Source organism: Carettochelys insculpta, chromosome 7 (assembly GCF_033958435.1).
Source record: "Carettochelys insculpta isolate YL-2023 chromosome 7, ASM3395843v1, whole genome shotgun sequence".
In the NCBI taxonomy this organism is placed as follows: domain Eukaryota; kingdom Metazoa; phylum Chordata; order Testudines; family Carettochelyidae; genus Carettochelys; species Carettochelys insculpta.
The window spans coordinates 40,051,270-40,195,448 of NC_134143.1; the positions used below are offsets into that span (position 1 = coordinate 40,051,270).

Consider the following 144,179-nt stretch of genomic DNA (forward strand, 5'->3'; position numbering starts at 1 on the left):
AGTTATAAATCACTCACTGATTTGAACTAGAGAAAATGGTGAATTCTCTGTAAGGTGAAGCCTTTAAATCAAGATCTGAAAACTTCAGTAACTCAGTAAGATGTTATGGGCCTATTGCAAGAGGGTTTGAGTGATATTCTGTGACCTTGCGATGTGCAGTAGATCAGACTAAATGATCATGATGTCCCTTCTGGCCTTAAAGTCTTCCATGTGGTAAACAGACTAGTGAGTCACAGGCTTTGTCTACACTTGATGGAGGATCCGTGCTGTGGAGAGTGCTCTCCTGGAGGTTCAATTTAGCAGGTCGAGTAAAGGCATGCTAAACTGAATGCTGATTGTGTTCTTGTCTCTGGTATTCTACTGGAAGAGGAAGCACCTCCTGTCGTTCCCCCGCATAGTGGAGATGACACGGTAACTTGATCTAAGGAATCTTGGTTCCAGCTATACTATTTGCGGAGCTGGAGTTGCATATCTTGTTCTGACATTGCTTCCTAGCTTAGACCTGGCCTTCAGTCTGTGTCAATGCTAGGTACGCAGCAGTTATAGCCCTGTGTCTATGCTATTGTACTGCCATAATATCAATGCATCTTACATTGATGGAAGGGCGTTTTCCTTTCATTGTATCTAACCCACTTCTCTGAAGTCACACCTACACAGTATTGTACAAAGATTATTATAGAATATGCTGTATGAGGTATTTAAAAACTAACCCATTGAGCATTAATATTTTGTGTGGTTTATGTACACCATGAGTATTAAAAATTATAAATATGCTAGAAATATGACCTGAAGTGTATGTAAACTGAGGAAGCTTTAGGTCAGAGGAAGTTGCTAATCAGGTCTATCCCCAATAAAGTGTGCATTTACCTAAATTTACATATAAGCTCTAAACAGGGTCATTGAGACAGCAGGGAGAGGTGATAACAAGAAATAGAACAATTTGCATTTCAGCAAACCTCAGCTGGGAGATAAAAGTGCACACGGAGTCTGGGGATGAAAGAAGCGCCATGCTGCCTTTTTCTCCAGTTCAGTAAATTTTACTTTGAGAGAGAACCTTCAGAAGAAGCCATTTTAAAGATTTACTGGTCTACCAAGACGGGCCTGAACTTGAAATGATTGGATCATTATGCAGTATTGTTGTATTATGAAAGCTCTTACAGTGAGGCCTTTTCTGAAAGGTAATGACATGCTTGTGTTTAATATTATTGTTAAGTGTATGTGTTAAAACAACCTGAGGAGAAGTAGATATTTACTGATATTTTAAGTTTACTGTCCTAGCATCTGTATTACTAGTTCTACGATGAATCTTAATTCCAGTTTATGTGCAAGCTTACGGGTTTTGGTGTCTTAGAGGAACAAACTATTTGTTTTGTTTGTTTGTTTGTTTGTTTTTAAATATTTGAGAGAGCTGGACATTTTGGGGAAAAGTCAGAACTTGGCATGTGTTGGGGGTAACCCCGCAGGCAGTAATCAAGGCAGGTGGAAATCAGTGTGGGACTGTAGACGACATGCTCCTGGGGTCACAGCTGCTGAACCAAGGCTGTATAGCACAGGCTCTTCAGTGTGTGACCTGCATGTTTAAAGGCTGGTCTTGAGCATCCCAGGTTCAGAGCTAAAGCAGCAAAGCATTTTCAGGCACCCAGGGTGGCAGGGCATGCAGTCTGACCCTTCCTAGGTTTGGACTGCACCATGAAGATCATCACAAAGGGTTTTTTTTCTGGTGTGTAAGTAATCCCCCACAGTGAGTATCGGAAGCTAGGGATATTAAAGTGCAGCCAGGTAACTGGTACAGGCTGAGCAGCCCACTGTGGGCAGAGAGTTGCTCCAGGTCTGCCATGGGTAGGGATGATGTGGCTGGGCTAGGCTAACCCTGTCTGTGGTAGCCCCAGGGGTTGGAGTGGCTGCTCCAGCTCTTGCATCCCCCCTGCTGCAGACCAGGATTGCTCCAGCCCGGGGCTGCGACAGACAGGGGTTGCTCTGGCTGGGCTGGAGCACCCCTGCCTGTGGTGCTCTTGGACCAGGCCCCTGCAGATGAGGCTGCTGTGGCTGTGCTGGAGCAGCTGCCACCCCCCAGTGGCACTGCTGTCAGGGACACTCTAGATGGGCCAGAGCAGCCCATGTCCCTAGTGTTCATGAGTGGGGATGCTTCAGCCTGGATGAAGCAACCTCTGTTCATGGTAGGGGCGAGGGCATTGCAGCGTGTCTAGGCTGGAGTGGCCTCCCCAGCCACCTCCTCCACACCTGTTTTAACCTAGCATTTAACTGGTTAACCAATTAAATGGGATTTAACATCCCTGTTGGTAGCTAAGACAGTGGAAAAATTCTTATGGCAATCTAACTGCTGGTGTAAACATAGGTAAATTGACAGGGCTATGACATCATAGGCTCATAGAATACTAGGACTGGAAGGAACCTCAAGAGGCCATCGAGTCCAGCCCACCGCCCTCATGGCAGGACCAAGTACTGTCTAAACCATCCCTGATAGACATCTATCTAACCTATTCTTAAATATCTCCAGCAATGGAGATTCCACAGCCTCCCTTGACAATTTATTCCACTGTTTGACCACCCTGACAGTTAGGACCTTTTTCCTAATGTCCAACCTAAACCTCCCTTGCTGCAGTTTAAGTCCATTGCCCCTTGTTCTGTCCTCAGAGGCCAAAAGAACGAGTTTTCTCCCTCTTCCTTATGACACCCAGAGGTGTAAATTTGGCATGTCTCTCAGTGATACAGCTAGGTTGATAGAATTCCATGTGTCATCCAGCTGGAAGATTTTTCCATTTGATTCCACAATTGCCAGTGAAATTTAATGTACGCCAAGAGTTCTCAAACTTCATTGCACTTTGACCAACTTCTGACAACAAAAATTACTACGTTACTCCAGAAAGTGGGATGAAGCGTGAGCCTGCCCAAGTCTCCTCTGCCCTGGTGAGGGGCCAAACATGAGCCCCACCACCTAGTGCTGAAACCCTTGGCCTTGGTTTTGCCCACAGGCAGTAGGGATCGAAAGCTGGCCCCAGGCTTCAGCAACTATAAGCCAGCCCATTACCCCCTATTAAAAGGGGGTCACAGCCCACTCTGGGGACCCAACTCAGTCCGAGAACCACTGGTGTACACCATAGTTAAAGTGCTCTGATATTGTACTTAGTGGTTGACTACTAAAGAGGCGGGAACACCTCAAAGGGACACTTGCCTTAGTTTTGGGCAGTGTTATTTTGAGATTCTGGCAGTGTTAAAGGGTATATGTAGAAACTGCTAATGCTTCCATAATATTAGAACAGCTAAGCTTTGTCAGAACAATGGCCCATCTAGTCCATTATCCTATCTTCTGCGAGTGGTCAATATGAGACTTAGCAAAGGGAATGAAAAGAACAGGGGAATTCGTCCATTCTCAGCTTCTGGGAATTTGAGGCTTAGGACACCCAGAGCATGGGTTTGTATCTCTGTTCTTTGTGACTAGTGCAGTGGTTCCCAAACTTTTCAGTAACATGGCACACTTCAGTGGCTCAGTTCCATAGCACGCCCACTTTTTTCAGCTGTATCAATTGTTCGTAAAGGGTATATTTACTTGCGTTTACTATGGTGACAGTCTTACTAGAGAGGTTTGCAACACAACAGTGCACACAAGCTAAAAGAGGATCAAATGTGTTAATGTTTCCAATCTACAGAATACACTGTCTTAGACAGCAAGCATAGATGCATTTTCAAAATCCTACTCAATGCCATGCTAGGGATGTTGAGTAGATGAGTAATCACTGACGGCAGGCTCCCCTCCCCACCAGCCCATTGGAGCCAGGATGCAGCATTTAAACTGCATCCCAACTCCATCAAGTTCCCTCCCCTTTGCCATAGCAAGAAGTGGAGGCAGGCTTCCTACCAATTTGTTCAGGCTGGGAAGCAGCATTTCAGCTGTCTCCCAGCATGAACAGGATCCTTCAGGGTCAGCACTTCCCTTCACGATGGCTCTGCAAAGAACCACCACAGGGGTACGGTGGGGAAATTGACAAACCCTGCACCATCTGGGACTCAAGGCAGCCTTGCTGCTTGAACCACAGCTGTCGTGTAGTTGTCAATTTCCCCTCTGCCCTGGCTCTGCAAAGAGCCACAGTGAGGGGAAACTGATGACATTTCATGGCACGCTAAGACAGTTCTTATAGCACTCCAGTGTGCTGTGGCATATTGGTTGAACCACTGCCATATTTAGTAGTTCTTCAATTTCAGATTTGAATCCTTCTGAACACTTGGGTGAGTAGCATTTAGTCTTGGTCTTTTATTACTTTATCATTTATCAGTTGGTTTCTGAACCACCCTTATTGACGCCTCAGTCTGGGACAATTCCTTAGATTTGTCTCCTAAAAGTGTGTCTTAGGGTATGTCTACACCACCAAGTTTTGTTCACAAAACTTACGTTGACACCCAAAAGTCAACAAAATAAAAATTGTCAGAGGGTGTTCATGCTTGCTGTACATCAACACATCCTGTTCACATTGTGGGCACCACCATCAAAAGATCAGGGAAATGAGGGGAACCTGCTCACCATTAGAAGGCATGCAGCAGACACTGATGGACCCACCAGAGGACTGCCTTGCCCCACACACTGCAGCTTTGTATGACCATCAGTTTTGCATGTCCATCCCCATCATCAGCTGCTGGATCCCCAACACTCACCACTGGCAGATGGGTGGGTGTAGAGCAAAGATCCAGCGTGCAACAGGGCCCACCAATGGGAGTTTACTGTCCCCAGTGGGAGGGGAGAAACAGAAAATGTGGGACAATTGACAATTATTAAGGACTAGTAGGGACACCTGCAGGAGGATTTAAATACTGGACTGCCCCTTTAAAAACGGGACATTTGGTCACTGGAGCTAATACTTGATAGTTTGTGTACTTCTTGGGATGTTTTTTTTTCCTTTTGCCCCATCTTGTTGATGGAAACCATATGTGTAAGGCTGAAAATAAATATATATGAAAATATGAACTTGTGCTATGTTGCTTTTTCATGTCTTCAAGCTAGTTTGCTTTATTTTTGCAGAATGGAGCCAGTTTTGGATAAAGCAACAATTATAAGACCGTCCTACATTGCTAGTGTTGAGCTACCTCCGAGAAGTGGGCCAATAAATGTTGAGGACCTTAAAGTAGACCTCTCAGATGAATTTTCCCTGGTTTCTTCAAACTTGGATGTAAGCCAGGTGAGAATATTGAATAGTCTATTTAATTAATTTTAAAAATTAAATTACTTAAATTGTAAAGCATCTGTGTGTCCTGTTGCTTTTAAGAATATGGCAATGAGGATATCCATAGCTCCATATCAGTAAGGAGGAGACATTTTAATTAGATGCTTTAGAAATGAATTCCTCTATTTAAGCCTGGTTAGTGCTATTGTTGTATAATCTGTGTTTGGTGTCCATCAGAAAAAATACTTGGATTAAAAGACGCTAACTTCTCTCACTAGAGGAAGGGAGATTCAGAGACATTATCTGTATGTGTCTAGTGACTGTGGTCTGTTTGTTTTCAGTTTATTATGGTTCTATTTTGTCACACTGTGTAGGTGGTGACTTCTTTTTGCTGCATACTTTTGATGCCAACACAAAAAGTGATAATTATAAACAATAACTTTTCATCAAATTTTGACAAAATCTACTGTTACCTCCTGCCTTGCCCTAGTAAAGCAGAAATCAATTCCCAGAGGCACAATGTTATTTGTATAATAGTGACTTTTATTTTCAGTTACAACTTGGCCTAAACTGAAAAGCATATCTTTGTATTCCATAAGAAGTTGTCCTAATTGTCTTATAAGGTTAAGATGATTTCCACCTCCCCCCACTCACTTTCCATAGTCCCTTTTAAAACAACTGAAGGTCATAAACTGCTTCTTGCTAATGCATAGGTATTTGGACCTGAAACAACTCAGGAAGAGTTCTTTGATGGTACTGTGAAACAACCAGACAGGCCAAAGCACTTGCGGCAATGCATGAATTATGGTGTGTGTATGGGCAACCTGAAATAATTAGTATTTAATTTTTTACTTTGCTAATTGTCAAACTAAGAATATGAGCAATGCTATTAATTGAAGGTAATTTTTTTTTTAAGAGGAACAGCTTGGATTCCAAGGAACATATACAAGTTTGCCTTCGTATCAGACCTTTTACAGCGTCTGAAAAAGAAAATGAATCACAGGTGTGTCTTTTTGTGCATAACACTTAAATGTTTTCTTTATAAAACTTGTTGAGCTAAGATACAGATGTACACTTTTTCTGCAGCTTAAAAATCTAACTTTTTTCCTTTACAGGATTGCGTTTCTATTCAAGACTCAGCTAGCGTTATATTGAAAGGCCCTAAGAATTCCATGAGCTGTCGGTTGAGTGAAAAAAATGTAGGACAGATGGTGCAGAAATTCACTTTTTCACGAGTAAGCAGATGATTCTTGGGACAAAATTTCATTTTTGCAATGTGGAAATGTGCTGAATCTTACCATAACTAAGTTTTTTTTTTTTTTTTTTTTTTAAATTTCTTTTAAAATTGGGAACATGTCATACATTTAACTAATGAAAAGTTCCTAAATGTAAACTTCTGCCCACTCCACCTCCCCCAACTCAGTTTCCATAGTCCCTTTTAAAACAACTGAAGGTCATAAAGTGCTTCTTGCTATGCATAGGTATTTGGACCTGAAACAACTCAGGAAGAATTCTTTGATGGTACTGTGAAACAGCCAGTACAGGACTTCTTGGAGGGCCACAATCGTCTTATTTTCACTTATGGTGTGACAAATGCTGGAAAAACCTACACGTTTCAAGGTAATGTTAATATTTTTTTGGAACCATTTAATTACAAAATCTGTGTGTGAGGGCCAAATATTATTCAAGTGTTTTTAGTTTTTGGCCTGTATATATAAGATTACTTCCCTTTATATATTTATTTGGACTTTGCAACTCTTCTTGAATAAGGCAATAAAAAATTGTCTCTTTGTAGTAGAGAAGCACATGTACATTTAGTTCAAAATTAGAGATTATGCACAGGTTAAATGGTTAAAAAAATAGCAACTAGAATTCAAAATGCTTACCAGCTATCTGTTAATAAACTTGGAATATTACGGATGTGTTAGAAATTAATGTCAGCTATAAATAAATAATTGTCCATAATGGGGAGAAAACAGCCCTGTTCTGAAACTTGTATACAAAACTGCTTTGGATGTGCATAGCATTCAAATTTTCACAAGCTGCTAAAGTTATGTGACCGTTATGTGGCAGTAACATTCTCCAACACAGAATGAATAAAAATAGATTAAAAAAATTAAATTGGATTTTTTTATTTTTTTTAGTTAAAGGACAAACTTTTTCTTTCTAAAAAGAAACCTACTTAAACATCTGAATTCAATACAAAATATGCAAAGGCATAAATTTGCTATAATCTCTTAATAAATTTAAATAAAAATTGTCTCATGGATTCAGCATATTGCAAAGTTTTGAATTAAAGGCTGCTTTTTTATACAGATTCTCCCCTCTCACAGCTTTGCTTCAAACACTCGAGGGGAAGTTTCATAAATCTAGCACAACAGGTCGTAGGCATTGGAAGTATTGTTGGCGCTGCTGCCTGAAGTGTGTTCCATCACATACCCAGTTTAGAGGTTTTGATTCAATGGCTTTTAGCATCACCACTGTACAGATTGTTTCAGTGCCCCTGCAACATGCACTATATTAAGGGCTTTATCCTGTGGGGTTCCAGATGTTACTGGGTGCAAGAGACTGTCAAAGTTATCACAAGCATTGGGGACCTGGCCTCTGACTCCAAGATGTACCATCATGTATCTCGTAAGGATCGTCCACTGAACTTACCTCTTATGTTATAGTATCACCCTACTTCAGCTCTGATTGGCTCATTTGATAAGAGTGTGTGATTCTGATCCACCATGGAAACTTGCTCTCCAGCTCATGGAAAAGCATCAATCTACCAGTTGCTACCAGCCCTTGCTTCTGTATGCTTCTGGAGACTTGGTGTTATGTCCTTGCCTGTCTCTTTGCATGTGCACACAGACAGATAAAAACACTAATTTATCAAATACCTGTCTCTTTTTCTAAAGGCAAAAACAAAACAAACCTATAGGGCAAAAGTGGGTTGCAACAGCTGAACTCATGGATTATTTTTGTTTTGTTTTCTGAGAGTGGTGCGGGGAATTATATAACAAGGGAGAATGAAAGACGCAAAACTGGTGTCAAAGCAGTGTATTTTAGTAAGAAGGGACAAGATTCTTCAGAGTGCAGTCTGTAGTGTTTGAATTCAGCACCCATGGACTGAAGGTGTTAAAACTGCTATGGCTGCAGTTCATAAAAGACCATTTGGTGATTAGTTTCAAGAAATTCCTGTACTGCTGGGTAGAAAAGAAACGTGCAAAATGCAGTGCAGTAAAGAGCCTGCTTATCAAAATGAAATAACAGTTTGAAAATGCTCTCAGAAGGTAATGATTTTCTACAGATACATCTCCATTGTCATTTTCAATCTGGATCAATTTGTTAGTAAACTAACTTACTTTTCAACCATTCTTATTAACTGTTTTACAATGTCTTACTGTGCTAGTAAATGGAAAACACAAGTTTATGATAATGTAAGTTAAGGTGCATTACTTAGGAATTTCAAAATGTTTCTGTCCAACACAGAATGGATGTGTTTTATCAACTACATTTGTAACTGTTATTGGACTTCTGAAATGAGTTTTTTATTGCTCAATATAATCAAACACCCTATCTGAAGACTTCCTGTTTTTAAAAGTGAAACTTTTATTAGTCATTTAGGAATTTTACCATTTAAAATAATTTGTCAAGAACTTAGCTGTGTGTCTAGAGATGAGGGTTTAAATAGATTTAGATAATCCGTGTGCATTATTAATTTTGCTATACATATTGGTTTAAAATAAATTTTGATTCAGACAGCTTATAGGAAGAATCTTAACCTTAATAAATCAATAAAATTATGAAGTGAGTAGCACTGAGGGAGTGAGTGAGTTTTTTTTTTTTTTTTATCACTTTATTTTCAGGGTCCAATTTGGACATAAAGGGTTATGAACATTAATCAATGTGTGGATTATACGTGAATCAACATCCAGGGAATGGATCACTTGATTACCTGTTCTATTCATTCCTTCTGGGACATCTGGCAATGGTTACTATTGCAAGTTAGATGGACCTTTGGTCTAACCAATGTGGGCAATCTCATGTTCATTGTCTGAAATTATTATATTTTAAGAGCCATCTACTGGTACTACCAGCAGAGATGTAACTAAAAATACATGAGAAAATAACTACCTATATTTATTTTTCTGTTGTTTTTTGTTTTTTAAAAGCCTTCTGTCATCCAATATAACTATAAACGAGTTCATAATCTGAACCAGCAAATTCCAACAAGACGCCATAGATAAAAAGCTTGCTTAGTTCACATATGCAACAAATTCTTCATTTCATCTTGTGTAGGACAAATTTTTCATCCGTATTGTTCAATCCTTACAAAAAGACTACTTTCAGCCCAGAAGAGCAGACGTTTTTGAAAGGTTGCTGGACACCCTGTATGAGAAGGAAATCAGAACTGTATGCAGAAAACATTAAGGGAAATTTAGTTAATCTGAGTCTTGATGAGTATAGCAATGCACACAATGAGCCAGTAATATGTGATTTGTGTGACAACAATGTTGTGCATCTCACAGAAATGATTAATACTTCAGTAAATGCCCATACATCAGATATTAAAGAAAGTAGCAGTAAAAGCTATAATAAAAACACAAAATCACTGTGTGACTCGGTTGCAGATAATGCTGCAAACTTAGCAAGGATGAGGAAGGAACAATCCAGGAGAGAAATATAGTAAAAACAAAGAAGGGAACCTGAAATATATTGTGTGATTGCAGTGCTTGTGTGATGCTTTTTTTTGCCAAAGACATCATTACGACTCTGGAATAAAGGAAAATGTTGAAACAGCACAATGTTGCCCCCACTTTGCTGCATGTTCTCTGGCCTGAGAAGGAGGATCTAAACAATTTTCTTCCCAAGATGTATGATGTAATTCAGTGGATGACTGTTTTGATGTATGTATTAAAAACTGGCTTACTGTGAGTATAAGTTGCGAAGGAGAGCATGACTGAATAGGTGGAACTATCATAGCTAATGTAGTCAACATCAGACTAAAGAGAATTGTAGAAAATAGGTTTCAGTATGTGTCATTAGCTGTGGCAAACTGCAGAAAGACTACAGCTGTTGTGATGCTGTTGATATTTGGAAGGAGCTAAGGGAGACACCGAAGAAAGGAAATAGCAGGCAGTAAAGACGCAGATGTATCAAACACTTGCTCTATGTAATTTTCTTGCTAATACTCTCAACCCAAAATACTAGGGTAGAAACGGAACTGCTGAAGAAGATTCTGCTGCTCTGACATGAGTATCTAGTAATCACACATTGGTCACGCCAACCTTAACAAGTCTCTGTCTATCAGGGATGGTTTTGATAGTACTTGGTCCTGCTATTGGGGCAGGGGACTGGACTTGATGGCCTCTCGAGGTCCCTTCCAGTCCTAGAGTTCTATGATTCGTTCAAGCAGTGCCTACTGGCTAATCTTTTGAAGAAAGTCACTACACTGAATGAAAGAGAGTCACTAGCTCAACACCCGGAATCAAAGTTAATTGCTAATCTGACTTTGCCACAATTCCTTCTGCAGCCACAGAAAATATTTTCGTTATTTGGACCAGTTTATTCAAAGTTGAAATATTAATGGAGAATTGAAAAAGCAAGAAAACTTGTCTGAATGAATGAACACAAAGAGGGATGAAATGGGATGTGCTGGTTTGTAAAACTTGAAGATTAGCCTAAGTAACTTAGGCTGTGTCTACACTAGCCCCAAACTTCGAAATGGCCATTTCAAAGTTTACTAATGAAGCGCTGAAATACATATTCAGCGCCTCATTAGCATGCGGGCGGCCACGGCACTTCGAAATTGACGTGGCTCACTGCTCCGCGGCTCGTGCCGACGGGGCCCCTTTTCGAAAGAACCCCGCCTACTTCGAAGTCCCCTTATTGCCATCTGCTCATAGGAATAAGGGGACTTCAAAGTAGGCGGGGTCCTTTCGAAAAGGAGCCCCGTCGGGATGAGCCGCATGGCACCGAGCCACGTCAATTTCGAAGTGCCGTGGCCACCCGCTTGCTAATGAGGCGCTGAATATGTATTTCAGCGCTTCATTAGTAAACTTTGAAATGGCCATTTACATGGCCATTTCGAAGTTTGGGGCTAGTGTAGACACGGCCTTAGACTGTCAATTTCAAAAGACCTAGATGAATAAAGACTTTAGCTCAAGTCACTTTTACTTAGGCATAATTGAAAAATTTCCCAGGCTGAACTGATATTTAGTTTGAGTACAGTTAACCCCTCTAATGAGAAATCTTTGATTACATTATTTAGTCCATAAATCTAGCATCTGTATTGATAAGAAAAGTTTGTATTGAAAACACTTCTAGTTTAATTTAATACAAATTTTGTATTATTTTTGCTAATTTAAATTCCATATGCCATCCTACTGTGTTGTGAGTGAGAAGTTACTTATTCAGTAAATAAGCAACATATTGTTTAGTATTTTCTAGTATACTAAAATTCACAGTTAATAACAATCTGAAAATATTAAGCTATATAACTACTAATATGTATATAATTTATGGCCAAGATAGCAAAAGGTGTACATGTTCATGAAAGGACACAATTTATTTGTGAATCAACATTTTAATGGTTATAACAATCAATAAGAGTTCAACTTTCTTTAGAAAAGAGCTGAAGCACAAATGGAAAAGCTGACTGAAGCTGATTATTTAAATGAGGCTTGATTTAAATTTCCTTGATTTTTAAATCCATTTGTGCAGCTTCAATGATGCAGTGGCTTTCTGTTAAGTCATTATCACCGTAGACCAGCAGATGTCATTCTTCCTTCAGTTCCAGAAGTTTTCCTGTAAAAAGTTGGAAAATAAGATCTGTCTATTGTTGTATTAATTTAGTCAGAGGTTATAATTAACAAAACAACTGTGGCTGCCGTAATAGGTGTTAATGGATCCAAAAATATCAGGTAGAGGTGTCAGACTATTCTGATTGATCTTGTTCTATTTGGAATTTATTGTTATTGAAACAATTAATCAGTTGCTTTATTAGCTCTAATAAACTTTTTATGGGTAGTTTCCTGAAGAACTAGTGGTAGGTTATTATTAATGAGTACTGACAACTCATTCAGATGGTTGTTAATTTCAGGGATTTCGCTTGCTCAAATATGTAACAACTGATTCAGGAGTAGTGATCTGAACTAGATTAACTTTCTCCAACTTTCAGATAACCTTATGCGGTGCCTTTTTTGTGTACTTGCTGGTGTGTAGTACTGACACCTTGACAGCCCCATCCGTGGGACTGACTGGGAGCTGGAGGTGGGGAGTCATCTGAGTACCAGCTCCTCTTTTTTTTTTGTTTTTTTTCTTTTTTAAACTCATTGATCTTGTGTGTTTGTGGTGGCTCTGAAAAACTGAGAAATATAGTAAAGCTTTCTATCCAAAGCAATAAAGTTTATGGGACAGGCAGACGATGAAAAATACACCAAATTAAATAACTTTTTGAACTTTGTTTACTGGTATTACAAGTAACAGAAGAAGTGGAGAAAACCACTGTTTTGTCTGTACTTACCAGAAGACGGACACACTGGTGGTTATCTTCCAGGGTTTGATTCAGTGCCCCTAGTAGGGCCGTACTAAATTGAACTATCAGGATGCTGTCATCAATCCTGGTAGTCCGAGGGGTAAGGGAAGTTGACGGGAGAGTTTCTCCCATCGACCTCCCACTAGGGAAAACAGCCAAAATTGATTTAAGATATGCCAACTCCAGCTACACAATTTTTGTAGCTGGAGATGCATATCTCAGGTCAATTTATTTTCCCATACTGTAGACCTGGCCTTAGTGTACGTGTTACTGCTTTTTGTGTAGCCAGCTTAATAGTTTTCTCCTTGTAGTTAGCCAACTTCTGCTGGTGTTTTGTGAAGGCCTTTCCAATAGCAACAGGGGGACAGTTAGAGTTTAAAAAAAAAAAACAAAAAAAAACAACAAACCCTGTGAAAACACAGTGCTGGAGGTGGGGTGAAGAATGGGGATAGGTATGATTCTGAAATTTTTTTAAACTGCCTAGATTTCCAGTTGATCGCCCCAGAGGCAATCATTCCCTTACAAGGTCCTAATGAGAAGTAGCCCCAACATAGCCTCTTTGTATCACCATTACTTCTGATAGACAAACTAAATGTAAAGAACCAAAGATGCAGTTGCTAGGGTAATGCTGTACTTTATGCTTCTTAAGTGTATTTAAAATGGACCAATAGAAGAACTATAACACTACAGAATGCCTTTTAGTCACTGGTCATGAATCCAAAGTGCTTGTAGAAAAGAGGGCATGAGAAACCATAATGAAGGTAAGTGGAATAAAAGACCTTCCTGAGCAAAGACTTGCTGTTAGTCACATTGTGACACAGCATTACAGTTTTGAGTCTTAGGTAAATTGCCCCCAGAGACATAAATTAGTTCGCTTGTTTAAGTTCTGTGTTTTCCTGTTCAGAGGCAGCACACTACATGTAGTACTTAGCAAATGTAGTAGAGGATAAGTCTCCTTCCTTGGACAGGTAAGAAAGTAAAAGATGCTGTGACCTGAGCTGTCCTTCTGAGTTTGATAGTTAATGCTATAGACTTTTCTTCATTCAAATAATTGGATCACATGACCATCTTCTCTAGTCACTGAAAGGTCATGCCAAAGGGCGTATGTGGAGAACTAGAGAAATTGCTACATTGATGCATAATTTGGTGTGCCCGCTTGATTCTGTGTACGGCACAGCTGAATTAAAATGCATGGTTAGGAAGAGCGAGCAGGGAACAAAACAGTAGAAGGTCTCTCATGGAGAAGAACTTCAAAGGAGTAATAGGAGGGCAACCAAATGAGAAAAGCCTCTTTCTAGGCATCAGTGAAAAGATACACAGTTGTATGTATCATTGCCAGAGTCTTGCAATCAAAAGGGCCATAAACAGTTAATTTTCAAGCAGTTGGGTCGCCAGGAGGTATTGATGCATAGATGCTGCTAGTGAGAGACATGGGCAGAGAACGTAAGAGGGTAGTCTGTCTCTGCCCAGAGAAGAGGAATGGGATGGCGGGTAGGAAGGAGAGGATCGTGGTTAAGTGTAACCACTGTAAACATCTGAAGAGACTGAAAGGTGTAGGTAAGAGCAGATGTGTAAAATCTTTTGTTGTCTTAATCCTTTTCTCAGGCTGTTATTTATCTTAAATGGGTAAATGTATATTTTTATCTTGAAAACGCTGTATGAGTTGCTTTAGTCTGTTACCAGTTAGTCTACCAGACAGGAGTTTCTTGCAAGTGTCAAATGCTATTGGGCTGGTTGGCTTAATTTAATTGGAAACAAGAGGGTGTCAACCCAACCCAGATTGAACTGTGGGCTACTGTCCTTCAGAGAAGCAAAACCTGTCATCTAAGGGATGCACTCCAGGAAGTACAAACATATTTGTGGATTGCTTGTCCTGTAGCCATGATGGCATATGAGGGAAAATGACCCCCTACCTCCACTTTATATCTTGAATGGTAAGATGAGAATTCTAACTTAGTCTTGCTTTCCTAGAGTATACAGGGCCTTAATGTGGGTCTTGTATCTTGATTACAGGGACAGAAGATGATGTTGGTATTCTGCCAAGAACTATGAATATGTTGTTTAAAAACATTTATGGTAAACTGTATCCGGAAATGGATTTGAAACCCATTCGATGTAGAGATTATATAAGGCTGACTAAAGAACAAGTGAGAGAAGAAATTGCTGTTAAAAACTCGGTGCTTCGTCTAATGAAGGAGGTAGGGCAGAATTTTGTGTTTTGTACCTATGCTCTGTGTGTGTGTGTGCGTGCACGCACGCACACATGCATGCATGCATGCATGCATGCATGCACATACACACACATGGAGGTTGGGTGAAAAAATACTTCCCTTTGTTTTAAATTTACTGCCTATTAGTTTCATTTGGTGACTCCAGTTCTTGTGTTTGAGGTGTTAATAACATTACTTTACCCATACCACTCACAATTTTATAGACCTTTATTGTATCCCCCCTCTTCAAGTGTTTCTTTTGCAAGCTGAAAAGTTCCATTCGTATTAACCCCTCCTCATATGGCCATTCAATAGCCCTGATAATTTTTGTTGCCATTTCTGAACATTTTCCGGTTGTTTAAGGTGCGGCGGCCACATCTGCATGTATTACTCAAGTTGTGCATATACCATGGATTTCTATAAAGGCAATATGATATTTTCTGTTGTATTATCTATCCCTTTTCTTAATGATTCCCAACATTCTGATTGCTTTATTGGCTGCTGGTGCGTATTGAATGGATGTTTCCGCCACTAAGATTCTGGGTTGGTCAGTGTGTTTTCTGTCAATGGATAGCAAACAGCTTGTTTCTGGCAGTGGAGCTAATTTTTGAGGTTTAATTAAACTACTTTTTTGTACCTTGTGTATGATCATTGAGCGTTTGTGAAATGTGCAGCAATGTTTGATGGACTGTCAAGTTCTTGTGTAATAGCAAAGTCGGAGGGGATATAAAATTACATCTGTTGATAAAAAAAAAAAAAATGTTCTGAGGTGTAGCCATTACAATTAGGAGACAGCATTTAAGTGTAGATTTCTAATAAACTAAGAGGCAGCTTCTGCAGCGCACCATCTGCAGAACAAGTGAAAAAATCTACATAATTTAAATCATATCTACAGGTTATGAGCTGTTAATGAGATGACAGCATACTGTCAAGATACCAGTTAAGTTTATAATATATAGAATCCTGTAACTGAATTTTAAATAGATCAGGCGGACTGAAATATAGGCATCTAACAAATTGTAAAGACCAGAGAAGTATATCCTATGTTTTTGAATATCTGTGAGGGAGCAATTAATAGGGTAGAGAGGTGGGTGAAGGAGAGAAAGTTGAGCAGACTGGGGAGAGAGAGGTTGTAACTCGTGCTTAGTGGGTGCACCTTGGCCTACTGAAGTCAGTGGGAAAAACACCCATCTTATGTTAGGGATGTTAAACTGCTTAAATGATAGTAGTTAACCATTTTAAACCAAATCCCATTGCTGGCCTGGTGGTGACCGTGGGGTTCTGCTGCTTGTCCCGAAGGTGCCTGAGTTAACCAGCAAGGGCTGGCTAACTAGCAAACCTGTCAGCAAGTCTTATGCTTACTGGTTAACATCCCTAATGTATATCTGTGGGTCCAGGATTTTGCCCGGTGTGTGTATAAGGATAAACATCCTTTGAGGTTTCAATGATATATAACCACTTAGCTTTTGTGGATGAGCATGAATCAGCATATTGGATCTCATATAAAGATCCACACTTACAATCTATATTACTTACTTTTGAAGATATGTTGTTAGATGTGTTCATAGTCCGTGGTAGATGAATTCTGTTTCTGCTATTGGCAGGCCTGCTGTGTTGTTTTTGCAAAACTAGATATTGGACGTATACAAAAACTTAAAAATATTACCTGTAACAATTACTTTTCCTTTGATTTACAAGCATACGTTCAGAAAAAGTGGTACTCCATAGTCTTTGGAATCTTTTTTTTTCCCCCCTGCTTGAAGCAGACTTTTAACAGCACATATAGTGACACAACCACTTGACTAAGCTCTTTAAGTGAGCATTCTGTTTTTGTTGCTGTTCCAAGCTTGTAAGTTTGACGTGCAGCCCATTAGAAATTTGGCGATTGATACTCTGTAGTCTTAGGATATTAACAGCCATTTCATGTGGCCAATAAACTTATGTTCGTGTGCTGTTGGTACAATTGACTGGCTTTTTGTGGAGAGTAGCACTATATTACAAAACTGGTCTGTTTAAACATCTAGGCCATGTCTACACTAGCCCCAGACTTCGAAACATGGCCATTTCGAAGTTTACTAATACATATTCAGTGCTTCATTAGCATGCGGGTGGCTGCGGCACTTCGAAATTGACGCGCCTTGCCGCTGCGCGGCTCGTCCCGACGGGGCTCCTTTTCGAAAGGACCCCGCCTACTTCGAAGTCCCCTTATTCCCATGAGCAGATGGGAATAAGGGGACTTCGAAGTAGGCGGGGTCCTTTCGAAAAAGCGCGGCTCGTCCTGACGGGGCTCGGCGGCAAGGCGCGTCAATTTTGAAGTGCCGCGGCCGCCCGCATGCTAATGAAGCACTGAATATATATTTCAGCGCTTCATTAGTAAACTTTGAAATGGCCATTTGCATGGTCATTTTGAAGTTTGGGGCTAGTGTAGACACGGCCCTAGTTTTACTAATGGTTTACAGTCATGATGAAAGAGCATATCAAGTGGAATTCCATAGGTCTCAGTTTTGGGACTGGTTCTGTTCAATATCTTCATCAATAACTTTGATAATGGCACAGAGAGTATGCTTATAAAATTTGCAGATGACAGGAAAGCTGGGAGGGGTTGCAAATGCTTTGCAGAATAGGGTCATAATTCAAAATGACCTGGAAAAACCAGAGAAGTGGTCTGAAGTAAAAAAAAGCACTCCACTCATGGCGGAACAGTCAGTTTCATGGACACAGAAAATCGGAGGTGACTATCAAGGAAGCAGTACCGCAGAAAGGAATCTAGGGATCGTAGTGGACCACAAGCTAAATATGAATCAACAGTGTGACACTGTAGCAAAAAAAAAGCAGACGTTCATTCTGGGATGCATTAGCAGAAGTGTTTTAAGCAAAATGTGAGAAGTAATTCTTCTGCTCTACTCAGTGTTGATTAGGTGTCAATTGGAGTATTGTGTTCAGTTCTGGGCACCACACTTCAATAAATACATGGAGAAATTGGAGAAGGTTCAGAGAAGAGCAACAAAAATGATTAAAGATCTAGAAATCATGAGCTATGAGGAAAAATTGAAAGAATTGGATTCCTTTAGTTTGGAAAAGGGAAGACTGAGAGGGGACATAATAGCTTTCAAGTACCTAAAAAGGTGTTATGAAGGGCAGTGAGAAAAATTATTCTCCTTAACTTGTGATGATAGGACAAGAAGCAATGAGTTTAAATTGCAGCGAGGGACATTTAGGTTGGAAGTTTGGGAAAACTTCCTAACTGTCATGTAGGGTAAGCACTGGAATAAATTGTCTAGGGAGGTTCTGGATTTTCCATCATTGATGATAATTAAGAGCAGATTGGATAGCCATCTGTTGGGGATGAACTAGATAGTGCTTGGTTAGAGGTAGGCAATAATTTTTGATGTGGGGTCGGGCACACCAAGAATTTGGAAAATGGTCAAGGTCTGCATTGTTGCATAATATTAATGGGAGGATGTGCGGGGTCTGGGTTGGAAGCTGGGTACAGAAGGGAGCTTGAGGCAAGGGACTGTGGCTGCAGGAAGAGGTGTGGGGTTTGGATTACCTGCAGCAGGAGATTGGGGTGCTGGGTCTTGGTTCAGGAAGACAAGCAGAGGATTTGGGTTATGTGAGGTATGGGTGGAGGGAGGGGGCTACGATAGAGGCTGGGAGAGGGGGTATGGGTGGAGGAGGGGGCTAGGATATGGGCTGGGAAATGCGGGGGGGTGCCATAGACCGGCATGACTGGGAAATGTACCTAGGTGATTCCTGGCTAGGAGCCCAGCAGGTTTCTTAGGAAGGCTGTCTGCCTGCCTAGCTGTATGCTGCAAGTCTGAGGGCAGGAGAAGGGGTGCTTGAAACAGGTAGCTCCCATTGCCTCTCTCACTCTTCCTTCCACTCCCCCTCTCGCCCCCATGTGCATGCTGCTATTGGAGGGAAGAAAAGGGCCCTGCAGCCACTTTTCTGAGCAGTGTGGGAGAAAGGCTCTGTGCCTGCCCCAATCTGAGGCTCCCCACTGTGTCCCTGGGCCAGATCCAATGGTTTGCCAGACCAAATCTGGCCCACAGGCAGTATTTTGCCCAGCTTTGTTCTTGGTCTTACTGTGAGAACAGGACTGGATCTGATGTCCTTCTGAGGTTCCATCCAGTTCTAGTATTCTATGATTCTAATACTATGTTGACCGTGACAAAATAAAGTCAAAGTATTTTCAAATCTGCTTTCTTTTGCCTTCAATATAGGTAGACTCTCAAAACAGCATTAACAATCACAGCAAAACTTCAGAATCATCTGAAGGTATGTACTATATTAAAAGCACTTAGTACTCCATGCCCTCCCTTCTCTTTTAAAGGCCTAGGACAATTCTCCAGATCAGTGATTTGCTTTGAGCCCAGGTGCGTAGTAGTTGAACTTGTCTGTTGGTTGGTCTGTGTGAAACAAATTAATCTGAATACAATTTTTTGTAGATGGGTCTCATGATACAAATCACTACTGTTTGCAGACTTGGCAGAGAGGCCAAACATAAAAGTTGATATGAAGACTGCAGTACTTATCTAAGTCCAAATTAAGGCTGCAGAATAGGATGTAGCTGTGGCAAAAGGAACTTGCCCATCTGGTGGTAGTATCTAGTGCTATCAGCCCAACAATTTACATGAGTACTTAAACTTATCCAAAGTGGGTGAGACGGAGGATGATCATCCAAAATAGGCCTGACAAATATGTCAAATAATAGTCTCAAGCTTTTTAGTGTAAAATTGACAGGTGTGTTGTAATGATGTTTATTGTAGAAAGTTCAGCTATATAATAGCTACTTCTTTCAAACTTGTTTTTTAAAGCAATTATTACCGCTGAATTAGAGCAGGTGAGCTTCAGTTATTCTCATGATTACTGTAGGTAGGTAGGTATTCCCAGCTGAGCAGAAGATGTTAGGTGCTTATGATCACAAAAGTGTCTTGTTCTCATAAGGTAGTTTGACCTAAATCCAAGTTCACATGTTGTATCTTCTGCACTGATATGATTACAATTAACTGTTAACTAAAGTTACCCTGCTAAAACGAAGCCTTTAGAGTAATGTATTTGTGTAACTGAGTAAATGTTTTGGCAGACTTGGAAGAATTTTTAAAAGAACATGAACAACCGAACGTGAGCATGGCAAGATACATGAAATTTTCCATTTGGGTTTCCTTTTGTGAGATTTACAATGAGTGCATTTATGACTTATTGCTCCCAATATCAAATGACAAGAAAAGAAGGGTGCTGCGTCTAGCTCAAGACATCAAAGGCTGCTCTTATGTAAAAGGTAACTGAAATACTACTTCTCATAACCAGCAAAACTTGTTTGAATTGCAGGTGTATTCATCCTGTTGCCAGCATTGAAGAATGTGAACTAACTTTTTACAGAAACTCTTTCATATCTGGCAACCCTGGGACTGGGAGGTTGCCAGATGATCAAATATTCCTGTTAATAGAGAGCAGCTGGGGGGAGGCACAGGCATGGGTCAGTGGCCCCCTGATAAGAAAGTTCAACTCCTTGCCCCAGTGCCAGCTCCCGCTCAACCGCTGCTTGTTACCCTTTCAGTGTGGGGGCTGCTTGCGGGGATCTTCTTTGGCCATGTGTCATGAGGGGCTTGTGGGGCTCGCACATGGCCGCACTGCACAGGGAGCTGCTCTGGGTGGCTGACACTTGGCAGGACAGCAAAGGAGCTCACCAGCTGCACACATATGCAGCATGGAGGGGTTCAGGGCGGGCACTGAGCAGACCAGATCCCGAGGGGCAGGGTGCTGCTCCTGCACTTGGTTCTGCTCTGTGTCAGTGAGAAGGGGAAGACTTGTCATGGTTCAGTGTTTGCCAGAGTTATGCTGGTTATTTGAGTGTTCTGGGTGATCAAGTACTGGACAAACAAGCATTTACTGTAGCAGGCTAGGAAAGTCTTTACATTGTATAGTAAGCATGAGTAATCTGTTCCGAAAATGGCAATGTTTCCTAACTTTCTCACACTCAAATTTAAAGTGCTTGTGTATTTATTAGGAGGTTTTGCACAATGTTGCCCTGTTTACCAGCATGCTCACCTCATTCCCTAATTTTTCCTTTAGAAGACGTTTTTCCCCAAGTCCATGTTTTTTCCTAATACTGTGAATCTTGGAAACAAAACTGAAGAAAGCTGTTTGGTTTTACATAGTGACTTTTGTTTTCAACAAACCGATTCCAAGGACACTTCTGCTTTTTGATAAGCATAGGAAGAGTCTCTTGCTGTGTAGCATCTCTGTTTATCGGGTCAAAACTCAGCCTCACAACCACGATACTTCTTGTGGGACACAACTACGAACTTCTTGTGGAAGGCCTGTCTTCAACTCTCTCAGGCTAATAGTGAACAGAATTCCATCCTTGTTACAACTAGGCTGAATTATGAAAGGAAATTCTATGAGGGCTTGCTCTGACTTACCTGTTTCCACTCCAGCATAAGTTCTGAGACAGGCAACAGATGTAACTAGGTCTAGTTCAGAAGGCCCAATAAGGCTTTATTTATGATTGTTGGGCATGACGATCTTATGTACTTTTGTCATCCCCTTTGCAAGATATAGATTTAGCCCGTAGCAGTAGAGTAAACCCTTGATTTAACAGACCCTGGTATAACAGACTTAGGAAATAACGGACACTGTCTGCCAGCCCCTCCCTCCCCAATAAATGCTGGACACTCACCAGAGTCACTGCCACCAGTCTGGAGGAGGTGCTGGAGCGGGGGTGGGTGTGCTCTGGCAGGGCACAGGAGCTCTCCTCCCCCAGCCCTGTGTGCGTGGAGCATGTCCGTGCCCGGCTGTTGCTGCTTGCAATGGCGCTGAGCTGCAGCCATGGTGTCAGAGGCTGCTACCCCCTGGCAGGCTGGGAGTGGCTGTGCTCTACCTTTGCGCTGGTGGCTCAGAGCTGGGGGCTGGCGGAGCTGCTGTGCTGAGAGCTGCAGGAGGTGGAAGGAGCCAGAGTGGCATTCAGCTCCCCTCCTAGGAATTGGGGGAGGGAGATGGAGATGTGAGGAGAAGGGAAGCTGGGGAGGCAGAGGACAGGAGTGAGTGATGGGCTGGAAAGGTAAGTGCATCATCATACAGTATAACCGTTTGGCTATAATGGGCTTTCCGCATTAACGGACACCCCTTCCCCCCCACTAGTCCATTAAATGAAGGGTTTACTGTATGTCTGATGTACAATTAAAACCCCACAGTGTAGTCCATGTCAGCTGACTCAGGCTAAGGAGCTGTTCTAACTGCAGTTTAGATGGGCTCTAAGTCGCTGTCAGGTAGGAAGTACGTTGTAATTAAACAGCCCCTTTAACCCAAAACCCGTGAGCCCAAAGTGGCTGGCTTGTGCCAGCTGCAGGAGTTTAATTACAGCGTAGGCTTATCCTAGAAAGCCAATTTAACTGGTGTACACAACACAGAGATTTGACGCATGTATTTTATACAAGGTCAGAAGAAAGACATACTTAGACATGCCTGTAAATACCCTTACACTGAAGACTGACTACACTTTCTCAAGAATGCAAGGCTGCATAAAGTAAACAAAACAAAATTTGATCTAATCTTCAATTTTTCTCACAGTCCAGCATTACTTTGAGAGCTGGTGCTGGCTAATTTTGTTGGGTTTTTTCCGTGTTTTTAGTTAATAAAAATTACAGTCTTAATATTGCTGGAAAGTCCCTTGTGATGGTTTCAAGTACAAACACTATTTTGCTTATCAGTATGGGCTTCAGTATTTTGTTACTGATCAATGGCTTTTTTTTCAGGAAGATTGGTTCCGTTGATCACAAAAGCTGGGTGTACACTACTGAGTTCTATCGACAGAAGAGGCCTTCTTCGACAAAACTTGGGAGCATCTACACCAGAGATGCATTCTGTTGAGAATCTGTCGACAGACTGCAGCATTTTTCCCGCCAGAGTTCTGTCTTGACAGTAGGAGGCATAGCGCCTCGGTTGACACAGTCTGTTGACCACAAAAAAGTGTAGATGCTCTGGGGAGCCCTCTAGCAACCCAGAGGGCTTCTGGTTCACCAGGCTACCCTGTTTGCAGAGCTTCCAGTTCGTTGCTCTGTTGACAGAGGGCTGGACAGTCTGTCCGCTCTCTATCGACAGAGGATGTTGACACGGGGAGCCTGTTTCTATCAGGAAATATCTGTTGACGGTGACATCTGTTGACAGAACTCTGTAGTGTAGACACAGCTAAAGAGTTGTCAAGTGCAATCACCCTTTTCGCAAGAGGGCATATTAAAGCAGGAAAAAAACCCAGTCTAAATACAATTATTATGCTAGAGCTAATCAAGATGCATGTTTTAATCTATCGCCCATTAGAGATGACATTTAAAAGTAATATTGGTGTTTCTTAAGACCTGCAGTGGATTCAGATTTCTGATGCAAAAGAAGCTTTTAAACTTCTGAAGCTTGGGTTGAAGCATCAGAGCATTGCTTGCACAAAACTGAATACTTACTCCAGTAGAAGGTGAGTGAACTATTGTTGGTATGGTTTGATATAAGGCAGTAGAACACACAAGTACTGGCCAGTTTTTAAAATCTCTGTGACACTTGTGTTGATGGGAGAACCCAGACCTTTTAGTTTCTGGTTTGACTTACTTTAATGGTGAACAAACACTGCAATTTTTGCTCTAACATTGACCTACAAAAGAATTAAACACCTTTTGCTATAATGCCTTCCTTGAAGGTAAGGCACTTACCTGTTAATTTTGTTTGCCTTGTTTCCATTCTATACGGGGTTTCAAAAAATCCTAAGACTTCAGTGAAAAATACAAAGTTGGGTGTGGGAACTGTGTTTAGATCCTATGTATATATTTCCATAAGCATAGGGTGTTGAGTTAAGGTAGATTTTCATTTTGCAATATATCTTCAGTTGTGACATTCTCCTCACAGCTGGCATTATACAGATGAGAATATTTTGAATTTACATATTGAAATTAAACCAGTTTTTAAATATTTTTATCTGTCTTCTAGTCACAGCATATTCACTGTTAAAATGTTAAAGATTGAAGATTCTGAAACTCCTCAAGTAACACGAGTCAATGAGTAAGTGATGGTGTTCACTTCAAAGCAAATGCTAATTTTGCTGACTTCAAAACCTCCTGCAAACTATTCTTCTGTTTTTTTCAGATTGTCGCTCTGTGACCTTGCTGGCTCAGAAAGATGTACCAAGACTCACAATGAAGGTGATAGATTGAAAGAGAGTGGAAATATTAACACTTCCCTACTGATTTTAGGCAAATGCATCAATGCACTCAAGAACAGTCAACAGTCAAAGTAGGTGCTGTTATGACTTGAAATTTTTTTGGCTTTATAAGAGCATGTTACATTAACTATAATTATGGTAGAAAAAGCAGTTTAAATTTCTTGGACTCTTCACTCCCATGTGCAACATTTCTGCTAAGTCTGATAAACTCACTGCAGAGCAGTTTTTTTGAAAAATGCATCAGTTAATGTTCTTTTTGAGACATTTTGCTGTTCTTTCTGTTGATTCAAATTCCCACCTGTTTTGAAAATTTCCTAGTCCTCCACAACTACTGACAGACTTACTGGTAAACCAAGCTTTGTGGCAGGAAACCCTTACACTCTTCCCCAGCTGTGCGCTCTGTGAAGCACATGCATTCTGCTGGTGCTTGTGTATTTGATTTCAGGACCCGGTAATAAGGTACAGGCAAGGGTGGTGTAGCACAAGAGGTTCTGAGTGGAGAAGGTGGATTTGGGGAGGACTGCATCTAGCAGTAAGCCAAATTCCATGTATATAAAAAGGGCTTTGTCCTTACACCAGTGCATTCAACAGCTGCCCTTGGATAGATGTGGCTAAAATTAAAGGATATCTCTGAATACTGTACTACATCACAGCAGTTTTACTTTGCTTCCATTACCCTTTATTTAAAGGGCTAGCACAAAGCCCAAGTGCCTCATATGTCCTCAAACTAGGCGGTAAGATGTGTATAGACCTTATGCTTGCTCTGCACAAGGGTGACTTTTTCACCTCGGGAAATAAATGTTTTTATAATACATTAAACTATGAAAACACCATCAATTAGTAATCTAGCCAGTTTTTAAAGATGACAAAAAATCTAGCTTCAGTTAAACAACCTGCTCCTAAGCATCCTGTGTGTTTTGTGGTGAAACAGTTTCACCCTTCTTTTTCTGCATGTTCACCTCATTACTGTATAGGAGACCCACACAACCAAACAACACTGGCGAAACAGTGCAACTGGCTAAATATAAAGTGCTGTCAAGAGCATGCAGCAAACAACGTATCTTCTAATTTTACAATGTGAGGAACTAAAAATATCTGTGTGAAGTAGAATCTCTAGAAGTGTGATTAGAAATTTAAACATTTACAAGATTTATTAGAATGGTACTAAGCTAAGACCTAATGTGGGTATTCTATATGGTTAAAGAATATAGGAATTGCATATTGAATTGTTATTACTGAAGTTTTTTTCCTTACTAACTAGAATATATATAATTTTGGTACGTTTTTAGGTTGCAGCTACACATTCCATTTCGGGAAAGCAAATTAACTCACTTCCTTCAAGGCTTTTTCAGTGGCAAAGGGAAGGTACACATGATAGTAAACATTAGCCAGTGTGCTGCTTCATATGACGAAACACTCAATGTGCTGAAATTCTCAGCAATTGCTCAAAAAGTAAGTGCACTCTAATATTGTAGCTTCATTTTTAAAATCCTCTAAATTCTGTTATGGAGAACTTAGTAGTTCCACCTCTGTAAAATTTAGACTTGCACTTAAAGCAATTCTAAAATCCCACCTATGTCATACTTCAGTGATTCTTTTTTAATTTAGATTCTAAATTTTAATTTAATCATGAAGTGTGATTAAATGTTCTGTAATCTTTCCTTATTAAAATACTTAATAGTTTTGGTGAGGAAACATTAAAAAAATGAGTCTTCAGAAAAAGCTATTGTGATTATAATGCTCTGTTGGGCTCCACCAGGTAGTGAACCATTAAAAACTAGAAACTGACAACTTCACACACATGGATTGTCCTATATCTGATCTGCCACAAAATTTTTAAAATATATGAATGTTTTTAATGCAAACATCTCACCTTGTTCATCTATTGATTATAAGCTATTTGTTGTCAGCTAGCACGTTGTAGGAAGTACATATTTTCCACCTCCCTCTGAAATTCTTCCAGTCTCTGGGTGATTACTTATTCTCTCGCACTAAATGTAGTCTGAACTTGCAAAAGGGACAAGCTGCCTTTGGCTATCAAAGTAGTCTCTCCCTGTTCATACCAAAATAACACATCAGTTCTTCTGTGACAGATGAATGAGCAACTCATTCCTTTGGTGGCTTTAGTCCTCTAGCCAATCTCCTGTGCTTTGTTGCAGGAGAGCTGAGAGGTCTCAGAACAGTGCCGTTTCTGCATGATTCCCGCTCTTCTCCGCACTCTGAAAGTAATCCTGTTTTGCAGTGTGACAGAAAACAGGTGCCATAGCACCAATTGGGCATTGCCAACAAAATGTAGTACAGCCCACAGTTGCATGCTTAAGTGAGCGCCATAGCTGCAGGCTACCTCCATAAGTGCTTAGTATTCTCTAAACCAGTGTCTAACAAATAATTGACAATCTGTTTCCCTCAACAGGTTTGTGTTCTAGACACTTCTAATCCTCCCCAAGAGCAGAAGTCTGCAAGAGAAATGTCTCTTGTAATTAATGCTGACACTAAAATGCCAGTAGCAAGAAAAAGAGCCACAGTGCTTTGGGACAGGAGCCTAGAAGATGTGATAGAAGATGACGGTGATTTACCTATGGATAACAGTGACACAAATGAAGAACATGACAAGGCAAAAGAGATGCCAAATGAGGAAGAGCATGACAAGGCAGAAGAGATGCCAAATGAGGAAGAGCATGACAAGGCAGAAGAGATGCCAAATGAGGAGGAAGAGCATGACAAGGCAGAAGAGATGCCAAATGAGGAAGAAAATACAGTAACTATTGGAAAAGAAGAATATCTGGTATGTATCTGGAGTGTTTTCAGAGTCAACACTGAGGAGCAAATAAGCTGTGCCCCAAGTCCTAAATAAGGGTGGAGGTGAGAGGTGGGTGAAGTGTTGAACTGGGGAAAAGGGAGGGCTGCTTCTCAGTGATGGCCCACTCCACTGAGAGTGATTTGTGCTATTTATTACGAAACTGATGTAATTATAGCTGTGGCTTACACCACACTACTAACAGGAGGAATAGGATTACACCCAAAAGGAAAAGAAACACCCCTTGGGGTTTTTCTAACTCCCAGTAGTTCTCTAAAATAGCCCATGGGTTGGTGGAATTCATTGGCTGTTATCTATCCTGATTTCTAAGATGTGTTATCTATCCCCAAGAAGTGTGAGTTTTTTTGAGTTTCAGGGGATAGGACTTAAGGATTAATAGGAGAAAGTGACATACGGAGAACACGGAGGTTCAGTGGACCACGCTTCCCAGCTGAGGCAGCTTGCTTTCAGAACTTCCCGGTCATTGGGTCAAAGCCCTCTCGGGGGTCCTGGGGCATCTTTGCCTCAGCCTTACATGTGACCCTTACAGACTCATAAAACTAAAGACATACACACAACAATACACATAGCTATGGCAGCATATCAAAAGAAAAGTCAGAGATAAAATGCAACTGCTAACTTTTACTTACGTAGCTGAACAGGTACAGGAACAAACAATAAAACACTGCATCTGGCTATCTAAGCTATACTGTTACAAATTTCTTTGTGGTACCAATAGGTTTTCACACACTACTCTACTTAACTCGTGAGCAGGTGGGAGGAGTGGCGAAGGGTGATCACTCCTTGTTGCAGACAGCATCCAGTCTCTCCAGGATTCGGGAGTTCCTCCTCCTCCTTACTTTGTTGCCCCCTTTTATGATCTGCCATTTGCTGGCTCCTCCCGAGGCCTGACGCATCACATCCTGGTTGCTTCTGCTTCTCTTTGCCTGCAGCCCCTCTCAGCCCCCTCCCCTTTTTACACAACCATACATCCCATACTTCTTTTTCCCTTTTAAGGTATGCAGCTTGCGCCTCTGGGCTGCTAGGTCAGAGTCCATGGCTCTTTTCTGTATAGGGTTTTCCTGTTTGTCAATTTTAGACTAGGGGGGTGGCTGCAGACAGTGCAGTCTGCAAGCACTTCAGTAAATTCCATTGCTAACTGGGTTAGACTTCCCCAGTTCATTTGGTTCCTCAGTTCTTGGTCTGGAGTTTGTGGTTTAGCCTTTTGTGCAAAGGCACATTTCCCTATCACAATTTAAAAGGGTCTCTGGACCCTGCCTCCACCCCACGTACCTCACCGCGTTGTTCAAGTGCCCATGCAATTCGCCCTAACGTGCCCGAGTGTGGCCGTTCACTTAAGGGTCACCAGGTAATTTTGCACAAACACAACATAACTCTTGATAGATAGATGTCATCCTTCCGCTCAGGTATTTGAGGGGACTGAAGCATTCTGCCTGCTGTGGAAAATTGAGCACAAAATGGATTTTTTTTAAGGTTTGGATTTGGGCATGATTTAATTTTGTGCACCCATTTTTGAAGTCTATATATTTTGGCCTCTTCTCAATGTACTACATTTACAGTCCAGGCAACTGTGTACTTCAGTAATATAAACAAATCCTTTTATATGCCTATATTCTATGCATGCAAGATCTCTGGAAGCAAACATTGAGGTTGCTCATCCATTTAATATGTAGCCAAGGTGTCCAATATTGTGGTGAACGTGGGGTGAGTGGGCTGGTGTGGCAGCATGGCTGCACGGGGACTCGTGCAGCAGCTTCTTGGACTCCACGCAGTGGTGGTGGCTTGGGAGCTCAGGTACCACAGTGGCTGGCTCGGGAGCTGCACGGTGGCTCTTTGGATGCCAGGCAGCCCCGAGAGCTGCACGGTGCCTGAGCCAGCCACATGGTGTCTGAGCACTCAAGCCGTTGCATTGTGCCACCACACCAGCTGGTGAGTCACCAGGGGCAGAGAGCCTGGCTGCGGGGGGTAGGGCATGCGGCAGATGGATGTCTTCTTTTTAGACACCACTGATATGGAGCAATGCTAGATTGAAAACCACTGTTGCATTGGGTTGTATTCTGAGGCAATATATTTACCATCCAATGCATCTTGAGAAATGATGTCTCTTTTTAAAATATATTGTTTTTGAAAATTAAATTTTCACCTTGTTTTGACAAGGTGACAGATTCCATTCTTTCTTACAAAACTTTTCCTATGGGTTGATGTAGTTTACTATAATGTTCTTGGGTACAGTAAATCCCTGATTTAGTGGACCAATGGGATGAAGGGGTGTCTGTTTTAATGCCAAAAGTCCCTTATAGCCAATTGGTTATACTATATGATGATGCACTGACCTTCCCAGCCCATCACTCACTCCTGTCCTCCACCCCTTCTTCCTTCCCCCTCCTGCCCCATTCTCCCCCTCACACCTCCATCTTCCTCTCCCAATTACCAGGACAGCAGCTGAATGCCGGCCTGGCTCCTTCCACCTCCTGCAGCTCCTCCAGTCCCTGGCTTCAAGCCTCCCACATGAAGGTAGAACGTGGCCGCCCCCAGCCTGCCAGTGGTCAGCAGCCTCCAATACAATGGCTGCTGCTCAGCGCCATTGCAGGCAGTGGTGGCCGGGCACCAACACGCTCAACACACTTGGGGCTGTGGGAGGAGAACTCCTGTACCCCATTGCAGTTCCCCCTCTGGCCCCAGTGGCTCCTGCAGCCCTGGTGGCTCCAGCAGCTACTCCAACCCTAGCAGCAGCTCTGGTGAGTCTCTAGAAGTTATTTAGGTGGAGGCAGGGGGCTGGCAGTCAGTGTCCATTATTTCCAAAGTCCATTATATCAGAGTCTGTTCAATTGAGGGTTTACTGTACTTGTGTATACAGTGTTAATGGTTTGCACTGGTATAGCAGTTTAACATGTATAACATCTTAATATAACCTTCAGTTCTTCTGTTTTTCTGATAATGGTCGTAGATGTAGACACAATGACTGCCCTCATTTCAAAATGAAATATGAACCAATGTGCTCATCTTTATGAAGAAACTTTTATTTTGGAGCTGTGAACGCAAAATAATCTTTGAGAACATTCCTTTATAAAAGCATTAAAAGACTATTTGTGATCATTGCAGAGATTACTAAATATAGTAGAAGACTTGAAAAACAAGCTGATCAATGAGAGAAAAGATAAATTACTCTTGGAATTAAAAATTCGTGAAGAAGTCACACAAGAATTTACTCAGTATTTTACTCAACGGGAAACAGATTTCAGGTGAAGTTAACGTTCTGCTTAGATTTCTTTTGTAGTCTTCTAGTTGTACTTCAAATGGATGGATTTCTTCAAATAAAATTGAGCTGTCTTCCTCCCCACCTTGCCTCCCTTAGAAACTAATCTAAGATTCTTTGCGTATCTTTTTCCTTTTGCAACTTTTTTGATTGCTCTGGCCTTTTCCCCTAGCTTTCTTAATTTGAAGTCCTTTAACCTGTCAAAGCTAGTTCATATCCCTACCAAAGTTCTGATATTAATCACTTACTGTGAAAGCAACATGTATATAAACTATACATTAAACACACAAAAATAAAATATCCAGCATTCTGTAATGACTGATTTTAATCCACTAAAAGTTCAGAACACTTTTTTTTTTTTTAAAAAGAAAAAACATTTTAGTCCCAAGATCTTAAAGGCAAAAAACAAATTTCACCTCATTGGGAAGATGATGCATACGTTTTCAGTGGTATTAATTGTAAAGTTTTATAGCTCTAGCTTCCTGTTGCAATGTCTCCTAAAATTACAGGAAGAAAACCTGTTGCAAGCATATTCTAATTGATGGGCCAATATAAATGCTTTCCAGAACAATGTTTCAATTCTAGAAGTCCTGAACTTAAGCAATAAAACTTTGACCTTTTAAGACAGACTTTGGACATCTGTAAATTCCAATCCCTGTATCAACTGCAGGTATATTCCATGTAAATGGAGGATAAAGGGAATGCACTACTGTATTTGAGTAATTTTGGTGTATGAGGCTCGAAAAGTGCTTGAATGGGAATCCTGATGAACTACACATCAACTTAGTGTATAGTTTACATCTAGTAAGATGCACGTTTCAGAAAACCTTGTGAAATCCTTGATTCACATTTTTTTTTCATAACTTTTAGTTATCTAATTGTTTCTGAACACAAGGCTAATGCACTTGCGAAAGTTGTTAGAGCAGCTGTGACTTAAAATTAACACAGTTCACCAAACAAGAACCTGGGTTTTCTCCCATGCTCGCTAACGGTCAAAAGTTAGTGTGAGACATACACACGGATAATAGTTATTTTTTTACAAAAGCAATTTTCTAGCATTGGAACTTTTTCTTTTTTTAAATACAGGCAACACCTTTCTCATGAACGACAGTTGCTGGAAGAAACTTCTGAACGCCGCTTGCAAATCTACAAGGAGCTGGTAAATGAATGTACCAAAAACCTGGATGAAGAACGGGAGATTAAGGATTCGCATTGTAATGAAAGAGCTGGAATGCAGGTATTTGTCCCCCAGCCCCTGTGTGAATAGTTGAAGAATCTGGCTTTGTATTCTTAACTAACCTTCTGTTAAGGGATGAGCATTTTCCTGGCTAGGAGTTGATGTAAACTGACTCCAAAGACCAAGGAATTTGATGTGATGGTGACTTCAAGAATCCTTGTTCTAATTAGGGTAGACCTTATTTCTTATTAAACTGGATGTTGGTACCTTCTAGGTTGTCATTAAAGAGCTCAACAAGATCTATTTTGGGTTTTTTTTCAAGGGATGAACATTCAGATTTACATTTATGTGCACTATAAAATGAAAAGTAATTCAAGTTCTAAACTTTGAGCTTTGTATGCTAAAAAGATAGATGTGTTTATAGTGTCTAGTAAAATCTAGTATGAATTTAACTTCAGTGTTGTAACTATTCCAGGTGACTTTAGATTCCTCACATTGAATATGTTATAGGAGCCTAACGCATCTTTTCAAAAAGGTGTTGTGTGCACATCTCAAGCAGTGAGAGTTGTATATGCATCTGAGGCCATTGTTCTTGTTTTTGTCATGAGACTGGGTCCTGCAGCTTTTCATCCTATTATATTAACCTCTACTTTTCCATGTGTTTCATCTTCATTTAAAAAACCAAAACCCTGCATCTCAAAATAGAAAAGTTAATCTTTTACAAAAAAAATATGAGGATTTCCAGACAGTAGTTAATAACAATTGAGAAATTGAGAGGCTGTTCACACGATATGTTATACTCCACATTTTCCCAACTCAAGGTAAAGCATTTCATCATCATCAATAACGGTGGGCTCAGCGCCTGTTGCTGTCTGATGCCTCTCTCATTATTTCCTTCCATCTTTCCCTGTCCAGTGTGGAGTGGCTTAGTTTCTGTAGACTAGCTCCGCACCAATCTACATATCATTTATCCATTCTCTGTGGGGTCTGCCTCTCCTCTTTGAACCGTCCATTATGCCGAATACCAGGGTCTTGATTTTTTCATTTGTTGTTCAGTCTGCAAATATTCCCAAATAGTTGTAGCTTCTGTTTTATAGCCTTCTGCAGCAGATTCTTTCAGCTGTATCTTTCTATATAATTCCTCATTAGTGACCTTCTGCATCCATCTTAGTCTCAGAATCTTTCTATAACAACGCCTTTCAAATGCCAATATTCTTCTTTTCAAATCTTTCGTTATCACCCATGTCTCACATCCATACAACATGCTGCTGAATACACACACTTTCAAGACGCTCAGCTTCGTTCTTAAGCTAATTGCTTTGCTTTTCCAGATCTTATCCATCGCTCTTGCTTTCGCTATTCTGGTCACTATTTCCTTCTTACAGTCCAGATCATATGTTACGTTGCTCCCCAGATACGTGAACTTCTCTACATTTTCTAGTTCAATACCATTGACGCTGATCCTCCTTCCTATTTCATTAGCTCCAAATACCATTGTTTTTGTTTTATCTATGATCATAATCAGTTCATATTGCTTCCCTTCGTTTAACACCTGCGCCGTTTTTGCTAGCTTGTCCTCATCTTCCTCAATGATAACTATATCATCTGCGAACCTCAAGTTGCTAATTCTTTTCCTGAGCACAGATACCCCTTCTACCTCTTCCTTGATCTTGTCCATCACTCTCTCCAGATGTGCAATGAAGATAGTTGGCGATATTGGATCTCCTTGTCTTGAACCTCTAGTTGTTTTAAACCAACTTCCTAATTCCCTGCATGTTCTCATCGCTGCCTTTGCATTGTCACTGATATCCTTCAACAACCGTTATCAGTCTGCTATCCACTCCATGTGACCCCAACACGGCCCAAGTCACTTTCTGATCTATACTGTCGAATGCCTTTTGAAAATCGACGAAGCAAGTGTATACGTTCTTGTTCTTTCGTCGAGTTTTTTCCATTATCAGTCTTAGTGCCAATATCTACTGTATGGTACTTCTATCTTTTCTGAACCCCACTTGCTCGTCTGCTATATGTTCTTCTGTCTGCGATCTTAGTCTCTCAGTCAGTATCATCATCAGCACCTTGCCTAGATGACTTGTTAGGGCACTTGTTCTGTAGTTCTTGCACTCCAATGTACTTCCTTTCTTGGGTATTGTCACTAGCACAGATCTTGTCCATTCCTTAGGCATCTTCCCTTCTTTCCATGCTATATTACATAGTCGGTGTATTTCCTGAATCATGCTTTCTCCGCCGTATTTGATCATCTCTCCTGTGATCTTATCATTTCCAGGGCTCTTGTTGTTCCTCAGTCGTTTCACTGCTTTTGCTACTTCCTCCTTTGAAATATCAGTCTTGCTCTCGATATTCAGTGGAGATATCTCTTCAATCAGTCTCTCTGAGACATTTGGGTCCCACTGTGTTTTGTGTAGGTCGGTGTAATATCTCGTCCATCGCTGTACAATCTTCTCCCTGTTCATGAGCACTTCTTCATTCTCATCTTTGATCGCCATCTGTTTCAGTTGCCACTTCTTATTAATATTCCTATAGTCTTATACACCTCCCTGGTCTTACATTTGCCATAATACCTCTCTATATTTTCACATTGCTCCTCCAACCATTTTTCCATATCCTTTCTGGCTGCTTTCCTTACCTCCATTGCATTTCACCCTATATTGCTGTTCTTCCATCTCAGACGCATCTCTTCTGATCTTCAATGCGCTCTTTTCTTAAACCAACTTCAGTGTGTCCCAGGTAGTCCACTTCTTATTGATCTTTTCTTCTTCTGGAACAGTCTGCTCAATTGCCTCTTCTATAGCGATGGCTATCACTGCGACTGTCTTATCTAGGTCTTTCTCTGTGGTGATATTCTTAATCTTTTCTTTGAGCGATGCTCTGTAGGCATTCCCTGTTTTCTTCCTCACTTAGCCTCTCCACGTCTTGTCTTTTCTTAAACTCTGTCTTACATTTTCTTTTGAGTTTTATCTTGATGTTTGCAATCACTAGCCTGTGGCCTGAGCCTATATCTGCTCCTTGGAAAGTTCGGCACTACTGTACTGATGTTATTTATCTTCTTATCAAAATCATATCTGTCATGTTCTTGGACTTCCTGTCATTTAATCGCCATGTCCACTTCCTCCAGTCCTTTTGTTGGAATCTCGTGTTGCAGATCACCATCTCATGCTCTGTAGCAAACTCTAGTAGCTTCTCACCTCGTTCGTTTCTTTCTCCATATCCAAACCTTCCCATGACTCTTTCCCAACCTTCGTTATCTGTTCCAACCTTCTCATGCCAATCGTCTCCGATGATCAACACATCTTTCTTCAGTATCTCCTCTGCCGTCTTTGTCAGGTCTTTATAGAATAGCCCAATCTCTTCCTCCATACTGTCCAGGGTGGGTGCATACACCTGAATGACTGAGATGTTGAACGGTTTTGCTTCAAATCTCACTACCATCATTCTTGCACTCACCAGTTTGTATCCTAATAATGCTCTTCTAGCTGTTTTGCTGAGAAGGAATCCAGCTCCTGCTTCATGCTTGGTTTAGTTTCCTGATCAAATGACTTTGCAACCGCATATCTCTCCTGATCCCGTCCAATGCATCTCTGCCAGTCCAAGTATATTGCATTGGTATCTCTCCATCTCCTTCTGAAGCATCTCTAATTTTCCGGTTGCCCACAGTGTTCGGACATTCCATGTTCCAATGGATAGCATATGTGTTAGTTGTAATTTCCTTTTGGTAGCCAACTTATTGACCCAACCCCGATTGCTCAATTGGTATCGGGGACCTTGTTTATCCAGGCGACATCTGAGCCAGCATCTTTTATCATTTAGATGTCCTGGCATCAGATTTCATTCGTATTGTTGTTTGACAGTCAGTGCATCAACACACATCTGACCAACCCTCCATGGGACTGGCATGGAGCTCATAGAGGCTTCATAGCGGAATTTAAAGCATTTCTGTGTGGTTAATGGCAAAATTTTGCTGATACTTGGGCTTATACCAGTATAACAGAGAAGTTAACCCTTGGTTTTCAGCCTAATAGCAAAAAGAGAGGTAGATATTATCTTAATAGTCTATCTCCATGGCATCAGTCAGGATTAAAATCTGGGAATTTCTAGCTTTTATCCTTTTTCCTTTCATGGACAAATTCATGAAATTTAACTGTCCTTAGCAAGGACGGTTATGCTAAGATCTGTGCAGGAGAACTAGAGTTCTATTACAGATTACACAAGCTGATTTTAGAAATTTAAGCCATTGCTAAATAACCAGAAAGCATTTTTCATTTCCTTTTTAGGAAGGAGGAAATAATCGAGCTCCTGACAGCTGTGTTGATCTTGAGGGCATTATTACATCCATGCAAGATGATGTCACTGATATTAAGAAGCAAGTAGAAGCAGCACACCTGTACATTGTATCCCTAGAGGACCCACAGGAAGCTATAGCTTGGCTTGAACAAAAACTGGGAGAAGCTACTGTTGAGTTAACTAAAACCAAAGAAGAGCTGACACAGAGAACTAAAGGTCTGTGGGGTAAAGTAAGAGTGTTTCTGAACTAATCCAGATGTTGAAAATATATTGAAGTCTAATTAAGTTAATTGGATATCTTAATTTTTTTTATATTTACATTTGAACATATTTTGTTATTTTACATCTGCTCATTGTGATCTTTCTAGATGATCAAACTGGATGTTCTCTTTATTTTTATTACACTCTTTTAAGATCAACCAAGCCTCAAAATATTAAAATTTTAAGAAAGCCACCTTATTTTAAAATTGAAAATATACAGCCTTATGCAAGTTAGTTTTTCCTAACTTAAGGGTGAAATTTTTAACAATAATTTGCTATTGGTTTCACCTTTTTAAGAACATGCACAGCATACATTCTAGTAACCTGTAAAATACAGTAATTTGTGTTACCCCACAACATGGAATGATCTCACAAGAGAACTAGTGCCTTGCAATATGCAGGAAAACCTTTGTTATCCAGCATGTTGGGTGATAGAGGGTTCTGGTTAACAAATAATCTGGGCTGAGGCAGGAGTATAGGCTCTGAGATGGGGATATGGGCTCTCAGATGGGGCCAGAAATGAGGAAGAGTTCCGTGTGCAGCAAGGGAATCTGGATTTGGCCATTGGGTTGGTTGTGGGAAGGTGAAGGGTCTAGCTGTGGGTGTGGGCTCTGGGGTCAGGCTGGGGCTGGAGGGGTTTGAGATGTACAAGAGGGCTTCAAGCAAGGACTGAGGGGTTTAGAGTATAGGAGAAGTTCAGGGTTTGGGCTTAGGGACAGAGTTTGGGTGCAGGAGGGGGCTCAGGGCTGAGGAGTGAGGCATGGGAAAGGGTTTGGGGGAGCCAGATCTGGGCAGCACTCATCTTGGGGGGTTCCACAAAAGTGGTGACTAAGTCCCTGCTGCTCATTGGCAGAGACACAGCTAGACAGCTTTGCACACTACCCTGTCCTCAGGTGTAGCCCTCACAGCTTCCCTTGGCTACTTTTCTGGATCAATGGCATCTGTGAAACCAGTGCTTGGAATGGGATAGAGACAATACACCAAGCTCCCATGACTGTTCCTCCTGTGTGGCCCTAGGAGCAGCAGGAACATGTTGCCACTTTCAGGGAGCCACAGGGAACCTGCTGACCCCATACCAACCAGACTGGAAACCAGACTTTCAGTGAAGATCAATGCTGATTTTTATAGTGCTTTCCAATTTGGTGCAGGGACAGATAAGTGCTGTACCTCTGGGTGCTCCACTTAGGGTGGTTCCATGCACCTGTGCTCATATTGGGAGACTTTTGGCAGCATTGCCTAGTTGGGTCATACAAGTATGATCTCTGTCTTGTCCTATTCCAGACAGTTAGCTGGCGATGTGCAACCAGCACCCACTCAGTTCCTTCTCTGCCATCCTAGGATACAGTTCTGGGCAATCAACAGTGCCCCCCCTACTTAATAGTTTCACTTACTTACTTTGTTAGCAGATGTCCCTTTCCCTTCTCTGTTTAATCTCCCTCCCATCCCCCAAGCAGCTTCCATCCCCCTCTCTCCCCTCCACCCCAGCATGTCCTGTTTCCTGGGCTTTAAATGCCACCTCACTTACAAGCTTGCAGTGCCTGTCTCAGGTGACCACAATCAGTATGTTTGCTACCTAGGTGAAGCACACAATCCACAAAAGTGTCAGTGTTGCCTCAAACTCAGCCAGAACAAAATAGGCTAGAGATTTGCAACTCAAATTCCTCCCATATGTGTCTCAGACTTGTATCACAGCCTGAAACTCAGGACCACCTACCTCTATTCCCTCCCCATTCACTTCACTTATTATGGTTTCTGACAGGTGCCCTTCCTCTACTCCCACATCAGAACACTCTGCCAAACATCACTCAGTGTCACCTGAGTCCCCACCGCAGGAATCAGCGAAAGAGCTGTTCAGCAGACAGACATCCAGCATTGGCACTGACCTGAGTTGTGGATAATCTTGGCACTGCTTGACTCTGACAGAGCCAGCTGTGTCAGAGGCAGTGAGGGGAAAATCAAAACCCCGTGCCTCTGCACCCCCAATAAGGAAGCTGTGACCTGAAAATGGGTGCGGCTCTGATACAAATGGCCTGTTCTTCCAAAGCACACCTGCTAGTCAGAGGTGCAGCCTCATGCTCCACAGTCCGTGACACCAACAAGCACACAGCTACAGGGTCCAAACAAACCAGCAGTTCCCAGAGAGAAGCATCTGGTAGTGGGCTCCGCCCTGACTCCCCTATCTTACGTGCTGATGTTAACTTGGCATTGAGTCTCTTTGCTTCCCAATATCACCTGCTCCTTATTGGAGCAAGGAAGAACAAGGAGTTCTCTCGTCCATCGCCCCTGTCTACTAGAAACCATCCAACACAGGAGTCTCTCCTGGGGCGTATTACACAAACCCCAAGTACTTACTGTGGTATGAAAAACCATGGGAGCCCTCATGTCCCGCCTCCACCCCAGTTCACATACTCTGCACAACAGGGACCACATGCCACATCCAAACCCAGCACACAGCAGTTGCCGGCACTGTCTGTAGCAGCACCCTTGGCGGCCCTAGAGAAAGCAAGGAAGAAGAGAGAAACCCCTTGCTTCTGGAGGGGGCATCACTTGCTCAGTTAAGAGGGAAGCTATCTTTCTGGACATCTCCCTTGAGGAGATCTAAGCAACAACGTTAAGCTAGTGGTCGTTCTGCATATATCTACCTTGTTCAAAATTGCCCTTTTCCATGAGAGACGCACCGATGGACCCTGTGAAAATATTTGATGGTTTTGATTGAAATATATGCATTTATTTTTCCAAACTATTTAAACGTTTTATTATGAAATCAAATAGTTTAGACTGCCACATTAAAGTGGGAGAAATATGTCTGTGTTCCTCCAATATTGGCAAATGACTAAAACCTTATTGTAGAAAGACTTCCCAATAATTTGCAATCCAATTGGTGACATCCAGTTTCTCTGTTTGTTTACAGAGCTTGAAATTCAAGTGATTAAATTGCACGAATCTGCTCAAAAACTTCAAGAAGCTACTGAGGTAACTCTTTTTAAGAGAAGTGAATTCACCGAAACGAATGTCTGCCCTAATTATTCACACACAATCATAACAGTTTTTTAATGTCAGATCTTCATAGTATGCTTAACTGAACAGACCGAGTGCTATTACATTTGGGTTTTCATTGCAACCTTGAGAATAAAGGATTTGGAGTTACGTTACAATGTGTTCTGTTATGTAAAACCTAGTAAATATTTAACTTTTTTCTCTCTTCAAAGAAAATGACGACACAAAATAAACGAATTGAAGAGTTAATGTGCATTGTGGAGCAAAAAGATGATATTATAAGTAGACTACAAGACTTAATATCCCATTTAGAGACTACAGTAAAAGACTACGTAAGTTTTTGGATCTTCGTTTCCTAAAAAGTACAAAACTTCATCTGATTTTCCAGTGTTTGTTATAACTGGTTAAAATATGAAAAACAAAGTAGGAAAGAGTGATCAGCTCTTGGAATGGAGAGAGAGAAATGGCAATGTCTCCCAAGGATATATAGTAAGATCATTAGTGTTCAACATATTCATAAAGGGTCTGGAGAAAAGATGCACAAAATGAGCTGGCAACATTTTCAGAATTTTTTTGTTTTGTTTAATTAATCAAGGTTGTTGACTCTTTTACCACTGTGCTTTGGACTTATAAAGAGATCTCCCAGAATTGGATGATTGGCCAAGAGAATGACACATGAAATTCAGTGTTGATAAATGCAAAGTAATGCACACCGGAAAATGTAATCCTAACAAAACATGAAAATGAAGGGCATCTGAGTGAGTTCTTACCACTCAGGAAAAAGTTCTTGCAGTCCTGACCTGATATTTTCAAAGAACTACCCACAATGGGCAGCAGCCATCAAAAAACTGACGGTGTTAGGAACCATTAGAAAAGAGAGAGATAAGACAGTAAGTATAATGCCACTATCTAAATCCATAATATTCCCACATCTTGAATACTGAGTGCAGTTCTGGTTGCACCATCCCAAAAAAAAAAGATAGTAGAAGTGGAAAATGTATAATGATGATGGCAGTCACTCGTTGCCAATTATGATCATCTTCCATGGGAGTTGTGGATACTCAGGTGGCTGGTAAGGCCTGTCCTTGAACTACAAATTCTATTACAGTGATGACAGATGTTTCCAGGTATGGCAGGAGGTTGTTGATCATGACTGAAAACCAGTCGCTCCCTCCTCTTGCGCCTCTTTTCCTCCTCAGCTTGTTGGCGGACCATTTCAAAATGCAGTGGACTGTCATGTAGGACTTCTCTCTCTTGAATAGTCGTGGCCAATTGTTGCCCAAGTGTCAATGTCAATATTACACTTCTTTAAGTTACCCTTCAGCAAGTCCTTCTAGTGCTTCTCTTAGCCCCCAACCTTATGGAACCCTTCTTTCAGGTGAGAGAATAAGACCTGTTTTGAAAGGCGATGGTCTGGCATCTGGACAAAGTGACCCGTCTGGCAGAGTTTCTGGTGTATGATCATTGCCTTGATACTGGTAGTCTTTGCTTCTTTCAGAACACTAATGTTGATACCTTTGTCTTCCCATTTGATCTTCAAGATCTTGCGGAGGCAGCATTTGTGATGCCTCTTAAAGATTTCCAAGTCATCTCTGTCGGTTGGTTGTCCAGGTTTCAGACCCATACAACAAAGTTGGGAGAATAATGGTTTGATAAACAAGGAGGTTGGTGTCTATTCAGATGTCATGATCTTCAGAAACCCCTTTGCAGTAAACAAGCAAAGGCTGAACTGGCACAGCTCAGACAGTGTTGGATTTCTGCATCAAGATTTGACTTTGAGAGTGACTTCCAAGGTAGAGGAAATGGTCAACATTCTCCTGTATTTTCCAGTGATTTTAATAAAAGGAGCATGTGATACCTCATTTGGAGAGTGTTGACAGAGCACTTTTGTCATCTTGTGCTTGAGACCAAAATGCGTGTAAGCATCGGCGAACACATTCAGGATAGTCCTGAAGATCTTTCTCAGAGTGGGCAAAAACTGCATTGTCATCAGCATACTGAAGTTCCACAAAAGATATAGTTGAAATCTTACTCTTAGCTTTCAACCTGCTGAGACTTAACAGCTTCCATCCATTCCATAAATGATTTCAATGACGGCTGTGAGCTTCCCAGCAATTAGGTAAAGGATAACCTCAATAAAAACAGTAAACGTGGTTGGGGTGATGACAATGTATGGAGAATGGAAATAAAAATGATTGGACTGTAAGAGTTGAGAGTAAAAAGACTGGGACTGTTCAGTTTAGGATGAAAAAAAGGTGATATGATATAGGTCTGTAAAATCACTAAAGGTGTGGAGAGGTCAATAGCAAAGTTATTCACCCATTCAGATAACACAAACCAGGCATCACCCAATGAAAGTAACACAGCAAATCTAAACCAAAAGGAAGTACTTCTTAGCACAACCTACAGTCGATACATGGGACTTGTTGTCGGAGGTCTTATGAAGGTCTAAAGTATAACTGGGTCTAAAAAATAATTATATCATTCATGGAGGATAGGTACATCCATGACTTTCAATCAGGTGGTCATGGGATAGGTCTTATTTGGCAGATGAATCTACACTTGAAGATTGAAAGAAATGGTGAGCAGGAGTCTAGAGTTAAAACATCATGGAAGCCCAAATAAATGGGAGAATGAAGTGAAGAAGAAATAAAGCCTTGGAAGGAGGAGGAGGAACAGATTAATTAAAGGAGTCTTTGAGCAATTCAGAAGAGAAAGCATGTATCAGTAAATGAGGATTTGGAGATGGAGGAAAAGCAGCGGCCCCCAATGCCATTAGCATGGTTCATTTTGATTGTTGTGTTGGGGAGTAGGAGTAATAATGGAGAGAGTGTTGCACAGAGAGACAAGTTTCAGTGGTGGCAGGAAGCAGGGTAAGAGTTATTTGAAATGGCTGACTTTATGCAGAATATTTTTATGTGCACCAAAGTATGTGTGAATGTGGGCCACCAAAACAAACAAAAACTAGTCATGGGTGCTCTTCTAATCATGTGGGAAGCATCTGAATCTGCTCTGGGCAGAGGCACAAACACACAGCTTAAAGGGAACATAGGCTGCTACTATGGTTGTAACCGATGGGATGGGCCTATAAGCACTTGCAGTGGTATTGACTTACTATGTGTATCAAAGTCAAGTAACTATTCCAGTCTAGTTGACAGTCTTCTAGAGAGAGAGCTCAATTGCAGGTAAAAATAATCTTATGTTTGCAACTGTATTATCGATATTCATCCATTTTTCTTTTCTGCAAGCTCCGCGCTGATTTATTCCTTACAGTACATTAGGCAGTGCAAGTTAACATTGATTCATCTTATTCCTCCCTTCAGTTTTTCAGTAGTATGAACTACACTCATAGTTGAGTAATAACTACACTCTCAAATTTTTTATGATTTGCACAAGATACGGCTATTCTAATCGTTTTCCAAAGCAAACTGTCCATACAGTGTTTCTGCACCTGTAGAGTGGTCAGGTGTGAAGCTACAAAACAACAACAACAAACGTTTAACTGTGTGTCCACCAGTATTTCTTAATAAAAACTTGATAGTGTAAAAGTGAAGTTCTATAAACACATGGCATTTTTAGTAGAAATGTCCTGTCTTTATCTGTCTGGCAAGTATGGGCTTGTTCATGCAAATACCTTTAATCTTAATAGTTAGTCAGATTTGTAGTTCATAGCTTAATACTTTATGATGGGTACTCCTATCCTATTTAGAAAGTACATCAAGTAGTATTGGTTCGAGGGAGGAAGGGTTAAGGCTGTTACCACAATTTCCACTTTTGAGAAGATGACGAAGTGTAAAGAACTTGTAAAAGTAATCCAGATAGCTTCTGTATATTTCTTTGGAAAGAGTTACTTTTGAAACATATTACTGTTTTATTGATGGAATACGTATTCCCTCTGGCTCCATGCAAACCATCTCTGTTGGTGCTTTTTCTTCCCTTTTGCATTGTGTTCTGTAATCCAGGGCATTACAGACCTCTTTATGGCCCACAGAAGAGGCAATCAATAGCTGACTTTCTCCCCCCACCAACAAAAATCTTCATAGGAGCACTATATGCCTGTTTTAATTTATTGTTTTCATATTAAATTGAAATTATTTTCTTGCTTGTAACATGTTTGCTGGTCATTTTTCATAATGGCAGGTAGTAACTAATTTTATTTAAACACAGGACAATACTGTAACTACTATTAGAAGACAAATGGCAAAGGAGAACAGCCATGGGACAACAGAAGGCACTCAGTCTAGTGATAACGCAAAGAGTATATTGGATGTTGGAAGAAAGCGCTGCTTTGAAAGTAAGCCTACCCAAGAGGAAGAGCCACCTACAAAGAAAGGTATCATTTCTACCACAACCAAACAGGGAGTCTTCCGAAAAAATTTGATTCCAATGCCAGAACAAAAACTTGCAACTCGTAAACTTTATCGTCTGAGAAGAAAGCAACGTTAAGTGCTAAATGGAAGTAACTATTTTCATCGTCTTGTGTCTAAGTAAAATGTCTCAACTGTTTGTGAATACTTAAAATAAAAGCTGCTTTTAGATGTCATGCTTCCCCTTTGCTATATCTGCTAATACATTTTTGCAAATTCTGATGTAGTCAAGGTGTTTGTTAGATTGGACTTTGACTACAACTGGCATGTTTAACTGCTGTTTTTTTGCCAAGCTTGCTGTAACTTTCTTAAGCCTTAGTATTTTCCTGCCTAAGCTCTTTTTTAAAACTCTGAAGCATTGATGTGCGTCATATAGTATGTATGTGCTGTATGTGTTTCTATGCACGTTATTTCATTAGGTCAGCCTATAAAAACGTACAAATGTTGAATGCTAAAATCTATATATAATATGCAAAACTGATGATAAAAACTCAAATTCATTTTGGGATCTAGTGTTACTCATTACATGGTGGAAACTACATTAAGTAGGCATTTCAGTCATGTATGGCAAGAATCTACTTAAGCAGTTTAATGTCTGCAGTGCTGAGATCTCTCTGTGCTTGAACTGTGAGCCTGCTTTGCTTCTGACAATCAAGGATCTTGTAGCTGCTCCTCCACAAGTGAAAGTGTCTTAAATAACAGGTGTAATATTTACACAAATTGAATGGGAATTACTGATGGGAATTTGTTGACCCAAGCAAGAATAAAAGAGAGGCGATAATGGGGCAGTCTAGAGTCTTTTCCTCCCTCCTCAAGTGAGGAGCTAGAAATTTCCTGAGGTAACAAGTAGAGACGGGATCAGAAAAGCCATTTGGGCATAAAATGAGGAGCAAAACATGGAGTTACAGGTAACTCAATCCCTTCCGTAGAATTGAGCAGTAACAGCTGTTAAAGGCTCTCCTTTCTGGACCATGTTAAATAAAGGGGGGGTGGTACAGGAAGTTCCTTAGGTCTAGGGCATATCGGGCATGCAAACTGCCGATGCTGCTTTCTCTGCCAAGAGAAGGACCCGGAGTGCTCAGGAACACCTTCACAGGCTGGGTAGGGCCAATCATGGGTCTTTGTACAACCACCTTGTGGAGCAACTCATGTGACTGTCAACAAGGAAGAAGGTGATGACAAAATAGAGCAGACATTAAACACTTTGTTATAACAGACCACATGTGGTGCCTACTGTAATCTTGGTACTCATACCTGATGGCAGTTTTTAAACACTATATTTTTAGTATTGAACAGGAAAGCAGATATAATGGTACCACATTACAGTCTTCTGCTCTTACATTTGCACAGTCAGGAAAAGCAAACTTTTCAAAATGTAAAACTTAAGTCTTTGGTAGTCTCTTTAAAGAGCACTCAGTCAAACCTCTAAAAGTCAGTTGATTTTCTGGAAAGTGGAGAATTTTTGCTGCCCCTTAAATACATAACTCAAAAATGGCTAAATGTATCTTCTTCAAACTTCGCTAAAAAGTCAACTTCTCACAGAAAGAGATTTTAAATATTAGTAACAAACACAGGGTGAAAAACAAATTTTAGTTTTAACAATCCTGCAACTTTTGAGAGAGAGAAATTCTTGAGGATTTTTCTTCACACAGGTGGGATTTCCAAGTTGGAAGTTGCACAGAATGTTACAGCATTACAACGTTCCCCAAATTATCTTAGCTTTCAATTATAAAGCACTAAAAATATTTGGAGTTGATTCTAGGGCTTTCTTGGTAGCATACAAAACTGTCTCGGTAATAGTATGGGGTTTCAGAATAGGCTTTTATTCCTTCTGTTTGCAACATAAATTAGATACGCTGTCGTATACTTTCTCTGTGTCAGCAGCATAATTTTATTATATAACTTAATATCGAGAATACATGATGGGTTTTATAGTTAAGTCTGTTTTCAGGGCTCAGTCAAGGAAAGAGCTCTGGGTCTTAAGAGGAAACCTGCCATTTTCCTTTTCGGTGTTTCTAATGCTTGTCTCTAACCACTGCTGGCTTGAGGTGTGACTCTCTAAAACCATGACATTAACGTTAGTAAAGCTTTTGCTTGTTTATCCACTCTCTCATGCTTGAGTACGTTCATGGAGGAAAGGAAGAAATAGTTCCTGGAAGCTGCTTTTTATTTTAAAGGTGTCTGACTGATTCTTTTTATTACAGAGGCCTTAATGAAATTAAAGGTTCCCTCTAATTATTCCCATGCACTTGTGAAAGGAATTCTGTTGTGTGCACCACCAACATGGAGATGATGTGTGATGCATCACCTCTTTATTGATGTGCACAAAAAATTTGTGTGGTGGCAGTGGGCCTGAGCGTGGGAGAGGGGATCAGGGATGGGGTTGAAAGTTCTGGTGAAGTGAGGGTGAGTGTGCCAGCTATCAGCTCTATGCTGGAGGCAGGGTGTTCAGGATGCGGGCTGCAGTGGGGAGAGAGGGACTGACTCCCTGCAGCAGCACCTGGACTGTGGCCAGAGGAGAGGAGCCTTTCCCTGTTGTGGCCTAGGATGCTGCATTGGCTCTGGATGGCCTGCTGTGCAGCTACAAGGGAACTTAGGTCTTTGTGAATTTTTGTATACCAATAAATGACTTAGTCATTGTTTTGTCAATACTACTTCAGCTTACCCCATGGAAGTTACTGCCACATGTGTCTCCTCACAGTAACGCTAGGTCAAAAGTATCTCCTCAAGGTTTACTCCTTTAAATTTACAAAGTACTCTAGTTGTAGTTGTGCATCTACCTCCAATTTACTGTGTTTTCAGACTGAACCATTACTATAAAAACTGTGTAGAAATTTTCCCTGCCAGTTTCTGACAATAACCATACATTTTCAATAAGCATGTGTAGTCCGTGGGGACTCTTCCCTTACACTTCATTCTGTATTGTTGCACTGGAAAATTCTTTCTAGATTTTTGAGAAATGATTCCATCTTATGTCAACGGGAGGTCCGCTTGCTCGTTAGTTAATCAGCTTTAGTATAATAATAACACTTGCAAGGTGGAGGTCAGACTGCATGTTTGTTTTGAAAGCTGCATGTGCCCTTGAAGTTTTTAAAGTCCCAAAACTCTCAATGTTTTGTCTTCAAGAGGATTTTTTCCCACATGCACGAGGAAGGCAATGCAGAAATGTTTACTTTTTTTTTTCTCTTCCTTTCTCTAATTCCATCTGCACACAAATTTTGACTTTTCAACATACCTTCTGTACTTACCCTTAAGTTGGCATTGTGCCAAATCGGAAATGAATTTGGAAAGGTGCCACTTGCTTGTTTAAAGATTTAGCAGACAGCTGTTGGTTGTGTCAGAGCTGTGGACCATTTACACAATTCAGCAAACTTAATTCCTCTCTGCCTCTGGCAGACAGGCATGTCTATGGGATATCAGCTTGTTGAACCAGCTGAAGTAGAAAAGGGAGGTTAGTTGAATGTCATGTAGTTATGCGCTAGATGTTGCAGTTTTTTTTACCATACTGCAGCATATTACAAATCAGGGTCAAGCCATTCATATTTATGGCTCGTTAAAAGTCTAGAGAATAAGTACCATGTCTGTAAGTCTACGGCAAATAGTATCTATAGTACTACTCAAACATGTAGCTTCCAGGTTTTCAGATCACTTTTAAAGGCCAGACTTCCAAGTATTGCAAAATATGAGGATTTAAGTTTTATTAACTCAGCCAAAATCTCTCACAAAGTTTTGAAAATTAGCTCTTGCTATGTATAATGGTTGATTAATAATTTTGCTTCTAAGAATAATGCTGTGATATTTATTTTTCTTTTTATAGGGCCCATTAGAAATGGGTGTAAAGGTGATGCAATAGACCAAAAGAAAATTGAAGAAATGCAGCAAAACATTTTAGAAAAAGAGGCAGAAATACTAGCATTACAGGAAAGAAGTGAATCCCTAGATTGTCAATTAGCTATACTTAAAGCAGAACTTGAAAATGAAAAAAGGGAAAAAGAAGGGTTCAGTAAACAGGTAGCAAACTTGTGTCTGGAGCTGTGTTCTTCCAAAGAAATGACTTGTGGTTTGAGTGAGGAGCTCCAGCAGTGTCAGGCTAGTTATGAAAAAATGGCTTCGGAATTAGACACACAAAAAGCCATAAATATAGAACAGGAGGAGAAGATTAAACAACTGACTAAAGAGGTAGAAGCCTCTAGTCAAAATATCCTAGTCAAAGTGTCACAAATAAAAGCAGTGCAGACAAAAATAGGTGAGTTACATAAACTTGATTTGGACTCTTGTACTGTAGATGTTGATCTAACAGATTTTTTGGAAGATTCTCAAAAAGATAAACCTGGGCAAATTCTACTTCATTCCTTAAACACACAGTGCCAAGCATCTGATATTGCCGATCTCAGACGAGAGAGCTCTTTCCATTGCAGTATAGAAGGCATTTGGAAAGAATGCAAGCAAATTATTAAGGCCTTTTCACAAAAAAGTAAACAGATCCTAGAACTCCTTCAACAGGTTGAAAATTTACAAGAGAGAGTCAGTGAGGCTGAGAGTAAGAACAGTCAACTAAAACTACAATTGGATGACATTACAAATCAAAGTAATTTGTCCATAAAGGAGAAGGAAAACCTTGTTAAGCAGTTACAAGAACAATTACAGGAAAAAATCTGTGATTCTGAAAAATGTGTGGCTAATGATAAAAGAGTAATATGTCAGCTTGAGAAACAAAGTGCCAGCCACAAGGAGAAAATAAAAGAACTTGAATGCCTCTTGGAGGCTTATAGGGCAAAAGATGACAATACAACCAGGTTAGAACAAATAATTAAAGAAAAAGAATCTATCATTTTAAATATGGAAAGGGATATAAAAGACCTGGAAAAGAAATATATGAATTCAGTAGTAAAAACCCAAGAATTAAATGATCAGGAGACAAAACTGAAGGAGGAAGTCGTACAGTTGAAGAATAACTTGACAATTATTGAGCATTCACTTCAGGAAAAGGAGAAAGAGGAAGAAGAATCAAAAAAAGTTGCAGAACAGTAAGTACAGCAGTTAATGAAATGAAGTACAACATTGACATTGAGATGAAATCTAAAATGGGACTAATTTGAATGTGCACCACATCTCTTCCAAATAACACTCATGTACTTAACCCAGATTAAATTGCTAGTAAGTGGTTTGGATACTAAAATTTCTCTTTTGAAAGTCATTGAATACAGTACTGTCTATTTCTTCATGTGTTTTAATAGTATATCTTAGTAATATATAAAACCCAATAAGTAAATTCCATCAGAACATGGAAGGGAACATGAGTACAAACATAGACATTGCAGTTAAAATTGTAATTAGCGGTAAAAGCAATTCATTTGGTAAAGTAATACTTCTGCCAGGTGAGCTAACTTGTTTGCTATTGGGAATGATTTCTACCTTCTCCAAGTTGTCTATAATGTATCTACCCTGTGTAGTATATTAGTTTTGGTGGCTTTGGGGTGGTGGTGGGGTTAGTTGTTTTTCCCCTCTAAAAGTCACAGTGGACTGTCTGATCAGGTATTTTGAACTTTATGGTAATGCATCTATTTGCTATAATTATCACAGTTCTTTCTACTTATGAATTTTTTCTGCTAATGAAATGGACAGAGCCTGAAGAAAAATTAATGCTGCATCTACACTAGCAAGATCTTCTGGAAGAGCCAGGGCTCTTCTGAAAGATCCTGCAGAGCCTTTACACAACAATGCATTCTTTTCAAAATAAATCTCCACTCTTCTTTCAGAGGCGCTCTTCCAGTCAGGAAGAGTGCCATCTTCTGGAAGACTTTTTTTGAAAAAGCGTGGAGACACTCTGTGGGCCCTTCTTTAGAAAGCGGGGTCCTCCGTGGCTCTGGCCAGCTGCCACAGGGAGACACCCTGGCTAGTGCCAGTGGAGCTCTATCCTCCCTGTGTCCGACTGCGTTTAAAGATGTAGGGACCCAGAAACCCCATGGCAGGAAGCTGAGAGCGTGCTGGCAGCCGAGGCACAGGCCTCCTGCTGCATGCTCTCACAGCCACCTCCTGCTGCCATGAGGAGAGCCATGGCCACAGAGCCCTCGGAGGGGTCACAGGAGCCCACCCAGTCCACATAAAAAATGGGCCAGAGGCTGGAGCTTCAGAACCTCTTTGACCTGGGGCAGGACGAAGAGTTCACTGGGACATGGCTAGGAAGTGCTGAAACGTGGCCACCTTCATCCATCTTGGCCACCTGGGGACAGCCTGCACAAGTGCGCTTCAAAGTTAAGGAGCTCAGGCAGGGGTACATCCAGGACCATGATTCAAAATCTACAGTTTGCCTCAGTTTTTAGTGAATATAATGAGTAGCTTATGGGTAGTAGCAGAAAAAGGCGATGTGGAAATCCAAACTCAAACAACTTACTGGGCCCAAATTGGGGTCCCTGAATAATCTTCATTCAAGATAATTAAATAAACTAATACATGAAATTGCAAACCCAATAGCGAGGATTTTTAACAAATCCATAAATTTGGGGGTCTTACCCTCTGATGAGAGAATTGATTATAAAATACCTATTTTTAAGAAAGGGAAGAAAAATAATCCAGAAAACTACAAGCCCGTTAATTTGACCTCAGTTGTACTCAAGGTCTGGAAACAAATTTTGAAAGAGAAAATAGATAATGGTATAGAGGTAAATAGTAACTAGGATGAAATGTAACGTGATTTTACAAAAGGTAAGTACGATAGCAAACTTTTTTGTTTTTAAAGACCAAAAAAAAAAAAAAGCATTAGATCTAATCTATCTGGATATCATGAAGGCATTTGATAGAATTACTCAGAGGAAATTATTAGCCATATTTGAAAAGACAGGGTGAATATGAGAATTGCAAGCTAGACAAGAGACTGGTAAAGGGGATAGTACAATGGGTCATAGTGAAAGATAAACTGTTACCCTGGAGGGAGCTTACTAGTGGAGGTCCTGGGGTCAGTCTTAGAAACAGTCTTATTTAACAGTTTCATTAACGATTTTGGCACAAAAGTGAGTGTGCTAGTAGAATTTGCAGATGACACAAAATTGGGAGGTCTTGCCAATATGGAGGAGGACCAGAATCTCATACAAGAAAGTCTCAATAACTTTGAAAATTGGAGTAAGAGAAATGGAAATAACTTATTAGTTCAAAATGTGGGACTTACATTTAGGGACTGACTAACAAAAAAAATTTGCAATAAGTCTGGGACCAACACTTTGGAAGCTTCAGAGGAGGGGAGAGACCTTGAAGTATTGGTCGCTCACAGAATAACTATGAGCTGTCATAGTGATGCAGCTGTGGAAAAGGGTAATGCATACTAGGATGCATTGGGGAGATATAACCAATGGAACTGGGGAAGTGTTAGTACCACTGTGCAAAGCACTGAGGCCTCCCCTGCATTGGTGTGTGCAGTTCTGATCTCCTATGTTTAAGAAGTATGGCTGCGCACTGGAACAGATGGAGAGAGAGACTAGTTGGGTGATCCTGAGGAATAGAAAACTGAACTTTTTAAGAGAGGAAACTCAAACTAGCTGGCTAGTTTAGCCTCACCAAAAGAGGGCTCAGGAGAGTTATGACAGCTCTCTCTAATTATATCAGAGGGATAATTCCAAGTAGGGAGAGAAGTTATTTTCATTGAAGGTGCCCATGTTGATACAAGAACACATGGATATAAATTGTCTACCAACAAGTTTAGGCTTGAAATTAGCCAAGTTTCTAACAATCAGATGATTGACTTTCTGGGACAGCCTTCCAGGCAGAGCACGGTGGGAGGGTGGAACCTAACTCTCTGCAGGACACGAACTTAGTAAATGTATGGAAGGGATGATATGATGAGACTGCCTATAGTGTCATGTAGCTGATCTGTAACACCTGGTTGCAAAAATCCCCAATGGCCAGTGATGAGATACTGGATGGGGAGGGCTCTGAGTTCCTTCAGAGAATTCTGTCCCAGGCATTTGGCTGTTTGGTTCTTGTCAAAATGCTCATGGTCCAACTGACTGCCATAGTTGGGGTCCAGGAAGAATTTCCTTTTCATCAGATTGGCAGAGATCTGAGCGGGGAAAGGAGGGGGGCAGGTTCACCACCTTATGCACATCTAGCACTGGTCACTTGCAAATTTAAAGTAGAGTAATGGTGGATTCTTTGTAACCTGAAGTCTTCAAATCGTTATGTAAAGACTACTTCAGTAACGCAGAGATTAGGCGTCTCTTAAAACAGAGGATGTGTGAGGTTCTGTGGCCTGCAATGTGCTGAAAGTCAGGCTATCTGATCGTGATGGTCCTATCTAGCTTCGAGGTCTTAGGTCTTGTCTATATTTAACAGAAGATCAACGCGCTGCGGTTAATCTTCCAGAGTGATTTTATGCACCTGGTATAGACGCGGCAAAATGGACCTCTCTTAGCTCGGCCGTTGACCCCTGTACTCCATGCTGTTGTGCGGAGTAAGGGATGTCGAGGTGAGACTCAAGAGACTCAACTACACTAGGGATGTAAGTCTATTCTGATACGTTGATTCCAGCTACATAAAAAACAAAGTAAAAAACTTCATAGAAATGTGTTCTTTAAAATAACAAAAACACACTGAAGGTTTTCAGTTGAACAGTACTTTGCAATTTACAACTCCTTCATCTGTAATATTTGCTTTTTAATTTGCTTAATGATATTTAATCCTTCCTCCTGTTTCTCACTACCCCCAGGTTAAAGAGAGAACTCTCTGAGAGCTCTGCCCTCATACAGCATCTAAAAATGGATCTTCAGAGGAAAGATGAGGAGTATGCAGACCTGAAAGAAAAGCTAGCTGATGCCAAGAAACAAATTCAGCAAGTACAGAGAGAGGTCTGTAACCATAAGAGGAAACATAAGTTCCTGTAGTCCTCTCAGTTGCTTATAGGTTTTTGTATGAATATTTTTCAGGCTAACTTTTACTCTAGAGGGTAAAAGATATTAATATTTTTGATATAAAATGCTTTAAAGTTCGTGTAACCAAGATATTTGAGAGCAGATTAACAGAGCCCTGCATTTTAATCTGCAAAAAAAATTTTCACGTGTAGACGTTGAAAAGAAAAAAGCAATGTTGCTAGTAGCATGTTAGCAATGAGTTCAAGATGACTTGAAAATAATGGCCAGTCAGGTCACTGAGAAGAACTTTAGTGACTGATCTAATCATTTATTACTAGGAAATATGTTGTCTTACAGGACTATCTTAGTGAGTTTCCATGATGGAGGCTCTCTCCCTAAAGATAAGCCATTGATTGGCTTTTTGGTGGGGAGGCAAAAACTTTTATCAGAAAGAGAGCTAATTTAGTTTCTCTTGCTGGTTAAAAGTGAAGGTGACAAATTCTTTTGATGTATGAAAGGAAATGTGGCAGAATATCTTCTGATTGCATAGGGGGCTAATATGTAATTACCAAACAGTAGCAACAATTAAAACGGCATGCTTACTCATGCAGTAGCCATTTTGCATTTTAAATAGTGTGGAGTCTTGTGTTTAGTGGTTGATTGCATGTATTGGTGTATGCCCGGGATGTAGACAAAACAAAACAGAAGTCATAAAGCACTTGAAAGACTAGCATAATGATTTATTAGGTGATGAGCTTTCGTGGGACAGACCCACTTCAGACAAAAGCTCATCACCTAATCATTTTGTTAGTCTTTAAAGTGCTACATGATGGCTGTTTTGTTTTGTTAGAATACAGACTAACATGGCTACCTCTCTGTTACTATTCAGGATATAGAGAGGTTTCTTTTCCTGTACGAAACTAGCATCCTAAATAGTTAGTCCTGAACTGTTTGTGAAGGTCAGGAAAGGACGCAGATCAAATGTCAACCAAAACCTCTATTAAAAACTCATCCACTGAAAATTAAAAAATGAGCTTCTTAGTTTTATATAATCCTTCCATTCAGTGATCAGGCCTTTTTAATTAAGACATTATGTTACTGAACCTGCACTTTTTCAGACTAATACAAAATTGCCATGCTCAATACTATTAGTAAATACAATGCATTATCGATTTAGATGTCATAAATGGAATTAAAAAAAAAAAGGACAATCAACTATGGACTTTTGGTTCTCCTTCTACAACATGGACTGTTTTGCAGGTATGTACAATGCGTTCAGAGGAGAAATTACTGAGGAGCAAAGTTAACGAACATGAGAGAGCAAAAAACCAGTTTGCTGAGGAATTAGATATGAAACAACGGACCATCCAGCAACTTAAGAAGGTATTTTTAAAATTTCTTATAAAACTTAAGTGACTTGATGTGCCCCCATTCGTCTTTTATCTAGTTTATCGTTTTCTATGGATATAAGGTTTAAGCAGTAAGTAATTCCTGGAAACAGTATAAGATAGAAATAACCATGTTAAAATGAACTTGACTGACAAGAACATTTTTAAAGAATTTCTCATAATAGTGCTTCATTAAATTTTCTTTGGTAGACTTAGGTGTCCAGTAAGTAATATATGAATGTGCAAGGACCTGATCTGCAAATGCTCTCATTCTGGGAGGTTGAATCGGTTGGATAAATAGCTGAAGTGACTCAGTTTATGCCTTTTCTTGTTTACCAGTAGACTGGTTGTTGGAATGCCTCTTGCTGCTAGATGGAAAAGCTACACGTTCCAGATTTCTTCAGTTCTCTGAGATGTTCTAGATTCTTACCAAAAGCCAATGTGTGTCTTTGTTTTCAAACATATTAGAACTAATTTCCTTTCAATGTACTGCTTAGGAACTATCGAGTAAAGAGAACACAGAAGAAATCTCAAAGCAATACCAGAAGGCATGTAAAGGTAAGCAATAGCCATTTTTCTCATACCCTATCATGGAATGGAATGGCAGCATAGTGAGCTCTTCTTTGTGTAAATAATTTGTGTAGAAGGCTTGACTATATTCATATTTTAAAAATATTGTTTCCTCAAGTGCTTGCTCATATCTGTTCAAGACCGATGCGCACGTGCTGCATGCACTACTGTCAAAAAGTTTTACCCTAACCGCTACGTGTTGGGTTGGCTGTGGAGCCCCCTAGAGTGGCACCGATGCAGATTCCTATGTATGACCCTGTCAAATCAACTGCCCCATAGTTCCTTTTTTACCACTGGTGCGGGCTGTATGAACTGTGGCTTGACTGTGTAAATAGTCATCAGATAGTTGTTTAGCATAACCATTGTTTTCTTGTTAGGCAGTCAGCCGATAGGGAAGGGTCTCCCTTCTCTTCACCAGTCCGCTCTGTGGTTTGGGACAAGAAGAACTCCCAGGGCTTCAAGCAGTGCAGCTCCTGCTTGAAGTCTATGCGGACGAGTGACCCCCATGACTTCTGCCGTCATGGTTTGGGAGAAGCTCATCAGGCTAAGTGCTGAATCTGCGGGGGTTTCAATCCCTGGACTTGTAAAGACCATGAATTTCGGCTCTGTCAGCTTCTCTTGGAGTCAGAACTTCAACCTCCGTGGCAGGGCTCTGCACCCAGCTCTCGGTGCATAGCACCCTGCCTTACACTTTGGGTCTAGTGCTGAAGAAGGACTCACCTCAGCACTGGCAATCCCCGAAGTCTCAGGCATGGCATCAATCCCACTCTTCAGTGCGTGCCTTTCTTGTGTTCTATCCTAAACCTCACAGCTTCCTGCTGGAGCAGCAACTGCGCTTTCTTAGCTTAAGGCGGGTGCTTGCCTTCTACATCAAATGGGCCAAGTCCTTCTGCAAGATTTAAAGGCTCTGAGTGGCTGTTGCTGATTGAATAAAAGGGTTTTGTCACAGCGTGTGTCTTCCTGGATCACATCCTATATATGAACGTGCTGTGACCTTGCTAAGGTTGCCCTGCCGCCTATTCCTCAACTGTCTCATTGGCTCATTTTCCCCTGCAGAAAATGTGTTGAGCTGTGAGATGGTCCTTTGTTCACACTTTCACATCACAGCATGCTATTGTGCAACAGTCTAGATGGGATGCAGCCAGCTCTACCATTGACTCCGCCATGCATTGACTCCAACTCATCCTCCTGGGTTGGAATTGTAATTTACCTAACTTGAATAGATAGGAGTAAGAACTTGAAGAAGAAAAAATGGTTACTCACCATTGTAACTGGTTTTTCAAGTTTTGTTGCTCACGTGTTAGAAATCCACCCTCCTTCCCCACTGTTGGAGTACACTGCAAGAGGGAACTAAGGGGCAGTAGGGTTGGCAGGGTCATGCATAAAGCTCTGGAGTGACGCTAATCCATGGAGCTCCACAGCTGATCCAACAGGTAGCAGCAAGGGAAACGGTTTCCGGCAGCCGTGGATGACGCGCGCACATACTTAACTTTAATCAAAATGAGCAACACATCTCAAAGAACAACAGTTACAATGGTGAGTAACCATGTTTTCAATAGAACAGACTCCAAACCTAATAAAACATTCAGGTCATGAGCTACTTGGTGTTTTTTAACCTGTGTCAGCTGCTCTATGAGAAAGCAAGAAATAGTTGCAAAGGGTAGGAGGAGAGAAATCCTGAACTCTATCTCCAAAAACAAAATGAAAAAGCATTATGTGTAGGTATAGCAGGCCCACATGTTTTAAGAGTCTTGGAAGGTGTAAGAGCTCCCATTTTAGGAAAATCTGAAAGATTAAAATTCTGACAGGTTAGTGGTAGTTAAATGTTGCAGGCTGATGAATGCTGAGCAATGGCTACCCTCTCGTATAGTACTGGAAAAAAGACACAAGGAAACTTTTATAAATGACTAAATGTCTTTCCTCTGAACATTCTTCTGGAATAAATATTTTGCTGCTCGTGCATTGGTTTATAGATTTTGTTCCTCTTGTGGGTGGGAATACTGAAGTTTGACAGCTCTGGCCATCAGAACATAAGTGTGTTCTTGTACTTTGTGACAGAGATTTGGACCCAGAGCTTTTAATGGTCACGCTAAATTGGGGTAGATTGTTGGGGGAAAAAGCAAAGCCTCCTTTTCAAATCTATTTTTAAATCTGCAGATCTGCGTGCAAAAGAAAAAATAATTGAAGACATGCGACTGACATTGGAGGAACAGGAACAGACTCAGATGGAACAAGATCAAATACTAGAGGCCAAATCAGAAGAGACTGAGAGATTAGTTTCTGGTAAACTACCTGTATAGAGTAGGAGCAAAATTATACTTTTTATATGCTTAGGAACAATTCTCAGTTTTCATCATCTGAGTTGTAGCTATTGTTTTTGAACAAATCCAAAGTACTGCTGGAGTTTTTTTGCTTTAGGACTGCAGGATTTGGCCTACTGGTGGCATTTCTGTCTTTGCACCAGCAGTAGTTGTGACGGATAAAAGTGGGAGACTGTACTACCAGAAGGGGGTTGATGTGGTGAAAAATTGGAAATTGATACAGGTCTTGTTATTTCTTCTTCTTGTGTTCTGACTAGAATTGGAAAAATGGATGCAGAAATATGAAGAGCTGGAGAAGAGTAATAGTGAGAGGCAACAAAAAATAAACAAACATGAGGACAGAAAAATAGATGCAGTCAGTGGAGAACTAATTAGTCTGCAAAAAAAACTTAAGGTAAAATTTGATGATTAATTTAACCATACAGCATTCAGTTTAAAGCAGGCAAATATCAGTTGAACCTCTCTAATTCGGAACTCTCATCTGGCAAACTCCATAATCTGGCATGATTTAGTTAGCCAGACGGCCACTTATCATGGGTGTGGCCAAGTTTCCTGTGGTCCCATAAAGTTGGTTAACAGCCACCAGTCCTGGCTCTGTGTTCTGTGCTCTTGTTTAGCTGTAATTTACCTCTAAATGTCTTCTAAGAGCTCAGTAAGCTGTGGAAGTGTTGGTAATGTGCTAGGAAATACTGACCTCCCATCATTCAGCAAATTCTCTCATCCAGCACTGTTTAGGTCCTAAGGGTGCAGGATGAGAGAGGTTCAACCTCTAGCTGCATCGCCTCTTTTTTCACCAAAGAAGTAGGGCATGCTACAAAGTAAAAACAAAAAAGCAGTCCAGTAGCACTTTCAAGACTAACAAAATAATTTATTGGGTGATGAGCTTTCCTGGCACAGACCCACTTCTTGATCTGAAGAAGTGGGGCTGTCCAACGAAAGCTCATCACCTAATGAATTATTTTGTTAGTCTTGAAAGTGCTACTGGACTGCTTCTTTGTTTTCATAGTATATAGACTAACACGGCTATCGCTCTGTTACTATGCTATAAAGGTGTTTTGTGCAAACTGAGTCGCACTAGTAAAGGACTACCTTCTGAAAGATGAAATACCATTACACAACTGCTAAGGACTGTGCAGCAAATGTGACATGTCTAATCACTCCTTATCCTTTCCCCACCAATGTCAGTTTGTCTTTGAGATCTGGGCAAACCACTAAATTATATGAAAGCTTTCTATACTTTTCTACCTGCTATTTCTTCCACCAGTTCTCACATCTTATTCATTATATTTGTAATAACCACAGATGTTTAGAAAATACCTAATCTAGCCTCTTAATAGATGAAATGTTTGCAGTAATGTGTGATTCTAACAGGGATGCAAGTCCAGAAATGCTTAAGGCCATAGAAGGTGTCTGTGCCAAACCTGCTATTAGAATCACTGATCTGTCCAATTTCCATCAAATTAGATTCTCTTATGATAATACATTTTGCCTTCTGATCCTTAACTTCACCTTCTTTTTGGGGATGACTTAGGTTTGACCCATTAGATAAAGGAGCTGGTTTAGCAGCTGGCAACTCTCTGGGAACGGAGATTGAGGAAGCTCAGGCACCATGAACTTGCACAGCTGTGAATTGGTTTGGGCTTGTCTGCATGCTAGGAGTTCCCATTTCAGGGCTTCTTTAAGACCAGACCACAGGGCCGCAAGTCTGTGGCATAAATTAACACTAGTAATAGACTTCCACTCCTACTGATTTACATCTTCAATGTTGTCTTTGTAAGCAATCAGGAGAGGAAACTTTAAAGCAGAGAGGCCTCTTCCATCGGGTTCTTTCACAAGTGCCCTGTCTATCCAGACATTCAATACACAGTCTTCCAGCTCCGGGAAATTTCCCGGACAAACTTGTTCTTGACAAGGTACCATGGGAATGGTCCACGGTTCTGCTCCTTCTTGAATCACAGCGTGGGCTCAATCATGGTTACATTCCTTCTTCCCCTGGAGGACCGACTCCTTTATGCATTTTAATCCACCCCACTCATCCAGAAGGTATTCTTCAAGGTCCAGGGGGACAAAGCCTCGGTGACATAGACAGTTCTAGAATGGCCACATCAGCACTGGTATATGTCTCTTTGGGAGCTGTCAGCGGAAACACTCACTGCTCCCCCACCTGATAACTCAGGGCCATATTTTGCACTATCTTCTGAACCTAACGCAGCCGTGGCTTTCTATGTAATCAGTAAAAGTCAATTTTTGTCCATTTTTGCCTTTCACCCAGGCAAGGCAGGCCAGTCAGTCTTCAGCAACCCAATAGCTGGACATATTCTTTAAAGGGCTTCACAATTTAATTTGTACCCTCCAAGTATGGCAGTCAGTCCCAGTCGGGGACCTTGACCTCATTCTTTCCAAACTCATGAGACCCCTTCCCACTCCTTTTGATCCACTTGCCATGTCTTTGCTACCTTCCATGAGTGATAGAGCATTCTTCATGACAATATCCATTGTCAGGGGAGTATCTGAGTTTAAGGGCATAAAATATGAGTCTCCTTATCCAATGTTCTGTAAAGATAAGTTTCATCTTTTGGGCAAACCCAGCCTTATTTCCACACGTTGTCTCAATTTCATTTTAATCAGGATATTTTTCTCCCAGTTTTCTACTCAAAGCCGCCTGCCCCTGTGCTGACAGCTGACTCTGGGAGGGCTCAGGCATCTTCAGTGGCATTCCAGGCCCAGGTCCCAATCCAGGAAATTTTGTAGGGCTGCAACATGGTCCTCAGTCCACACCTTTACCTTGTGTTACACCATTTCTCCACAGGCTAGAGACGACACAGCTTTTGGCAGAATGGTGCTTCAGTAAGAGAACCCATCACTTCTGATCTCTCTTCTGAGTTTCTGCTTTGGAGACACCTAACTGGAATAGACATGAACAAGCACTGAAGAAATAAAAATGGTTACCTATCTTTCATAACTATTGTTCTATGAGACTTGTTGCTCATGTCCATTCCAAAACCTACTTATCTACTCCCTTGTTGGAGTACAGCTGCCAAGAAGGAACTGAAATGGTGGTAGTTAGGCGGGGCTTTATATGTGGCACCATGAAGGTGTGTCTCCAAGTTGTGCCTGTGCTGACCCAGCAAGTACTGCTAGGTAACAGTGCGTTTTTAGGAAAATTATAGCTGTCAGAAAAGAGAAACAGGTATTATGCGACTGAAGCTACATCTACATTACTGCAGGAGATCGACCCGCTCAGAGTCGATCTTCTGGGTTTGATTTCACACATGCGTAAAATCAAGCTCTCGGGTCACAGTCGACCCCTGTACTCACGACGAGACACAAGGAGTAAGGAAGGTCGAAGGGAGATATACAAGTTAGCTGAGCATAGATACGTCGATTTTTAGTTAGGCAATTCGCATAGCTAAAATTGAGTATCTTCAGTTGACTTATGTCTAATGTAGCCGTAATCTTACTGAGAGATTAGTGGACCTGGGTTTCTGTAGATTCTTGTGTTGATGGTTAATCCCTGTCAGTTGCTATCCAGTTGTGCAAAAGAATGTCCTGTAAAGACATTTGTGGATAGTCATTTTGGTTTTTAGGGTGAAGGAATCAGAGTTTATGGTGACTAAAATTGACATTCTTCAGGTAAACATGTTTATGAATTTACCTCAGTGCCTCTCCCTTTTTACTCACATGGAGTAGTAGTGTTTGCTTTTTTGCCCTTAGCGAGCTGTAGCATGTATTTGCAATTCACTCTGTGTCAGAGTAAGGAATTCAAGGAGAGGACAGGAGCAAGTGTTCTTGCTGGTAAAATTTTTGGCATAAATTGGTTGGTATCTGGGATTAACCAAAGTCACGTGCACTGCTGTAGATCAAAATATAAGTCTTTATCCCACAGTATCATTCCAGCAGTCTTTTTTTTTAGATCCTTTGTGCTATTTTTATAAATAAAAGAATAAATGTATTTCTGGAAAATGCTGGTGTTCAGTTGGTGGGTTGCTATTTCTTTGTTTTACTATTAGGTTTGTCCATTTTGTCATAAAAAATAACTGGGTGTCTTCCCTACGGTATCAAAAAGTGGTCATTTAACATCAGCCTAACTTTTGAAAAGCCTTCTCACAGGCTAAGAAGGGAGTTATACCTGGCTCTTTAAATTTTTGATTACTTAAAACAGGAAATTGAAGAAAAGTCTGAAACTGATAGAAAGAAATGGCTGGAAGAAAAAATGGGGCTCATAGCTCAATTAAAAGAAACTGAGACTCACCGAAACAAAGAGATGAGAAAATTTGCTGAAGATAGAGGGCGCCATTTAAAGCAACAAGCAGAAGTGGTAAGGAATAGACTATCAGTTCTAATTTCCACAGTGCTTTAGATAGATTTCAAAGAACATTAAAGATCTTGATCCTGTATAGTACAGTGGGTATCCTGTGAGGTGTAGAGCACTCTAACTCATCTTGTAAGTAACTGAGTTGTGGGTATTTGGAACTTCAGACGACTCAGTTCTTCACTCTTCTTTTGTCATTTCATGGGAAAGTCAGGACGGGGCAGGTGCTCAGTTTGTGTTCTTTATCATACACTTACCATATCTGATAAGAAACAGTTTAAATACAACAGAAAAGGAATCTGTTTGTTCCTTCTATATTATCAGATCCTCTGTTATCTGAGAACAAGGAATACAAGGAGGCCAACCCTCCGGCCATTTCCCAAAGGAATCATTATTAAGAAAATGTACTAATTCCTCAACATGACTAATGAGAACTCCCTTTTAGGAAACAAATTAGATTGTGATTCAACTTTTCTAAAAACCAATCAGAAGGCCGTGAGGAAGGTCTGAGGAAGATTGGAGAGAAGCTAATTTTTCCGCTCAGAATTATAACAATATCTTTTTGGGTTAAACTGTAGTTTGTGATAACTTGGGAGAAACATCATTCTTTTCTCCTTCCATACTACTTTAACAGCATGGCTGTTATACCCATTGTATAAATAAGATCTAGTGATAAGACTGATGCCATTCCACGACTGGAATGGCTACTCCAGCTAGCCACCTGACTATTTTCCCAGGGATCTGGATGCAATTCTACTCCCTCAGCAGCCCAGGTTTCCATGGACACACCCACTACATTTAGATGCTAGTTCAAACAGAGTTGGGAATCACACTTTTCATCTTAAATGTGGATGCAGATGAGCCCTTAGTTTACTCTTCAACTTTATGTGGTCTATCTTGTAAAATACTTCTGAGAAACTGCCAGACTAGCTATATCAGTAGCTGGAGGAGTTTTACTTTATTGATATTCTGCTCATGAAAAGAGAATGTAGGAACAAGATTTATGACTTAAAAATCCCTTTTCTTTTTATATGTAGTAAATTATGGCAAATTAAACTACACTATTTTGTGCTCCTTTGTGAAACAGAATACTTAAATAGTCTTGATTTCCCAGATAATGAGAACCTGTGTGAGTATAAGTATTAATCTCTGAATTCAGATAGTTGGGACAGGTCAAACATGAGGTGTTTTAGGGCTTTTCTGATAATTTTCCATTTGCTGTTCAGGAGACACTTACTGCACAACTGGCAGAAAAGGATAAAGACCTGCAAAAGTGGCGAAAAGAGAGAGACCAGTTAGTTGCAGCTTTGGAAGTACAGCTCAGCACTCTGGTTTCTAGCAACAAGCAAAAAGATAAAGAAATTGAGGAACTGAAACATACTGTATTAATGGGCTCAGGAAAGGTCAGTTTAATTCTTCTGTGCATTTTTATTCGTTATCTTTTAGTTCTGCATGGCATAATATTATTGCAGCTTTGGTTTACAGACGTGTGATAGAATCAAATATTTTCAACTGTTCGGTTTTTTTGAAGAGCAAATTTAACAAATAAAAACAATCCTATAACTTACTTTAAAAATGAAGTGGCATGGGTGGTGGGTGAACTTCCAAAAGGTTTAGTGATTCAGAAAAACATCTGAAGTATATTTGAACTCTGTGATCAAAAAACTGGACTGGAAATCTCAAACAGCCTTCTTTGAGATTTCTAGTTTTAACTTGAACTAGCAACCCTGAAAATTCCAGGAAAAGTAGCCATCTCCAATCCAGATCAAGACCGGGTGGCACAGCTGCCTGATAGGAAGGCGAAAAAAGTACAACAAATGAGTTAACCCAAGTTTCAAATTCAACCCCAAATAAAATTTTCGAACACTTTTTTTTGTATTTTCCTTCGCTGTTGCCACGTCATGTTTTGACCAGGGCCAGAAATAGAAGAAATCCCATTACAATGCATTGCACGTCTTAAAAATGTGAAAGGAGGGAACTAAATTAGTTGACATTTGATGGCTATTAGTTGACTTTTTTTTTGTTTTATTGAATGAGTTGATGGGGTCTCAGTCCAGTTTCTTGAGGACAGTATTCATATCACAAACCATCATGACAATAATTACCTTTAGTGACAGTCCTTCTGGAAAGGTTATGAATTAATGAGTATGGAGAATGAACTTGTAGGTCAAGAGAGAGGGCCCTCTGCAGAAGTGCAGAAGGAGAATAGCAGGAGGAAGGTTAGGCTGCATCTTCCCATGTCTTGTGTGTTTTCAGGTACTGTGACGTTTCTCAGTAGCCCAGCACTGTGTTACCTTGCTAATCCACTTCTGCCTCCAGCAAGAGGATTTGTTTGTGCTTAACTGAGTGTCAGCTCCCTGATACATCTGTAATCTGTTAGCCACCCAAACAATTTCATCAGGGCTATGCCCGTTATTACTTTTACCCCAGTTTCTGAGCCCCTTTGAAGCATCCCTTCATAGTCCTTATCAACTGAACACTGAATCAGTTCTGCTGTTCCCAAAGGAACAGGGAATGTCACATCCTGTTTGATTCAACTCAGGATCAGCTCTTTATAACACTAAGCTATTTTTGTGGTGAAAACAATCACAAGTCTTGTTGTTGGTTAATATTTGAGAGAGAAGGATGATAGGAACAAAAGCGTTACATATAAAATAAAATCAATATGTACTTTCTAGAAACTAAACTTAATGGGCCAACTTTTTGCAACCTTTCCAAAAACAGCAGGATGTGATACTATTTTCATGATTGTCATCAAAATGTCCAATTACCTCTTAGGTACAGGTTAATGGGGTGCTTTCTTTGTCTTCCCCCTCAGATAGTCCAGTAAACCTTTGATGTGTACTTGCCAGATAACGTGCTTTTCCTGTGCTATTCCTGTTAAGTCTTACAATCCTTCACGTGTGTCCGGTTGCCTAATGCAACTTACAAGCATGAGTGGCAACCACAGGGTTGAGTGTCAAGGAACAGGGTTAAACCCCCAAACTGGTTGCATGTTCTATAATTAGGTTTCATCAACCAAGTAACGAATGTGAACTCCTAAAGCACTATAACAGCCTTAATATGCATTCTACCAGTGCCCTTTGGCATTTCTATCTTGCCACCCAGTCAAGCCTACCTTTGTGATAGATTGTCCATTATGCCAAAAGAAGACAACAGTATTCAGGTATTCGCAGTATTGCAGGGCAGTTGTACCTTAACTCTCTTACCAAAGGCAACTCTTTCAGCTAATCCTATAATAAATTAGCTGAATATTTATTAACGTAAGAAAAAGAAATGAGTTATTCACAAGGTTAAAGCAGGTCAATGCACACATTCAAGTCACAGTTTAAGGTTAAAAAATGTCATACATACTGCTATAATATACAAGCTTCATAGGTCTTTTTGGACTAACCCAAGCAAAGCTGCTTGGGAATTCCTTGCTCAAGTTTAGAAATATTGCCTTCTTCACATTCCAAGCAGCATAGTGATTACAGTTAGTCCTTGGTAAGGATTTTTATGCCCTTTTCCCAGTGATCCAGCTGTGATGGGAGAAAGGCTTATGCCACATACTTTCTTCATTGGTGAGGGGGAAGCAATCAACAGTCTTTTGTCCATGGATGTTCTACAATGGCTTTCTAGGGTCTGTAAGCCTTCTGTGGTTGGGAAGGAGATGACAGCTCTCTGTGGTAAACTGACATTTCATACATAGTAATGTTTCTCTCTGGATCATTGGGTTTTACAGTTTTTTAGCAAGCACTTTGTATGATCTCAGAGCAGACAAATATTATCTTTATATGATAGGCTACAGCTATTGTAACTAACATTAATACATGCACTCTCCTACATGCATTTCATAAAGTCTAACCAGGAAGCACATTCTTATAACTCTAATATCTATTTTGACAATACTAACACAGGTGAGTCAGCCTGCTTTCCATCTATACATTTGTCACTCTTCCATGAGGCCCATGGGACTTGGCATGAGCTTGCACCTGATTTGCCGTGTCACGATCTGTATTTAGCTCAGACTGGTGAGCGCAAATGAGACAATAGTCATTTTACATTTCAACAGATGAATAAACATCTCTGGTCTGACAGGAACACAGTTTTTCATCTCTGCTGGGATTTCACACCCTGATTGCAAACCATAAGAACATATTTTCATTATGCATATATAACACTTTACATGGTAATAGTCTACATTTGGTGATATTCATAATTAGTATGATATCTGTTATTATAGACCTCGCATGAATCTCTTTTGCAGCTAGATACTGTAAGACAAACCCGAGAGACCTCTGTGTATCCTTTCCGTGCCCCTTTGTTGGCTGGCATTGAGGTTCTTGGGTCACAGGTAATTTTTGGTGATTAGCAAATTAATACAGAAAATTAAAGTTGGCTTTTTAAAAAAATATTTATCATATTAGTTTAGCCCATTTGTGTACTTTTTTCTTCATAAGTATGCCTGTCAGATTTTGTATTTTGCTAACCCTTTCTCAATTTAGTTATATTTGCAATGTGTTTAACAGGACTATGGAACTGCTACAGAAGAACTAAAGAGACAATTGGCTGGAAAAGTTGACACTATAAAGAAACTAAAACAATTTACTTGTCACAAAAATTCCAAACCTTTAAGGGAAACTGCATTAGCTGAAAAAGAGCAAAATAAAGTGGACAAACACTTCCATAATCAACAGGTACCCTTATGTTTAGCACATACTTTCTATAAATATCATGAACTACAGTCTATTTTTTTTTTTAATTCTACTGGCATCCATTCCAAAAGCTCTAGGCATTTCCCAAAATTTAACATAGAGAGAAAATCTTTTACTTTCCCCAGTTATACTTTGATTAACCAAATTTCTGCGTACACATTCTTTTACTTTTTAGATTCTCATTCTAAAACCAGACACACACTCTAGTCAATAAAATATGAACTTCTTCACTTATGAAAACCCAATTTCTATACATGCTTATAAGAAAAGGTGTGTTTCAGACCCTATCTAAATATTTAATTAATAGAGGCACCAGAGGGCCAAGAAGGGGACCATACTCAAGAGCTGGGGAGCCCTTACAGTGAAGTCCCTGTTTAACATCTTCTGTAGGTCCAGGCTATGAAATTCCAGGTGAAGCCCCTCTGTTAGCCCTGTCCTCTTCTGTGAATTGCTGCTTGCTACTGCCTATTTGGGTGTAAAGCAGGAGTGAAGCTGTGCAGCAGAAAGGGAAATTTCTGACCTGATGATTTTTGTTCTGTTAGCAGAAAGAAATCTAACCTGGTATCTTGGTAAATGATTGCAATGCAACTTGAAAAATAATAATTATTTCTCTCCAGGTAGACTCACACATACAGTTGTAACTAATCTGAGATCAGTATCCTGTGTTATTCCTTTTGGTTGCTGGCATGAATCTAAAGCTTTGGGAGAACTCATCTGGTGACCTGACATGACCTGAAGATCAGGACACAGTACCAAAACTTTCGGCAACAACATTAAACCACTTCCAAATTCTCTAGGTGTCAGTCTATTACCAATTTGTCATGAATGAAGAGAGAAACTGCCAACCAAGAATTATCAGGATATAATAATAGTGAAGTGTTTCTCACAAAAATAAGTGCCTCTGGACAGTAACTGCTTGGGTATTTTGAAATATTTTAATTTTGTCTATAGGCACAAACATTCATGAACACTAATGTATTAAAGTTTTATATTGGAATATGTAGGTAGTGCAAACACTTTGATGCTTACACTCTAGCATTCTTGTGATTACATTCTAAATCTTTAAATCTTAAGGAAAACCACAGAGAAAATAATCCCATAACTGGACAAGGTATCCCAATAAGGTGCAGTGAAGTTAAAGACAATCCATTATCACGATGTCAAAGCAGTGTGTCATCTTTGGATGAAACTGAGGTTGGTACATAACAGAAGTCTGTTGCTGTACTCTAGAATACAAAGAGCCATAATAAGTGGAGGAAGAGTTGTTGTGGTGGGCAGTCTCCTATCTCTACCACTGACTTGGTGAATCCTGGTGCCCCTTTGCGTGTCTCTAAAAGAGGCGTAATACCTTCTTCATGGGATCTAATTTAGGACTGTTTACCAAAATGATTAAGTTCTAGTGTGATTTTTTTTTAAGGCACTTAAAATGGGCTATGCTTAGGGGCAGATTGATGTCCCTTCTTCAGATCAGAGCTCCTGTGTGCAGCTTTATAAGATGGACAAGTCCCAGTTCTGAGTTAGAGATTATTGATCCAGGATGTGTGCTCCATCAGCTGTAAGTTAGGAACCCTAGTGGAAGCTATTAGAAAGGAGAAGGCGTTTTAACTTCCTCCTTTTCCTCAACTTCTGACCTTTCTGACTGCTGTAAGAGAGCAAGGTTTCAGTACCATACATCTTTACCATCCTTGATAAAGTAGAGGGGTGGTGGAATGATCTGTTACTCTATCCTTTCTCTAGCCTGTTTTCAGCTCGGCCTCTCTCCTGCTAATTTCCAAGCAGCAGTAGAGTAAAACTGATGGGATTCTAGTCAGCTTTGCTGCTGCCCACAGGCTTCTGAGCAGCAATAGCATAAACTTTATAATCATATGACTTGCTCTTTAGTGTTGCTTCAGAAAACAATAACTAAGCTGTATAACAAAGATGGACTTGTCTCTGTCTCTGAGAGGATGAGTCAGTAAGGTTACCACCTAAAATATGCTTTGGGTTCAAATTTGGAAAATTATGTTTTTAGCCATAAAGAATAGACACTTTTTAAAATTAAAAGTAGGTTTAGACTTTGTAACAGCTGAAAATGTAGGCTCTCTCACATGCCATGACAAATGTCAATAGCTACTGAGTCTGAGTGGTTTTTTTTTCAAGGGCTATGCTAACCATTTTTCATATTAAAAAGTTATTTTAAAGCTTGTTCAATATTTTTCTTCTCTTTAATTCACCCAATGTCTCTGCAGGACCAGTCAGATGTTGTTCTGGACTCTTCTGAAGTGTCTACAGAAAATGGGAAAAGTAGCAGGTTTCCTAAGCCTGAGATGGAGATTCAGTTCACACCTCTGCATCCCAATAAGATGGAAGTGAAACATCAAGGCAGCACCTTACCAGTGACTGTTAAAATGCCCAAGACAAGAAAGAAAAGGAAGAGTCATGAGCTAGACGAGGTAAGTCTTAAACTGATCAGTAATCCTAATTGTATGTCTTGATATATTTAGCCCAAAAGCATGACCTTAAATGCATGTAATATTATACTAAAAGTTTTTCTGTATAACTCCTGTTCACTTCAGCGCTGGTTAGAAACTCCACCCTCAACTTACTCAGCATAGTTAAGTGGTGATTTTAAACGGTATGGCTACACGTGACTGATGAATAAATGTGTGGGAAGGAGAGGAGCTACTCTAATTTATTTTTTATAGCTCCTGTATTTGGGCTTTAAATGTCTGTTAAGGGTATTTGGTGCTCAGGCTGAACATCCTTTGTGGTGGCTTCTTTTATGGTGGAAAATAAAACCAGAAATATTGTTCTTCGCTTGCTTGTTCGGCTCCATTCAGCATAGATATGTGTGCATGCCATATGCACCAGGGTCAGAAAATTTTCCCTCAGCAGTACCCGTAGGCTCAGGTGCCCCCTGGAGTAGTGCACTCATGCTGTGCTATATAGGATGCCTTTGGCCCTCTTCCTTCTCAGTTCCTTCCTGCTGCCAGCAATGGTGCTTGGAACTGCGTGCTCAGCTTAGGCTTTCGTTATAGCATAGCACTTCCCTTATTTTCCACTTGTAAATAGCTCTTTGTTAATAGTTGTCGATTAGTAGTTGTCAGTCTCCCAGTTGGGACTTAACCTGGAGACAGGCATGCCCTGCTCTCCCAGCTTCAAAGGCTATGTATCCTGCCACAGGCCTATGCCACTGAGTAATCCTTATGCTGATTGCTTTCCTTGTCTTCATGAAGGTCCTATCTCAGATAAATGTAGGCTCTGCAGATCCTTTTGCCCAAGAACAATTAAAGGCAGAGTTATCTGCTTAGCGGTCCTACTTATGGAGTCCGCACTTACCCAGCAGGATCAGCGGTTGGACTAGGTTCCGAGCCCCAGTGCCTTGGTGTGGAGCACTACACAGGTGCCATCAGATCGGCACTGAGCGTTATTGGCACTGACGCAACCAAAAGGGTCTGAGAAGGACAAGTCACCAGCTCCCTCTAAAGAAAGGGCCAAGCAAGTGGACCTGCCGCAGATTGCCCACCAGAAAAGACACTGGCTTCAGTGGAGCAGCACAGTCTTATTTACTCCCTGACACCCTTTGCAATGGTCCAAGGCCCATGAACACTTGAAACGTTCCAACCAACGCAGGACATTTGTGGACATGCCAGTGCTGCCAACCCCAGCACCGAAGAAGCCCAGGCATAGAGGGAAGCTGCCATGTGCCCCTTGGTCAGTGAGTGCAACAGGCTTGTTGCACTCGTACTCCCTTGTGAATGGAGCGGAGAGCTACCAGTAGCCCCACTTGGTCTGTAAGAGAGACCATGGCAAGATGCTATGAATTATGCGTTGGCAGAAACTGGGCATAGACCTGAGGAGGCACACACCCCCAGCACTAGCGGCATGAGGATTTCAGTCACCCCTTGCCACTGCACCATTGTTTGAGGGGCAATTCATATCAGTGCTGATGATGTGGCCCTTGGAGATAGAGGTTGTCATCCTGGCATTGTGCTTCTAAGTCTCAGCGTCATTCCCTGCAGACAAGGAGTAGGTCTCCACACCACCAACTCAGATGCCCTGCAAAGTCACTGGTATCAGTAATATCAGATCGCTCCTGACACTGGAAAGGTTAGAGCGCCTTGTCTCTGTCATGGGAGTTGTCATCTACATTTGGCCAGTACTGTTGGCCCCTCTGCAGGACACCCCAGGGTCCCAGTTCCAGTGGCTGTTGTACTGGTGCTCTTGGACCCATGGAGTTCCCTGATGCAGCCTCAAGTGATTCTCTTGGTGACTGATGCATTTGAGGCTCCTCGAGCGACCCACAAAAGCCCCATCCAAGTGTCAAAAGCAGCGAAGCCCCCCCCCACCCCAGTGGAGGAGGAAACAGGCAATCTCCCACAGGAAATGCAAGAAGGCCAGGTGGCCTAAGCATCTTCCCCATTGCCTGAGGAGGCTACAGTGATGCCCCCCACCAGTGGTCCCCAGGATGGCATAAAAAACCACCAGGGCTTTTTAAAGAGGATGGCAACAAACTTGAACCTCCTGGCAGAGAAGGTGGAGGAGCCTTTGGACTTGTTCTTCAGGGTCTTTAGCCAGGTATTTCTGGCAAGGGTTGTGTTGTTGCTGCATGAAAGGGTGGCCAAGATTGCCAAAACCCTATGACAGATCTTGTCCTTTATTCCACCAATTTCAAAAAGAGTGGAAAGAAAGTACTTCATACCTGCAAAAGGGCATGAGTACCTATATACCCATCCAGTACCAAACTTCCTGGTTGTGGTGTTGGTATATCACAGGGAGCACCATGGGCAATTTGTTCCTACCCCTACCCCTGAAAGTAAAAACTCAAAACCCCTGGTCTTGTTGCATCGCACATTTTATTCCTCTGCCAGTTTTCAGCTCAGTCCTGAACCAGCAGGCACTCGTTGCCTGCTACTCTCTAAATAAGTGGCAGACGATGTCTAAGTCCAGGCCATTGCTTCCTGAGTGCGCCAAGAAGGAGTTCAAAGCTCTGAGAGAGGAATGTTCCCCGACAGGCAGGGTCGTGCTACAGGCAGCCTCTTATGCAATGGACTCTATAGCCAGATCCATGACCTCTGCAATCGTCATGTGGAGGGTTTTGTGAGTCCTTCTGTTGGGGCTGTCCATGGAGACATAATGCCATCCAGGACTTCCTATTTGATGGCAAGGCCCTGTTTCCACAAGAGATGGGTACTAAGCTATATGGGCTTAAGGACACTCTCACTACCTTAAAAACACTCTGCCTCTAAGTCTCAGGACCAGAAAGGAAGAAATTTAAGACCCAGCTGTCCCAGGCTAAAGGTTCCTACCCCCAGCATGAGCAGCCTTAAGGGAAATCTAAGGTTTTCAAGAGTACATCAAGCCACTCTACACAGCTATCGATGCAGCCTATCTTCATGCAGCTGAAACAGTCCGGCAAATGTTGCTTTTCAGTGTGCACCCAGGGATAACGCATCTTTCAAACCGAATCTTCCCCTGTTTTGTTTTCGTTCCACCTCCATTCCTTTGTCCCCACCTGGAAAGCCATTACTATGGACTGCTGGGTCCCGGCCACTGTGGAACACGGCTATACTCTCCAGCTGGCTTTTACTTGTCCTTGCCACCCACCCTCCCTCCCTCCCTCAGGGAATCCTTACACAAGAAGCTCCTTGAGCAGGAAGTTCAGGAGTTGCTGCACATAGGAGCTGTGGAGGAGGTACTGCCCCGGTATAAGGACAGGAGCTTCATTCCCATTACTTTTAAATCTCAAAAGCCAAAGGGGGACTTTGTCCCATCCTGGCCTTGCAAGGCCTGAATAGATACCTGGTCCATCCCAAGTTCAGTATAGTGTCCCTGGCTTCCATTATCCCCAGCCTGGACCCAAGGGGTGAAGCAAATGAGGGGTGAAGTAAGCTTTGGAAGGTCCATATTGCAATTTGTATATTCTTAAGGAAACGCCTATCTCTGTGGACACTGCTTGCAGTCACTTACATTGAATGGACGTGAGCAAGCACTCAAAGAAGAAAATAAAGATACCTGTTCCATAACTGGTGTTCTTAGAGACATGTTGCTCATCTTCATTCAGCCTCCTCCCCTCTTGTCAGACTTTTTTAGCAAGCTGGAACTGAGGAGGGCGGGGGCCAGAGGCAGACTATATAGTGTGATGTGTGTACCACTCCAGAGGGCTTTTGAGGCAGCTGCTATGGATACTGCTGAGCGTACACCTATGTTGAATGGACATGAGCAACATATCTTGAACACCAGTCATGGAAACAGGTAACTGTCTTTTTTCCAGATACACAAAAATATATTTAAAAAAAAAAAAAAGTATTTGACTCTGACTTCATTTTCTTAAGCCCTGGGAGTGACGGCTTACCCAGCTGTCATTTCCTGAAACCAGTCTGCTTTTTTCCTTTCTTTCTGTAGTCAGAAGCAATTGTGATAGCATTAACAGGCCATCTTATTTTGACATTCTAATGCTAGATTGTAACCTGAGCCAAACCACGCACACCTGGTGCCACAATATGGTACCTATCAACTAGTGGCAGCTCTTCTTTTGTTTTGATATAGGTCTGTCTCACAACTTCTAAAGAGAACTGGGAATGGCTAGTGGGCAAGAGGGGCACCACTCATAAAATATAGCTGTGGAAGGAAGCAGGCTTTTTCCTGGAAAAAAGGGAAAACTTTTCATTAACATCTTTCATCCAGACTTCTCAAAATGCTTGTTTTAGCACATTGAAAAGTAGGGGTTACAGCTGAGTGAGTTTGGAAATGGTATTAAAAATGACATTTTTTACATTTTGCTGTTTTCAAAATCTAAGTGCAAAAAGTTCCTGAACGCTATATAACTCAACATTGAACTGGAATTCTGCATTAAGAAGTATTTTGGTTAGGGGAAGGATCTGCCATTGTCTATTAAAATGAGTTCTGTTTTTCCAACCCATTTTCTTCAAGAGTAATATGCTTTCAAGCTGCTGGAAAAAAAGATGTAGAAATAAGCTTACTTCTGAAGCCCTTGGTCAGGTATTGAACCGCTTTATCTGATATAGATAATCACATTTCATTTAACATAGATCTGTTTGCGCTGTAGATGTGTACTTTAGAGGTACTTAGATATTGAAATAACCTTACTTCATGCCTCTTTTAGTTTTTAAGCCTATTGTTAAGTCACGATAACATTTGCAACACCACTGATCTAAAATTAGTAGCATTTAGAACTATTTTCTTATTACTTATCTTAGGACATTTTTTCTACTCTAGTATACTTTCATTTTTTCCTAAATTGGATGTCAACCAAATGAGAAATAATACAAAAAATCAGGACTCAACAAACAACTATCAGAGTTAAAAGTACTGAATTATTTTCTTTATATTTTGCCTGATGATCACAAACCATGACTTTACAGGCACAGGGTTGAAACTAGGGGATAAATATTGGGCATAATTGATAGTAACACATTTTCAGCACCAACAGTAGCAGAGGAGAAGGCGAACACTCCTAAAACACTTTAAAAGTGTATTCTGAGAGTTTAGTTTTAGTTGAGACTTACTTAACAGGTTTAACATTTCACATCAAAAGTTTAACACAGGCTTCCATGTGTAATTCAGCACCTCGTTATTCACCTTATTAGCCTTTTGTTCCCTGCAAAACTATAGCTACTTCACAACTCATTTACCTGAAACCACTCGGGTTCTTTCTTTCTAAAAGAACCCAGACACAAGCAAATGTTATTAAAATCACACACCAGGATTTTTAACTTCTGTGTTTGATTATTTCTTTTGGTTGAATGATCAGTGTGCATTCTTGCTTTATATGGATCTTGAGGGAAAGTTTAGTATACATGGGAATGACATCACATCCCAAAATAGAAGATGCTTTACACTGACAGCTCAACAATGGTAAAATGCAACCAATCTGAATTTACATCAGAAAGCTAAATTTGCATTCATCTATTGAGTGATTTCCAAATTTAGTTGTAGGATATTTAACCCATGTAGATAAAATGGTGGAGAACAAAAATAGCAAATGTCAGAATGGGATAACTATCATTATTTCCAGATTTAGGCTTTAATTTAGGTGTGAATAAATATCTCTACTATGTACCACTCAGGAAATGTTGGCCAGTATTTTAATATTTGACTATGCTAATTAAGATCGTGGCTGCTGGTTTAGTATGCATAACTACTACTTCTCCCAGAACAAATTTTGTAAACTGAGCTGTGAACTATAGTTGAAGTGTAAAATACTGTATACTTCATTTTCTTAGGACTTTGTGAAGAATGAAAACAAGAAAAATGCCACACCTACAACAGATGATATTTTACCTACAAAGTCCAGTTCTGCTAAACTCAACAAGAAGCAAATGGTTTGTTTTATTCTGTTGAAGTTGATTTGGACATTTTTATGTGAATGTAAATATGAAAATATCTAAGCAGCTTTGAAAAGGAATTTCTTGGTTTACTAAGCAGTATTTCTACTTTTTGTATACACTTGTCTGGCATCCCCCTACCATCTTATCTTATGATGCCATTCCATTAGAGTCTTTAAGTGCGTCAAATAGAGTAAATCTGCATTTGGCAGGGAGATCTTTAAAGAGTAGCTGGCTGCTGCAGATAGTGGTATAGGTGATTCAGTTGCACAGCTTCTTTCCTCATTCAGTACTCATAGGCCAGTGTCCCCCACCTGTGCCACTTGGAGTCCAGTATTGTTACAGGAAGCACCAGAACTAGGTTCTGTCCTTCAGTTCAGGCCCTCCAGATTTTCTTCCTCTAATGAAGGGTCCTGTGGCACCTTATAGACTAACAGAAAAGCTTTGAGCATGAGCTTTCGTGAGCACAGACTCACTTCATCGGATGCATAGTGAGCATCTGATGAAGTGAGTCTGTGCTCATGAAAGCTCATGCTCAAAGCTTTTCTGTTAGTCTATAAGGTGCCACAGGACCCTTTGTTGCTGTTACAGATCCAGACTAACACGGCTACGCCTCCGATACTCTTCCTCTAATGGTGACACAAGTGGATGGTTCAGCTTCTCCCAGCCACTTTGTTTTAAAACCTTTATTTCCATTCATTTTTGTGTCATTGCAACTTTAATTGTCATCCTCCTCCTTCCCTGGGTTTGGTAAATAGTAGCAAAGTGACTTCCAACACCTGCATCTGCAACTGGAGCACATTTTCTTTCATACTCCTGTGTCCCCACTCAGACATAGCAGAGCTGTCCTGCAAACATGTAGCTTAAATCGAAGCAGTCCTCCCGACGTGAGGCAGCACTTACATGCTTTAGAAAGGGTGAATTTGCCCTGCCTGTGCCCAGCCAGCAGAGGCACACTTCTGGGTACTTGACAGTTTTTGTGATTCTTCTATTTTTTCTATTTATAAAATCAGTTTCTCTCCACTGCTGTTGTGCTAAGAACCATTACACATAGACAAGACTAGTTGGCAAGATTAGTGCTTGTAATGCAGTATCATCTACAAGATCATGTCGAGTTAGGAGCGTTTGAAGTAGGTGCTGTGCAAAGGAATAATTATACACAGTCCCATTTAGTCCTGGATTTGGGTAGGCCAACCCTTGTGCCTAGATTGCAAAAGCCCCATTGATTTCTAAAGATCCCCCTGGTCCCAAAGGTGTGCCTACGTGGATCCTACAGAAGAGCTGGGGTATAAATTAAGTCAAGAAACAACAAATGGCTAAACAGGGAAGTGATCTGTCCAGGGAAACTCTGAAACTAACTAAACTTGATGCTGCCTTATACCCAAAAACTGAACAATAACAAACATAACTTGCTTGAATCTTTCAGTTACAGGAGAGTAGGTTAAATAAAAGAAAAAACTTCAGCCATTAGAGCACGTTAAAAAAAAAAAAATCCAGACAAGCGTTTTTTAAGTTCTTCCGTACAGTTATGCAGGGTTGCTAAGTACTATTATACTGCCGCCATTTTCCATCATACATGGATTGTTTCCCCCACATATGCCCCAATAATGGTTTGGAACTTACTTTGAAATCCTCTGAAATGCAGCAAAGTTGCGTGGAGTGAAAACTCTCACAGAGTAAGTATCAATATGTGGACAGTATATGGAATGAAAGCCTGGCACCTTTGAAGTTTATGGGAATTTTGCTGCTGTTTCAATAAGGCCAGGACCCCTGTTTTTCATAATGTTTATATCTGGTGGATTTTTGTGTAGTGGTCAAACTATTCAGGTTGACTTTGCTTATGCATATCAGGACACACACAAGTGTCCTTAGCCCTCAAATGAAGGAAACAGAATTAGGTATAAATTAAACTGAAAGCTATATGTAATTTTAAAAAGTAATAATGAGCCATCTCATTTCCAGACTTAATCTGTAGACTGAAAGGTAAGTGAAATTATGATCCATTACTTGAATTAACTAATATTTCTGTTTTAGACTGCCACTACAGAATCATTTAAAAAGGAATACCCCTTAAGAAAACAAGTATCAACTTCAAGTACAAAGTCAACTCCAAAAAAAGATGGAACCCTGCAAAAGCTAGGAGATTTCTTCCAAAGTTCTCCGAAAATTATTCACGCCAAAGGTTTGTATAGAGTAAATTAGAAGACTTCTCTTTTTTGTGATTCCTGTTAGAAAATTTAGAAAGAGGCTAATTTTCTGAAGTTTAATATTGGCTTGCAAATATGGAGTAGTAAATGCTTCACAAACGCAGTGTGTGGCTGTTTGTTTTGCAGCCAACATCTTCCATAATTTTGGACCTCCGAACCACTCTCCTTTCTCTGAAGGTCAGAGGCTGAGCAGTGTTTTGACATGTTTGCTCCTACATGCTGCCAGATTCTCAGCTATTACAGCAGTAGACAGTGACAGCTTCTTTTGCTCCTGCCCTTATTTCTAATTTAACTTTTCTGTCCTTATTTTTGGGCAGTGGAAAGCAGTGTTTTCCCTCTTCCCTCTGGGTCAGTTAACCCTTCATAATTTTAAGACCCTGAGCCTCTGTTTCATTGTCTCCCTTCTGGCTCATCTGCCTCTCAAGGTATGTTAGAGCAGCCAGAGAATACTGGGTTAAATCCAAGTACCAGTCTATAAGTGTGGAACTGTTCCTAGACTTGGCAGAAGCCAAACTGCCCAGCATCCACTCAGCCTTCCATCTCTAACCCCAGTAGGTCCCAGGTCTGTGAGTCAGGCAAGCCAGGAGTCCCCTACATACTATGAGTCTAATTGGACCAAGAACCCTAGTACAGAGGAAAGAGAGACTCTGGGTCTAGAAATGAGGGCGACCCTGACCATCAACTTAGGAAGTAAGTCTGAGGAGCCATGCAGAACAAATAGGGGAGGCTCATGAGGCCACAACTCCATGTCCTCTTGCCTCAAGTCTTCAAGTGGGGGCTGAGCATTCTGAGGAAAAACAAGTCTTCTAAATAAACCTCCACCCCACATCAGCAATGAGGGCTTAGCTAATGTGTTGCCATCCCTCTTACAGCTGGTGGGGAGTCTGAGTCAGACTGCTGGAGAATGCGATTCCTGTTTGTCCCTTGCATTTCTGCTAAATTAGAATAAAACCATGAAAGATTAAGAAGAATAGATAGGCTTGAATATCGTCTACACTTATAAATCCAATACATACATTCTTTATAGACTATAGAAAGAACTCTCAGGTATCATTTCCTCAATGATTGTGATTTGTGCTTGATCACAGTTGTCAGAGCACAAGATTTTCTAGGACTTCAGTCAGTGGCAATGGAAGTACTCTGTTGCTATCCAAGAATTTGTTTGCTTGCTCCAAATCTGCAGGATGCCTACTATAGCACTATGTCCCCCAGTTGCTATGACTCCTGATGCCAGGCATAGGACTCACTGCATGGGCACAATCACACATGGGATCATCAAGGAGGTCCAAATATTAAAATGAGAACAAGCAGCAGTAATACTGATAACTCTTCCTTGGTCAAAAATTTTGGTTCTCAGACCTAATGGAGCTAAAATGCCACCTTCTGTGGAAATCAGATGTCCTCTCATGAGCTCCTTATCTTCATCCAGACTCAGATTGGCTTCAACCAATAGCCTATCTATTGATTGGGAAACACTAGAAGGTCTCAGTCTGTCCTCCAAGTCATTCAGGCGCATCTACACTATATTCCTCTTTCATGAGGGTAAAGCAAATGAGGTGCTGATTTATATATCACATGACTCATTGCATGATGATGGTCACTCACTGTTCTGGAAATGCTGATTTCTGGAATTAAAACAAGCAGCATAGTCTGGGTTCATTCGAAAGGAAACCATGTTTTTGGAAGAACCTTTCTTCCTGAAAAATATGAGAAAGCAGGGTTCTTTCGAAAATGGGGTTTCTTTTCGAGTGGAAACCTGTCTACGCTGTTTTTTATTCTGAAAACAGTACTTCCAGAACAACGAGTGGCTGTCATTATGCAAATAAGGCATGCAATATGTAAATCAGTGCCTCATTTGCATTTCCAATCAGTTGCATTTACATTCCCCTTCCAAAAGGGGAATTTAGTGCAGATGCAGCCTAAGAGAATGCTTTAGTCTAGGAGAGTATTCACATGAAAAGCATACTCTCTCTCTGGTCTAGATTCAACAGCTGGTTGCAAAGAGCACAACAGAAATCCCAGAAATGCAGGTATTCCAGTTACCCGGACATTCTCCAAGAAGGCATAGATGGATGCCTTCAGGGTAGGACCATTGCACATCAGCTCTTAGTAGTCTGTTACTTGCAGGATCCCCTGGCTCCTTGGCAGACAGTCTACAGGTAACAAAATTGCTTCATGCAAAGTAGCCAAATCTGCAATGGGATCATCTTCTAGCTCTGAGGGCCCTTCAAATATCTCACTTATGTGTTAGCCTTTTTTTATCCATTAAGACTTGTAGCTGTCATGTCTGCCATGTGAGTGTTGAAGATGACAGCAGTAGCTATACAAGAACCTTCCACATGTTCCATGAAAACAAAGTGGTGCTTTTGACACAACAATCCTTTCTGCCTATGGTAAAGTCCTGTTTGTACAACTAATGAAAAATTGTGTTTCCATTGTTCTGTACAAAATCACAATATCCAACTGAAAAAGGCACAGCAAACCTTCAATGTCAGATGAATGTTGAAAGTCTGACACATACAGAATACATGATAAAATTGGGCTCCCTGTTTGTGTTTTTCCACCTAAATGCCAGGGACTGAGATTCTAAATCCTCCCTCACAAACTGGATTAGACCATGTATTGTGGAAACCTACAAATCACCAGAGCCTCTGTAGTAGAAAAACAAAAAATCAAGCCTCTCCACAAAATCCTTAATCTCAACAGTAGAACAAGCACATGTGTCACTTAAGAAATTTGAAAGCAGCCACTTGATCTCGAGCACTGAGAGCTACAAGGTGGGCTGTCTTCTGCAGAGGCCTCCTTTGGCAGGAAGGTGGTGGCGAAGAAATAAAACGCTATTGAATGAGCTGACAAAAAGCATGACTTTCTTTTCTATCAAACTTCTTGTTTCATAACCCTACATTTGTTCACTGGCATTACTCCCCAAACACTCAGAAATGCCGTTTCTTCTTCATTATTTTCCATTCTGCTAGCAGCACCTCCCACAATAGTGCTCACCATGAATAGCTCAAGAGTCGAGGGAAAATATTAACTGGAATGGTTACCGTATTCCCATCTTCTTTGGTCTAATGTACATAGTTGTTTTGTCTCTGGAATATTTAATATTATGTACATTTTATAGCTTGGGGTGAACTCATCTGGTAGCAAACAAATGTGTCGCTTGTAGCAAAGAATCTGATGGAAACAATAAACTCCCTGAAATCTGTGGAAGTGGAAACTCACAAAGCAAATGAGCTCAAGCCAAGCAAAAGCTATGGAACAGGGAAGGCATGGCCAGACATACAATGCCAAAATGCCTCTGTACATTGCAAAGAAAGGAGAGCAGCCCATACATCCAGAAATGTGGGAGATGCTCCTTTTAGAAAAGAAACTTTGGTAGGAAATTATGATTTGTTCTGGAGCACACTTTGACTATCCTAAGTTTGTTTGTATTGGATGTGAATGGAAAGCTAAACTATTGTTTTATTTTAGCTTTTCTAATTTAAAAATGGAATTACTTGATCAATAAAGCATAAGATTAATCAAGTATTTTCCCTTTTTTATTGTTTGTTTATACAATAGTTGTGATCAGCACCTATTTTATTTGGGACTTTACAAATGAAAAAGGCCATTTCTGTCCCAGAGAACTCATTATCTAAGATTCAGGAAAATTATAACAGGTAAACAGTGAGGTGGGAGGACAAGATTATACCTAGGCTTGGCAGTATTAGATTTTTAGCATTAACTTTCATTAAACAATTTCCCGTATACATGCAAATACACAAAACCTTTCTTTTGCTAAGCTAAAGGTACAGATAAACAACATAAGAAAAATGCAGATTGAGAATTTATCAAAGTTTGATATAAAGTTATTTTCTGTTTTTATTTTAATGTGTGATCTTGACAACTTATGCTGCAGCAATTAGAAAATTAAATTTTCTATTGTATTGTTATACAATTGCCTTGAATAAGTACTTTGAAATTTGATATCAGTCTAAATCAGAAAAATATTCTGTGTGCATACATTTGTCAAAACATTAATGCTCACTGTTTTGAATGAAAGCTTTATAATAGGGCTTGTTTTCGATCTTGCTTTCCCCTTGTCAGATAAGGATAATTTCAAGGAATCAGTGGGATTCCAGAATAGTTGACAGCACAAACTCCAAATCCTGGGAAGAGAAAATTTGCTTAATTTCTTAATATATCTTAATTTGTTTGTCACATACAATTTTGCTACTTAAAGATGTGATCTATTTTTTCTAAATTTCTTAAATAGTCATGTCTGTATAGTAAAGTAAGCTTTTATTCTAACCATTTAATTCCTTTTAAAGAACTTTTCAATGGTGGTTATAGGAATATATTGCGGCTTTTAAAATATTACCTTGATTCCTTCTAATTAATGTTCTTTTTGATTAAAAAAATAAAATGCTGATTAAAATGAAATGTTTCTTGTAGCAAAGAAGCTGATTGAAACAAAAATAAGCTCTCCTAAATCTACAGAAGTGAAAACTCACAAAGCAAATGAGCTCAAGCCAAAACGACCCAAGCGAAAGCTATACTCCACTGACATTTCCTTTCCTTTAGACATTCCTGGTGACATGGTGAGTAACCTACTTCCCATAGGTACTACAGTGAGGTAAGTCAAGGGCTTTCAGATAACCAATTTAAAGAGATCCAGTCAATCTGAGATCCAGTCAATTTACAAAAAAAAAAAAAAAAAAAAAAAGTGACACATGCTTCTGTTTACCATGACTCCATTTAGCTAATCTTCATTGTTTTATAACTGCATCTTGTACTTTCTCCTCTTGTCTCCCATATCTTTGCAGCTGTTTGCAAGACCTATACTAATGAGTGGTGCTAAGTTGCTCTACAGGGGATATAGTGAAATACTGACAAATGCACAAACTGACCCATTGTGTTCTCTAATCTTAATCATTTTAGTGTAGGGTGTCACAGAAATTTTCAGCTATTAGTTACAAGAAGTGATTTTTTTACAGGTGACTGCATACATTTAAATGTAAAAGGAAAGTGATAAATGGAAGTGTGGGGGGGGGCCCTTAGGTGACTTCAAGCCACCTCTTGTGTTGTCCTGGTCCTGAGATGCTCCAGAGTTGGAGTGTCTCCTGACATAAGTTAGCTGCTTCTTGGAGTGCTTACTTATGTCCTTTCTCTAGCAGTTCCTGTCGGATTGGCCAGTGTTCCCCATCAAGTGAGACCTTCATGGCAACGCACATAGGTCGCTGATGTCCACTACCTGCTCAGTTCCTTTCTTACTGCCAGTGATGGTCATTGGAGCAACTGATCTCTAGCTTTGCAAGCCATCCCTAGTTTCTTCTTCGTAGATAGTAATTATGATAGCCTTCATAGAAAGTTTTTACCATTGGTGGTTCTCCCAACATTGCCATGTCTCTGTTTCTGGGGCATGCAGGAGCCCCAGGGATTTAAGCAGTGTGACTCATGGCCAAGCCGATGCCCAGAGGGGATCCACATGCTGCTTGTCTAAAGTGCATGGGGAGGGCCATTTGCAAGACAAGTACAGCATCTGCAGGGGATTTTTAAGCCCAGAGAGAGAGAGAGAGAGAGAGAGAGAGGCATTTAAGACTTCTGCTCATGGAGTCTCCTCTCCAGCTTCAGACATAGGAGTGAGTGCCAACATCCTCTGTACAAAGCACACTGGCAGTGTTGTGGGGCACCTTGGCACCTAAGAAGGGGGTCATAAGGAGCACCAGCACTGGTGCAGAAGACTGGCTCATTGATGCAGGACCATTCACAATCTCTGGGTGCCACGCAAGAAGGCAGAAACCCTGGCCACTCTCTGGTCTAGAAAACCAGCTGAGACGCCAGCATGGTGCTTTCCAGCGCCTCTGACTCCAGCCTTGACAACAAGTCTGTCGAGTCTTGTCATGGTGGACTCTCTTGTACATGAGGTGCTGGAGAAGGACTTGGACCTTCCCACCACATCAGACACTTTTAGTGCTATGAGGGATTTTATTGCCATGATGACACAGTCTTGCTGCTCGCTCTGGGGTCTCAAGCCACCTGCTCTTGATACACCAGCCTGCTGCTTCAAATCTGGTGCTGGCATTTGCAGCACCACATGTTGCACCATCTGTGATTCTGCCCATGGTACCATCCACAGCTCCACCAGCAGCATCGACAGTAGCCCCAATGCTGGCTTTGGCAGCACTGCCTTCCATCTGCAACTGCAGCAAACTCACCATGAAGAGGCACTGCACACTATTGCCCCAATACCATTCGTACTGTCAAAATCTGTTCTTTTCCCGGTGGGGATCAGAATGCCTCTTGGAGTCAGAGGTGTAGTCATCCATGTCCCATAGCAGCCAGTACCATTCGAGATCCTGGCACCAATCTCAGCACCAACAAACAGAACCATTCCCGTCACTGCAGATATCCTTCCCAGTGGCAAGTGCTGCTAAAGTGTTCCTTTGGACACTGTTGGCCTACCGCCAGTGAGAAGGGCAGGTTTCCTGAGCTGCAATGGTGATCTCTACCACCCATGCCCCCAGTTGGCAATGTTGGTGGTTCCAGAGCATCCCAAGGTCCCTGAGGTTATTTTGTGGGACCTTGGGCAGCAAGTGTGGAACCACGAATGCTGGTGCCAGCACTTCCCCTACCACCAGGGTCATTACCAGCTGACATCCAAGACAGCAGAGCTTTTTTTTTCTGTCAGAATGCAGTGGAACTGTGTTCCAGCACTGTTTTTCCTCCGTATGGGGTTCCCATGGCTGAGGCTGCCTGCCAGGGCACTCATTCACAGTGCTTCTGGACCTATCATTGATCTGTCTTTGGCAACTCCATAATGGGGCCCTTTCTTGAAGGTTTGGATAGACTGTACCCCAGGTCGGACATCTTGCCCTACAGTGGGACATTAATCTGGGTCTATCCAGATACATGGAATCTCCATTCAAGTGCTAGTGACCTGCCCCTTATCCTACACCTTCTGGAAAGTTTTTTGTTGTGGCTGTGAACCTCGCCAGACAAGTCCCAGAACTCTTAGCCCTCCCTTCTGATTCCCAATGCATAGTCTTTTATAAAGACAAAGTGCAACTACATCCATATCTAGCATTCCTAACTAAGGTAGTCTTGCACTTTCATGTGAACCAGGACATTTTTCTGCCGGTTTTCTTTCCAAATCCCAATGCCAGCAATGAGCATAGCTCCTAACACAGTTTCTGATATTCCCCATATGTTATGATCTGTGAGGGAATCCTTTGAGTTTGGCCATATCGCTTTCTGCAGTTTTTGTTCTGGAGGAACGTTCCAGTAGCTGGAAACAGGGCTTTTAAAAACCTTTGCTCTGCTCTGGTCCTTCTCATGATGAAGGAGCCAGTGTATCTCATTGTTATGCCTCAGTCCTACACATTCCTGTACAACTGAGTAATCCTATTAACTCTACTGAGAGCAGATTATGGAGGTTGAGGGGAGGGAAACAATGCAGAAGCTGGACTGCCTGCGATCCAAGATGCTGAACAAGCCAGGGAAGATAAACTTAAACGTCACACCTTTTTTAAAAATAAAATGTGTATGTAGTAGTAGTAGTGTAGCCACCTTGGTCCCAGAATATTAGTTAAACAAGGTGGGTGGTAAGAGTTCACCCACTTTGTCTAACTTTTGTGTTTTACATTTATTTTGGTGAGTTAGTACTAAAAGCCCAGGATTGAAAATTGTTTCCACTCAGAATGATTTCTTTGGTTTTACAACTTATGCTCACATTCATTTCTATTGAAACCTAGTCTGACACATCCTAGTCCTTATAGTCCATTCTCTGTTTTCATTAAATTTATGTGGGGTTTTATTCATTGACTTCAGGCTACTTTAGGTCCATTTTAAAAATATTCAGTAGCAATATTGTGCAATTTTATTATGAAAATAGTTCAGGGGAACACTAGAAAAGTTGTGAGTGTTTCATGTAGCTAGCTGTCTGAATGAAGCCATCCGTATGCAGATGACTGGAGTTACCTACAGAGTGACTCTAACATGATTCGTATTAAACATATGAAAAAAGCTAAAATAATTTTCAAAATGTCTTTATTTTTAGATTGTTATGGATCAAAAGGAAAGTGATCATCTAATCATCAAGCGGCGATTGCGGTCAAAAACAGCAAAATAACGTGAATACAAAAAAGACTGTTTGTTTATATCATTTTTAATCAGGGCAAATTTCTATTGTATTTTATGTTCAGTTGATTGTATATAGTAAACCTGTAGCTCCTTTATTATAATCCCATTGCTTATGTATAGCACTCTTGTTTCAAACCTGGCTCCCTGCCCTGGGGCTCCCCAAACCAGGCTGCCAGTGGGGCTCCCTGCCATCAGCAGGACTCCACTGCACCCTGCACAGCTGGAGCTCTCTTCTCCAGGCACCCTCTGGTCTAGTGACATCCATGGTCCTGCCGGACGAAGGATGTTGCTGAACGAGAGAGTGGCCTACATGACAGTTTTGACCTTACCGTTTCAACCTGCATGCACTTCCATGCTGTTTGCTGACTCAGTTCAGTTGGCAAGCAGTAAGAAAGTAAGAGAGACGGTGGGAGTAAAGAGGGACCTTGGTAGGATGGGTGAGGGGCTGGCCCAAGCGGGATCCTGGCAGGGACTGGCTCAGCAACCTCACTTGGGTTCTAGTCCTGTGCTGCCCCCCTCACACTGACCCTGTGTTCTTCCCCTTCCCCCTCACATCCAACCCCTGCACAGACAGGTGGGGTTGGGTGTCTTCTGTTCTGCCCTTCCACCATGGACAAATTGGGGGAAGCCTGGGAGGTTGGGGCATGTCATCTTCCCCTGCAGGCCAAGCTGTGTTGTTGAACCAGAGAATCCGGAATAAGGGAGGCTCAACCTGCATTAAAGGGCTGTGACCATATTAGCCTCTGCTTTCGGAGGGGCTATGGTAATGTGGCACTTTGGGATATGCTAATAGTGTGCTGCCATGAATGTGGAGCACCTCATTAGTATAATGACAGCCGTACGTGCTTCGAAACTGCTGGTTTCGAAATGCACACCTCCCATGTAGCTGAGGGGCCTTTCGAAATGGCCCCCTGATTTTGAAAGTCCCTTCCCATTTGATTCTGGAAACCAGCAGTTTCGAAGTGTGCGCACCTGCCGCTATGCTAATGAGGTGCTGCATAGTCATGGCAGGGCCTCATTAGCATATCCTGAAGTGCCACATTACACAGTGTGGCCACAGTCTAGAGGTTCAACTGGATGCAGCAGCATTCACCCATACACTCCTCTCCCAGACCTTGTCTGCACTAGGGATCACTTCTAAGGTTTTGTTCCCTTTTAATTAGTTTAACATCTTTTCCTTTAAATTTTATTGGACAGCTCTTTCCTATTAGACTGAAAATGGGCAAAATGACCCTTCTGCAACTTTCATTTTATAATTTATATAAATCTTTCCTGTCACCTCGTATTTTGTCTCCATTGTAAATAAAATAACCTTAATCTTTCTAGTTCCTTTCACAGAATCTGTCCTTATTGCTAAATATCATCACTTTCATTCTCTGGACTTTGTTTCTGCTATAAAATTGGCAAGATGGAATAACCACAAATGAATTTAGCAAGCGAGAGCATTAGCTGGTCTAAATGAAATAAATGGCCCTACACAGATTACTTCATGCAAAGTTCTGACTTCATCAGGAGAGGGTGTCAACAGATTTTATATATAAATGGTTTAGTGTTTTTAGTATCATTTTCTAACCATCTCTTAATATACCCTATTTGCTGTTTTCCACCTCTTTCTGCAGAAGGTAGTCATTGCATTTAACAGGTATTTTCATTCACATGTCCTCAATGACACCCTAGCTTTTTTCTGAGCAGTTTCAAACAATTTGTTAAAAGCCATCACTGCATTCTTAGTGTAAATTGTTCCTTCCGTTTTGCATAACCTTGCACTTGACTACATTGAATTTCATATGCCATCGTGCTGCTGTGAATGACAGTTTGATTGCTTTAACATTAAATCATCAAATGGGCCTATGGCTCTTCTCCAAATATATTTGCAAGGTAAATGCAGTATTGAAAAGATGCTGGATTACTTGATTGTTCTATGCTTGATTTCTTTGTTGATTCAAATGTATAGCAAATGATAGAAATATCTCATATCTTGTGACACTTTTGTTAAACTGCTGATTGATCAAGACCATTTAATCCACTCTCCCTCCTTAATATACAATTTCAAAGCAAGTAACTACTCTTTCATAGTATCATTATTTGATTAAAGGAATAATAATGTGTGTTAAATTAAAATTTTCAATTTGTTACTCAGTGAGGGCAAAATGACAATTTACTTTGAGGTCAGCAGTGCAAATTTATATACAATCAAGCTATTCAGCTCTATATTATTCCATATTCCGAGCCTCTCATTTGACTGTGTAAACCCTTTATGACTGGAGTTCATCAATTTTGTTCAATGTATTTAGGGCAATATATGAAAAACTGTTCTTTCTGGAAATTGTTATTCTTCTTTGAGTGATCCCCGTGGGTGCTCCATAGCTAGCCAACCCGCGCATGTTCAGGAGTGCACCAGGATCTTCACGTGCTCAATCTGGTCCAAGCCAGTTCCCCTCAGCTGCCACAGCTGCAGACAGAGTTCGCTTGTGCTCCAACGCATGCCTGAAACAAAAGTTAAAAATCATCTATATGTAGTTTCTTACCTTTTTCTGCGTTTTAGGAATTTATTTTATATAGTTAAAAAACAGAGGGGGGAAGGCAAAATAGGAGGAATCTTTAATGGGTTAAGTTATCTATGAGTTGCTTAGGAATTGTTCTTATTGACTGACTGTTAACCATCATTTGTGACTGCTAAGAACTATTATATATTATTTGTTATTTGCCAAAAAAAAAAAAAAAAAGCGAAAGAGAAAATGCCAGTGTCTTCACAAAGACACTCTCGGTATTAGCAATTTACCTATACCACCTAGTCTCTGGACCTTATTGTCAATTTTCAGAAATCAACCACCAAGCCCACAAAGGACGTAGAATTTATAGGAGCTCACCTTGATTCTATCACAGCGAAAGTGTATTTACCTGTGCCTTGTTTTCACGTGATGCAATTGCTAATACAAGTCTTGAGGCACAATCCTACAACACAGGTGATAACTTACCTCCAGCTTCTGGGCCACATGGCTGTCACCACATCTATGGTTCAAAATGCCAGGCTGCATTTTCGCTGCCTCCAGCATTGTCTAGTGTTAGTATATACGCCAACAAAACACACCACTCACAAGAGAACGTCACCAAATGCAGAGGTTCAAAAATCTTTGTGGTGGTGGATGAACCCCAAAAACCTACTTTTGGGGGTTCCCTTTCACCAACCTCAGACTTCCGTTTTTATAATGATGGACGCTTCCAGCATAGGCTGGGAGCACACATGGGAGACAAATCTGTGCAAGGACGCTGGTCACAACAGTAGATGGCTCTACATATAAACGTGCTGGAGCAGAGAGCGGTGTTGAATGCATGCAAACACTTCCTTCCGCATATTCAGGGTGCAGTGGTCATTATTAATACTGACAATATTACCACAATGTACTAAATCAACCAATAAGGTGGGGCCAGGTCTCGCACATTGTGTTTAGAGGCTGTTTGTCTATGGAACTGCTGCACAGCAAATAGCATAATCCCGAGAGCCTCATACTGACCGAGCATCAGCAATGTCGGGCAGACCTGCTGATCAGGCAGTTTGCACCGGATCACGAATGGGAGATCTGCCTGGATATACTTTGCTGCATTTTCCACAATGGAGACTGTCCTCAAATAGACCTATTTGCGACCTACAACAACAGAAAATGACCTAATTTTTGTTCCAGGGTGAGTCTTGGCCCAGGCTCACGAGGGGATGCCTTTCTTATACCATGGAAAGAACGCTTACTTTACCCCTTTTCCCCACCGGTTCCTATTCACAAAGTCCTGGAAAAGGCGAGGCTAAGAAAGGCCAATCTGATACTCAGAATCTGCATAGGACTGTCAGCACCTGTGAGGGACCATGAGCACTGCTATAATGAACGTCATTTTGCCTTCCATTCCCCCCTCCCTATTGTCCTAGACTTAGTTACACAGAACTGAGGAATTTTGACCCACCCTCAGCCACAAACATGTCTTGTGGCATAGGTGATTCTTGGTTCAATGCCTCCGAGAACCTATGCTCTGAGCAGGTTAAGGAAGTACTGATATGTAGCAGATGAACTTGCAGACCTAAGTTGTGTGGCAGTGGAAACAGTTTGTGTCCTGGTGTTCTTCCAGACAATTACACCCACTGGAGGCACCCATACCTACAATTCTAGATTTTTTTTTATTGGTCCTTAAGCAAGGAGGACTCACTGTACTATCCTCAAAGGTCCACTTGGCAGCCATATCGGCTTTCAGGCACACTATATAGAAGGGTCAACGAGTATCATCTCCGTGGAACTTGGACCTGGTGCTGGACATGCTGTGTAGACTACCTTTTGAACCTCTAGCCTCCACGTCACTTCATTTACTTACCTTAAAGATGGGGTTTCTTCTCACTATAACATCAGCCCGTAGAGTCAATGAGTTGGCCAAAGTAATGTCAATTCCGCCTTATACAACTTCCTCTAAGGATGCGGTGATATTACATTTACGTCCTGTGTTCCTTCCCAAGGTCTCCTAGGAATTCCACATAAATGAACCAATATTACCATCCTTCTATCCTAAGCTGCACTCTTTGAATAGAGAAATGAGGCTCCAGACACTTGATGCAAGGAGAGCTATGGCCTTTTATACAGACAGAACAAAACTGTTCCATAAAATGGACAGATTACTCATATCCCTTTCACAGAGATTGAAGTGTGAAGGGGTATCATCACAAAGGATCTCGAGTATTATCACATCTTGCATTAAGATTAAGATGTGCTATTCATTACATACAACCACCTTATCAGCTCCACCCAAAGCTCGTTCTACCAAGGCAGTGATGACTTCAGCAGCTTTCTTCAGAGGAGTCCCTTTGAAGGACATTTGCAGAGCCCTCCCCAGGTTTCAAAACATGCTCAAAATGCAGCAAATGAATGCCCTAGAGTGAGCTGCATAAGACTTGTCTGAGCTGCCTCGGTGAGGCTTACCTCCGGGAACCTTGTTCTATATGCAAGGCCTCCAAACCTAGAACGTTGAAAGACGGGGCTCAACGACTGAAGGTACTGCTGATGGAGGCAGCCTTGCATCCAGACATTTCCCAGGCAGGAGCTCAGAGTGATGCATCATCGGTGAAGAGTGTTGTGGCACCATTGGTGCTGTCAGAGAGCTCCTGACCCCAAGAGCAGGACTCGGGGCCATGAGAGCCAATCCCTGGTGCCTTGCAAGAAAAAGAAGTGAGACTGGGGTCAATCCTATGAGAGGAAAAAAAGGTGAGAACCCTCTGAGGAGTCCCCCAGATCGCAGTGTGACCAGAGTCATGAAGTGCAGGTGTCGACTCCAGTGCAAGGTGGAAGCCTGCACTTTCCAAGTCTGCTCTCAACTCCAGAAGCTTTCAGCACTGCACAGGGCCTCTTACAAATAACAATGCCGGTGCTGATGCCACATGGAGAGTCATTGTTGCCACCTCAGACACAGGTGCCAGAGCAGTCTGTAAGGTCACCAGTGTGGTTCCTGGTGCCGATTTGACCCCCGCAGACGGTTACCTCCTTTGGTGCCCTGTATCACATGGTGCAAGGCATGCAGGAACCAGAACATACTTTGCTTTATCTGACGCTTGACTTCCCCTGCTCCTGCCGCCCCTCTTCTCTTCTGATTTGCCCATCTTGATTTACAGTTCTTCTGATTTGTCAACCTTTAACTATTTTTGGTTCACAGTGCCTTTTAAATATTGAGTCTGTTCTGGTATGGCTATGGTCTGCAGAAGTGGGTCTATCACATGAAAGCTCATCACCTAATAAATTATTTTGTTAGTCTTTAAAGTGCTGCTGTACTGCCTTTTTGTTTTGCTAATCTATGCATGATCTTTTCAGGCATCAGTAGAGTGTCCACAAGATGGCGCCTACACATTTCTCCTTAGCTACTAAATTTACCTTGAGAAACGTTAGACTGACTTGGTATCTTTTTTGGACGACATGACAAGTGTGGTTGATAAAGGCAATACTGTTGATGTGGTATATTTAATCTTCTTTAAGGTATTTATGGCACTGCATGACACTTTGGTTAAAATCAAGAATATAAAATTAACGTCATTTGCAGCGTTGTAGCTATGTTGTGGCCAAGATGGGTGAGGTAATGGCATAGTTTACTGGGCCAACTTCTGCAAATGAAAGAAACAAAGACTAACAGCTCTTAAAAATGGTATCTCTGCTCTAATATTTGTTAGTGCTTTGAAACAACAATATATCCAATTATAGAAGTTCTACACAAAACCAAATGGTATTCAATTAACACCTTTGCCCCAGCCTCTTAAAGTCATTCCACACTCTGTAGCCAGCAAAACGAATTGGATGGTTGACATCTCGTAATAAGCATCAACATAACATCTTGTAAACCATCTCATATAGATGTAAACAGTTACTGAAAGGATGAAAACATACAATAAGTTAATAAAGTGAGTGTGGTTACATTTCAGATAGCCAGCCTGGAGAGCTCCAATTACATTTACTGGAAGAAGGCAAAGTATTGCATTTGTTGCAATATAAATATCTTTTGTTCAGCCAGTGACCAAAGACTTGTGTCTCTGGACAAATTACATGTGAAAAAGAAGCACTGATCTAATCAAGGTTATATCTGTTTTAATTGTTTAGAATCTTAGATTTCAAAAAAAAAAAAAAAAACTTTAGATGTTTTCCATTAATCTTCAAGGAGCTTTCTTAGAAATTCTGGCCAATGTCTGGAGGTTTAGGTACATAAAAAGACAGCTCAATCCATATTTAAATATCTCAGTGTGTACACCTATTTTCAGAAGTGGTGGCATTTGTAGCTCCTACCAGAGTCAGACCACTTCTCTTAAGTGTACAAGTTAGGGACTTGAGTTCCAGTCACCTGTGTTTTGAATATGTAGCTCCCCTTCATACAAACTGCTATGAGAATACATTGTATGAACTAATTTTCAGAAATCAATAGTAGCCATTGCATTCATGACCTACTCTGTCTTCTCTGTAATATTTTTACAAAAGACAAATGTTTAAAATGCAGCTCTCCCACCGTATTAATTGTAAGTGGCATTCAGGTACCTTTTGGGGGAAGGAGAGAAGCATGCAACTTGCAAGAAAAGGGATATAGATGTTCACAGTGGAGGTAGCAGCATGAAGGGATAGAACAGTCCAAACTAATAAGGGCTTCTGTCCCCTTCAAATGTCACTGGATATTGGTGCATGCCCCAAAAAGACAGTGCAATCCCTTGTGGAAAAAAATGTATGACTGCAAAAATAAAACAAAATAGTTTACCATTTTGGGTGTTCAAGTTGAAGCTGATCTTGCATAACTATAATTTACTCAGCAGATATTGCCATGCTGGAAGACAGGGGGATAGTGACCTTTGTGCCTTTAGCAGCACGTTAATAGGAGAGAGGATGTTCCACGATTTGTCCAAACTGGAAATAAATTAAGTTTTCATCCAGGTAAATGTACCTTTTCACAACAAAAAGTGAAGCCTCTTTTTAAAAGTAACAGGTCTTTCCCCGACACCTACCTAGTCCTTATTTTTTCTGTGAAGAGATATGTAACAGTCTATTTACCACAGCAATCTCAATGTGTTTTACTGCTGCTGCAGCACTGACATTTAGAAAATGTCACCTGTAATGTTTGGGTAGTCTTAGATTTGACTTGGATGTGCAGTTTCATATCTTAGAATGAAATGTAAAAGAAAAACGATTCATTTAAAAAAAAGCAATTGAAACTTGTTAACAGGTGCTTTTTCAGTTTTTACAGACTATTTTTACCAACTGTGACGTACGGGACTGTGTCCAAAGTAACTGAGTGAATCCTTACAGATTGGCATTCAGATATTAAAAATACTAAACTTGTTCTTTTGCTACAATTACTACTTTTTATCTTAGGACATTTTTGAATAAAGTTCTGAAGTAAACCCTTTGAACAATACCTACATATTCTTTTTAAGAACATGGCACCAAATTATTAGTCCATCAATCAAGATACCCTGTTGCCTCAGTCCCCACTGACTTCAGTTAAAAGGTGCTTATCATCTTGCAAGACCCCACCTGAACAATGGAAAAAAGGGCCCTGAAAACGCTGAGGTTATGTCTAGACTACAGCAATCGGGGGGGGTGCAAAATCAATCAATGAAGAGGTGGGCCCGTCAGGCCACAGCTGGAGCTGGGAGCATGAGGAGGCCCAGAGGCAAGGGGGCTGTGGTAAGGTCTGAGTCGGCAGGGGGAATGGGGGGGTGGTCATGGCCCTCATCTATTGCCAAAATTAGAGGATGGTTTAGGGGATGGCCAGCGGGGGTACGGTAGGGGGACCAGGGGCAGCAGCCATAGGTGCCTGGGCCAGCAGGTCCCACCGGATGCCTATGGTGGCATCAAAGTGGAACATCAGTTGGTCCCAGGCCTCTGCTTGCCACTTCTAGTTATCCTGCAGCCACTGCTCAAGGAGGTTGTCAGCCTCCGGGGGTGGCAATGTGAGCCCTTTGGTGGATGTTGTCTGCCCGGCAACATCCCCTCTGGCCATGGGCCCTCCCTGTTGGTGGGGAGTAGGGCTAGATCAGCCCTCACTTGGTGTGGGTCCAGCTATAAGGAAGAGGAAGAGGAGTGATGGGAAGTCAGTCATGCAACACAACTCCTGATGCCCTGCCCCCCACTGTGACCAGCAACTAACACCCACCCCATGTCATGGGACAGGGATGGATGTCCCAGGAGCAGAGCCATGTGTGGCCTACACAGTGGGCCCTGCCACACAGGGACTGTGTGGTGCCTTGAGGACTGCTGACCATTGTGGCCCTCCGCCACTTGATGGGCAGTGGGCAAGGGGAGGTGTGCTGTCCAGCCTCAGAGGAATCCCCACATGGGTGGCATGAGCGCCCAGGTGCAGTGTGGCCCTCCTCAGGGCCCCCATGCATATATGGCTCACAGAGCTGTCCGCAGGAGCAGGTGCTGGCTCTTGCCTGCAGGCATCCCATGTGCCAGGAACTGCACTCCTCAGTGTGTCCAGCACCTGTGTGGCTAGCCCACTTCCAGCTGTGGCAGGGGCTAGCAGTCCCCCTCTTCTGGGACCTGTTGCTTGTCAAGCCTCCCGGGAGGTTGGCACCTGAGCCCAGGTGCTGCCTGCTGGGTCTGGGTGAGAAATGCTTTCTTGCACATAGTTCCATGGGCTGGGACCACAGCACAAGATCCTGCCCGATCCAGCCTGGCAAGGCTTGCGGCATACCCCATCAGCGCCCACCTCCCATTCCCTGGGAGGTGTGACGTGGGGCACTTATGGGAGGGACCCCTGAATAGTTCTGGTGGTGGCCTGGCTGGAGGGGCCCAAGTCTAGGGCGATGACTAGGGTGCTGCCACTGGTCTCAGACCCCATGTCTGCCTCCAGCAGGGATTGTCCACACCTGCTCCATGGTGTGAGTGGAGTGACCCCTTGCTCTTGACTTTGGGGTTGAGGAGGGTCTGTTCCTCCTTACATGTCCAGAAGGTCCTGGATCTCAGCCCCAATCGAGGATGTGAGTCCTGTGACCCCCGCAGCCTGTTCCCTAGAAGGGCCGGGGGGTGACGAGGGGCCTGGCTCTCTGCCATCTCACTGAGATCTGTCTTCTGGAGTGGTTCTTGTCACGAGCGAAAAGCAAAAGGCACTCTTAAAGGCGCCTCCCCACCTGCCGCTCGTTCGGTTACCGGGAAAACCAACTGACTCAGAGTGACCATTGCAGGGGCTGCTAAATGGCAGCCTATAAGACTTTAGATTTTTCATGTGACTGTGTTGATGTCTAATGGCCAAAGACTTGCTTCCCCTGACCCACAGGGGTCATGCCCTCAGAACTGTCGGATTTTTCTATCTACCCCTTAGAAAAATCCCTGACAGTTCTGAGGCCATGATAAAGAGCAGCATGCTGCTGAGCTGCTTCCACCCTTGCAGCTTCCTGCCACAGCATTGCCAGGGCTCTCTGAAGCTTAAGAATGGCCAGAAGCAGGGACCACAGAGCTCCGCTAGCTGTGGACCAGGGCATTCTCCAGGGTAGCTGAACAGTGCCCTGGAGGCCTTTTCTTTTTACAGAAGGCCCCCCAGAGCATCCAGACTGGCTTTTTGTCGACAAATCTCTGTCAAGAGAGACATTCTGCCTCGTGGGGGGACAGCAGAATGCTGTCAACAAAGTGCTACATTTCGTGGATTTCCTGTTGACAAAATGCCTCAGTAATGTGGATGCTCCATGGGCTTTCGCAAAGCTCTCTAGTGTAGATACAGCCTGATTGTTGAACTTCTGGGTCCTGAAGGAGGCAACAGGTCATGTGCTATTACCTATGGACTATCACTCAGGTGGAGCTACTGTTGAAATCCAATGAAGTCTCCTTGAGTGAAAACTGAAGGATTGGGCCTTGTGGGCATATATTGGTGCAGTATTTCATCTGAGAGGTCTCTTAATAGTATATTAGTGCTCAAAAAAAGGACATTATTCTCATCTTAGCAAATTAAATTTCATAAACCAGTCAGAACTCAAATGAAACAGATTATTTTTTAAGCAGACTAAGGTCTTTGACTAGTCCACTAAGTAGAGCTTGTTCGGAGAACTTCAACAGATCAGTTTTCCATTAGATGCAGTTCCATCAAAATGGAAATGCTTTGAAAAATATTTGATTTCTGTTTTTGTTTCTGGGGAAGGGAAGGAGAAGAAGTCCAAGTAGGAAAGAACTTTTCAGCATTTTTGGAATAAGACGTTCAGCTGTCTCTTCAAAACAACTTTTTATTACAGTTATTTTAAAATACGGTATAATGTTCTGTCACTTTAAAATTTCTGAAAAAAATCAGATCAATTCCATTCTGATTTCAAACTTTTTAAAAATTTAATCTTAGTGTATAGCATATTCAGTGAATGATTATATTGGTAGGGCAGATTTAATTGAAATAGTAAATGTAGCATTATCTTAATTTGCCATGCTGCTTCATGTTTATATCATAACTCTATTGTCTCTGTCACTGCTATTTACTGTAACTGTTCATTTCTAAATAAATAAGTTGTTTTCAAAGAATGTATTGCTTGTTGCTTACTCTTGATTGGAGGGCTGCATTCCCTTCTAGGGGAAAGTTAGGAAGATGCAGCTTTTCCTTTAAAATACTTTAGGGTGGCAAACATCATATAATAGGTAAACTTAATTCAAAACCCTATATTATATTTAACATAATTGGGTCCAAATCTGGTTATAGGTAGCACTCATATCCAATAGTAATTTAGAAGTAGGCCCAGAGAACTAGTATCCAGTAGTGTTAAGAAAACTGCCAAGGAGTTCTCTGTCTAGATTGATTTAAAATCAGCATTAATAATCTTGGAACACTGGGGAAGTTCCAGAGGATTGGAAGAAAGCTGATGTTGTATCAGCATTCAAAAAGGTTAAATGAGGTGTCCCAGGAAATAATAAGTCTCTCAGTCTGACATAAATCCTGGGCAAAACAGCAGAATAGATGATTCAGGACGTTTAACATAAAGAATGTAAGTAGGATAACGTAATTAATGCTCAGCAATATAGGTGTAAGAAAAATAAATCCTGTCAAACTAACTCTATACACTTTATGATATTACAAATGAGAGTTGATAACCTAAGTGTTAATATAATATACTTAGTCTTCCCTAATGTATTTTATTGGTACTGGATTATATTTTGATCAAGAAACTAGAACAATACAAAGTCAACACGGCACACATGCTTTTTTATAATCTGGCGGCATTCCCCGATTTAATCCTTGCATTTCCAAACTAAAGAAAAACATAATAGGAAAAGAGAGTGACTCTAGAATTTCCCGCAAATAAAGTAATTTCACAATACTTGTGGTTTAGAGAGAAAACACTTTAAACACAGACCTTCTAAATAAAATAATTTAGAGATAAAATGTTAGTAAAATTTATAAGAATACATTATTGTGCGTATGTGTGGCTACATCTACACTAGCCCCTTCCTTTTGGACTTCGAAAGCCCCTTCTTCCTAAAACCAAATAGAAACAAGGGGCTTTTGAAGTCCGGCGGGGGGGTCCGTTCGAAAGGCCCCCGTCTACACAGGCAGCGCGTGGTTCAAAAGCGGCGATTTTTAACCACTTGTGAACCAGGCACCTCATTAGCATCTGCCGATGTGGCTCATTACCACGCCCCTTCCAAAAGGAAGGGGCTAGTGTAGATGCAGCCTGTGTGGTTGAGGGAGAATGCACCTCCCCATCTTTCTACCACTAGGTTGGTGGAAAGTAGAAGGCACGATCTACCATGCATAGTCTTGTCCAATGCTGGTCATATGTGTGTAACTGGCGGTGGTCCCTAGGTGGCTTGAAGATCATGAGTGTGGTTTTTTTTTTCCTCTCTCCTAGTTTTGTCGTTGTTCTCCTATCTCTCTTGCTCACTGGGGTTCTTCCACCTGAGTTCTGTCTTCCTGAGAAACAAAGGCTAAGTTGACCCTGGACCTTTTATTGACATTTCCCTACTGAAAAAGTTTTTCTACTAAAGTGGCTCATGGGGGGTATTGCCTTGTCCCTATGCTCTTACTCTGTTCTGTACATACACACACATACATGCTCCCATCTCCTACAGGAATTCATAAATATGTGTGTGACACTACTGGAAATGAAAGCAAAATACATCAGCTGTGCAGTGAAGCAGTATTTACATGTTAAAATGTCCTCAGTTTGTCTTGAAGGAAGGTATTAAAAGATTGCTGTTAATAAACACGTATTGATAATTTATTCTCATGATAATAATGAGGTAGCCTAGCCAACCAGTGTTCATTTATTTAAACTCAAATTTGGCTACTTGAACTCAGTCAGCTCTTCTGTTTGTCTGTAGGGGCTTATTTTATTGTTATATTTATAGTTTTAAATTTTGCGTCAGCAGTTTTGCCTGTCTCAGCATAGGTCTGCATGGCACTCAGGGACTGTCTTCTGGGATGATCCTTTCAGGTGAAGTTTATTCTTTCCCCTGCCCCTCTCAATAGAGCCTCCCTTTTAAGCAAGTATGTTAAGGGCCAATTTCTTAACTCTGCTCGAAACACCTGGAACAATAATTGGTCTTATTTTTAAATCATTCTCAAAATAAAGCTTTGAAGAAACCTTGTGGAACCAATAATTAAAAATATTCATGAATCATTTGTTTACTTCACTAATAAAAATATTACCTAACTTTGTCTCTCTGGTATGTTTAAGTTGACTAATAATGTCAATGAATCTTTTTCACTGAGCTGTTTGCAAAATACTCCTGTTGACTATTTAGTTTGCTTACCTAAAATTGTGATATTGTTTTCCCCAAATGGATGGTAAGCATTTTGATCAGAAATAACACAATGAACTTGAGACTTGCTAGTGCAGATTTTTGGATGAGTAAATATTAATGTTTAAATTCATGCATTTTATAACTCATGAACATTTTCCTAGTCATACAGCAGATATTCCAGTAGTTGGGAGTTGTGTGATTCCACAAAATGTAGGGAAACTGCCTCAATACTTTCATTACTGAGAAGAGCTGAGTGCACCTTCAACCAACTTTTAACACCCGAACAGTTTGTATATTGAGCTAGTGACTTAAGCCTTGATCCTGAAAGATATTTAGACATTTAACCCTTGCCCTGCTGAAATCAGTAGGAGTTCAGCAGCCAGGCGTCTTTAAGGATTTTGGGTCGAAGGGTATGTCTATACTTATGGGGGGGGAGGGGGGGAGGTTCGAAGCACCGCGATTGATCCTCTGGAGTACGATTTCACTGCATCTGAAGATGCAGCAAAATTGATCTCTCTGGGCTCAGCCATTGACTTAGGTACTCCACGCTATTGTCTGCTCTGATGCAACAGGCTGTCGATGTGAGCCTAAAAAGCCCTGATCTATACGAGGGCAGGAAGTTGATCCCGATACTTTGATTCTAGCTACACTAATGGTGTTGCCAGAATTGCGTATCGGAGTTAGACTTTCTGCCCTTCTGTAGACCAGCCTAGTGAACTGTTTTGTAGTTTACCTGCTAAGGAGACAGTGCTCCATTGTAGCAATAAAAAAAAACGCTGTTTTGTAAAGACCAGAATGTTGCTCCCAGGTGCCTGAAGCTGAGGATAGCATGACCTACTTTTCTTCTATCCAATCTGAATTATGTAGCAAACATAGGAGAGAGAAATAGGCCTGTTCCTTCTTAGTGAGAGAAGCAAACCAGTACAAATCAATCAGATGCGAGTCCTATTAAACCAAGAACAAGAAAGAGGATTTTTGGAGGGAGAAGAGGAACCAGAGCAAAGGGAAACACCTTGAAAAGGAAAAAAGAGAGGAGATGGAGGTTGATGCTTTGGGAAGGAGACTTCTAAGACCTAGCAGGATAACTAGCATGTGTTAAATTGAAGCTACAATATGACTTGAATTTGATAGGTTATTTTGGGAAGAGTTATTTTGCAGATATAAATCTCCTATGAAACTCTATTTACAAAGGCTTTGTCCTCTACCCCAACCCTGACTATGGAAAAGAAGAAGCAATGTTAACAACCCCAATGCATTAAAACCCACATACAGTTATAGTAATGTGAGGTGTTTGGAAGTGGCTTAGTTGATTCTTTTTTCTAGCTAGTTCAGTTGCAGTTCTTGCTTATCTGGGTCAGTGTGAAATAAATAATGGATGAAAACTCCAACTGGAATAACACCACATCCCGTGATGTCACATGTAACAACAACTTTAAAATGTCTTTATTTTAGTGAGAACAAGTCTTTGCAGTGTTAATGTGGACTTGAGTTTAGTAGCTCAAGATCAGCCCTGAGATTTAGCATTTCATTCCCAGCCTTCAGACTTCTAAGTTAAGTTCCTCATCTGGTGTCATCAAAATTATTGATATTGCACAAGTTCAGACTTCATCACAATATTGTGGCCTATAGCATTTCATCTCTTGACTGTGTTTTGGTTTTCAAAAAGTCATTCCACTATCCAAAAAGTGTTTTCAGCATGCTCTTGACTAAATAGGATATTACTCATGCTCAGAAATTCTGCCCACCCACAGCTAAGAAATAGCTACTACGGACTAAGAGCGGAAGTAGTCTCCGTAACTGCTATGTTTCTCCACTAAGGTAGGGAAATGGCTGGTTGAGCTGATTAACCGTATAGCCACTGGTTCTACCCTGCCTAAATCTTCTCTGTGTATTAATGAGCTTGGAGACCACATCAAGCACAGCTCTAAGGGAGGTGAGTCTCTCTCTGTGTGTGTTTGTTGGGGGTGAGGGTTACACATTTTTTTGTGGGCATGCCAAACTCTGCCTCTCTCTACTCATGCAGTAGGATGGCACTAGATTCACTGTGTTCAGAACTCTTAATAACTATTGGTGTGGAGAAGGGATGGGAACATACATTATGTCCTCTTCTTGAAAGAGGATGAGGAAATGAGTATCCTCTGAAAAAAGAATAACTAGCAAATATTAAGAAGTAATGTTATCTGTCAATTAGGCTAATTAACAATGAACAGTAAATTGCAAGAAACTATTTAGAATAACTAGTGATGTGATAGGAGCCCATTAATCCAGCCATACCAAGACAAAATATATCTGTCCTATGTGTAGCTGATTATTAAGGCACAAATCTGACCCTGCAACCTATCAACAGACCCACCAGTCAAGAAAGTTGCATTCTTCAAACTGATAACCAACAATAAGTAGAAAGCAGGGCTAGGGGAAGATCAGAAAACTCGATGATACCAAACTCAATGATATTCAGTAGGGAGTTCATCACAGAGCTAAATTTTACTGAAGAGCACTTAAATAATGCAGTGATTTGCTCGACAGAAAATCCAAAGAGAGATCAATATTTATGGTCAATTCGGAAAGCTACAGAAGTCTGTCATATGCTAATGAGAAACTTAATTTTGCTAATTCATCATAGAGTTTGTTAAAGTGTCAATACCTTTTACTCTCACATCCCATTCACCAGTATTTCAGTCTGATAGTCTATGACAGCATGCTCTTCAATCAAAACACTGGAGAGAGCCTTTGCATTTTATCTACTTATTTTATGAACTTCTGTAGTCATTTGAGGAAGTGGGTTTTACCCTCAAAAGCTCACGACCAAATATATTTGTCAGTCTCTAAGGCTCCACAGAACTACTTGTGGCACCGTATAGATTAAAAGATATATTGGAGCATAAGCTTTCATGGCTAAAGACCCACTTCATCAGATGCATCATAATAGTTAATTGGTTTTCATTCTGTTGAAGATTCAGATTCTTTTTTTTTAAAAAAAATAAAACTCATACTTAGTGGCACATTGCATCTGATACCGTGTAGGCTGTGTCTAGATTAGCCACAAACTTCGAAGAGGGCATGGTAATGAAGGTGTTGGGAGATTACTAATGATGTGCTGTGGTGCATATACAGCACTTCATTAGGCCAAATTTCCACTGCGGCAACTTCGAAGTGTCGAAATTTGACAACATTTTGACGAGTAAAGGGACTTCGAAGTAGCGCAGGTGCTTCAAAGTACCTGCGGCTGACCCAGGGCAACATGCAAGCCGACACTTCGAAGTTTAACACTTCGAAGTTGCTGCGGGGGAAATTTAGCCTAATGAAGTGCTGTGTATGCACCACAGCACATCATTAGTAATCTCCCAACACCCTCATTACCATGCCCTCTTCAAAGTTGGGGCTAGTCTAGACACAGCTGTAGATTTTGTCTGTTTTGATTTCAATTTCAACTTTAAGAATGATCTAGTTTTATATCCATTGCATTGGGTGTTTAAAACAAAGGAAGAGACAACTACCTTTGTGCAATTAAATTTCTGCAGAAATAATAAAAAGGATCAGGGTTGATGCTGCTGTTCCCCACTGCCTATGTTGGAGCAGGATACATCTGACGAAGTGGGTCTTTGCCCACGAAAACATATGCTCCAATATATCTGTTAGTCTATATGGTGCCACAGGACTTCTCATTGGCCCTGGCTACGCTACCCCTCCCTTTCAGAGGGGACATGTAAATGCAGCTGTTCAAAATGCAAATAAAGTTCTGATATGAATATTCAGTGCCTTATTTGCATAACAGCAGCCACCCAGCCCGTTGAAAGTGCTGATTTCAAAATAAAAATAGCTGTGTAGCCGGGATTCTTTCAAAAGTGTGCCCCAGTTTCAAAAGCACCCTTCTTCTCAGATTTGGGTGCTTTTGAAATCGGGGCACGCTTTCAAAGGAACTCCAGGTACATGGCTATTTTTATCTTGAAATCAGCACTTTCAGCAGGCTAGGTGGCTGCCACTATGCAAATAAAGCGCTGAATACTCATGCAGCACCTCATTTGCATTTTCAAATGGCAGCATTTACATGCCCCTTCCGAAAGGGAGGGGTAGTATAGCCACGGCCATTGTTTTTGTGGATACAAACTAACATGGCTCCCCCTGCAATACAGGACAGCTTGTTATTTGTAAAGTGACAGACTAACACAGCTATCCCTTTTTTGAGTCTTAAAACTGTCAGTTATTTTGCACTTCATGGTTCCCGCTCCAGGAACACCAACTTTGATCCTTTTAACTTTATCTACAGAGATTTAATCTCACAAAGGCCTTTGTCTCTTCCTTTGTTTTCAACACACAATGCAATGGATGTAAAACACAATTATTCTTAAAGTTGAAATTGAAATCATAACACAGACAAAAATCTATATGTATCAGATACAATATGCCACTAAGTATGATTTTATTTTTAAAAGAATCTGAATTGTCAACAGATCGAAAACCAATTAACAACTACTTGCTGAAAGATATCTTGTGGACCAAATTCTGAAACTGTCCTTTACAGATATTCTTGATGTGTATATGATTCATTGTCAAAATGTTGTTTACAGATTACTCTTGTTAGTAAGTATATATAATATTAGGACTAATTACAGCAAATTTGGTACGGTTCATGATATAATCAAAGATGTATTGACAATCAACATATGTTTAAAAATATGACATTTTATAAACATTGTGCACTTGGACTATTATACCGGAACATTAGAATCCCAGAGAGAATGCTCATACAGGGTGTAACAGTTATTAGTTCTGTACAACATAGTTATTTTTCATGAGTTGAGGTCTGGCTTTTTTAATACGGTGAATCAGATATTTATACTTACCTGGGGTAGATGTTTTTCTGTGAAGCTTTGTAAAAATCAGAAAACAACTTGGCTTAGAAATTTCATGTTTGTTTGACAACTGCCTCCTAGGGTGCATCTGCAAAACAATTAAAAATCCATGGCTGGCCTGTGCCAGGTGATCTGGTTTGGGCTAAAGGACTGCTAAATTGTAGTGTAGATATTTTGACTCCTCCCCAGTGGCACCCCAGGGCTCAGACTCCAGGCTTTTACTCTGAGCCCCAATAAACCAAGTCTGCTGGTACTAGCTAGCCACAAGTGCAATATAGACATACCCAAGGCTATGTCTACACTAACGTTCCTCTTTTGAAAGAGGTATGCAAATGAAGGAAATTGAAAGTGCAAATATGGCACAGATTTACATATCTGGCACCTTATTTGCATATTCTTTCAAAAGATGAAAAGCAGTGTAGACATGGCTCTTTTGAAAGTAATCCCCATCTTCAAAAGAACCCAACTTCGTATTTTTTAAGGAAGAAGAGTTCTTTCAAAGAGCTGCATCTACACTGCTTTTCTTCCTTTGAAAGAACTTTTCTGAAAGAAGAATATGTAAATGAGGTGCCAGATATATAAATCTGTGCCTCATTTGCATTTTTGATTTCCTTCATTTCCATGCCTCTTTCGAAAGAGGAATGCAAGTGTAGACATAGCCTTGGAGATTCTGTATCTTGAGTGGGTGTATGGGCAGGTGGATAAGTAGGGAAAGGGTTAACTAGAGGGTGTAATTAAAGCAGGGTTACAAAAAAAGAGGTTGGCATACAGCAGAAGGAGTATTGAGGGAAAAGAAAAGAGATTGCTCAGCCTACGTAGAAAGAGATGCATGTCCTTTTTCCTATTCAAGGATTCTCTTGCTCAGTTCTTATTCTCACATTTGGACATATTTTTTGCAACATTTAAGAAACAAAATCGGCGTTGCTGGGGTAATGTAAATAGCCATGGTGAGGCAGCATGAGGAAGAGGTTGGATATCTTATAGCAGTTTGTTTCCAAATGTTCTTCTGCTTGGAGCTTTAAAAGGTATAACAACGAGTAAAAGGAATAGAATACAAATCTAGGATGATAGCTGGACCCGGCTGAAACTGAAATTGCTTTCAACCTTCTCTCTTCTTTAGCAAAGATATCCACAAATTATTGCTTGCAAGTGATCCTTTGTATTCTGAGATTCAGGAGGATCTTTGTGTATTTTCTAGTTCTGCATTAAACTAACTAAAACCAGCTTTTACTGTTAATGTGAGTTTTACATGCCATTTTTTTCTTTAAACTTGAAAGATTTCAAAAAGACTCAAATATCTTGGCGTTAAGGTGTGATATTCATTAGGGATAATTAAACAAAATGGCTCTTTCCCAAACTATTGAGGCTTTACATGTGATCCTGTATGTATACATCTTTGTGGAAGAAGCAGTGCTGTTAAAATAATTTCATCAGAAACTGACTTCTTATCACACATGCTCCTATTGGAAATAAAAAAAGTCCTATGGCACTTGAGAGATTAAAAAATGTATTAGGTTATGAGCTTTTAATGGGTAAAGTCCACTTCATCAGATGAAATTCAGAATGAAGGGCTGCTTACCTTTTCTACTGTGGAAAAGGTATTATCTTTGCCGTAGCGGGGGAAAAGGCCAAGTTCAAATGCAAAAGAACAAAAGAATGCATGCTAATTAGGGGCATCATTTCAGGTTTTGATGAAAGAGAAAGAATGGGGGCTGACAGCCACACCGGGCCCCAGGACAAGTGGGGAGGAGGCCTGGCTCCATGTTCCTGGAAAGGGGCAGGGCTGAGGGCAATCAGCTGTCAAGCCCCTCCTAAGCAGTGGAGTGGCAGGGAGGCACAGTGCTGTTCCAGACCCCAGGGACTGTTACACATCCGGAGATCCCAGCTGCCCTTGAAGGGCAGGTACATGGGCAGTTTCCCCTCTTGACCCCCGTTCTGCTGTGTGTGTGTGGCTGGGCTCCCCGCATTCTCTCGGGGGTGGGGTGTGCGACTGGGCTCTCCCTTCCCTCTGGTGTGTGTACACATGCCTGCTTTAAAAATGCCTCTATCTGACCAAGCACACGACCTCGGTATTGGTGCACAAGACAAAACTCACTCCTCATGGATGAAAAATCTGTGAGGGAACCAAACCCCTGCCTCCTGAACCCGAGATTACTACTTGCTGCAGAAAAGGTGAGTCACATGGAGTGACACAGAGTTTGGTATAATATGCTCATTGTGGGCTTCTGTGGGTTTAATGTCAAAGATAACTCTTTGTCCTGTGGAGCACACCTGGCCAAAACAGAGTACAAAAGAGCCCATGCCTTTTGTTCATAAAACCAGCAGGAGACATGCATGCTGTGCTGCCAGAAGGAAAATATAGACCCTTCTTTTCATTCCTCATAAGATGGCCTTTTGGAAATTGCATTTTTGCTTTCTGTACTGACTGTCTGACAGAATCTCAGCACCCTTGGAAATGCAGGTCACTGAATCAAAATATCCTTGCTTCTAGTGCTCTTTAAACAGGCAGAAGTGCTAAAACAGAGGAAACCAAGTAGACAAACACCTCAAAAATAAACAAACATTTGAGATTATGACCTCAACGCACATTGTTTTCATAGCATGTATCTATATTTATGTTTCTTATTTTAAGGTGTGTTATTCTGTCTGCATAGAAACTTCTGTGTTCACTCCATCTTTAGGTAGGAAAACAGGGTAACATTCTCAGAGGGCTGTTATTTTAATTTGAAGTGCTCTGTGGTGGGCTGTGCTCCAAGCACTAGCCCTACAAAAGCTGAATTAGACCAGATGGGCCTGATTAGCTAATTAGGCTGCAAAGTGTGTGTGTGTTGTTGGGTGGGGGTAGGCCTAGGCTGGAGGCAGATAATTAGAGAGTAGCTGGCTTCTCTTCACAGGCAGGGGCTTCTGCAAAAGAGAGAGAACTGGAAGTAGTGAAGGTGACAGGGAGAAGTCAGGAGTATTTGAGGGGCTGTAGAGACAAACGGCTGGAAGTGCCTCCTAGGGAGAATGGAGTGAAGGGACTGCCACACCTAGAACAGTGGGGAGGGCTTGGAGGTATAGAAGCAGCTCAGGTTAAAACAGGAGGGTGCAGGGTGTAGAGGGTCCCTGAGGCAGACACTGGAGAAGAGGGTGGGCCTGGGTTCTCCTGCCAGCCTGTGTGGGAGTGGCACTGGCACCAGCACCAGCACCAGCACCGTGAGGCAGGGGAGTCTTGGCTAGAGGGCTGCATCATGAAAGGACAGCTACAGATGGGGAGAGGAGTGGCTGAGGGAAGTTTCCAGACTGTCAACATTGGAAGGGACGTTGGCCTGTCTGAGCTAATCCCAAGAACTGCCTGGAGGTGACTCTGCCCTCCATGGGTGAGTAAAGCAGCGTGTTGCAGGCCCACAGTGCGTGTACAATTACAGCCACTGTGTAACTATCTGCTAGCAATGTGATGTGGCTAGTGTTTTGTGCTCCTGTCTGCTCCTTGGTCATCAACCTGCCATAGCCCTTTGCATTAATGCCTCACTGTGAGGGGACTTTTCCGCCCTCCCCTCCATCTGATAGTGAGTGCGAGCAGCGTTTGAGAGTGGGAGTGAGGGTGTAGTTCTCCTTTGCTTTCCATCGTGTCTCTAGTCTCAGAGACTGAGAAATGTTTGTCTCTTCCAGGGCTATCTGTCAAATCACGCGTTCAGCAGTAGATGTGTATAATGCCTCACTTTCTAAAAAGAGGGGAAGTGATAATTAGAGTAAACAACTTTCACAACATCCCTCATCTGAATGCTTTGGAAAACCCCATGAGGTTAGCTTAGTTAGAAAAAATAACCCTGCACCTACATCAGCATGGTGCCTCTCCAGCACCACCAACCCACTTATCAAGTCCAGTTGTTCAATTTCATTGCAGTATCCGGGTGAGGTTACGAAAGCATTTTTACTGAGGGTTATTTAATCAGGCATGAGTAAATGGCCGCAATCTGCCCCTATAAGTATGAGCCAGGGAGGGGGTGACCCTCCATCACGTGTTTGGGATGCCAAAAAGGTATCCTGACTTATTTCTTAAAAGGGAGTAATTGTTCTGTATTTGGGCCCTCCCCCTGCTGACCTTCTCCGCCAGCAGCTGTGCAGGTGCAGCTGCTGGTTGGAGAGCATGTAGGTTGCTTCTCTGAGCCTCGGGTAAGTGGAGGGAGCATGGGTGGATGCTATGCCTGTGCTGCTTTCCTGGGGTGCACTGGGAGGGCCAGTGGCTGCCACCTCCTTCCTGGCTCCCTGGGACGTGGTGGAGCTGGGAGGAGCCACCCCTCCCCCGCATATCTCCCTGTTCCATATTTGGGACAGGGAGATATGATCACCCGACCACTTTACTATGTCCAAATCTGGTTTTTCATAGGACTTTTTGATCTCTTCCTCCCTGAACACTCCTTCCTTAACACTCAACGTCATTGATCTGTGACTTGCACATCCACTGTTCTTGGCTGTAAGAGTTGGGTCTAATTTACTAGTCCTCTATTGCCGGGAAATATGAACTGTAAGACAGAACCTGTGATCTGCTAATGGCTACAGAACTGGATAGTGTAATAGCTAGCATAAGCTGTAGCTGCAGTGATCAGCAGTTCTCTGTGTGTGTGGTTGTTGGGGTGATTATCTAAGAAGGTCTTAGCTCTGCTGTATGACTAAATCTACAGACTTATTGTGCTCTGGCGTGCTCTGTTGTGTAATGGGACATCACCCTGAGAAGGTGTTCTAGCATAAAATGTAAAAGAGAGCTCGCTAGAGACCTTGTTGTGTTTTCTTTGATTTGTTTTTCCAGAGCCACTCAGCACTCCTGCGTTTGTAATAGTACCAGCTAAAAAATCTGTCTCCTGTCACTGTGGAAGCTCTCTCATTTGATTTTTTTAAATCTAGCTCAAAATTTTGGTTGGTAATGTGGATTGTAATCTATGAAGACGCATATATTAACCTAAGTGAGAAACATCTGTTAAGTTGGACTCCTGACCTTACATTACTAATCAGACTTAATATTCGGAGCCCTTTTGAAGTGCAGGCAGCACTGCTCTGTGGGGGCGGGAGGGGGGGCAGTGGCAGTGGCACTGGTACTGGCACTGACTGCTCCAGGCTCTACCCTTTCAGTTCGTGGCTCTGCCCCTTGTGTGGCATGAAGCTGGGCCTCCCACCGTACCCCAGGGTCTGTGGTGGCTGTCAGCCTTGCTGGCCATTGCCATATGATTAGTAGGAATAAAAGGGTGAACGTGTGTGTGTGTGTGTGTGTGTGTGTGTGTGTGTGTGTGTGTATAAAATACACACACACACACACACACACACACACACACACCTTCTATATAAAAAAAAAAATAAAGCTAGCAGTGCTAAAGTCCCTTCCTTGCTCCTACTGTGTGGCATGAGTGAAACCAAGGTTGGGATGCTTAATTCAGGACTGATGTTCACATTCTAAGACTAATGTTGGCCATATTGTGGCAACTGGAGAGAGGGCAGGAAAAGCTACAGGTAATTCCAGGACTGGAGCATGAGCTTTGAAGAATCCGTTTGTTTAAGTTATCAGAATGATGACTGAGGTGAATTGAGGGTAGTGTATAAATTACCTTTTCAGAGTGGGAAAATGCTAGGGTCTGGAAGGCTCTTTGGTCCTGCAGAGAGAGGTGTATTAAGAATTGATGGCAGGAAGCTGAAGACAGACAATTTAAAATTCAATTTAGGCACAGTGCATATCCTTTTTTAAGAAAGGAGGGTGACTAACCACTGGCACAAACTACCAAGAGAAGTGGTGGTGAGGTTCTCCATCTCTTCTGATCAAGACAGGTTCCCTTTCTGGAACATATGCTTTGCTCAAATACATGTTAAGTTCAATGTAGATCTGAGTGACATTAAGAAAATAACACTAGATGATCTAATCATCTTTTCTGTCCTTATTAGAGTCAGAGTTTAAACCGGCTAGAAATGGACATTTGTGGACTGAGAATTGGCTGAACAGTGCACGAAGGTTAATGATAAGTACAGTACTCTTGGTTTGGAGGAGACATGCACCGCTGCAGGGGTGTGCATCAGGTGAAGTCTTGCTGAATATTTACACTGATGTAGAAGAGGGCATTAGTAGCATATTGATGAAAGCCATTGAGGAATGATTCCATGGGAAAGGAGAGAGTAAGTTCGTGGGTAAATGTATTTTAAAAAGGAGATAGGAATTGAAAAACATGAGGGAAAATCAACAGGGCAACAACATTCAAGAAGAGAGAGATGCCTGCAGATCAGTGATGCTGAAATATTTAGGCATGATAGTACACAACAAATGCAATATAGTGTTGAGGTTCTATCTACACTGCGATTAGACAATAATGCCAATTGGCTCAGGCTTAGGAGACTTCTGCTCAGGGTTGCTGTGTAACTATGCTGTAACTGACTGAGCTCAAGCTGCAGCGTGACAGGTGGCATCCTCCCACCTTACATGGTCCTAGAACTTGAGCCCAGACATCTACCCTGCACTTAGACAGCCCCTTAGCGAGCCCAACGTGGGTTTTGACTTGCAGTGGAGACCTACCCTACATGGAAGCACAGGGAAGTAATAGTATCTGTGGTAGCTCAGTGTGTCCTGAAATAGATGTTTTTTAAGTTCTCATGCTTTGGGGCAGATCTCTTCTGCTATACCAGTTTGTATCAGCTGAGGGACCTGATCTTTACAACCAAAAAGGTGTTCTCTTCTTAGAAGGAGATCAGAGCAAGAAAAGAAGTGAGTGATTTATTGGAAGTGGGGAGGTTTAAGATTTATATATGTAGTACTCGATTAAGAGGTTATTTATAACTTATGTATGTTTGGGTGGTATGTGAGGCTAGGATGAAATTAAGAAATGGGGAAATTTGCCCTGAGGCATACATTTTTCTGACCGCAACATCTCTTAGGCTGTAGCACCTCTATCACACAGGTCATTTTATCCTAGACCCTGGGGCTACACTACAAAAACAACTTCGAAGTTGAGCATCTACACACACCCTGCTTTGAAGTAGGGCACTACTCCACTCTCAGGAATGGAGTAAAGGCTTCGAAGTTGGGCTCCCTACTTTGACGTAAGGGAAAATGTGTGTAGACTCACTGCTGGCTACGTCGAAGTAGTGCCTAAATTTGAAGTTAATTCCTAGCGTAGACGCACCCTTGGTGTTGGAACTAAGGCTGTGGGGCCAGCTGCAGCTTCCCTGGCTTGAAGCGGTTTCAATTATATACAGGTTTAAAGTTGATTCGTTGGCTGTAAGCATCCCTATATTACACTGGACTTTTGCTCTCCAGTCCCAATTTAATACCACTTTAATTGTTCAGGAAGCAACTAGCCTGCATTGGCAGGCAGATATACTAATGAGCAGAACTTCTTCGGTGTCTCTCTCTTATGAGTCTCTGAATAGTCGAATTTGATCTCACCTGAGCCCTCAGCAGCTTTTAAACAGCTTACTATCACTCGCTATGCATTGCTCCTACACTTATTTGCTCCTATGTTTATTTCCTCAAGACTTTTGGAATTTTCTGGTGCTCATCAGAACCTGTTTTGTACTGTGGCTGAGAATGGTGGAATTTGTGTATCTGATTTTAGTTGGGTAAACTTGTTTTCCATTGCACCAATAATCTGAACGAAAAAGTCTAATTATTTGCTGAAAATAGAAGCCATTGTCTGGTAGATACCTATGCTGATCACTTCAGGAACACTGTGTAATTTTCTCCCCACCCATAATCAATATATTACTATGGCACTGTATTTTTAAGGATTTAATTCTACTATAAATCCAAGGCTAGCATTCAAGAGTTTTGGACAGTACTATTTAAAGAGGTAATTTCTCATGTTAATCAGTTCCCTGTCCACATGAATGAGTGTGTTCTTTTCTCTCGCTCAATACAATCTCTGTTTAAAGCAACAGAACACTAAAATAAGTGGCTTTTCGTATCCAGATGTCCTTTAAAATTCTAGTGCTTTTCTGTGAAAACTATCGCTTCCTTCTTTTTTTTTTTTTTTTTTTTTTTTTTTTTACAAAAAAGGGGTAAAGGTTTAGTCCCTTCACGGCTTTACTTTTAGAGGGCTCTTTACATTCTTCAGAGTTCTGAAGATCCCGCCATTACTCCCATTCTAGACCCCAATTCATCAAGGTACATAAGCGTATGCCTGACTTTAAGCAAGCAGAGATACATCCTATTGATTTGAATGGGACTGCATGTGCACGAGAAATGTGCATAAATATCTTGCAGAATTAGGATCTTAATTGCCTTCTGAATAACCAGGTCCTGCTCAGCCACTTCAAAGCAGTGGGAGGCTGCATGTGACTTCTGAGGACCCAATCACTGTGACTTCTCTTCTTTCAGGGAGTTTCTGTTGTCTACCTTGCAGCTTGGACACTAAAACATGGCTTGAAAAGCCATTTAGCAGTTTTCATTAGGGACCTGGACCCATGGAGTCTACATAAACTACAGACTTGATAGGTCACTTTTTGACCGTCATTGTCTGAATGCTAAAACCAAGACACTTGAGAGCCTCATCCTTGAAGCCCTTTTTGCTGACGACTGTGCACTTATGGCACACAAGGAATCCAATCTCCAGCTCATCGTCAACAAGTTTGCTGAAGCCACTCGCCTCTGTGGTTTGACCATCAGCCTAGGAAAGACCAAGGTACTGTTTCAACCTGCTCCAGGATCTGCTGCTCTCCCCGCTTCAATCTTTATTGAAGGAACAGAGTTAAAAACAGTAGAGGAATTCAAGTACCTTGGTGGTGTGATAGCCAATGATGGCTCCCTTGACAAAGAAATCAGTGCCAGAATCTGCCAGGCCAGCCGGGCACTAGGACATCTGAGGGCACAAGTGTTGAAGCAGCACAGTATCTGACAGTCCACTAAACTGAAAGTGTACAAGGCTGTAGTCCTGACCAGTCTCCTGTATGGCTGTGAAACCTGGACCTTGTACAGAAAACATAAAACTGCTGGAGCGCTTCCACACATGCAGCCTGAGGTCAATACTGCAAGTTCGATGGCAGGACAGAGCAGGAACCATGAGCATCAAAGCCATGATTCTGGAAGCCCAGCTTCGCTGGACAGGGCACATCATACGAATGGAAGAGTCAAGAATCCCTAAGCAACTCATCTACCGTGAACTCTCCCAGGGCAAAAGGAATCAAGGTAGGTCTCGCAAGAGGTATAAAGACTGCGTGAAGGCCAACATTGCTCATGCTGGTTTAAAACCAGATCAGCTAGAGCAGCACGCAAAAGACCGAACAGGCTGGCGAGCTCTCGTACGACATGCATATGACAACTTTGAAAAGCAGCAATGCGTACGCCTCATTGATGCTTGTGAGAGGAAGAAAGCAACAGTAGCAGCCACACCAACAGAGCCAGGACAATTCCCTTGCCCCCACTGTGAACACCCATGCCGTTCAAAGCTTGGACTCCTCAGCCACTTGCAAGTCCACAACCAATGATCCTGTGCAAGCTCAAGACGTCATTGCCAGACACGACAGACCACCCACAATTTGCTTTTAAAAGTAATTTATTCAAGGAGAATATTCCACCTGTAAAATGTGAATCACAAGGGGCTGACAGGCATGTACATGCAAACAAAGGCTCTTATCTTTTCACATCAGCACAATGGGTTCTTCTATATAATAAATATGGGGATTTGTCCCCCAAGTAGTGGTAAAAGAAGTAGGGAAAGCTGTCACAGTCCCAAAGTGGGGGCGGGGGCGGGCATGCTGGCTGGCAGCCTGGCTGCATTCCTTTCTCAGGCTATACAGCCGTTTTGAGATAAGATGTTGTTGTTTTGGAATAACTTTGCTGTCATCTTCACTACACACATGCCATTTTGAAACAAATTCGAAATAGGAGGTGCATTATTTGAAAACCTCATTTAACGAGGCATAGTGCCTAGTTTGAAACGGGTGCTGTTAAGACATGGACTAACAGTTATTTTGAAATAACAGCAACTATCCTTGTTAGGTGCTTGTTTGACTGTCTGAAGTGCTAGTGGTGGTAATTCTAGATTGAATTCTAGATTAAAATGACTTAGTAGGCTTCCTCCTTATGATGTTTGCATCATTTGCTATGGTGGAAAAACTTGGTTGAAAAGTAAATGAATAGGGAGCCTCTGGGGCAGGATTAAGGTACACTGGCAGAGATGAGTATAAAAGTTCGTGTGGTACCTGTCCAGACTTCCACAGAACGACCCCAAACTGTTGCTAATTCTCTATTCATGAAATTGAAGATTTTACCCGCAGTTCTCAACATAAGTAAATTTAAATAGCATGATCAGTGGTGCTCTTGTCAGCTCTTCTCCTAGGCCCCTTTTGCATGCATCTTAAGTTCCATTTATGAGCTAACAATATCTTACCGAGTAACCGTGGAGTGGAAGAACTAGACACAGGGTGGTGTAATACAAGAAGCCTTTGACAGTTTGACATGTTCCATTGCCTGTGAGTGATACAGACAAGACATTTAAAACACAAAGGCTGATCCTGCAACTGGGACTACTTAGGCAGAGCCAAGGCCAAGCCCAAATTAAATGAATGTGGCCCTGTGTGGGCACAGGGGTCCTCGTGTATCTAAGTTGTATGATTGGGATATCGATATTGGGGAGTAAATGGCTAGAATTTGTGCTCATTCCCTGTTTTAAGATTGCCATACTAACAGAATATTCAAATTCTTATTTAGCTGTTCATATCAGAAGTTAGATTAGGAGAAATATTAGCTGCTTCTACAAGTGTTTGAACAGTGATGTGTGGTGTTTAGCTGCCCTTTTAAAATACTCATAAATAGCACTTCTCACGTTTACAGGAGAAATGAGCTGTTGTCAAATTTATACCCTTTTGGGGAAAAAAACTAATATTTATGGAAAAATCTTCCAAATAGACGGTGTCTATTCCTACAGACAACTTATTTGTTGTGCATTGCTTCCTTTTTAATAATATCCTCAAATATGAAAGGTCAAATCCCAGTAACTCTTGCACTGAAGAATAAACTGATATGCTGCAATATTAACTAAATGGAGCATTCAAGAGCTAGAGTTGGTTAGAGAAATTCTGATGGGATTGTAGTCTAAGGCGATAGAAGATTTTGTTGAAATATGAATGCTTGCGTAATTATTGTGTTAATTTTGAGGGACTTGAATTTTTGAAGACAATTGCGGGTGGTTGGAGGGAAGTGGGAGCTGGCAAAAGGTCCAACCCTGTAGCAGGGAGCTCTAGCCACAGGGGCCTTAACCTGTTAAAACATCCTGTCCGGACACTTTCAGAATAAAATGCGTTGGGTTACTTATTTTTTTTATATAAAAAAATCAAAATATTGGTTAACCCTGAACAGTATCTTTGAGTCTTTCTTCATGAGAATCTTTCAAAATATTTACTTCTCATTCCAGTTTGGAACTAATCCAGATTTCAAAACCCTGATGTCCTTTGTAAAATAGATTCTCCATCCTGTGGGCCACTCTGATTAGAATGTAACCACATAGGTATGTATCTGAAGCTGAGGCCTTCAAAGTTTGAACTACCTGTATGTTGCAAGTCCAGAAAGTGGGACCCCTGGACATAACCATTTTTTTCCATCCATGGGCAGAATACATTTTATTGGGTGCACATGTGCATCACCAGCAGAAACTCCCACTGTGGGTGGCTGCTAATCAGCAGGCTGGCATCTGAGTCTGTCCTGGGCCCTGGCTTTGGCTTGTCAGCACCGGTACCTCATGTTGATGGAGCTCTCAGTTCTTCCACCCATTCGGCTTCTCCCGCTTCTGAACCTCATCATGCAGGACCATGGTCATCTCTGCCACCTGGACCTTTGCTCCTTTCACCTCATGGTGTGGTGGTTTCAGGCGTTCTCAGAACAAGTGTAGCAGGTCCTGCCCAGCAGTCACAAGCCATCTGCATGATGCTTGTACGTGGCTAAGTGGACTTACTTCTCCTGGTGCTGTTGTCAGCAAGACACAGGTCATACCTGTGTCTACTTCTGTCCCACAGGTGTTAGATTACCTCATTTCCCTGAAGCAGAAGGGTCTCAGTACTTTCCTCAAGGGAAGTCACTCTGTTTTTGTGAACTCCATGGTGGGGTGTTTTCTCAAGGGCATGGACTGCTTTTGTCCACGAGCTAGTTCCTTTCTGGGACCTTAACCTGGTACTCCAGGTGCTCATGGGGGCCCCCCCTCCCTTCGAACCTTTAGCCACATGCTTCCTCCATTACCTCTCCTGGAAAGTGGCCTTCCTGGTGGCGCTCATGTCTACTGGAAGGCTGTCTGAATCCTGCATCTCATGTTGGAGTCACTGTACATAGTGTTACATAGGACAAGGTACAACTCTGCCATCACCAGCTTTCCTTCCAAAAGTGGTCTCTGGTTTTCATAAAGGCTTGGAGAATTTTACTCCATGTTCTATCCTAAACATTAGCGATCCCCATGGAAGCAGCATGTGCATACTCTCAATGTAGAAACCACATGCCTGCCTCACATTGACTGGACCAAATCTTTGGCGAGACCTTGCAGCTCTTTGTGGCTATTGCTGATCATATGAAGGAGCTCCTGGTTTTGTCCCAGCACACCTCGTCCTGGATCATGGCCTGTATATGAGCGTGCTAGGACCTTGCTAAGGTTGGACCACCATCTATTATGGTGCGTTCTATGTGAGCTCAAGTGTCTTCCACTGCGTTCCTGGCTCATGTTCCTCCAAGAAATCTTTTGAGCTGTGACATGGTCTTCTGTACACACTCTTATGTCACACTATGCCATTGTGCAGCAGTCTAGATGGGATGCAGCCTTTGGGGTTGCTGTCCTTGAGTCAGCCACATGTTAACACCGGTCCCTGTTCTTGGGTTTGGCTTGTGAATCGCCTAAGTTGAATAGATATGACCAAGCACTTGAAGAAGAAATAATGTTTACTCACTAATTTAGGTGTTCTTTGAGATGCGCTGCTCATATCTATTTGATATCCACCCTCTTTTCTCCTCTGTCGGAGTAGCCTGCAAGAAGGAATAGAGGGGTGCTCATGTCAGCAGGGTCATTTATAGTGCTTCACACCAGCACCACTCCAGGGGGCTCCACAGCTGACCTAATGGGTAGCTGCTAGGGTAAAACTTTTCAAAGTCGTGCACACATACCTAACTGGAATAGATATGAGCAACACATCTTAAAGAACAACAGTTACAATGGTAACACTTCTTTTTTTTTTTTTCTTTCTAGTTCCTTGGTACTTACTCAGGGCTTGTCTGCATTCTGTGGATGATCGAGCTGGTAAGAGTTGATCTTCCAGGGTTTGATTTTGCACACCTGGTTGGGGGGGACACAATCAAATTATCTGGGTTCGGCAGGTGACCCCTGTACATCTCAATATCATGAGAAGTAAGGGAGTTTTGACAGGAGAGTTTCTCCCATCGACCTCCCTCTGTGAAGATGTCCAGATAAGTTGATTCTAGTTACACAACTTCATAGCTAGAATCGACTTACCTAAAATAGGCTAGGTTTACACTATGCATTATGGTCAAAGTTGAAAGTAGGTGCCCCACACCCATGAAATGGCTTACGTAGGTTGTCTCTGCTGCTGGTTTGATATATCTGCGTGCAGTATTAGGAAGCAGCTGGCATCTCTTACTAAAGTTAATCTTACTGCTCTATAACTTGCAGCCCAGGGCAGCCAGAAATCTGACCAACTATGACTTGCTGATAGTATTTAAGCTGAACGAAAGACTAATGATGCTATTTCCAATATTGCATGTGGACACTGAAAGCATATTGCTTGAATATTTGTGAACAGGAGATAACGTCATTCACCATAAGTGGATTCAAATTCTATTGCCAGTTTGGTCTCTGACTACAAGATGAGTGGAATGACTCGAAGTTAAAATACTGAAGAATGTCGTTAAGCACCTCCATTCTGATTAGCTAAAACCTTCCTATCTGTACAATCTCTGTTCCATCATCTTGGATGCTGCTTCAGGACATATTCAGGCATTTGGAACTTTTAAATCTTGGATCCATGTAGGTTTTGATTTGTGGTGGTAGCAATTCTCAAGGAAGTGATAGTAAAAAGGGCTGATTTAAATGCCAGCTTACAAACACCTTTTCTTATGTGAGAGTTTGTTTGTTTGTTTTGTGGTGGAGGGGAGGAGTGGCTTCTGCATCCAAATAATATAGGCATGTGTTAAAGAAATTACATTGTGAATATTGGATACTAATTTTCAACCACTGAGAAACCAGGTCTTGTTAAATGACCATGAATCAAGGTGTTCAGTGATCTGCCTAGGAACATTTGAGTACTAGTCATATCTTGCATATTGCCTTGGTTGTGAAGGAGTGTGATTTTTTTCTTGGTAGACTTAACTTGGAGCATGCTTTGATGATTTAGTCTCGCTCCATGAGAAACCCTTGACTCTGGTTCTTGCTTCTACATACGGTTTATTCATCATCTGCATGTGTTGCAACCCCTATCCATTCATTCAGGCTTTTTTGGAGTGGTGGTTTATGAAGGAATCAATTTTTCTGAGGGAGTGGTTGTAAAGTCTTTATTTGTACTTAGAGGGTTTATGTGCTTGGAAGCTAATAGGTTGACTCTTATATAAAAATACTACCAGTAGAGAATCTTAAAGGAACAGAATTTTCATTCCCCACCGCCCAATTTTATTAACCTTTTTCGGAGTTTGTTTTGACCAGTCTTTATCATTCTGCACATGGTATAGATGGACAACAGTTGGAACCTCGTGTTTCCATTCCACTGTGATTTATTTATCTCTGTAGTGAGTTGCATTTAGTGGAATTTAGATTTGAGAATAAAATGTTATTAGGAAAAATGTCATGCACATAGAGCATGCATGGACTAAGTGCGAATGGGGTGTAGTCCCTCTAGGCAAAAGATCTAAAGTGGATTTAAAAAGTGACTACATGTTTATCTTCACATTGAAAAGTTTGTCCTTGAAATGCCTTTGAGTGGCTTTTTAAAAAAAAAAAAAGCCAAAGCATTTAAGTATATTTTTATGCCCTCATTTTGGAAGGAAGTTTCTATCTCTCTGTAAGTGTGAATAACCGTAAACCTACAAGCTGCTACTCAGGTGCTTAACTAAAGGATTGCACTTCCCTGTCTTGTAATGAAACCCCAAAATATTCATAGTTGTAGCTATAACTATTCAAGCACAATTTTTTGTCTTCACAAAAATGGAAGTGTTTTCAAATTTGGGCCTACAGCAACAATAAGATTCAGTTTAGGCGACTCAAGTTTAATCATGAGTGTCTTAACTTTCTCTCCCGTAATTTTAGCAACAGGGTAACCAGTGAAAAGCTTTCAAATAATAATACAGTTCTGATGTTCACCTTATTATAAAATTACCTGTTCTACCACACATTTCAGTTGAGAGCTTGCCAAAATGCTATGTATGACCCTGCATCCCATAATCTTCACAGTGATATAATTTTGGTATAATTATGCCTTTTGTACAAGATAATTCATGAGGTACTATTAATTTGGTACATTTCATATTTTCACACATAATTAAGGTAATAAGTTGCTACTTAAGTATTTTATATCAAGATTTATGTGATATACTATTATTATTGTGAATAAACAAACAGTGAAAATCTATTTTTATACTCATTTTTGGGTCACAAAAAAGGGTACTGGAAAAAAATTGGATTCCAACGATACAAAGTTTGGGAAACCCTGCCTTAGCTAGATAGTCTGTGCATGCTTTGTTGGCACGCCTGAAGCCTTTGCTATGTGGGACTTGTCATCCCCAACATCCAGTCAGACTTTGAGGAATAGATCCACATTAGATGCTATTTTGGACTTATACTTCACCAAAGATGAGCCTTTTCAATAAAAAGCTCTGAATGTTTGTGTTTGACTCTTCTACAGATTCCTAAGACAAGGTCTTGGCTTTGTTTTTCTCAAACAATTGTAGAAATAATGCAGGTATTCTACTAATTCAGTATTTCCTTCCATTTCACTTTCTCTGGATGGAAGTAGAGCAGTCAAGGTAAGACATTAGTTTTACAACACACACATAACAAAAATAGGTCCAGATCTAAACCTTAGATCTGAACACCTACCACTGTTTCACTGAGGGTTAGGTGTTTTAGGAGTTGCATATGAATTAACCTCTAACCAAACATGGCTTCCAAATGCTTCCAAGCTCTGGGTGTTGGCATCTAGTCCCAGACTTCATGCAGAAGTCCCATTGCTAATACAGGATGAGCTAATGTGAGGTCAGGATCAAGGCCTGCAATCTAGTTCATGGCAAGAGTCTGTGGGATATAGATTTTTAAAGAGTTCAGAAGGACTTAAGTGTATTGTGGACAAAATCTGTCCCTGTATGGATAGCCCTAATCTACGTTGTGGTTCCAGACATTGCAGTCAAATGAGTAATACTCACCATGATAGTTAATGGGCTGAATAAAATCGATAATAGTTCAATGAGCGCATCTGTGTTTGAGGGTTTTTTTTTTAAGGTGTCTGTCTATGGGTCAGTTAGTCCTGTAGTATAAGGCATTACCATAATATGGGTCAATTCCAGGCTAGAGTAATTGGGTGCAAACCCATTTGATGTCTCTGGACCATACTCGGAAATGATGGAAGAGATGGGGTAAGATTTAGCTGGTCAGGACTCAGGTGTCAGTAGAAAATTTTAAAAAAGAGACAGCAGAAAACTTTCCAGCTGAATGGCTTTTTCCTTGACAGAAAAAGCCAATCTGTCATAAGTGAAATGTTTTTGTAGCAACATGTCACCTCTGAAGAAACCTTATTTCTAAAGCAAAACTGAAAGAGTATTTTGGCAAGGCTCAAATGTTCCGCTCTTACTATATTGGAAAGGAATGTTTTTGTTTCAAAATGACACTTAAAGCTTTTTATTCCATTTTTGAGTTTCATTTTATGAAGTTTTGGTAAAAAGAGCTTATTTTTTGACTGAACGTGCATTTTTTTTCCCTTGAATTTTGATTTTTCAGGAAATTTTGAAACTGTTTTCGTTCAAGAGTGGGAAAATATTCAAGTCATCCCAATTAAAAAGTCTCCTCAATGTAACACTAATGGTCTGTACTTGTGGGGCCATATTTATTCTCTTTGTTAAACAAGCCAAATCTCCTTTGACTTAATCTAACAGGCTGTGGCTGCAATACCCCTCCTTTTTGGAAAGGGTATGCAAATGAGGTGCTGAATATTCATATCAGTGCCTCTTTTGCATTTTTGAATGGCTGCATCTACTCCTCCCAAAACAGAGGGGTAGTGTAGCCACAGCCACTGTGGTTGGGGTTCCTTTTCACTCTTATGTGTCATCAAAATAATTAGGAACTGAGTTAGTCAAATATGTGTAAGCCCATGAAAGAAATTGGCCTTCACAGGGACCAGTAGAGGGTACAACTGATCATATTTTTTTCTAATAACTGGTTTTCGTCAGAAAATACCAATTCATCAAAACCAAAATGTTTTGTGAAAACACCTCAGGCTTGACTAACTTTAGATGAAGCCCAAGCTGGTTGTCTGGTGAGCTATCAGGGTCCACTGGTTCATTCAGAGCAGTCCAAATGTACAGGCTAAGTACTCAGGTCTTTTCAAGTTCCCTGCTATGGCTCTACAAGCCCTGGGCACCTTGGCTCTACTATGGGCTTGACTTTTGGCGCAGTAACAGGGCTTCCAAGGTCTGCAGTAGCCCCAGACCATGCTGGGCTGGGGACCCAGGGCTTGCACACTCCAGGAAGCCAGTGGTCCCAGATTCCTGCAGCCAGGTAAGCCAGCATCTCCAGGACCTGGAGAGAGAGCTGACCTACAGTGGTCACCATGGCTACACTGCCTTAGAACCACAGACCCTGGCATACCATACAACCATGTCAGTGTTTGCAATCTTTTTTTTTTTTTTTTAATCTTGTGGAGAAACTTACAAAAACTTGGCTGGGATGGAATCCAATTGAAGCAAGCTTTGAGATGAGGAATTTCTTATGAATCAGAAATTGAGTTTTGGACAGCTCTACAGAAGGGATCTTAGCAACTGCTGTGCAGTTAGCGTTATTTGACCTGTAAAACCTCAGCTACAACAGATGACTTCCAAGACAGCAACTATCATCTGAGAATTAAAACAAACAAAAAAAAAAATCCCCTCCCAAACTTCTAGACTGAGAGTGTACAACAATAACTGAAACTCCAGCATGGAAACCTTCAAAGCCAATTCTGCTGTCTCACTTGTGACAGCAGCCACTTCGTAGCACAGTGAATGGAAGTGGAGAAAGTTTTGGGAGAGAAGCACGTTCATTAAAGCACTAGAGACGCTGCGTGAAAGATTGGTGCAGCTGTGCTCAGTGGAGAACAGAGAGCCAGTGAGCTCAAGTGAGCAGGGACATAACAATCAGGCTCTGGGAATTGTTGTTGTTGTTGGTGTCCTATAGCTTTGAGAAAGGAGAGTGCATGATTTGATTACAGATAGGAAGTTTTTCTCTAATGTCTAACCTAAACCTCCCTTGCTGCAGTTTAAGCTCACTGCTCCTTATCCTAGTCTCAGAAACAAAGCAGAACAATTTTTCTCCCTCTTCCTTGTAACCCTCTTAGGTACTTGAAAACTCCTATTGTGTCCTGTTCTACGTCTTAATACATGGAGATACACATCTCATAGAGCTGGAAGGGACCTCAGGAGGTAACTGAGTCCAGTCCCCTGCCTTCTTGGTGGGACTCAGCACCATTCCTCACAGGTTTTTTTTTTTTTTTAACTATTTGCCCCAGACCCCTAAAGGGCCTCCTCAAAGATTGAGCTCTCAACCCTGGGTTTAGCAGGCCACTGCTCAAACCTCTGAGTTATCCCTCCCTTGCCCCCTTCTCCTCCTTTCTAAACTAAAGAAGCCCAGTTCTTTTAGTCTCCCCTCATAGCTCATGTTCTCTCAACTTTGAATAATTCTTGTCGCTCTTCTCTTGACTTCTCCACATCTTTCTTGAAATATGGCACCCAGAACTGGACACAATAGTCCAAATTGAGGCCTAATCAGCACCGAGTGGAGAGGAAGAATGATCTCTTGGGTCTTGTTCATGATGCTCCTGTTAATGCATCCCAGAATCTTTTTCTCCCCCCCCCCCAACCCGCAACAGCATCACATTGGCTCATATTTAGCTTGTGGTCCACTATGACCCCCTAACTCCCTTTCCATAATATTCCTTCCTAGACAGTCGCTTCCCATCCTGCATGTGTCAAGCTGATTGTTCCTTCCTAAGTGGATTACTTTGCATTTGTCCTTATTAAACTTCATCCTACTTATCTCAGACCATTTTTCCAGATCATTTTGAATTATGACCCTATCCTTCAAAGTAGTTGCATCCCCTCTTAGCTTGACATTCTCTACAAACTTAATGAGCATGCTCTGTATGCCAATATCCAAATCCTTGATGAAGATATTGAATAGAACTGGTCCCAAAACAGACTGCTGTGGAACCCTACTTGTTATGCCCTTCCAGCATGATTGTGAACCATTAGTAACTACTCTCTGGCTCTGTCTACACTAGCACCCTACTTTGACGGGAGCATGGTAAGTAAGGTGTCGGAAGATTATTAACGAAGTGCTGTGCTGCATATGCAGCACTTCATTAAACTAATTCTCCCCCGAGGCAACTCCAAAGTGTTAAACTTCAGTGCTGGCTTGTGTGTAGCTGTCACTAACCCACCGGTATTTCAAAGTGCTTGAGCTACTTCGAAGTCCCTTTACTCCTCAAATGGAATAATGGAGATAAATTTAGTTAAGTCCTTAAGCACAGAACTTATTAACCTATGTCTAGTGAATTAGAGCATCACAATCCCAGTCACATTGCACAGGCACTACTGTAAAAACAAACAAACAAAAAACCCCAACTCCTATAGTCTAGTTGCATGATATGAAAATTTAATTTCTTATGAACTAAGATGCACAAGTATTTTGTTAGGAGTTATGTAATTTGTGAGCATTGACTGACTAAGATTATGTAACAGACCAGTCAAACCCCCAGAAATATTTTAAACTATTTTAATGAGCAATAATGTACATTAAGGATAAAGTGAAATGTACTTGGACATGATTTGATTTTTTTTTTTTTTTTTAAATTATGTGTGATCCTTTTAGCTAGAAGCAGAAATATAGCAGAAATATAGCCTGTGTCTAATGCATTATTTAAATTTAGACTGGCTGGAATACAGTTAGAAGCAATATCTTTTTGGCTTTTTTGTGACGCCTCAGAGGACATGCAGACGTTTCAGTTTTCATTGAGTAAATGCACAGCAACCAGGGAGCATGCGACCGGGTGCATGCGAACAGGGTGGTTGCTAACAGGAGGGAGTTTTGAGAGGGGCTCTCCTGGGGAAGGAGGGGGCAAACTACAGCACCTTTGGGTAAGTGGCTGTCTGGAGTGTGTGGGTGCCTGGATTTGGGGGTTCTGGGCCTGGGTTTGTCTGTTTATTTGGTGTTTGGAGTGCTGAGCTGTCTGTCTGTCTGTTTGAAAGGCCATGTGCTCAGGCTGGCCATGTGCTCAGGCTGCGTGCCAATTGGCTGAGCGGTAGTCGGAGGGAGGGGCTCTCTCAGGTAGGCCAGAGTTCTAAAGTCCTGCTGGCAAGCGACCAGGGAGCATGCGAACAGGGTGGTTGCTAACAGGAGGGAGTTTTGAGAGGGTAGTTTAGAGGGGGAGCTTAGAGGGAGCTAGTTACCACTTCAGGTGTAAGAGGCAGCAGCATCCCCAACTGCTGGCTGGAGCTGAGGGACCCGCTGCAGCATGAGGAGCGGGGGGGCGAGATCGAGGGATGTCAGTGGTGGGCAGGTGGTTTGGGGGCGTCTGGTATGGCTGTGAGGATGGCAGCAGTCATGGAGGCTGCTTGCAGCGTGCTGGCCCAGATTGCATGGCTTCCAGGCCCAGTCCTGCGCTCCCTGCATGCACGCGCCGCACCAGATCGGTGGGGCTCCAGGGACAGCCGTAGCCAGATGAAGAGTTGGTGGCTTTGTCTGGGACCCAGGGTGCGGCTGGGCTGCGAGATCAGCGCCTTCCTCGAGGACATGGGGCTGCAGCAGCGTGTAGCCAGGTGCGGAGAGGCCAGGGGAAGTGGGAGCTGGGGGCAACGAGAACTGATATGGGGCAGTGTGGTTCAGTCGGGAGACATGGGAGTGGATGGGGGGGAAAAGGGAACAGGGAGGGAGGATCTGGGGGGTGATGGTAGCTGATGAGGGGGAGGAGGGTCCTGGGGAGGTGAGGTGGTCGTCACGGGGAGATTTGGGGACATGTGGTGCCAAGGAGGTGCAAGAGGTAGTGGGACCGTACCCACATTCTCCATGCCCCACTGCCTTGTGGGTTATCCTGGAAAGGAGCAAGGCTAAGGGAGAAAACCCTGACAGAATATCAGGAGGGGAGTCCTAAGGCGGTTCTGTGCCAACTTCTGGCATTGACCCGGCAACTCCTGCAGCTGAGCTGGTACCAGATGTAGAGGTTATCCTCTCCTTTGGACTACATCAGTAAAGCCAAGAGGGGAACACTGGCGTCTGGGCAGCCCAGCGTCCCAATAATTGCCCAAGCTCGCTCCTGGAGAGGTACTCCAGCATTGCTAACAGCACTGAACCAACACGGGAGGTAACAGATACCGGTTATAAGCTCTGGCATAGAGAACAAGCGCCAGGGGTTGCCTCCGATGGTGGTAGAGATCGTCGCATCTCACTGGACAGTCACTGCCCGCCTCAAGCTGGGCAGCCCCCAGCCAATAGGGTACTGTCCTGCCACAGTTCACCTGCCTCACTGGGTGCATGAGGCTTAAGGTTCCCAAACCTGACAAGTGACCTGAAAGCTGAGCACCAGGCAAACCAATATGAAAATCAACAAGAAAAGAAAACCATCCAAGTTTTAAGCTTGCTTGCTGGAATGTGCAGACCATGCTGACAGGTCTGACTGAAGATCTTCAGGACACCAGCGACACCTGAAAGACTGCTGTCCTCAATGAGGAACTGAAGAGGCTCCAAGCTGACATTGCTGCTCTGCAAGAGACACATCTTGCAGATTCGGGATCCCTAAAGGAAAAGGACTACACCTTTTTCTGGCAGGGTAAAGCCCGAGAAGAACCCAGGGAGCATGGTGTTGGCTTCCTCATCAGAAACACCCTTCTACAAATGGTGGAATTAGTCATGGGTGGATCAGAGACTCCTTCAGGTCATACTTCAAACTCGCGCCGGTCCTGTCCACCTGATCAGCACTTACGCCCCAACCCTGTATGCTGCACTGGAAGTAAAAGACAAGTTTTATGACATGCTTAGTGCTCCCATAGCGCAAATACCTGCTTGCGAACAACTGTACATTCTGGGTGACTTCAATGCGAGAGTTGGAGCCGATCGTGACTCATAGCCTTCCTGCTTAGGCCACTTTGGTGTGGGAAAAATGAATGAAAAGGGTCAGCGTCTTCTCGAACTTTGCACGTACCACAATCTGTGCATCACAAACACATTTTTCAAAACCAAGCCACAGCACAGTGTGTCATGGAGACATCCACGCTCAAAACACTGGCATCACTAGACGTGGTCATCACTAGACATAACCTCAAAAACGTCCTTCTGACACGCAGCTATCATAGTGCTGACTGCAATACAGATCACTTGTTAGTTTGCTCCAAACTCAAGGTGATTCCCCAGAAGCTGCACCGCTCTAAACTAACTGGAAGGCCCCGCATCAATGCCAGAATGACGGCTAACTCAGAGAGAGCTGAAAAGTTCAGAGCGACCCTCAAGGAGAATCTGTGCAGCAATCCTGGGGGTGCCAACGTGACATCCAGATGGCAGCATCTGAGGGATACAATGTACAACATGGCCTTGTCGGTGTTTGGAAGAACTAGAAACACAAATGACTAGTTCGAAGCTAACTCCGATGAGATGATTCCAGCCATCAAAAAAAAGTGCGCTGCGCTCCTGGAGTACAAACGTTCACCAAGCCAGAATACCCTGCAAGCACGCGGAGCAGCCAGAAAAACAGTACAGGAGATGGCCAGGTGCTGTGCCGACAAATACTGGCTCGAGCTATGCAGCAGCATCCAGACCAGTGCTGACTTTGGTAATGTCAGGGGAATGTACGAGAGCATCAAGAAGGCATTAGGACCCACCCAGAACAAGATGCCACCTCTGAAACCCAAATCTGGTGAAGTCATCACTGACAAAGCCAAACAGATGGAGCACTGGGTTGAGCACTACTCAGAGCTGTACTCATGCGAGAACATTGTGGTCAACTCAGCCCTCAATGCCGTTGAACTCCTACCAGTAATGGACGAACTGGACCAGGAACCAACTGTGGATGAACTTAAGAAAGCCATCGACAACATTGCAGTAGGAAAGGCCCCGGGCCAGGATGGTATACCACCAGACGTAATTAAGTGTGCCACAAACACTCTCCTGGAACCCCTACATGAGCTACTGTGCCTGTGCTGGAGAGAGGGAGAGGTTCCACAGGACATGCACGACGCTAACATCATAACCTTGTATAAGAACAAAGGAGACAGAAGCAACTGCAACAATTACCGTGTAATCTCCCTCCTAAGCATCATTGGTAAACTGTTCGCTTGCATCATCCTCGGCAGACTCCAGAAGATTGCTGAGAGGGTGTATCCTGAATCACAGTGCGGATTCCGCGCGGAGAGACCTACCGTCAACATGGTCTTCTCTCTGAAGCAGCTGCAGGAGAAATGCAGGGAGCAGAGGAAGCCACTCTATATTGCCTTCATCGACCTAATGAAGGTCTTCGACTTGGTCAGCAGGGACGGACTGTTCAAACTGCTCCAGAAGATAGGATGTCCGCCACAGTTACTCAAGATGATCCAGTCTTTCCACGAAGACATGAGAGGAACCGTCCAATAAGATGGCACATTATTGGATGCTTTCAGTATCAGGAGCAGCATCAAACAAGGATGTGTCCTTGCTCTGACATTGTTTGGGATCTTCTTCGCGCTTCTCCTTAAACACGCCTTTGGATCTTCAACAGAGGGCATCTTTTTGCACACAAGATCTGACAGGAAACTGTGCAATCTTGCAAGGCTGAAAGCTAAATCTAAGGTGCGGGAAGTCCTCCTCAGAGACACGCTGTTCGCAGATGACGCTGCTGTCATGTCACACACAGAAGACCAGCTTCAGAAGCTGCTGGATTGGTTCTCCAAAGCATGCAAGGACTTTGGGCTCTCCATCAGCCTAAAGAAGACAAATGTACTTGCTCAGGATGTTGCTGTTTCTCCATCAATCAGCATTGATGACTATACGTTAGAGGTCGTCCACGAGTTCGTTTACCTCGGGTCCACCATCACTGACACCCTGTCCTCGGAGACTGAGCTAAATAGGAGGATCAGTAAAGCAGCCACAACTCTGTCCAGACTCAGTGAGAGAGTGTGGAATAACAAGAAGCTGTTCACTCGCACCAAAATGCAGGTCTACAGAGCCTGCATCCTCAGCACCCTCCTTTACGGCAGCAAGACTTGGACCCTGTACGCCCGCCAGGAAAAGAGGCTGAACATCTTCCACTTGTGCTGCCTCAAGCACAGCCTTGGAATATCGTGGAAGGACAGAGTGTCCAACACTACCGTCCTTCAGCAAGCTGGAATCCCAACTATACACACCCTCCTCAGGCAGCGGTGGCTCCACTGGCTTGGCCACATCCACAGGATGAATGATGGAAGGATCCCAAAAGACATTCTGTATGGCGAGCTAGCCTCTGGCAAAAGACCTCCCAGATGCCCCCAGCTGCGCTACAAAGATGTTTGCAAGAGAGACCTCAGGGAAGTAGACATCAAGCCAGACAGCTGGGAGGAGCTGGCAGACGATTGCAGCAGATGGAGGCAGGAACTATACAAGGGCCTTCAGAAGGGTGAGTTGAGGATCAGACAGCTAGCAAAGGAGAAGCGAGCCCACAGAAAGCACAGCAAGGACCTGCCAGACATCCATTACATATGCAACAGATGCAGCAAGGACTGTCACTCTCGTGTGGGTCTTGACAGTCACAGCCGACGCTGCAAATGAGGATGCCAAACGGAACTACGAAGGGCGCGTTCCATAGTTTACACAGACTGAAGGATGCTACTACTATGGCATATTTTGCTGGATTTGCTGTGAGGCCAGCTTCCCTCAGGGTGTTTAACGCTGCCTTCTTCAGGTGGGTATCCCAGTCTGGGCACCACCTCTGGATATCGGGTGGCATAGTCCAGCACCACTAATATGTACTAGTGTCCTCAGGCTGACTTCTCCAGTGGTCCAACTAGATCCATAGCCATCACTCAAAGGGGACCTCAATAATGGGTAAGGCCACCAATGAGGCTCTCGGATGCAGTCCATGCAGCTGGCACTCAGGTCAGGAGGCACAGTAACACTGGACTTCCACATATACCCCAGGCCAAAAGAACCTCCGCAAGATCTGGTTTAAGGTCTCTTCAATCCCAAGGTGAACCTCCACCCCCCTGCAAAGTGATGGCTATAGGCTAAGTCAATACCCTCTGTCTTTGGGGCACCAGGATTTGCTCTACCAGCCGGTCCTGTACTTTCCCGAATGGTATAACAGGTCTCACCTGATTATATAGTATGGTCTCAGACCTTGGCCCTTCCCTCCATGAGTAAACCCATTCACCTCCACTACCTCCTGGCGCATATTTCAGTATACTGGGGTCTTTGGCCTGTTCTTGTGCAAAGTTTGAGAGGAAAGACCCTATTTTCTCAAGCTCGGAGGGAGCTCCTTCCTTTTCTGACCCAGCAGACCGCGTAGCACTGGGCCTGACCTCAGGCTCTTCTATCCCTGTGTCACCCTTCTCCCTGTGGGTTCAGCCTATTTCCCTGCCAGGGCTGGTCCCGAGTTCTGGGACAAGATTCAGGTCCCAGTCATTTGGCTCCCCTCATGTCTTGACTTCTGGGGCTTCCCAGATGCAGCAAAGAGGTCCTTGGAGAACTCTTGGAAGGTCGGGGTGGCCCCTCTACTCTCCCTTCCTCCACGGACAGCAGATTGCTGGAGAAGTCCTGCCCAATCGCTACTGGGTATGGGAGCTTTGGTAACACCCCTGCTGTCGCTCTTGCAATGTTCCCTTGGAGCTCTCTTCGCACAGGGATGAACAGGTAATAACACACATCCTCATGCACACAAGATATTCCTGTGCACTTGGCTTGGGTAAGCTGGTCTTGCCCCACCAGCTGCCCTGAGACTAATGTGAGGGCACTCCCCCAGGCCACCAGGGCTGTAGTCTCCACACCATTCATTTTAGCAGGCTGGATATACCCGTTGGGGGGGTGTTGCTATGCCCACCACATCTATCGGGTTGCAGGAATCCCTCAGATCCCCAAGGTTACACTGAATGGGTTCCTCCATGCTTGGGCAGTATGTGCCCCAATTCCCCTCGTGTAGCACTTATACCCCACATGGGGCATCTGCCTACCCCTGGGGCTGCTCGGCCTCATCCCCAGATGCTCTTTCTCTGGCCCCCCAACTGCCCTTCTCGTTCATTTCTCCCCTGCCTAGGGGATCTAATGCATGGGTCCAGGGAGCAGGAGTGGGTCACTTGCCATGCCGGGCTTCCTCCACAAGGGGCCATGAGAGACCTCATGTTTAACTGTCTGTCCATGACCGCCACTATCTCATTGTGTGAGGACAGATCATTTTGGCTGAACCACGCTTGCAGGTCTGGTGGTAGCCCCTTCATATACCAGCCCAGCACAATGGTCTCCAGGATCTTCTCTGAGGCATGGGTCTCGGGCTGTAGCCACCTTTAGGCCAGGTGGATTAAGTCGGACAGCCGGGACTTTGGAGTTTTTCTCCCTCCCAGTACCTTCATTCGTGGAGCTTCTGGGCTCTGACAGCCATTGTCACTCTGGTCCTGGCCAGGATCTCTGCCTTCAGCTGGGTGTATTCTGCAGCCACCTCCTTGGGTCGGTCAAAATAGGTCTTCTGGGCTTCTCCACTGAGGAATGGGACCAGGATGCTGGCCCACTGGTCTGGGGGCCAGTCTTCCCATATGGCTGTCCTCTCAAGTGCTAAGGGATATGCTTCCATGTTGTCTTCTCTAGTCTTTTTTTATGGAGGTAGTTGCTAGTCCCCAGGGGGTTGAGTCCCATCTAGGCCATGCACCTGGGCACTCAGGGTTTTCAGCTGAGTTATGACCTCCCCGAGGGTGGCTCGGCCCTGGACAGCCTGGCTCATGAGGAGCTGGTTAGTCCTGCTGTAGTCGCAGGGCCTCCTGCTGGGTAGCTGTATGTGCTTGGGTCGCCTCCTGCTGCACTGCAGTGGCTTGTATGAGGGCTTTCACTACGTCCTCCATCTTTCTTCCTTTGAGCTACTTTAGGTGGATCTGCTGCAGGGTCTCACGGCCACCCAAATCCCACTACTGACACCACATGTGGTAAGGTGGACTCATTCCTGGGCTCCAGGCCTCTCTTCAGTCCACTTCTTGGGATGGGAGTGGGGGTTGGGGATGGTGGTCCAGGGGAACCCGGGCCCCACCCACTCATTCTGAGTTCTGGCCCAAGGAACCTGTGAGGCTGCTACTGGCAGGGAAGGGCTCCCCTCACCCTGGACACTGCAGCTGTTCTCCCTTGGCCACTTCCACAGATTCCCCTTCCCCACCCCCCGTACCTCCTCCAGGTAGTGGTGGCAGCAGCAGCACTTTCCCCGTCCTGGATCAGCTCTCTCCCTGCAATCACTTCTTTCTATCCTTACGTTGAATCTCAGGGCCACTTGGACAGGAGCCCCAGCCCCTTGCTGCGGAGAACTCCTCCCCTCCTCTGCTGTTCCTAGAAAAACTCCTCTTCTGCTCTCCTCAATCACTCCCCCCCGCCCCCCTGGACGCTCCGCAAGGGTTTCTAACAGCAGTGTTAAGTGGGACCGGTTGGCTCCAGTTGATCTAGGGCAGCCTCCTTCCCAGCTGCTCCCATTCCGTCTGTTTGCCAGTTCAACGGAGCTCTGCTTTTCCCTCTTGTACTCACTCCCCTGGCCTCGCCCTGTCACAATACAAGAGGATGCCATTTCTGTATGGTGCCAGTTTCATGTCCTTCTCTAAGGATGTGAAAACTTCATACAGCTAATTGAAAAGCTGATTATACATACATAGGTGCCCACACACACGCACACCAAGCACAGCAGGCGAGTCCATGTTCCCCAAAAGGAACTTGCTGGTGCTGTTGGAAAAGGGGGAGCTGCAGCACTACTGGAAGTGGGAAGACCAACCATTAGCAGTATTTCTATTTCTTCAAAAGAGGACTACTGAAAAATCACTCTGAGGTATATGCATATGACTAGAATTAGACAATGCAGAGGGCAGCTTTTTTAAAATCTGTTCCCATTGTGACCTCTAGGAAGTCTTTTATTCTGAGTTGCTAATTTTTCACACACCATTTCCAACATCATGTAGGTTTTTCAATCCCTACAAAACGTTAAGTGATCTCAGCTATGCTTTAACTATCCAGCTGGGGTGAAGTAATGACGACACAATGAATGGAGAGTGGTGTTCTGGTTGTCATGCTTTTGGGGGTAGCTCATGACCATGAGTGCCAAGCTTGGGTCAGACTGTTAAAGCAGGGTAGAAAACCCAGTTGGTTATATGTTCTGTAATTATATATCATCATCCTCATCAACCATGGGGTCAGTGCCTTTTGGTGTCTAATGCCTCCCTCACTATTTCCTTCCATCTTTCCCAGTCCAGTGCAGAGTGGCTTTGGTGCAGAGCTAGTCTGCAGAAACTATCTACTACATCATGTACCCATTCTCTGTTGGGTCTGCATCTCCTCTCTGAGCATGCTAGCATGAAGAAAATCAGATTTCACCCACCCAGTGCTAACAGTGAACCTCTAAAGTGCTATAACAGTCTTACAAGATCAGTCAGTCTCCTCAAGCATTCCAGTATATCTTCCCAAACTAGACTATGTGATAAAGATGATCACTTTATACCAGTGGTTACCAAACTTTTCCAGAGGGGGACCTATTTTGACAATTCAGGAAAACTTTGGTGACTGACCCAAGGCAATTCAAAAACAGGGTGGGGAGGGGAGAGAGGCAGAGCCGTAAGTAGATAATTTTGCGCCTGAGGTAAGAATATATAAAATCGTGCCCCCTCATGTTTATATATTCACAGTAGTTATTTCATAGAAAAGCAGAAAGATATTAATAAAATAATAACACTACATTTACTAGAGTTAGTCAGAGTTGTGGTGGTGGAAAGACACTCATCCCCAAACTGCTCCCCCCGGCTTAAACCCCACACTCGGGGCTAGGGGAGTCACTCAGGGGCTGGAGGGGGCTAGGGGAGTCTCTCTGTCACTCAGGGGCTAAGAGTCACAATCGGGGTAGGAGTCACTCACCAGCTGAAGGGAGCTAGGGCTGGCACAGCGACCCCCCACAACTGGAAGTCAGCTGGGGCAGAGCCTGGGCCTGCAGACCCAGTCTGCTGGGGTCTGAGGGAGACCTCATCTCCTGCAGAGGCTGGAAGCCCGGCAGCTGGTCAGCTCTGCTTTCCCTCCCAACTTTGGACTCAGGCCCCCTGCTCACCTGAGCTGGGCACTGCTCCCCAGGTATGCAGTTCTCTGCCCTGCAGCTGAAGTGGTTCTCAATTTAGTTGATTGGCTTAACTGCCTAATAAAGTTGAGAACCACTTCAGTGTGAATGGCTTCTTAATAGCCGCCTGTGGAGTCACCCAGCCCAGTCATCAACCCTTTTGAAATGTAATTGTGACCCATGTTTGGGTCCCAATCCATAGACTGGGAAACCCTGCTTTATACCAAAAGTCACAGCAATATTCAGGTTAGTCCCACTACCCAAGTACCAGTCATTCTCCCCTGTCAATTTTACTTTAGTCTCAAGCCAAAGACCATGCCTGCACCAAATCTTGTAAATAACTAAAGATTTATTAACTAAGAACAGAAGTCTCTTAATTACAAAGTTAAAGCAGGAAACACACAAACACAAATAAGTTACGTTCCTAGAGTTAAAAGAAGTAATAAATGCTTGTACAAGAACCGGGATTCACACATGCAGCATCCTACAGCCGTTCCACAATGTCTTAAATCATTTATTGGTTTAAACATACTCATTTACAAGTGAGCCAGACAAGTTTTCAGCTATGTATTTTTCAGTACTCATTGAAGCCCTGGGCCTTATGTCCACACTAGCACCTGTTCTGCCAGCCTCACAGGGGTACGGTAGCACATATGTCTTAATGTCCATAACTCCTAGTATGACTGTGGAAATATTCCATTGACTTTATTCCAAGCTGAATAAGTGCAGTAATGAAGAACACAGATGGTTAACTGGTACATAGAAACTGCCTCAGCAGGAAGGGGGCACGCTAATCATACCTTTTAAGGCAGATGTTACTTGAGGCCTTCAGGGTTGATGCTTAGGGTGAGGAGAAAACACCCTGAAAGGTTACTCAAAAATTAGCGTTTCTGGCAAGCAAAGAATATCCTTCAAGTCTCCCTGCTGTAATACTTCCCTGGAAATCTCCTCAACACACATCACTGGGTGGCACTCTTGGCAAATGTTTTTATAAAAAAAAAAACAACCCTTCCCTTACCTGTGGGTTTACAGCAGGATATTTGTTTCGAAGAGATAAACAGACCGATTGTGTCCAAACCATTATATAATATGGAAATAGAATTCTGTTTCATGGTGATTAGGCTTTGCTCTCTCTGGAAATACACTTAAGAGTCTATAATTGTGATGTTACCAAGAATAATTAAGGTTTAGAAGTAGAGCCAAACAATAAAACTGATTATCCTGAATTTAGTATATATGCAATAATTATCAAAATGAATCAGCTTAATCACGCTTGCATAGTTGTTAGCCAAGATAGATGCGCACATTCTCTCTCGCTCGCTCCCTCACCTAGGTTTGGAATAAATAAAATTTTGTCAGCTTCTCTCTCCGTTCCAGTGATCCGTTTCCCACACAAAATATACGTGCAACTGGCGAGCTCTAGCTCATTTGCTGATATCTTTGATGACTGGCAACATATTTGCAGTCCTGCACAACCATATGATTGGTAAATGAAACTCCCACTGGTTTTAGAGGGAAGAACCCTCAGTCTTATTGTTTCATTTGGAAAAAATCATTACAGACTTCCACCTTCTGTGCTGATGAATCACTTTGGTCCTTTCAGTGCCCATAATGCAATCTGCCTAGAGCTTTGCTACATAAAGTGAGGGAGTTGAGAAATGATTGGACACTTGGAATGAAGTCCTAGCACTATTTAAATCAGTGGTAATACTCTTATTGGCTTTAATGGGGCCAAGATTTTATTTGTACTAACAGCAAAATTATAGTTTACATTGACACTTCCATTATTATACCCACACCCCCCCCCAATTTTCATAAGCATATAACTTCTTGCTTTGGGCTGAGGGACTTACATGTATCAGCTCAAAGCTATTTTATTGGTGGATGAAATTGTTTTAATTTGAAAGTTTAGGAATTTAGGGCAGAGGTGGGTGGGGAGCAGCATAGAGACATTAAAATATTGAGCCACAGAACTGTGGGGAGAGAGCATACTTCACTTTCAAAGAACATTTTTGACTTTTTTGTTTAATGTATTGGTGAACAAAGCACCCTGCCCTTTTCAATTTGGCGACTCTTGTGTGAAAAATAGGTTAATTATTTTTTTTGATGGGGTGCAAGAGAAATATAATTAAGGTATTGTGGCAAAATGGCCACTGTTGGTATGGAAGCACCATAGTTTTCTTGGTGGGTGGGTGGGTGGGTGGGGGAGGTTTAGGACATCATCCCTTGGCTTTACTCTTGGAGCACTGAGGTCCCCGCTAGTGACCAGATAGGTGGTAGGGTAGGGCTCTGAGTCCCAGCCCCTCTTGGACTCTGCAGGATTCTTCCCCTTGGGTAGGGTTACTCTTGATCTTGATGCTAGGGGATGGGACCATCCCTTCTTCCAATTGTCTGGTCTTGTAAACCTCAGTAACATCCCTCTCAGCCAAGGTCCTCGCTCCTTCCCCAGTCCATCCTGTCTCCTTGAAGCATTTTTTTTTTTCAAACCTACGTTGCTTAATTGGCTACAGGTGCTTCCCTTAGCCTGTAGTAGTCTTCCCTAGTCTACAAATCACACCTTAATTAACTTAGGGCTTATATACAACCCCTTTAGCACTCTCCCATTGCTTCCTGATTCTGTTGTATGTTTGGCAAAGGATGCAAAGGTGAGTGATTTTGATTTTTAAATGCCAGAATAAACCGACCTGTCTTCCCTCTAAAACAATGTAAAACTAGATGCAGTTCCCAGTATAGTAATCCCTCGATTTATGCATAGGTTGTGTCCTGGGCAACAGCCATGTAAATCAAATTTCACATAAATGGGGAGAGGGGGCAGTGTTTGGGGAGATCCCTAGCTGCCCTATCCCCCAGCCAGGGGAAAGTGTGTGTGCGGGGCTGGGGGGCGGGCGGGGGACATGCAGCCTCCGGCTTTTCCCAGCTGGAGGGTACACAGCTGCTTGCATCATAGTTTCTCCCAGCTCAGAGAAAGTGTACCACAAGCAGTTGTGTGCCCACTGGGCTCTCCCAGTCTGGGGAGTCAGGGGCTGGGGCGGGGGTGGTGGTTTCCATTTACACTTAACTTGTGTTTAATGTGACTTAAGTGCAAATCAAAATTGGGCTTCTTGAGGGTTTACTGTACTGCTAGGAGTGGGAACAGGCAAAATGCTTCCTAACCATTATTTTAGTTATGAATTTCCATGTCTGAGACAGTTGGGAGTGAGAGTTAATGTGCCATTTCAGAAAGATTACAATGGGATGCAGGGGCAAAAATGGCTAATGAGTTCCTTGGATGTATAAACAGGGGGTCACAATGCACAAGTGATTCTTATATATTTGTAGCGGGCATTTGGTAAGACAACAGTTCATGATCAGTGACGCGTCCATGACCAGACGTCCATGACTAAGTCATTTTGTGCAGGCGGAAGTGCTGCTGAGGGAAGGCTGGGTCCAGGGGCTCAAGCAGGTGAGGTGGCTGAGCAACAGCTGGTGTGGCTGGCTGCAGAGCTACTCCAGCAGTGGCCAGTGTGGTTGTCCCTGGGACCATCTTAGCTCTTGATTCCAGAGCCAGCTGTTTTGATAACCCAGGGGTCAGCCACACTCAATGCTGCAGCAGCCACAGAAGTTGAGGAAATCATTGATTCTGTGATTTCCATTGTCTGTATGATAAACATAGCATGCTCATTATCAATGTTTTGGACTGAGCTATGGTCGGCTTCAAACTGCTGTGGCATGCCTTAGGTACAATTGCGTAAACTAAATAGATGTGTAGCTGTGCACACTGACAACTTCTTGAAAAGTTAAGTTCTCAATTTGTTGCGTGATCCAGATAACTAAGTTACTCTTGTAATAACTTGAAAAGTGATAAAACTCTAATTCCAGGTTTTAGTTTTGAATTTTACACATAATTTAACATTTTGTAAAGATTCATGGATAAGAAAATGTCACTATAAAAAAAAAGAGTGAGGTGAATATTAAAATGTTCCACAAAGAATGAATTAGTTAGTGAAATTCAATTAATGCAGTTGTCTCTTTGTAGATACAAACTTGCCTTTTTGTTTAGGAGAACTGACTAATCTTTTAAATATTTCAGCAGAAGGGAGCAGAGATTAATTGTGAGAATTCAGGTGAATAGCAAAAGACATGCTCAATTAACAGGGCTCTGATAAATTTTATTTGTTTTCAAGGTGACCATTTCATTAACATTGAAATGCCTTCGTAGCATCTGATAACACTGGATTTTATAACTAAACTAATTTTTGTTAACTGGATTCTATCCCAAGTACTTTTAAGGACCCTGAATATACCCTAATTTTATTTCTTATCCTTGCTTTTTTCCATTAAACCTTGGACACCAGTGTTACGTCTGTAGGGTGCTGTAAGCTCAAAATAAGCTATACAATTTGCGCTATGTAAATTGCGTAGCTGATTTCAAAACAGGCTATTTCAGCAGTGAGGCACACAGGGATACTGGAACAGCATGCACCCATTATCTTGAAAACTGTTTTGAGACCACGTGAGTGTTGCATTGATGTGGGCAGCTATTTTGGGATATCACCCTATCCCAAAATAATGTCTACCATCTAGACATAGCCCAGGTGAGCAAAATTCACTCTTTATTCTGAAATTGCCTAAGTGGGCTGAGACCAAAATAATTTGAATGTTAATCATATGACTGAACTGATGTTATTGAACGCTTTGACACAGGACTCCAAACTGATCACCTTATTTTCTTAGCATTGCTCATTTCAGGAACCAGATAATGTTTGAAAAGTAGAAAAATTTTCTTCCTTTGAAATGGTAGATGTCAGATTTCTATATTCTAACTGAAATCCTGTACTGGAAGCTCTATCTTGATGACTTATACTGTTTTTCTTAAGAAACCCAGGTAACTTTCAAAGGTGTGCTTTACTTTTGATACTAAAACTTGTTTTTGTTTGGAGGAAGAATGTATCTTTGCCTCATGATTAGTTCATCACCTCTAGCTTGTATAAAGCTTTTATCTGCCACCGTTCATTTTTTGCTCATATAGATCCTGTCTACATAGATCATAAATTCTTTGCGATAGGTGCTGTCATTTACATTCCTCTTAGAAACAACAGTATAATTAGGGTGCTGCCCCTAGCAAATGTCAATTAGATTGATAAATAAGAAGGATGCCTGAGTCAATCAAATTAGCTCTTACAAAAAGAATGGTGAGAGATACTAATTTGACAAATATCATACCATAAATTGACCCCCACAACATCACGTAAATGAATACCAGCTTCCAGAGCTGCATGTTTCTTCTTTATTTCATATTGGAATTCACACATGGCGGAGGATGAAAGATTACTCCATATGCAGTACAAAAAGTGCCTACTGGGACCACTGCTTTTATATGAGGCAAAAATATGTGGCAGCGCACTTGTGTGCCAAATACATTGATGACTCCCTGGCAACAATATTAGGTAAGTTTTGGTACATAAAAGATAATGATTGATTAATTTATCCCTGAGCAATGTTAGAAGTTACTGAAGATCTTCCACTAAGCATGTTTTATAGCTAGAGGGACTGGACTCATTGTAAGTACATTGAGAAAAGAGTGAATTTAAATGCAACGCCATCCTCAAGACACCAAATGAAAATAACAGAAAAACACACCACCTATAATTGTGGTTAGAGCTTTTTTGAAACACTTATGTAGGAACATAATGACTGTACATACAGAACGTACCCGAGCAATGTAGTAGTCTGGGACAAAAGATTACGAAGTACGGGAGAGCTAGCACATTGGAAAATTAAATTATAAAATTATACTTGTTCTTTGACAATATTGTTTGGAATTTGACAGACTATTTACATATTTATGCGGCTGAGTCAGTGGCTAAATCCAAAAGACATTGGGCCAAATCCTTCTTAGACTCGAAGAAAAATAAATAGCATGTGTTTTTGGGCTTCTGTTTGATGCAGCACCCGCCTGCTAAATTTGTCAGTAGTGGTGCTTGATAACTTTTTGTTCAGGAGGTGATCAGTGCTGGCTAAGGAGTGCTTATCTCAGCTAAACATGCTACATCATGATTTGATTCAAAGAGAGACTCCCACAAGCTTCACTGAGCAAAGGATCAGGCCCTGCATTGGTTTCAAGGTGCTTCCCAAAACTGTTATGAGCTGTTGTCCCAGTTTAGGGAAGTCAGTGCTGCTTAAGCCTGAACATGAGTGCCAGTCCTCTGAATTGGGAATCTATAACATGGGCGTTATTCTCTTTCATCACCTTTGTTCCATCCAAGCCAATTTCACTTGGTGCTAATAGAATTATACACAGGCAACACTGTTGATACTTGCCATTATTTAAGTGAAAATTAAAATAAATTTGGATCCAATAAGTCATACCCAGAATATAATACCCCAAATTACTGACTAGGAATAGTTCATATAAACACTTAAGAGCATTTCTTTTGTAAACTCTGAAACTGGATTCAGGATAAATGCTGGGAGCATGACTAATAATTATGATCTAAACTAGCGCAGAAGGAGTAATTATGGAGAGAGTTTTCTGATATTAACCTAGTCATATGTGAGCTTCAGTGGAGTCTCATTTAGGGGAAAAGTATTTATTGTAAGCTACTTTTCCTTTGGACTCTTATTAGTATGCTGAACAATGGATCTATCACAGGATCTTCTTCCATTTTCTATCTGTGCTGAAGGCCAAAGACAGCTGCACTCCCACACCTGCCAAGAAGACCCCTAGTAGAGTACCTGTGAAAGGCCCTTCTAAGATGTAGCTTGTCAGGGGAGGATAGTGAGGGGAAGGAAAAGAAGCTGCTAATCCAAGTTGTACCAGCAAGGTCTCCTGGGAATCTTCCATTTTGGCTTCTCAGTTATGCATCTTGATTGCAACAAGCCCGCTGCAGAGCAAATGTCTGTTGGCATGCAACTAAGCAATAATTTTACCACCTTTGCCCATGAGGGGATCACTCTTTGGATTTCTAGTTGTGTGGTAACTGACAAGGCTTTGAACCCTAAGTCTGCTCCAACTGAGGGATTACACAGTGTGATGTCATGACACACATCATGTCACATTTTAGATGTTCTTGTGTGTCAGTAATGCTATCAGTAACCACCTATGACCTCAGCTATAACTGATATAATTATCAGCCTTGATCAATAAATGCATCTCCCTAAAGCCAGAAATAGAATAATTCTTGTTAGGATTTCACAGTTCCATTTTTTGACCCTTAATTCTTGGCTCAGAATTCTTTTGTAGGTTTCCCCGCCCCCCGCCAATTTTATAACTAAGTAGATGTGGCAAAGCATGTGAGCAGATTTGTTTCCCCCCAGATGAGTAACCTGCTGGGTTGGGGTACAATCCTGCATTCAGTCAGCTTTGCTTCAAGGGCAGTTTTATGTGATGATGAAAGACAGCAGCACTAGCCATGCCATTGAGGTGGCATTACTTGTGTAGGAACAAAGGCTGGACACAGTGTATGAAGCAAGCAGGACGGTGTCTTACACACAGCACTGGTGGAGTGTCACTTTGCTTGTTAGGCTCAGTGAACACTGCCAGATAATAGGTTACAATTGGTTATATAGGATACTGGTGGGCATGGGAAAACAATGGCATGGGTGTTGTTCAAGCCTGGATATGTTCTAGCAGCAAGATGTAACGAGCACAATAAGCCAACAATCTGAAAAGGTTGAATATCTCTACCCATAGCTCACAGAACACCTTATCACTAGTTCGTGTGGTTTTTCTTAATGGGTTGCTTCAACAAAGCAGACATCTAATGACCACTATGTGTCTAATTGGAGTAATGATGCGTCTACAGGAGTAATGATGGTGGCTTCACATGGATATATCCAGGGGTGCGTTATCTAGAAGATTAAAGCAAAAGACAGTGGCGGCATATAGCACTTGAACATTTGTTTATATATAGCGGAGGAGAGAATGCTATATCTCTGTTTGTACATATAGAGCATCTTCTTTGGAATGAGGTTGCTGGGGCAACTATCCCTCCCTCCAAACTCCAAGACCCTGTCTGAGTTAGGTTGACTTTCCCTGGGTCTTGCAGATGAAATGGAGGGGGCCCCACCAGTGATAACCTTCCACTCATGCTAACTGGGTTTCTAAACTATAGGATTGTAGGCCTACTCCAGACTTTAGGATTCGAATATGGGGTTTTTAGCAGAATACCATAATCTGCCTCAGAAGTTTTCACCCTACAACTTGAAAGGATAAAGATCAGTTGCATGGTAAGAAGTCATGTTCCGAAAAAATATTGGAAAACAGGGAATGGCTGTGCCCTTTAAGGAGCACTGCACCACTTCTGCCCTTTCCAACTGTGTGTGTGTGAGTGTGAGGGGAGGACATGAAGGGTGGGGAGGTAGAGGAGAGCTTTGTTTTGGGAGGAGCTTCACAGGTATGCCACTTGAAGTTACACGAGAGATGCTCTGAATTAGCATGTTTCCCAAATAAGTTATTTGGCCTTCCTGCCCCAGAGTCCCAGTAACTTCAAATGGACGTTGCATGGGTATAAGTATCTTGGTAAGATTAGGATTACATAGTAGTCAAACCTGAGCATATATGAACTTCATCAACTTCTTATATTCACCATGTACCAGCTGTTGCCAGCTCACAGATAGAATACTGGCTCTCGTTCACACTTTAATGATTAGTCATTTTACATGCCCATGGACAAATTGCAATCAGTTTTTAGGGGCTTTTTTTCTTTTATTACAATCTTCCCCCATAGCTTAATGTAGTGGATACTTCTGATCAGCTGGTGATTTGTCTCCCTGCTATTTCCCTAGCACTTTGACCAAAAATGTCTAACATCGTAACAGTAATAACTGGCAAATAATACATGAAGTTAAGCTCCTGGTTCCTATTCTGGCAGCTGACGGATTTGGATTTAAAAATATTAGTTAATAAATACTTTTTCAAAAAGTTACTATATTTGTCTTGCCTCTGAAAGTATTGGCAGGATGAGTGCTATTATGCCAAAGGAATGTTACAACTTTTGCCCTTTGTAGGTGGGTGGCGTATGAGAAATGGGGGTCAGGAAGAGCTTTTAATTTTTGGCAGGAGCTACAGAGGAACTCCACTCAAAGCTACATACGAGATACTCAGAATCACCACGCTCCGTGCCCTGTTTTCTGGGCTCTGTGTAGGCCTGGAGAGACCCCTTAGTGGGATTGAGGTGGTAGTTGATCTGGTAAACCTTCTACTATTAACAGTACGCCACAAAATGGGAACTCGGCCATCGTTCTGGCAAATCCAGCTCAGATTCTTTGTAAATGCTTTTAGGAAATCTTGTGCTAAATAAACTGCAGCTAAATACTGTCAATACTTCTGTTTCTCTGTAACATCATATGAATTTGGTGTATGAAACATGTGGGTAAGTTGATTTATGTAAAGACCCCACCACAGGGTTTATCTATCCCTTATGCACCCTGAGACTTGCAGCCCTTTTTGTCTCTCTGAAAGTCCTTGCACAGTGACATTCACAGGGAATGTGAGGTTATCAGAACCAGCCCTTATAGTAGATATCTGCCACCCCCATATTTAAAAAAGCGAACAATTTACTTATAAATATAAAGCACTTCCATGGTGTTAGCACAGCTCTCTAGTCTAAGTGACAAAACTAAGAGGATGCGTGTGGACAGTCAGTAAGTTCCGACATGCATGTATACACGGCCCTTAATGTAAGGCCAGACCTGCCGATGGCAAGGTGCGGGTAAAGGGACAATTGCTCAGGGTCTGGCAATTCAAAGAGGCCCAGGAGTTTGGCTGCCACTGCTACAGTAGCAAGAGTGGTGACTGGAGCCTTGGGTCCTTTAAATTGCTGCCAGGCTGCATGCTCTGGGCAGTGCTAAGGGCTCTATGTGAGTAAGGGGCAGTGGTGGAGGTTGGGGGTGGGTTGCTATGCTCCAGGCAACACTGAGGGCAGGCTGCCCTCAGCTCTGCCCCTTCCAGTGTTGGCCTGGGAGCCAGGGGCTCCTCACATTTCTCCTGGCCCACAAAGGCTGCTGGTTCTGCTGTGTTAGGCTGTTATCACAGCCACCCTCAGTCTCTTCTCAAGACTAAATATGCCCAGTCTTTTTAACCTTTCTTCATCGGCCAGGTGTTCTTAACCTCTTAATATTTTTGTTGCTTTCTCCTGCCTCCTCTAAATCACACACAACCTATTGCCTCTACTGGACCTAAACTTGCAATATACAGTAAACTCTCTTCCAACTGGTATTCAAATAGCCAGACTTCTCTGCTAACTGGCATTCTGTCGCGGCTTCTCTGTTTTCTCCCCAGAGTGGCCCCTCACACCACAGCTTCCTAGTGCGGCTCCTTGCACCAAGCCACCCAGCATATATTGGAGCTTCCCGGGCATATTTGATTATCTGACAACCTCTCAGTCGCAGGGTTGCCGGAGGTCAAAGAGTTGACTGTAAGTAAGCATGATGTGGCTGCCCTGTGAGTGGGACAGGCCTGTAAGCCCCCAGGTGCCCTTACAGTAGACACCACTGTGAGCAGTCTCAGCACATGGGCACTCATGTCTGCACTCCAGATAAGAACCAAACATCTTAAAGTAGCGTGAATAAGTAACCTCCTCTTAGGGCAGGTCTAAGCTAGACCTGGAAGTCAGTCCTCGACACCCAATTGCAGTTACGACAATTGTGTAGCTGGGATTGACTTACTTGGTCATCCTCACTGAGGGAAGTAGATGGGAGAAACTCTCCCATCAACCTCCCTTACTCCTTGTGCTAATGAGGAGTACAGAGGTTGACTGTTGAGCCCTGATAGCCTAGTGGGGATGCATGAAATCAAATTATCGGGGCTCGACTGTCAACCTCTGTACTACTCATTATCACGAGGCATAAGGGAAGTCAATGGGAGAGTTTCTTCTTTTGACCTCTCTGTGAGGATGGCCAGATGAGCCAATTGTTGTGGTTGGAATTGTTTATCTAGGATTGACTCTGGTCTGGAGTAGACCTGCCCTTATGCAAGACAACTATTGTGTGGAAAAAGTCCATCCCATTAATAAAAGGCAAAGGCATCAGGCTGATCCTTCTTCCATTCCAGGTTGTCTAAGAGAAGTTATTTCTTTTGGGGCATAACCAATTGCCCCTTTTATGCCCACATGCAGCACTTAAGTAGAAGACAGGAGTTTGTTCTAGTTGCACACTTTTCCATGTTTACAAATGCTCTTTCGTGTTTTTTTTAGCTTAGCAGCTCTTATTATGAGATGCCGGGGAAAATTACTTTCCTTTACTTGCCTGTCTTTACATGATATAATGAGAAATAACTCATGAAGTACAAGTGATTTATTCCAGGAAGCAGGTCAGCTGCAAATCTTTGGAAAAAGCATTTAGTTCTCAAACACAATAAAGCAAATTTTGGTTTTGAGCAGTCAATCTCTTCTTCTCTCTCCTACTTCTTCGCTTGTTTGTATCAGAGGGTTGTAAAATGTCAGGCACACAGACAGAAATCGTCTTGCTAGTACACAGTCTGAGCAGCTGAGTTGCTCACTAGAGATCCCAGGAATTGGGTGGGAAAACAAAGCACAATATCATGGAAATGTGAGTGAAGGCAACAGAGAACAGACAAGCCCACTGATTGCATTGAGAGAGATGAAATAAAGATTTGAAAGAATCAGATGATTCCAGTGTATAGGAGAAACAGTTTGATTTGTTTAATTTTTAGAAACTAAATTTTATTTTCTATGTGACTGCACCCAGTGGTAGGGAAGCACAGGTTATTGAGGTTGAGATGGGCCTTTTATTCGGTGAAAATAAATATTGACAGTTTAGCTACATGAAATCATTTATCATGTTTATTAGAAAGGTCTAGTTATACTAAGAGGGCAGTTGACATGTCTTGTCCAAAAAAATCTGAGAGAGGTGCATGCATCTTCAGTGTAACCTAAACAAAACTTCAGTAAATAAGGTTTACTTAAAACAAGAAAAAGAAATCCGTGAAAACTGTTATTTTGCTGAGCTAGTAATGTTGTTAGTTTACGAGAACTGTCTATTTGAATGTGCTGCTAGTGCCCATTTAAGAGTCTACAGTAATGACGTGGTGTTGCTATGTTACCTGGGTTTGACATTAGCAAGCAGAAATTTTAGTACTTCACTACTTTGTCAATATTTCCCTTTGTTAGCCTTCCAACAAAATTTCTCCACCTCTGCTTAGTTTCTGCATAGGAGATAACATTGAGCCACTTCAAATAATCGCAACCTTCATATATGAATTGTTTCTTTTTTTGTTTTTAGTTTGTTGTAAGACACTTACAAAAACTGCTCTGTAAGTCAATAAATACTAATATCAGGACCAAAAATACTAAATATGTATAAAAATAAGTTTCATAAAGAGTAAAGTTGTAACCTAGTATTTTAATAAGTTCTAAAATAACTTAAATTGTCATCACATCTCTTTGTGTGTTTGTCAAATGCCTTTGTTTCCCTTCCTACATAGATCCCTCCTACACATATATTAAATCAGAGATTTCTGCAGCTGGGATTAACTCCTTGATATATGTACCTTGATAGTTGCAAGATGAAAAAGGAAAAAGCACTTGTGTCATGGGTAACAGGCAACAGATTTAGAAGAGATTGTAAAGTAATACAACAATAT

At 42.0% G+C, this 144,179-nt stretch overlaps 1 protein-coding gene across 1 annotated transcript; it reads left to right on the top strand.

Annotated features, from left to right (window-relative positions):
* The first annotated feature begins 5,033 nt into the window (after positions 1-5,033).
* On the top strand, positions 5,034-84,067 carry KIF20B (kinesin family member 20B). Its single transcript, XM_074999539.1, has 33 exons — positions 5,034-5,189; positions 6,091-6,177; positions 6,290-6,409; positions 6,656-6,794; positions 14,713-14,897; positions 19,133-19,187; positions 19,996-20,190; positions 23,265-23,376; positions 23,883-23,954; positions 24,039-24,185; positions 25,404-25,566; positions 26,528-26,899; positions 30,035-30,174; positions 31,275-31,425; positions 35,658-35,883; positions 38,840-38,901; positions 39,138-39,257; positions 43,093-43,258; positions 47,110-48,319; positions 51,991-52,129; positions 53,393-53,515; positions 54,018-54,078; positions 56,248-56,373; positions 56,669-56,805; positions 60,574-60,729; positions 61,950-62,126; positions 65,235-65,402; positions 66,495-66,614; positions 67,649-67,852; positions 73,646-73,744; positions 75,782-75,929; positions 80,392-80,537; positions 83,996-84,067. The coding sequence occupies exons 1-33, from the start codon at positions 5,034-5,036 to the stop codon at positions 84,065-84,067; spliced, it is 5,754 nt and encodes a 1,917-aa protein (XP_074855640.1).
* The last annotated feature ends 60,112 nt before the right edge of the window (positions 84,068-144,179 follow it).

Excerpts from the sequence above, each read along its gene's own strand:
- KIF20B (XM_074999539.1), top strand. The coding sequence starts at position 5,034 with ATGGAGCCAGTTTTGGATAAAGCAACAATTATAAGACCGTCCTACATT. Across the intron at positions 19,188-19,995 it reads AACTTCAGAATCATCTGAAG|ACTTGGAAGAATTTTTAAAA; the intron begins GTATGTACTATA and ends ATGTTTTGGCAG. Across the intron at positions 23,955-24,038 it reads CAAGTAACACGAGTCAATGA|ATTGTCGCTCTGTGACCTTG; the intron begins GTAAGTGATGGT and ends TGTTTTTTTCAG.